General features: G+C 34.5%; 1 protein-coding gene across 1 annotated transcript; it reads left to right on the top strand.

The window, feature by feature from the left end:
• Positions 1-41,326: 41,326 nt before the first annotated feature.
• On the top strand, positions 41,327-132,874 carry HFM1 (helicase for meiosis 1). The gene is given in 39 exon segments (XM_054592054.1): positions 41,327-41,397; positions 45,110-45,222; positions 46,527-46,836; positions 54,285-54,516; positions 54,518-54,551; positions 54,827-54,865; positions 58,420-58,490; positions 58,958-59,090; positions 60,104-60,255; positions 60,825-60,902; positions 61,129-61,287; positions 62,899-63,099; positions 63,182-63,270; positions 68,728-68,771; positions 68,876-68,977; positions 69,364-69,509; positions 70,408-70,502; positions 71,920-72,053; positions 72,820-72,867; positions 75,666-75,746; positions 80,634-80,725; positions 82,125-82,231; positions 82,330-82,377; positions 95,160-95,257; positions 95,344-95,475; positions 97,650-97,735; positions 97,959-98,042; positions 98,170-98,327; positions 99,755-99,858; positions 100,330-100,476; positions 112,899-112,979; positions 113,224-113,336; positions 117,880-117,959; positions 118,933-119,036; positions 124,686-124,799; positions 126,182-126,272; positions 129,055-129,166; positions 129,268-129,422; positions 132,805-132,874. Coding segments are annotated over 39 exon segments (4,308 nt in total).
• The last annotated feature ends 11,305 nt before the right edge of the window (positions 132,875-144,179 follow it).

Below are 144,179 nucleotides of genomic sequence, written 5' to 3'. Positions count from 1 at the left end.
ATTAAGGAATCTTTACTTTTAAGAAGGCAAGGACTGAGTGGCCCTTTAATAAGACAGCCCTTTACCACTACAAAACTAGTTTGAGAAAACTTCATCTAAAAATTGTCACAGCACCAATTTTAGAAACTCAGATTGAGATACTATACCTCCCATGCCCCAAGTATACTTTATACATGATGGTTATAAAATTCAATAAAATAAAACAATATAAAGATCAATCTCCCAAGATAAAAAATTTTTAAAAATCTAGCACAAAAAGCAGTAAATAAACATTATAAATTTATATGGCAATGTAAATGTTGAAAATTCTTAAGGCCAAAATTTTTAAAATACAGTTTTCACTTTCAAAGAAGAGAAAAGGGTAGGGAGGTAGTTATGGAATAAATAAAATAGAAAAAAATTAGTTAGCTCTACTAGATTTTTTAAAATTAATTGAGTCATATCAAACTCCATTTAAAGTAATTGTCATTGACTAGAAATGCCTAATTCTTTTTACTTCTCATTTTCCTTCATTCAACAAATATTTATTGATAGCCAGAGTAAAGCTTGGTTTTTGTAGTGAGCTGAAACAGTCTGTTTAACAGTAAAATGTCCCTTTGACAACAGAGTACTTCATAAAATGGCAAAAAAAGTTTATGCTTAAATCTTTTTTTATAAGCTGTGATTCATTATGGCCTTCCAAAAGGCAAGTGTGAGAGAATGAAGGTCAAGGTATTTTGTATCTGTGACATAATATAACATGAGAACAGACTCTGAAGAATTTAACTTGAAGTGGTTGCTCTTATAGCATACAAAACAGGCATTGTATCATTCTACTTGCCTAAGGGTGACAAATAGGATAAGCAACAGTATTGTCCAGAGGCCAAAAGGTCCTAGAGGCAAAAATTACAGATGGCTTCATAAAACAGCCCAAGTTACTGGAATCTAGAAAAGGGTGGATTTAGAAATGCAGCAAACTTTTGTTTATCTTGGAATTCAATCAACAAGCATATGCAAATAGCTAGGATGTTATCCCCTTCCAGTCTGCACTCCATTTTTATTTAAAAAAAAAAAAAAAAGACAAATAGGAAACATGCTATTGCCAGAATTTTGGTTTCCAAACTAAAACCAGCATGTGGCATAGGGTCAGTACAGATTCAGTGTAATTTCTCACATCATCCATATAGCTATATAGTAAAAGCTGTTGAGAGTCAAATAAATCAAGTTGTACCAGGCCAAAATTTTCTGTGCAGTTATTCATACAGGTAACAAGTATGTGTTGATCTCCATGTGCTATATAACAGACCCGCAACACAATCCTGTGCTTTGATGTAGTCCCATTTGTTTATTTTTCTTTTGTTTCCCTTGCCTGGTGAAATACATCTGATAAAATATTGCTACAAGCTATGTCTGAGATTTTGCTGCCTGTGTTTCTTTCTACGATTTTAATGGTTTTGGGTCTAACATTTAAGTCTTTAATCCACTTTGAATTTATTCTTGTGTGTGGTGTAAGAAGGTGATCGAGTTTCGTTTTTTTTGCATGTATCTGTCCAATTTTTCCAACACCATTTATTGAATAAACTATATTTAGACCATTGAATGTGCTTGCTTACTCTGTCAAATATTAATTGACTATAAAAGTGTGGGTTTATTTCTAGGCTCTTTATTCTGTTTCATTCATCTATGTGTCTGTTTTTATGCCAGTATCATGCTGTTCTGATTACTGTGGCCTTATAGTATAGTTTTGATAAGGGCAAGATGACTTAAGAGGAGCAGCCTAGCCAGAGACCCCTCCCAGGTTAACTGTTAACCATTGCTTATCTGTTCCTGTAGCCCGTTTTCACATCCCTTCCCCCGCCTGGGTAGCACATCAATCTCATCAATCTCCCACCTGAATGCTAATCCCTTCCCCCACCTGGGAAGCCCATCCGTTTCCTGCCGGAATGCTAGGGCTTATAAACCCCTATCTAACCCCCATTCGGGACTCAGAATTTGGAGACTGCCTCCTCTGAGCCCGCGTGTGTGAATAAAGGCTTACTCCGTTCCCTGAATCGTGTCTTGAGTCTGGCTTTCCGTAACAGTTTGATATTAGGTTGCATAATTCCTCCAAATTTGTTCTTTCTTCTCAGGATCGCTGTTGCTATGTGGGGCCTTTTGTGCTTCCATATAAATTTTTGAAATATTTGTTCTAGTTTTGTGAAATACATCATTGAAGTCTTGGTAGAAATTGCATTGAATCTATAGATTGCTTTGGGTAGTATGTACATTTTAATGATGTTAACTCTTCCTATCCATGAACATGATATGTACTTCCACTTATCTGTATCTTCAAATTCTCTCTTCAGTGTCTTATAATTTTCAGAGCACAGGTCTTTTACATCCTTGGTTAGGTTTATTCTTAGGTATTTTATTTTTTTTGAAGCAATTGTGAATAAGATTGTTTTCTTAATTTCCCTTTCTATTAGTTCATTTTTGGCATATTAAATGCAACTGATTTCTGGATATTAATTTTGTATCCTGCTACTTTGTTGATTTCATTTATCAGTTCTAGTAGTTTGTTGGTGGAATCTTTGGGGTTCTCTATGTACAGTATCATGTCATCTGCAAATAGATAGTTTTACTTCTTCCTTTCTAATTTGGATGCCTTTTATTTCTTCTTTTTGTCTGATTGCTGTGCCTAGGACTTCCAGTACTATGTTGAATAAGAGAGATGAAAGCAGACATCCCTGGCTTGTTCCCAATATTAAGGGGAACGCTTGTCATTTTTGCCCATTGAGCAAGTGACGCTGGCAGTGGGTTTGTCACATATGGCCTTTATTATGCTTAGGTATGTTCCCTCTATTCCCACTTTGCTGAGAGTTTTTATCATAAATGGGTGTTGGATTGCAGCAAATGCCTTTTTTGCGTCTATTGATATGATGATGTGGTTTTTATCCTTCATTTTGTTTACATGGTGAATCACATTTCTTGATTTGCAGATGTTGTACCAAACTTGCATTCCCAGAATAAATCCCACTTGATCATGTTGTATAATCTTTTAGATGTATTGCTATATTTGGTTTCTAATATTTTGTTAAGGATTTCAGCATCTATGCTCATCAGGGATATTGGCCTGTAATTTTCTTTTTTGTAGTGTCTATCTGGTCTTGGAATTAGAACTATATGGGCCTCATAAAATAAGCTTGGAAGCCTTCCCTCATCTTGAATTTTTTTGAAATAGTTTGAGGAGAGGTATTAGTTCTTCTTGGAATGTTTGGTAAATTTGACCTGTGAAGCCATTCGGTCCAGGACTTTTGTTATTTGGGAGGTTTTTTTTTTTTATTACAACTTCAATTTCACTAGGTGTATTCTGTCTATTCAGATTCTCTGATTCTTCCTGATTTAGTTTCAGACGAGATCAGGTGCGTTCAGGGTGGTATGGCCGTAGACTAGTTTCAGAAGATTGAACATTTCTAGGAATTTATCCATTTCATCCACGTTGTCCAGATTGTTGGCATATATTTGTGCATAATTTTTTTTTTACAATCCTTTGTATTTCTTTGATGTCAGTTGTTATTTCTCCTCTTTCATTTCTGATATTATTTACTTGGGTTCTCTCTTTTTTTCTTGATGAGTCCAGTTAAAGGTTTGTCAATCTTGTCTATATTTTCAAAGAATCAGCTCTTGAATTTATTGATATTTTTTATCATTTTTTAAGACTCTATTTTGTTTATTTCTGCTTTGATCTCTATTACTTCCTTCCTTCTACTCACTTTGGGGCTTGTTTGTTGTTCTTTTTCCGGTCCCTCTAAATGTAAAGTTAGATTGTTTATTTGAGCTTTTTCTTTTTCTTTCTTTCTTTTCTTTTCTTTTTTCTTTTTTTTTTGCAGATAGGCCTGTATGCTACAAATTTCCCTCTTAGGATTGCTTTCCCTGTGTTTTACAGATTTTGGATTGATGTGTTCTCGTTTTCATTTGTTTCAAGGTATTTTTTGATTTCTTCCTTGATCTCATTGTTGACCCATTCATTGTTTAATAACATGTTATTTACCTTGCATGTGTTTGTGTGTTTTCGGTGTTCTTCTTGTGATTGATTTCTAGTTTCATAGCGTTGTGGTCAGAGAAGATGCTTGATATGATTACAATCTCCTTAAATTTATTGAGACTTATCTTGTGTCCTAACATGTGGTCTATCCTAGAAAACATTCCATGTACACTTGAAAATTATGTATGGCCTGCTGCTTTGGGGTGATATGTTCCGATGATACCAATTAAATCCATTTGATCTACTGTGTTATTTAACGTTGCTGTCTCCTTGATGATTTTCTGTCTGAAAAATCTATTAATTAAAGTCAAAGGGGTATTAAAATCCCCAAGTATGCCTGTGTTTCTGTCAATCCTTCCCTTCATGTCCATCAAGATTTGATTTACTTATCTAGGTGCTCCTAGGTTGGGTGCATAAATGTTTACTAGGGTTATATCCTCTTGTGGGATTGTTCCCTTTATCATGATACAGTGTCCTTCTTTGTCTCTTACTCTAGCCTTGGTTTTAAAGTCTGTTTTGTCAGATATACATACTGCTACCCCAGCTTTTGTTTTCTTTTCCATTTGCATGAAACATTTTTTTCCATTCCTTTACTTTTAGTTTGTGTATATTTTTCTGCCTTGAGGTGGGTCTCTTGGAGGCAGCACATATATGGGTCTTGTTTTCTTATCCATTCAGCTACCCTCTGTCTTTGGGTTGGAGCATTTAAGCCATTTACATTTAAGGTGATTATTGATAGACACATATTTAGTGCCATTTTTTGTTAGACTATTTTCTTCTGTTCTTTTCTCTCTTTTTCTTTTTCTTCTTCTTAAAGCAAGCCCTTTAGCATTTGTTGCAGTTTTGGTTTGGTGTTAACAAACTCCTTTAGTTTTGTTTTTGTTTTTGTTTTTATTTTTCTTTTTTTCCAGGGAAGCTCCTTATTTCTCCATTGATTTTAAATGATGACTTGCTGGGTAATGTAGCCTTGGTTGCAGGTCCTTGCTTTTCAGCCCCTTTAGTATTTTATGCCCCTCTCTTCTAGTCTGAAATGTTTCTGTTGAGAAATCAGATGGCAGTCTAATTTGTGCTTCCTTGTATGTAACTACCTCTTTTCTCTTGTGGCTTTTAAGATTCTTTCCTTGTCTGTAAGCCTGTCATTTTGATTATGATATGTCTCAGGGTAGGCCTCTTTGGGTCCAAATTGTTTGGGACTCTCTGAACTTCCTGGATTTGTGTAGATTTTTCCTTCAGCAGATTAGGGAATTTTTCCGTTATTATTTCTTCAAATATGTTGTTGATCCTTGCTCACTCTTCTTCTTCTGGTTTTCCCATGATGTGGATGTTGTTATGCTTCATGTTGTCCCAAAGATTTCTTAAGCTCTCCTCATTTAAAAAATTTTTTTTTCTTCTTACTACTTCCCTGGGTGATTTTTTTTACTTTGTCATCCAAATCACTGATTTGCTTCTCTGCTTCATCTAACTTACTGTTTATTCCCTCTACTCTTTATTTATTTCAGATATTGCATTCATTATTTTTGACTGGTACTTTTTAATGGTTTATATCTCTTTTTTCATGCTGTTGAGTATCATTTTAGTAATTTCTCCAAACTCTCTATCTCATATTGCTTGCCTCCATTTCATCTAGCTCTTCTTTTGTAGCATTCTCTTGTTCTTTCATTTGGAGTCTGTTTGTTTGTCTTCCCATTTCAGCTGTGCTCCTTATATTTGTTTCTATATATTAGATAGATCTGCAAGACTCAGGTGCATGCCTAACTCGAACCCTGTGTGTGAGTGGTCCCAGGTAACCTGTTTGGAGCTATAAGTGATCCACAGCTTGTGGCTCTCTCTGCTGGATCTGGTGTGTGCAGAAAGAACCAGGCTGCAAACTAAGGCACTATTTTACCAGCACCCGCCTAGGGGAGAGTCAGCTAAAACCTCAAAGCTCCCAGAGATTCACCTCTGCCAATGGGATTTCTGGTAGGGTTAAAGAGTGCAAGTCTTCCAGCTGTACTACCCAGCAGCAGGGCTTAAGCATCACTGGATGGGGCAGGGTAATTCCTGTGGGCAGGGCTATTACTTCCCCTCAGGCTGATGTCACTTGGAGGGGAGTGCTCTGACTGAAAAAGATGGCTTCTACAGTACGAGGAATGACTCAGCACAGGGGATTTGTGGTTGTTCCTTCAGTTCTCTCCCCAGAGCCATCAGCCCCAAACTTTCTTCACACGTCTCTAGTCCACACTGCCATCCCTCTGCCAGAGCTCAGGGTTAGTAGCTGTAAATGGAATTTTGTGCATTTGCCCTTTAAGAGGCCCTCTGTGTCTCCAGCAGTCTCTCTCTGGCAGACAGAAACCCTGTTGCTTTTCACAGCTGGATGTTGTCTGGGTTCCTTTCCCCATTCTCGTGCTGGGGAGCCCAGCTTAAGCTTTATGCCTCATACTTCTCAGGGGAAACACCCCAGCCACTGAAATTTCCCTCCAGGACTTTAGCTGCCTTCCATGGGAGTCCAGCCAGCCCTCTTACATCTGTTCCACACTCCCTACCAGTCTTGTCGTGGTGATGTGGCTTCTTCCATCCGTCCGTGGTTATAAGGCAACTCCAGCTAGTGTTTAGTTGGTTATGCAGGGCGATTTTTATGAAATTTACTTGTAATTCCATTTTGGTCCTGGGTGGAGGAGGTTAGTGTAGCTTCCAACTGCTCCTCTGCTATCTTGGGTCTCTGGGGTTCACATCTGATGATAATGACACTTAAAACATTGTTATCTTTTCTTTACTTCATACCCTTCCTCCTGCTTTTCCTGGGTGAGAAGGGATAAGTGGATATTGTGTGCCCTGTCCCAGTTTGGCCAAAACCCCACTGCCCAGCTTGGTCCAGGGAAAGGCCCTCATGGCCATGCCCTCTACCAGAGGCAAGGCTGCCAAAGGATTTTATGAAAGATGAATGGTCTTTTTCTTTTTTTATGAAGACTCTTCATTTCTTTATTTCCTGATGAAAGTCATCAAAGACAATTGGTATCTTTCTGATGATAAAACTATAACCATGTGTCTTAGAAAGATATGTGATAATGGGAATTAGACAGCTTATTCCAAATCATTATATTGCAAGATATTCTGAAAATTTTAAATGGCAATAGGAATAAATAGCATATACCCTGGGAGAAAAAGATAAAATGGAGAGATAATAATGAAAATATATTAGTAGAACTGGGAATAATATTTTTTAAAATATCAAGAAAAGTAAATTTAATGTTATTTATTATAATGAAAATATTTCAGCCCTAAACACTTACTTAAACTTTGTTCTCTTTATTTACAAGACAATTAATGCCACAATTTCCAATATTAAATTACTTTTGTTCATTTTTTGAGAGGATTGGGCCACCTAGTGGTAAGGAGACCTATCTATCACATGGGCACTGTAGTTTACATTTAATGCTAAATAAGGACTGGGATTATTTTCGGTGGGTCTCTTTATCTTTTCACAAGAACTGTCACACAAATATCACCTATACCCCAGAATATAGTTTGTAAAAACATAGTTTTTTTCTAACATAGAGAAAAGGGAGAAATTCATAAGAAATATTGAAAATAACACAAAGGAAATATCTGACTTGATAACAGAAAGAAAATTTTTAAATAATTACTTTCACATTCAAGAATCTCTTTCATGTGATTTAATTTGTTTGATCAAACTAAATGTTGGAGCATCCAAGTGACTGCCTAATGGCTAAGATTTAGACCTAGTAGATTTTTATTTGCATTTTTTACTTAACTAAAAATTACAATTTCAAGTAATCAAAGTATTGATTAATTTAATAAATAGTTATTAAGTGCTGGGGGTAGAAATGTAACAAATTTATCTAGCAGTTTGAACTAACCAGGGAATAAACATGAAGTGGTTTTATTTTTCTCTAATCATTGCTTTCTCAACAGAATCTTAGACAAATGTATAACTTTCCAGTTACCTTCAGTTATTAAACAATTGAACCTCTCATCTTCTTTCAACCCTGGCTTGAATGTGGCTCAAGAGACAAGGACAGAGGGACAAGAAATAATTTTTCTCTGTTCTCTACTCCGTCTCCCTCTTCAAGGTCTTATGGATTTGAGGGCAGGAAGAAAGATGAAAAAATAAAGAAAGAACTCCAGTCTTTTTACTTAGTCCATTACTGAAATTGCTGTGCATCACTGCTTCTTTGATTAATATTGACTGGGCATTTGTACCCTCTGTTGTGTCAGGTTCTGACTGCTGGTATTGGTGGGGGCACTCTGAGATTTTTAGAAGAACCACTTCCTTGACACCCTTAAGGATGGTGTGCCCCGTTGTCTCTTGTTGCTGGGGTCACTTCAACCAGCAGAATTCCTAAAAATGCATCAGCAAGATGACCAATAACCTCCTACTCTCCCATTATTTGACCAATGGGGAAATTTTGCATTCCTCTTATGCCTATTCTCCCAAACTCTTTCTTCATAGCCCTCTCCAATTGTTTTTTCTTTGTTTATATAGTTGCAAGGAAAAAAAAAAAAAAAGACCACTGCCTAGAAAACTATGCACCTGGAGAATGAGGTGCTGATCTCCCTGTATTATAAGTACCCTAGTCTCTATGAGTTAGAGTGTTTATAAGTTAATGACTCACAAAGTGTGTGTGTGTGTGTGTGTGTGTGTGTGTGTGTTCGTTCTGTTCATGGTTTGGAAGTGGAGCATGCTCTGAGAGAGTTTCTAAGTCACAGCACAGGAAAGGACACCCTAGATGCAATCTGGAAGAATCCATGTGTTGAGGAGACAGAGCTGAGGGCACAGGGAGACCACGGCAGCTAGAGTTCACAGGAAAGAGTATCACAGAGAAGAGAGATACATAGAGTGAAAATTCCACAGACCTGCAGAGAGTCTTCTCAAGTACTCAGCTGAATATTGATAAGCACAACCATGGAAGGAAAGAATCTTTCCTTTGCCCAGGAAACATGTGCCTTTGGCTGAGAAAGAAATACTCAAATCAATGAGAAATAATAGGGCCAGGAGTAATGCTCATTCCCCAGGCAGTAAAACCTCAAGGCTTATGGGGTCCTAAGCAGAGTATATAAATATTACTTGCTTCAATAATGGAAAATAATTAACTGTAGACTGAGCATTGTACTTCTTTCCTCTAAGGATCTTACAAACAAGACACAAAAGGATCAACTTTTTTCTAAGCACCTTAAAAAGCCCACCAATGTTTGTAGAAATACAAAAAATATCTAGGACCTAAGAAGTTAAAATTCACAATGTATGCACTCAATCAAAAATTACCAGACATACTGAGAAACAGAAAAATATAACCTACAATGGAGAGAAAATTTGTATATTGAAAATGACCCAGAACTGACGTAGAGTTAAAATGAGCAGACAAGAAGACTAAAACAACTGATATAATTGTATTTCATATCATCAATAGAGACATTAAAGATATATAAAAACCCAAATCTAACTGCTAGAGATGAAACAATATCTGAGATAAAAACATACTAAATGGAATTAATAGCATTAGATATGCAGAAGAAAAAACTAGTGAACTTGATATTACTAGAAACAATCTAAAATGAAACAAAGAAAAAAGAGTATTAAAAAAAGACTATCAAGCAGTCTAATATACATGTAAGTGAAGAGGAAAGAGAGGAATATATACAAATATTGAAGAAATAATAGAAAAAAATTTGATGGAAAAAAAACAACCCACAGAGCCAAGAAGCTCAATGGAGCCAAAGCACAAAGAAACACATTAAATTACATAAAGAAATATCATATTCAAACTGCTCAACCTCAATGATTAAGAGAAAAATTATAAAATTAGTCAAAAGAAAAAAAGGACATCCAATGGACGCAGGAACAAAGATAAAGATGACAGTAGATTTCTCACTGGAAACAATGCAAATGAGAAGATGATGGAGCAATATCTGTAGAGTACTGAAGGGGAAAGACTGTCAACCAGAATTTCATACCCAGTGAAAATATCTTTTAAAAACAAAGGCAAAATACTTTTCAGACATACAAAAGCCAAAAGAATTCATCACTGGCAGACTTTCACTGCAAGAAATGTTAAAGGAAGTCTATTAGATGGAAGGAAAATGACACCAGATGAGAAATATGAATCTACACTGAATAATAAGAGTAGCACAAATGTTATCTACCCAGGAATATATTTTTTCCTCATTATCATATATCTTTAAAATATATTTACAGTTAGGCTGTCTTTGGCTCAGTGATTCCTTCAAGTCAAGCCAGTTCACTTGTCAACTACTCTTGCAAAAAATATATATATATATATATATTTGACTATTTACACAAAAATAATGTACTATGGTGATTAGAAAATATGTAGAAGTAAAATGATGGCACATAGATTCTAAAGGGAGAAGTAGATATATAGTATTGTGAGTTTCTCATACTGTATGCAAAATGGCAAAGTGTCACTTGAAAATAGACTATGAGATGTTAAAACTGTATACTATAAACCCTAAAACAGCCTCTAAAATAACCAGACAAAAGATAAAGATAATTAGCTACCAAAATAGATAAATTATAATAATATAAGATGTTAAACTAATGCAAAAGATGGCAGAAAAGGAGAGAAAGGGGATAAAAATAGATGGAAAAATAGAAAGCAATAGCAAGACGATAAATTTAAACCTTATCATATAATAATTATATTGTAATTTCTTGTAATGACAAAAATCTTAAATAATATAGGTAATAATACTTTTGTGAGGAAAAATTAAGGAAGGGTTGAATTAAGCCAGCCTATCTAAGTGAGGAAAAAAATGAGGCAAGATTTTAGGTCAACATATACTGGGTTGATGTTAGATAAGGAGCTTTAGAATAAATATGACAAAAGTTAGAAGAAAGCATCAAAATGGTAAAATAAGAAGAGGAAGGAGTGATAGTTAACTTTTTTCTAAAAAAGATAACTTGGGATGGGGTAAGTTTAATTACAAGTGAGAATAAATGAAGAATTAGTGTATCTCCAGATAATATTATAAGATTAAGCTGGGACAGTGGTTATCATTGATATATATGTCTTAGGAAGACATTTTAACTTGTTTTCACTTTACTCTGGTTTTTATAACCTTGTTAGGCTGATTCATTTCATTTAATTATCAAGTTTATAGAACATTATCAAAATAAAGAATATTAGAAAATATGATGTGACCTTTATTTGGCTCTTTCCAAAAGATAACTTAATACCTCTGGTGGACAGTGAAAATGTATTACAAAGGATACAATTTTAAAAGTCTAAAGAAAAGTGAAATTACTATTGCTTAACATGGAAGCTTAGTAGAATTGAGTAGCTATTACATAATGGTTCAGGAGTTTTTGTTTTTGCATTTTCCTCCTAGTGCTTATCATAGTTCTATTGATACATATAAATATATATAATAAATAATTTTTGATAACTTAAAGATGAAATCTGATGCATTAGTATATTCTCTAGAAAGTGACAAGTTTCTCTAGTTCTTCATATTACGTACATCAATCAAAAGTGCTAATTTAGAATACATACAGAAGACATACCTTTATAAATATATTAAAATGTATGTTGTTTGTTTTTCACCTTTGATACTTCAGACATTTGATAATAATGACAATAATAATAACAATACTCGCTTGCTGAAGCTTCACAATATAAGTTACTAGCCGAGGCTCTCTATGCTTAATCACATTTCTTCATCAACACATTTTGAGGTGGGAATTATTTCCTGCATTTTATAGGTAAGGAAACAGAGACACGGAGAAGTTCTTTGACTCAAACAGGTGTAGTTGGCTCCAACACAGGTCTGAGTAATGCCAAACTGAGTAATGCACTTCTCCATACCCTATCCAGCTTCCCACCACCTCTCTCCCAGTAGTAAATACAATGATGACTTTGAAAGTCCTATTTCAGAATTAATAAGTAAAAAAATATCAGATGCTCACTAAGCATAAATATTCTGGGAGGGTTTCAGAGATTACTTTGACATGATAATTTTGTGGCTAGAAGGAGGACTGACCTCCTCATGGCCTCAAAATAAAGCAATTGCTATGGATATGTTAAGCACTTACTATGTGCAAAGCTTGGAAAACACTATTTTAAGTTACAGTTTTTTGATAGTAAAACTTGTTCTAGTTACCTTCAATTTGTAAGAAACCAAAATCTATTAACTTTTTAATGACAGAGATTATGGATTTAAAAATATTTTCTATTGTACTGCTTAGGTGAAAAGTAAGCTGTAGTAAGGTTTCTGCTTGTTTTTCATTCACTTCCAATAAGAAAAAGGTTGAGGATTTATAAGAAAATTATTTAAAACCCCAAGATATAACAAAGAGCATATCCAGAGAAAATTCTTGCTTTATACCTAAATCCAACAGCTTGTCAGAAGTGTGCGGAAATCTCAGCAGGCAAATGTGAACAGTTTTTGCCATACCCAGCAGAACATGGGCTGAAACCCTGAGACATAAAACAACTCATCAAAGCAAGAATCATCTAGAGAGAGGAAAATAACCAGTACATCACTTAAGGCATTGGGTTTAAAATATTAAAGATGAAGCACTACTTTAGAAAGGACTCCATGCCGAATGTTAAAATAGAATATGCTCAGGGACTGTGGTTTAGTGTTCCAAAGTAACTAGTTCCCTGAAGCTGTTTTAGTCTATCCCCATTCTTCTGCTGTTCTAGAACTCTGATTAAAGGGCTACAGAATTACAGAAAACTTTGGACTTTTTTTTTATTCCTTCTCACCCTTGAAGTTCTCTTTCCAGTAAGCATCACAGTATATTATAGCCAGGCAAAGAAGAAGAAAAAAAAAACACCTTTTCAGCATTAATGATGCCAGTTTTGGTGGTTTTTAATTTTGGGTTAAATAAACTAGATAAGCGGAATCACAGAATTCTTAATTTTACTAAGTAGTGATAGTTATTTACCAGCAAATTGTTTTAAAACATTTAGTTGAGTTGTAAGATCTAGCATGTTTTTCTTTTTTGTTATTTGGCATGGAAATTATGTTTACTCTTTCCCCGAATAATAAGATTTCATATTTATTTAGGGTTATAAAAATTATAAAGAAGATATACATATTAAAGAAGTTACTGTTTTCTACTAGGACTTAACAAACACATTTTAAGAAAGGCACTATATTTTTCCCTCCATTACTAATAAGTCTTGCATTATAGTATATGCCATGGCTCTGAATCTGGCCAGAATTAACATAATTTTCAGAACTCAGGGTTCAGTTGCATCTTCAAAATGGTGCTTAGAGTGTAATGGAATAAAAACAGAGGTTTGGCTGCCTGCTGTCACAAAATCCAAACTTGTGAGGCAGATGCTGGTGCAAATGGAAAGAGGTGTATTTTTTATTTTATTTTCCTTTATTTTATTTTATTTTATTTTATTTTATTTATTTTTGAGAGAGGTGAAGAGCAGAAAAAAGGAGAGAGAGAGAGAGAAATATTTGTAAGAGAAACATCAATTGGTGACCTCTCATACCAGGGACTGAACCTGTAGCCCAGGTATGTGCCATGACCAGGAATTGAACCAGTGAGCTTTTGCTTTGCAAGGTGATGCCCAACCAACCCAGCCACACTGGTCAGGGCTAGAAAGAGGTTTTATTCAGGTGGTGTGCAACCTAGGAGAATGGCAGACTCCCATCTCAAGGACCATCTCCTCTTCCTGCTATGGAAAAAGTCCAACCGTATCCTCAGCAAAGACAAGACAAGGCAGCTGCTAAATAGTCTTAGTCCCTGCATTCAGGAAGAAGAAATAAATAATTCCTAGCTATTAATCTACCTACCATGGAAAAAACAACACCTAATTTAAATTGATATTTACCAAAAGGGACAATAAATATTGGTTAAAAGGGATTACTATTTCCTTCCACTAGCAAACAAATATTTTTTATCCAGGCAAATAGATATGAATAGTATCATTGATCAGGGCGGCAAATCAGTAATGACATAAATATGGCATTTAAATGAGTCTTCATGGAATTTCTGACTTCAGAGGAATCCCTTTCTCTGAATAGTCTTAGTTTGGGAAGGGAGGTTTAAGAAAGCCAAAGACCTGGGCAGCTGGAGCCCTGGGTCTCGGCTATAGCTTCTGCCTTAGCCTCAGGCAGAACCATTCTGTTTACTACTTGCTTCTTACTTGAGGCTTTACACAAGATTATTTTAGAAAACAGATTAGCATCGTTTAAACAAAAGCTTGGAAAATAACTGTCTTAAACATTCTATTGTGTGCTGAACAAGAAGAATAAAATGTGAGAAATTTGGTCACCTTTGCCCTCATTCCCAATCAGGGGCAAAGTTCATCTAAAGTTGAATTTACAACTTAGACACTTACTCACTCCTAGTATCCCCACATTGTTATCCATATCTGCACCCACTTTCATTTTCTTTCTACATATGAATCATACATGTTGTTTTTGAAAATCTGCACATACTAATTGCAACTCAAGCTCTTTCAATGACATTTCTGTTTTACCAATATGTAGAGTCTGTAGGACTCTGTCACCGATTTCTCTAGAATTTTGAACTTAGTTTCTTTCTAAAAGTCAAAAGTCAAATTTATTATCCTCTCATTTCTCACTTTGCTCATCTTTTAGCATTTTAAGATTGTCCTGTCATTTTATTTTATGGTCCTTCCCTTATAGTTGCCATATACTTTCTTATTGTTAGGAAATCTATTATTTGAGATATAAACCATATATATCAAATTAGTAATATTTCCCAGATATCCTCATTTCCTTTCTACTAGTTTGAGCAAAAGGATATCAAATCTTTCTGTAAAATGTTGTCAACACAAAATACTTGATTGCTCCTTGTTTAAAGCTAAAATTTAACATTTCATCTGTGGTAAGATTGATTTCTTCTGACATTTTTGCTAAACTTTTGAATGTTATTTGATATTTTTCAAACTTTTAACCATTTCAGTATTCTGCCATCAATCCTCAAAGAGCATATCAACCTTTTGAGAGTCAAGTGTCTAAGGGGAGCAGAATCTGGGCATAGAGGCAGCACTAAGGAAACTCAGGGGGCTGATAGAGCATATCCATATATTCTATTATTCCTATCTGCTCAAATTTTGATGAGATTGGGATATGTTTTAATAAGAAAAGCCCATGTTTTCAAGGCTCCTCTAAGGATGTCCCTTCCTTCTTCTCCTTCCTTGCTCCTCTCTCTTCTCCTCCTCCTTCTCCTTTTCCTTCCCACTCCACAGTTATCACCAGAGGTGTTGTGAGTTATCCTGTCCTGAAGATATTTAATAAAATCTAAACAGCATTTTGAATAAATTGGCTTAGACATAGTTGATTTAGTCTGAATATGAACAGGGTCAGTAGGGAATGAAAATAAAAGACATCTTATCTAAGCTCTGGAGAAGGTAGAGGCATGGGGATCACACCCAAAGAGGAGTCTAGACTATACCTAGCTGTTTAGCTAATGAAAACAGGATATTCTTGGATGACTTCAGATCAAGATGGCAGCGTAGGCTTACATGGCTCACCTCTTCACACAACCACATCAAAATTACAACTGAAATATAGAAAAACTATCACTCAGAACCATCAAATATCAAATTGAATAGAAGCCTGACAACTACAGAATTAAAGAAGCCATGTCCACCCTGACTAAGCTGGCAAGCTGGTGCCATTTCTGAGACCTCATCAACCTGGCTAACACTGTTTGCCCTGCCTCGGAGATCCCCAGATATTCCACCCCACCCAACTTATGGGCCCACCCAAAGTGCTTTTCCATATGAATAGGTGGTCTTAGCTCATGCTTCACAACTTTCTAAATCTTATCAAACAAGCAACAGTTGGCCTCAGTGAGCCCCAGGCCTGGCACTAGCAGCAGCCAGTCTAGGTTCACAGCTTGGCTTTGCCTGCGAATCTCTAAGACAGCACAACAGCAGCCATCTCAGATTGCTTTATAGCTCAGGCAGGGTGGCTCTGGGCAAAACATAGGTGGGAGCTGACCTTGGCCTGCACAACCCAGGAAACCCCAGGGCCACAGCACCCAGTGGACAGCTACAAACCATGCTGGAGCACCACCACCCTGCCCCTGCACAGCTGATCCTCCATGGAGGGTGGAGGTTGGTGGTAAGTGGTCATAGCCAGTCCTTGCAGCTGACTATCCTGAGTAAATCCTTCCCATTGACCTGCCAACCAAGGCTCAACTACAAGAGAAGGGTATACTCAGCACATGCAAAGGGCACATCTCTGGTACACAGTTTGGATGACAGGGGAAGCTGTGCCACTGGACTCTATAGGACATTTATACTACATTAAGCCACACTACCAAGACATCGAATCAAAGCAGCTCTACCTAATATATAGAAACAAACACAGGGAGGCTGCCAAAATAGGAGACAAAGAAACATGGCCCAAATAAAAGAACAGATGAAAACTCCAGAAAAAGAGCTAAATGAAATGGAAATAAGCAATCTGTCAGACGCAGAGTTCAAAACACTGGTTCTGAGGATGCTGGAAGAACTTAATGGGGACTTCAACAGCATAAAAAAGATACAGTTGGAAATGAAGCATGCACTAATTGAAATAAAGAACAATTTACAGGAAAACAACAGTAGAGTAGATGAAGCAAAGAATGAAATCAATGATATGGAACATAAGGATATAAAAAACAACCTATCAGAAAAACAAGAAAAAAAGAACCCCAAAAAGAGGATAGTATATGCAGCCTCTGGGACAACTTCAAGAGGTCCAGCATTCACATCATAGGTGTGCCAGAAGGAAAAGGGAAAGAGCAAGAAATTGGAGATCTATTTGAAAAAATAATGAAAGAAGGCTTGCGAAGTCTTCTAGAAAAAAATAGACACTCAAGTCCAGAAAGCACAGAGAGACCCAAACAAGATGGATGCAGAGGCCCAGCCCAAAACACATCATAATTAAAATGCCAAAGGTTAAAGATAAAGATAGACTCTTAGAAGCAGCAAGAGAAAAGCAGTTTGTTACCTACAGGGCAGTTCCCATAAGACTGTCAGCTGATTTCTCAAAAAAAAAAAACCAAAATAACCCCAAAACTTTGCAGGCTAAAAGGGACTGGCAAGAAATATTCAAAGTCATGAAAAGCTGAGACCTGCAACCAAGAGTGCTCTTCTCAGCAAAGATATCATTTAGAATCAAAGGGCAGATAAAAAGATTCCCAGATAAGAAAAACTAAAGGAGTTCATCATCATCAAACCATTATTATATGAAATGTTAAAGAGACTTATTTAAGAATCAGAAGATCAAAACTATAGACAATAAAATGGCAAAAAATACAAATCTATCAACAATTGAATCTAAAAAACAAACCGAACAAACAAGATGAACAAGGACAGAATCATAACTACAGAGAGCATTTTGATGGTTGCCAGATGGGAGGGGGGTATGGAGAAATGGTTGATGAGGTGAGGGGATTAAGAAGTACCAATGGGTAGTTACAGAAAGCCATGGGGATGTAAAGTACAGCACAGGAAATGGAGTAGCCAAAGAACTTATAAACATGACCCATAGACACGAACAATGGTGGGGGGATTGCCTGAGGGAGTGAGGGGTGCTGGGTGCGGGGGGGGAGGGAAAAATCAGTACAACTATAATAGCATAATCAATAAAACATAATTTAAAAAAGAAAATAAAACATTCTTTTAGAAATATAGTCCTCCTTCATAGATAAAGGTCAAATTTTCTTCTTAAAAATATAGTAAACTCAGAAGTCAGAATTCTTTAATAGTGAAAGACTATGTAAAAGAGAACTCCTGATTGAATACGGCATCAAACTATTTTATCTATGTTTGGTGATATTGAGGGAAAAAGTGTTTTCCCAGAAGGAACTTTTGAAAGTTGCCACATTGGCATTAAATATTACTTTAAAAACATCCATATATATACATATCAGTAACCAAAATACAAAACATTATTTTCTACAGAATGCGATCCTGACTTTTAGGAATTTAAATTGGTATTATTAACTCAAGCTAACAAGTAAATGTAAACAAGTGTATTCTACACATAATGGGAATAGAGAGTAAGCTATTTATAGTTTGTATACATTTGGTGATCAATTTTGAGTCTCTGTGGTCTGGAAATAAGCCAGAATTTTCTGACTCACATTTTGGAGTTAAGATTGCTAGAGAGCCTCTTCACAGGGAATTAGCTGTCATTTTTAAGATTAAAAGTTGTGAAAAATAACTATATTTGTACAACCTCAACTTCATATTTTTAAAGCATTTTATGCTATAATATCCTGCAGTAGACGAGAAAACAAGACCAAGCAGAACATTTTTGTTCCTGAAAAACTCTTGAGATGAACAAAAGTTGAACGAAGCATAGTTAGTTCTTAGAAGTTGCTCTTGATTTTAGAAAATGCAATGTCTATTATTTATAAAAATATAACCAACTTGTGAACATGTTTCTAATATGAAAATCAATACAAGGCAAGTATCTTATTAAGAAGGAAAATACCTTCATAATCAGTTTGAGCTGATTAAATTTATAAATCAAGCTGAGTAAGTTATATAACTATAATTTAATCTTATTGAGCCAAAACAGAAGTATTCTAAGTGAAAAGGAATGAAGAACACACACACACACACACACACACACACACACACACACTATGTTTAAGAACATCCACATAAGTTTTCAATTAATAAATGTTTGGGGCGTTAGTTGTTTGACTTACATTAGTGAATCTTAACTTTTAGAAATGGAGATCATTGTTCTTACTTAAAACCAAAAGAGTAATGAAATTAAAAAACGAAGGCTGAAACGACAAATAACCTGGCTTTGCTACAGACGTCTCTCAGTAGAGAGTTCTGTGAAGTATATTTTAGAATGGAAGAGACTTGTTTAGATCACAAGTTTTAACAAGAAATGTGCTTGCAAAAGATCAGAAGTTGCAAGTATACTGTGAATGACACTAGTTATACTTCTGTATTTTAGATTTACCAGTGATTGCTTTGATACTGGCTTTTTTATATCAAACTTATAAGTAACATTTTTTCTGTTTCTATGAATTTATAGTAAAGAGTTCATCAATTAAACATTAATTTACTCCTCTCTTTGCCAGGGACTGTACTATGAATATGACATAATGCCTTCAAGGGAAAGATATGTAAGTAAATCATAACAGCCCAATACAGAGTGCTACATGTTAGCACTGAAGGATGTTCAAGCTCTGTGGAAAAGAAAGTGTGGAAAGCCCTCTAACTCAGGGAGGAAGACTGAAGGGAGGAATAGGAAGACAAAGTAGTGGAAGGTTTCCCAGAATCAGTGAAGAATATTAAAGTGAACAGAATATTAAAGATAAATTATTTCCTAGTGAGATAACTGGGGGAGAAAAGGGCATTTAGCCAGGGGGATCAATATGTGTGAGAGCTTGAGACCTTAGTTCTCACGGCAAGTATGAAGAGTTAACAAGTGATTAGTATGGCTCAGGTATGGAAGATCTATACTGAGAAGGCTGTGATTAATTCCACTTTGTTCCTCATCATCCACATCTACATTTATCAACAAATGCCCTTGTTAATACCTCAAAAATATCTCTGGAATACAGCTAATATCTCTAATTTCGTCTTCACTCGCCACCCAATTCAAGCCACTATCATCTCGAACCTGAACTATTGCAATAGTTTTCTTAACTGGTATTTCTGATGCCAATTTTACTCCCACTAAGAATAATCTTTAAAAAAATTCAGATGGAGTTACTCCTTGCTATGGCTCTGTTTAACATGGCTTCTCTCTGTCTCCTGTTCATGCTTTTCTTAGCATTTATCTTAACTATATTCTCACTAATTAATTTGTTAACTTTTCATTTTCAGTTTTCCTCCAGACTTTTTAAGAAAAAGCTGAGTTTATTTATATGCCCAGAAACAAACAAATGAGGAAAGAAGGAAAAAAAGAAAAGAAAGGAAAAGAGACAAAAAGAAAGTAATATGATGACTAAATGTACTATGGCATCCCAAAAGAAAGCCTGAGACCGAAAATAAGTAAAGCAAAAATCACTAAGGAAATCTGAACAAAAGACTGAGCTGTAGTTAATAAATAATGTATCAATAATGGTTTGTTAACTGTGACAAATATACTAGCGTAAAATGTTGATAATACAGAAGAGCTGGGTTCACAGTGTACTTTCTTTGCCATTATTCAGCAAATCTAAAAGTATTCTAAAATTAAAAGTTTATTTAAAAAAATAGGGGAGGAGAAAAGTGAAAAAGTAGGCAATATAGAGCTGGAGAAAAAGGCAGGGGCTAGTTAAGAAATTCCTCATTGTGAATACAGGTGATGAAAATTCTACGTTCTACAAAGTCATGGAAGAAACAGCCACGGAGAAACAGCATTGCTTAGCTCATTCTAGGAATGGTGTTGACTGAGCAGCTCAAAGATTCCCCAGCCTCCTGTTCTTACTTCATCCAGGTTTACTGTTTATCAAATCCTCACTGTTGGTATTAACTAGGTTAAGAGTCATCAGTGCTGGAGCTTCTTTTTTTTCCACATCAAGATCTTCAATGGGAAAAAGTATGTTCATCAAGAATTACTTTCTCTACATTCATTGTTACTTAATTTATCCGAAACAGTAAGTAAAACAAGAGTTAGTGGTATGATTCCAGCTACATGAAACTCTGGCAAAGGAAAAGCTATGGAGACCACCAAAAGATCAGTGGATGTTTGGAAGGAAGTATGAGGACGCAGAGAGATATAAGGCAGAGCACAAAGGATTTTTAGGGCAATGAAGTTACTTTGTCTGATACTATAACGACGAATACATGTCATTATACATTTGTCCAAACCCATAGAATGCACACATATTCAGAGTGAACCCTAAGGTAAACTATGGACTTTGGATGCTTAAACTCATTGTCATGCTAATAAAATATGGATTTTTTTTTTTTTTTTTTTTGCTGAAATAAGGGACTAAAATAATTTGTATTTTAGAATACTCCAATGCAAGGGTCAGTCAGCAAACTATCTTCAAGGACCAGATGGTCAATAGAGTGGTACCTCCGTACATGTCGTTAATTTGTTCTGGAACTCATGATGAGTGCCAAAACTGACGAGTACCGAATGATGAAGCATCTTCTCTTGCTGGGTGCTGTTGTGACTCATACAAGTTGTAGCAAGTATGACAAGTCCCGAGCAAGTGCCCAGTGCTGAAATATTTTTTTCTTGTCAAAATGCGGTAAGTACAGGGTTTGACAAGGTCTGACACGTACCGAGGTATAGCTGTATTTTAGAATTATGTACTACATTAAGTTTTAACACTATTGTAAAAAATTACCACAACCTTGGTGTCTTAAAATATCAGAAATTAATTTTCTTACAGTTCTGGAGGCCTGAAGTCCAAAATCAAGATGTCAGTAAAGCTGTACTTCCTCCGGTGGCTCTAAGGGGCAGATTCTGTTCATTGCGTCTTTCAGCTTCTGGCAGCTCCAGGCATTCCTTGACTTTCTTGCCTTGTGACAGTATTACTGCAATCTCTGCCTCAATCTTAACATCATCTTCTCCTCTGTGTTTTCTTCTTGATGTGTCTCTAATAGAACACTTATCATTGTATTTAAGGCCCACCTAGATAATCCAGGATGATCTCATCTTAAGATCCTTTATTTAATCACATCGACACAGATTTTTTTCTTCAAAAAGGTAACATACAGGTTCTGGAGATTTGGAGGTAGACATATCTGTGGGAGGCTCATCTTTCAACCCACTACACAGGCCATATGCTTGTTTTCAAAATTATTCAGTTCTGGAGTTTTAGCACTGAAGCAGCCACAGACAACATGTAAATGAATGAGTGTGGCTGTGTTCCAATATAACGCTATGGGCTGGCTTTGGCCCATGAGCGGGGTTCGCTGACCTGTGAAGGCAGTGTGAAGGGAGAGTTGGAAGGTATCAAATGAAGGCAGTTGAGTCAGGAGATAATTATAATGGTTGGCAATAAGAATGAGAAGTTGGAACAAGACAATGGCAAGAGGGGTGAAGGAGGGAGGAAAAAATTGAAAGCTAGTGATTAGAGTTAACGGGATTGGGTGATAGACTACAGGAGAAGAATGACGAAAGTTCATTACAGAGGTGGAAGTCATTATTTCACCTAATAGGTTAATACATTTGACTTTTTAAAAGAATAACTTGAGATATTTATTTTTATTTATTTATTTATTTATTTATTTATATTGATTGATTTGAGAGAGAGAGAGAGAGAGAAACATTGTTGTCCCCCTTATTTATGCATTCATTGATTGCTTCTTGTATGTGCCCTGACTGGAGATTGAACCCGCAACCTTCGCGGATCGGACCACACTTTCAACCAACTGAGCTACTCGGTCAGGGTCGACTACTACCATTACTTGGAAAAATATTGCTTTTATTCAGGCAAGTTTATGTAACCCATAAAGATGAGTAGTGAAACATAGAAAGGCTCAAAAATATTAAGAAAATTTACTGTGCAGCCATAACTATAGTTTATGGGGAATTTCAAAGTAAGAAGAGACAAGTTAGACAGTTGGTTATTTCTGAGAAGGAACAAAGCAGTCGTAGGGAGAATGTCCTTTCCCATTAAATACCAGAGTGTTAACAGTTTCTCCCATCATACAAAGAGTTGAGTGGTTGAGGTTATTAATTGTAATTACTATTTATACATCTATTTACAGTTCATAAAGTTCTGACATGATACATGATATTATTTGACCCTCACAACACTTCTGATACAGGGATGGCAGCTATTATTGTGCCTTGAGTAAACAATTAAGTTACATTTTCAAGGTCATATAGACAGCAAATTCTGGTTTCCTGGTTCAAAATTCCCTAAATCTTGGGCTATTTCCTTTTCACTGTCTGGGAAGTTGGATCAGAGAGGCTTGACAGTGTGTGGCCCCTGTAGCCCGGGTGGTCAGCATGAGCAAAAAGATAAATATGAAATTAATGAGGTTTTTAACTAGGCAGTCTGGGTGGCCTTCCAGCTGTCATTGGAGGGCAGATGGTCAAAGAGAAAAAGCAAAAGCAGGAAAAAGACATGGGCAGGGATGATGAGAGAAGCTGGCCTGAGAGCAGTGTTACAAAAATTATGGAGCACAAAGAGGTAAAACAGCGATGTCATGAATGTAATCTAAAGAAGTGAGTACTAAACTCATCACTGTGCCAGCTACTCGCACAGTTTCTTAGCCTCCTGATTTCCCATTTAAGAGAGTCTTCTGATTCAGACAATCTGGATCAGGAAGGAAGGGTCAGGAAGGACCCCTCTCTACCCCATGATATCTGGTAGAGAATGTTCATCAAATAATCCAGAGGATGAAAGCAGCAGAAAACATCTGGAGAGATTTTTGACGTTATGATATCAAAGTGTTGGCTTATAATAACTTGTATTCTTAATAAACAGCAGAGGGAGTCTAGGCTTCTTTTAGAAAATAACTTAATTTTTTTGACACTTGCCTGTGCACAGGACCAGGCCAGATACTGGAAGTATAGCAGTGAATAAAAAATTAAGACAGACTTGATCCTTGTACACACAGAGCTTCTAGATGGGAGACTGATACCAAATAATTTTTATAACATTGTATAATTATTATTATTATTATTGTATAGTAGTATATAGGTAAGTTTTAAGGAGTAGTACATACAGGATATCATAGCAGGGGACAGATAACAGGGGAGCTTGGCCCAGTCTGGAGATCAGGAAAAGGTTCCCCTAAGGATAAAAAAAAAAAAAGACTCTCGGTAGAACATTATTTAACTACTTCAGAAAATATCTGTTGAGAACCTACAGTGTGCTATGTTCTGGGATGAAGGAGCAAACAAAATGGATAAAACTCCTGCTCTCATTGAATAAATATCCCAATTCATAAAACAAAGAAAACTAAAATATAAATTAATAAACAGGAAATCATCCAAAAATAATAGTATTATAAAATTTCAGTTTCTCCAAATCAATTGATTAATTTAATACAATGCTAATCAAAATTCCAGCAGGATTTTTTTTTTTAGAACTTGACAAATCAATTCTAAAATTTATACAGAAACATATATAAAAAGAAGATTTTAAAGAGGAAGAAAGTTGGAAAACTTTTATTACCAAATACCAAGACTTATTCTAAAGTAATAATTAAGTAGGTGTGGTCTTTTCATAATGATAGACAAATAATTGAATGGAATAGAATAGAGTTCAAAAATAAACTCACAGTTTTTATGTGGCAAAAGTGCCACTGCAGTGCAGTGGGGAAAAGGATGATCTTTTCAACCAATAGAGTCAGGTCAATTGAATATCCATACAGAAAATTAATACACCATCATCAGTCCTTGTGAAAACCAAAGTAATAACATTTCTAAAAGATAACATAGGGAAATATCTTTTTGGACTTAGAGTAAGCCAAGAATTCTTAAACCAGGAAGTAACCAAAAAGGGAAATATTGATATATTGAACATCATTAAAATTAAGAACTTCTGTTTATCAAGAGACACTGTTAAGTGGGTGAAAAGGCAAATCACGGAATGGAAGAAAATATTTGCAATGTATATAGGTGACAAAAGACTCATGCCTGGTATATGTACAGAATATCTCTAAATCAGTAAAAAAAAAAAAAAAGGTGGGAGGGGAGTAAAAAACTGGGCCAGGCATTACACACACACACACACACACACACACACACAAACACACACACACGATTATATAAATGGCTGATAAACATATGAAAAAATGCTTAGACTTCTTAGTCATAAGAGAAATATAAATTAACGCCAATATGGGATGATATTCACATTTCTCAGAGTAGTTAACTTTAAAAAAATTAACAGTATTGGCCCTGGGCAGGTTGGAGCCTTGTCCCTCCATGCCAAGGTTCCAGATTTGATCTCCAGTCAGGGCACATACAAGAAGCAACCAGTGAATGCGTCAATAAGTGGAACAGCAAATTGATGTTTCTCTCTCTCTTTAACAAGTAATTAATTACTTAATTAATTAACAATGTTAAGAATTAGCTAGGATTTGGAGCTATTAGAAGGATTGAAAATTGGTACAACCACTTTGAAATGGATTGGCAGTATCTGCTAAAACTGAACATTTGCATATTGTATGACCCAGATAGTCCACTTCTGGTTATATACCAAACAGAGATACATGCATAAGTACACCAAGAGACAGGTATATGAATGTTCATAGCAACACTATTTGTAATAACTCCAAAATGGAAACAACCATAATGTCTAACTTAGTCTGTTTGAGCAGCTATAACAAAATACCATCGACTGGATGGCTTATAAACAGTTTCTTTCTCACAGGTCTGGAGTTTGGGAAGTCTAAAATCAAGGTGTTGGCACATTCTGTGTCTGAGCTGCTTCCTGGTTCAATGTCCATCAACTGCAGAATGCTTAAAGTAATTTGGCATATTCTTAAAATGAAATACTAGACAGCAATAAAACTCAACAAACCTACTACGTGCAACACACCAATCTATGGAAGTTACACTTATAGGAAGACAATTATTTTACTTTTGCATCAGAGGGTTGGTAATATGGAGTGTTCACTTTGTAAAAAAACATGAAGTTGTGTACTTAGGACTTTTATACTTTTATGTATGTATGTACATATGTATGTAGGTATGTATTGGATTGGCCAAAAAGTTCATTTGGTTTTTTCTTAAGATAGCTCTAGTAGCGCTTAGTTGTCTTTAACTTCATTTTAAACAATTTTGTTAGATTGTATTGTGACAGCTGTCATATCAGTGTGCACAAAAATATTATCTAAACTGGTGAATTTTTTGTAGCCATTTTAATATTGAAGATGGAAGAAAATAAGCTTTTTATGCTTATTTATGGCATATTTAAGGCATATTATGCTTTATTATTTCAAGAAAGATAAAAATCCAACTGAAACACAGAAAAGATTTGTGTGGGGTATGGATAAGAAGCTGTGACCGATTGAACATGTCAAAAGTGGTTTGCAAAGTTTCGTGCTGGAGATTTCTTGCTAGACAATGCTCCATGGTTGGGTAGACCAGTTGAAGTTGATAGTGATCAAACTGAGACATTAATTGAGAACAATCAACATTATACCACACAGGAGATAGCCAACATACTCAAAATATCCAAGTCAGTAAAGTTATTGGTGAAAATGAAAAATGTGTCTTTTATTTTACAGAAAAAAACTAAATGGACTTTTTGGCCAACCTAATATGTATGCATTTATGTATGTTATAGTTCAATTAGAAGATTTATTTAAAAAAGAATTGAAACTGTCTTAAGATTTTTCTATCTTTAGTGACAAAATATCAAGGATTACAATCTAATAGCAACCTATTAAGAAAAATTAGTAGTAGAAATTATTAAAGTTGAAAGTTTTATTACAAATGTTTAAATTTATCTTATGTGTGACTTAGTTATTTTCATGTAATTATTTTGATTTAAAAATCTCAATTAAGATATATTCAGGTACAGCTGAGGAAAAATTACTTGGTGTCTTAGGGTAGGCTAAGTTATAATGTAGTAACAAAGTTCCTTTACCTTTCCCCACCCCCAAATCTCAATGGTTTAAAATAACAAAAATTTATTTCCTGTTTTTATCAGTCTAATTAGGTGCCTTCTGCAAGATGTTTCAGAGACCCAGTCTTCTTCTGTCTTCTGGCTTCAATTTCCTCTGTACCTGGAGTTCTTCCTGGACCCTCCCCATCTGGCCTGCCAAGGATCAAAAACAGAGTATGAAGAAGGCACATGGTCTTTTAACTGCCTTTGTTGACCCCAAGATGACACATTCTTTCTAATTGTATATTAGGACTTAGTCACTTGATCTTATAGAATACAATGGGACTGGGAAATGTAGTCAGCGCCAGGATGAAGAAGGGCAAGAAAATTTGGTGAGCCTGCATCCATCTCTGGTACACCTGGAGCCCAAAACTGACTATAAGGTCATTATAAAAGTGCTTGGAAAGATGTGGTGAGGGGATGGGAATTCTAACGGGAAAAGTCACCAAATGGCAGCTTAATCAAGAATCCTATTGCATTCAAAGATATACAATGAAATTGGAAAAAGAAATGTCCTCTCATGATTTGAGAGGAAAGAGGCTATTGTGAGGGAGGCCTTAATTAGAAGAAAAATTGAAATAGAGACACTACTGCAGTGGAGGAAGGGACACATCAAGCTTATGTGTTTGAAACAGACCATGGGAAGTTAGTCAATTCCGGAGATGTTGTACAGGTCAGTGAGATGTTCAGACAGACAAAATAGGGAGAAATATTTTGCATTCTTTTGCTCTCAATAGTCAGGTAAGCAAAGAACATGGTGCAAATTTAATCAATAAGCATTCAATTATCACAGGAAAAGCTGACATTTACAGCCATCTCCTAATGTCCCTGAGTTGGGGCCTGTACCTAATGGTAATAGCATTATGCAGTGATAGGGAAAAACAAGTGTAGAAAACAACAATTAGAATCAAGTATGTATGGCAACTTCTGGAGTTGTTCAAAATCATACTCTTGAGCCCCTTGGCTTCACTTTAAGAGAAGTCTGGGGGAGAAATTAGATGGGTTTGTGCCAGAGACAAAGAATGAGGCCAAGAGGGGAAGAATGTGAGTAATTTTAAGATGGTTAATTTTAGCTCTCTCATTTAAAAAGAGTTTCTGGGAATGAAGTATATCTCTTATATCTTATGTTGGCCTGGTCAAGGTTGCTATAGAAAATAACTTCTTTCTATATAGTTCCAATGTTCAGTCAACTGGCAGAGCTACCTGGAAGGAATCTTACAGTTGGAAAGACAGCTGCTCTTTCTTCCGGTGCCCTGTGTAAAAGCGCATGGGGCAGAGCTATTGTAGAATCTGCTGCTCTTCTCCTGGCCTGTACTGTCACCTAGAAGAGTTGAGACCAATCTCAGGGTGTATTAGTTAGGGTAAGACTAACATGCTGAAAAAATGACACCTAACATTAATTCATTTCTTAAAGAAGGTAAAATTTATTCTTCTTCATAAAATAGTCTGCCATGAGTATTCCAGGTTGGCAGACAGCCCTCCTGGTTTTGACCATTCAGGGTCCCTTGTTCTATCTCTCATATTGAGCTTTAATCCTGCAGCATTACTGCCACCTGTATGGTCAAAACTGGGTCACTATGGGTTCTGTCTGGTGGGGAAGAAAGTGTATCTGAAGGTCTGAGTTAGAAGTGACACACTTTACTTGTACCATATTTTATTGGCAGGAACTCACTTATGTGGTATACTTAACTGCAGGTGGGAGTCACACTTGTTGTCCTTAGCTAGGTAGGCCCAGTTATGACTTTGTCTGTATGGAAAAGAGAAAAATGAATTTTGGTGGACATCTAGAGTATCTATCTAGGGAGAATAGAGGGAGTAAAACAGAACCATTAACATTATTTTACATATATTATTAAAACAACATAATGGTAAACTTCATTCACATCAGAGTTATGTACACCATTTGTTGTTAAAGTATTATCAAATTCTGAAAATTACAATAAAAAACTACCAATGTGCACTACACCTTTCAGAGAAGTTTTATTCCCATTTCTGACTTATCTTTAGATAGCTAAGATTTCAAAATCTGTATCTTTAAGATTTTCTGTTTCCCTCCTTTCCAAAGTCAAATTGTTAGCAATAAATAAACACTTTGAATGTCAGGAGAAGTATAGTAACTATTTCAAAAAATTAAGGTAGAAGTTCCTATATAGAGTAACTCCGTGATGTAATCATCCTGAAAATGTTGTTTTGAAAGTTCATACTAATATATGTAAAGTGTAGAAGTGTTAGTACAGAAAGTAAGATTTTTGTGATTAACAGTACATGAGTAACTACTGAAAAATTATCTTACTTTCTGACTTTGGGTTGTCACCAACTACATCCTAAGAAAGTTTTAGACAAATCTTGATGTATGGAAGGAAATCACATATTTGGGCCCAACATTTTAGTAATATAGAAAATTTAAGCAAGTCCTGGTTTGCTTCTGGTAAGAAGTAGGTGAGTATCTAACAAACTAATCCTCTCATGAATAACAGTGGTCATATTCTAGAAATGCAGAAAAACATGACTACCTAAGGATTCTGGGGACTGAACAAAGGCAGAGAAATTTTGAAAGCAAAACTTCGACCATGTAACTAGAAAAAACTTCTCTATTTATTTATTCCCAGCTCCATTGACATATAATTGACATATAACATTGCATAAATTTAAGATGTAAAATGTGTTTTGATACATTTATATATTGCAAAATGTTACCACCATAGCATTAGCTAATACTGCCATCCTGTCACATAATTACGTTTCCTTTTAGTGGTGAAAACATTTAAGATCTACTGTCTTAGAAACATTTAAGTATAATGTAGTATTAATATCTATAACTGGAATAAGTTTCTTCACTTTTTTTTGGTGGGAGTGTTTTGTTTTAAGGCCCATGCAGTCCCAGCAGAGGGAGGTGGCCTAGAGAAGGTATATTGTAACACCTAAAGATACCACTTAAAAATATGGAGTTATAGTTAAAAAGCAAAGAGACAAATTAAAATAATCTAAAAAATATTTAAATAATCTGAAAGAAGTGAAGAAAAGGAGCAATAGAAACAAAAATATTGAGATGACAATCAGAATATTAACAAGAGAGTAGACCTAAATACAATGTATCAATAATTACATTAAATATAAATAGACTAAACAATCAAATGAAGAAACAAAGATTATCAGAATGGATTAAAAAGCAGGTCTAACCATCTGCTGAATACCAGAGATGTATTTTGCTTATAAAGATGCACTTAAAATATAAATATGCATATAAAATAAAAATGTAGATATATACATTAATGGAATTAAAAAGTCTGTAAATAGAATCATATATATGATCAATCGTTTTTCAGCAAAGTGCCCAAGGCAGTTTAATGCAAAAGAAAAAATCAATAAACATGGCTGGAGAAACTGAAGATCCATATGAACAACAACAACAAAAGATCAACCTTTACTTCACACAATACCCAAAATTTATTCAAGTGCATTGTGAACCTGAAGATAAAAGCTAAAACTGTGAAACTCTTAGGAAAGAAAATAAACTCCAAGTCAACCAAGATTTCTTAGACAGGACAAAAGAAGCATGGTCATAAAAGAAAATTTATAAATTGGACTTTATCAAAATGAATAGTTTCTTTTTGAAAGACACTATTAAGAAAATGAAAAGGCAAATCCTAGAATGGAAGAAAATATTCTCTATCATATATCTGACAAGACTGGTATTTAGAACAGATAAAGATTTCTTCAATAATAAGAAGACTAACAACTCAATAACATTTCATGATGCCTATTTGGTGTACATGAAAATATGCTCAACTTTATTTGTCATTAGGAAAATCTCATTCTGTAGATTTCACAAATTAAAACCATAACAAGATATCATTATACCCATTAAAAAGGGTAAAATGAAAAAGACTGACATTAGGAGTGTTAGTAAGGATGTAGATTAACTGGAACTCTTGCATACTGCTAGTGGGAATACAATAAAATAGTAAAACCACTTTGGAAAACCATATGGAATTTTCTTAAAAAGTTAAATATCTACCATAGAATGCATTAATTATACTCCTAGGTATATACTCAAGAAAAATGAGGATGCATGTCCAAATAAAAACTTTTACACAAATTATCATAGCAGCTTTATTCATAATAATCTAGAATTGTAAGCAGCCCAAATATTCATCAACTGTTGAATGGATAAAAAGAATGTGGTATATCCATACCATAGAACACAATCTACATATAAAGGTAATAAACCACCAATGTATAAAACAATAGAGATGAATCTGAAAGTCATTAATCTGAGTAAAAGAAACCAGGCACAAAAGAGTACATGATGTATGATTCCATTTATATAAAATGCAAACTACAGTGACATAAAGCAGATCAGTGGTTGTCTCTGGCCAAGGGCAGAGGGAGGGACTGACTGTGAGGGGAAGGAATAATTTTGGAAATGCCAGAAATATTCTGCAGTTTTTTAAGATGGTGATTTCACAGATATATACAGTTGTCATAACTCATAAAATTGTACATGTTAAATGGATGTAGTTTATTGTACATAATTATTTATCAATACATTTGATAAGAAAAATTGCAAAGATTTTTTTAATATTGTTCTTCATAGCTGAAATATATGAAATCAGTCAGTTACAACCTTAATTTTGTGGTCCTGGTTCTGGCCTCTGAAACCATGCCAATAAATGCATGAACAAATGATTTGTTCTCCTGAAAGAGTCCCCTAAATATTTGAAAAGAGACAGCATATTCCTCTTAGTCTTTTGTTGTCCATGTTATGTATTACCTCTCCTGGACTCCCCATGCCCTGCGCCCTTTTCAAGATATTATCTAGGTCTTAGGCTCTTAATCTTCCTGTTTTCCCACCTTGAACACACTTTAGTTTGGAACATTCTTTATAAAATGGATGCATTTTACAAAATGCATCCAAACCTGCATGCAATGTGCTATATATTGTCTATGAGTATTTTTCAAGGGAAATAGCATGGTTTATAGAAAGAGCAGGGGGCCAGGTATAGGGAAATTTGAGTCCTCTGGCTCTGCCAGTGAGTGACTAGCTTTTTGATATTAAGCAAATCAGTTTCTGTAGATTTCTCATTATAATGAGGGAGCTGGAATTTTTTATTTGGCCTAAGATTTTATTCATTTTTAGCATTCAGAAATGGTAAGTACAGGTAAGAAACTTCTGAAAATCTTTATTAGTTAGGAAACATAAATCAACTGAGACATTCTGCTTACAAATGATCAAGGCAAAATGCCAACATTTTGTAACTTGTAAAATACTGTTCAGGTTAAATTTTTAAAAAATTTATTAACCATATTTGTGTTTGGAGGGGGTGTACAATTTTTCATTTGTATGTGGATCAATTACCCTTAACTTGATGTTAGTCACATACTTTTTTTTATTTCACTTTACTTACTTGTTTTAAAATTGATTTTAGAGGAAAGGAAGAAAGAGCAAGAGAAATATCAGTCTACTGTTCCACTTATTTATGCATTCATTGGTTGATTCTTGCATGTGCCCTGACTGGAAATTGAACCTGCCATCTTGGTGTATTGGGACAAAGCTCTAACCAACTGAGCTATGTGGCCAGGGCTGTTGTGGACTTCAGATCATGCAGGTTTGTGACTTGTTATGCAATCTCTGTGAAGTGGAAAATTTCAAAACATATGGCAGCTCAGATGTTAGGCTGGGAGAAATAAAAAATTAAAAAAATTCAGACCTGTTTAGAAGATGCTTTGCTATATATACATTTGTGATTTGTGTATATATGTTGGGAAAGATGCCACTTGGGAGTGAAGTCTAAAGAAAGATTTATCTTCTTTATACTTTGTGCTAGGTAACAGCAAATGTTGCAAATAAAATGGGAATTTGTTCAAAGCCAGAGATTTTTAAAAAAATATATTTTTTCTAATTATAACATTTAAACAGTAACACAAAGCAGTGACAGCTGCTGTTCAAGGGAAATTGTATGTTTTTTAGAAGGAGCCAGGGACTAGGTATAGGGAAATTCTAGCAAATTACTATATTAGAAGTCAAATACTAATTCCAGGATATTTTCTGACTTGGGGAAAATTTCAGCTAAATTGTGAGTGGTAATTTTACCCAGAAAAAATTATCCATATTATAGACCATAGCTTACAAAATAAGTTAGTTAAAAATTCCGCAAATGACTTGTGATACAAAGCCTCCTGCTGGAAAAAGAGGTTTTCTGCTGGTCATTTGACCATTCCTATATGCATGAATGGAAGAGAAAGTGTGAACACAGGCTGCGGTGTTTGGTAGGACTTCTTTTTAAAGTTAATGCGGTAATTTCTTTTTCATAGGATGCCATGTTTTAAGTGTTCTGTCTATTAAGGAACACATAAAATAGGTGAATAAAGTTCCTAATGTTCAATGACACCTTACCTTTTGACAGCTCTTTTATTCTATGGTTATCTAAAAAGTTCCAACAGTACACATTAACTTGTTTCAATTTGATATTAATCACTCTGTTTCCTTACTTGCTCTTTATGAGACTTACAGGGTTTTTACTTCCCTCCCAATCTTCACATATTTTGTTAAATCCAGTCTTCACCTTTTGTGTACCTGGCCAGAATGCTTTCATCTGGACTTGCTTTAACCCACACTATCTGTTTACTAGTGGAAGAACAATATTCCTTCTGCTTAAATTTATAATTTATTCTCCATCCCTTTGGTCTCATTCTACCTTCCCCATAATGCACATATACAATGTATCTACTCTCTCACCTCACTCATTCATGTATACACGCTATTTGTAGAAATTCTCATTTTCCTCATCCAACAAATGAACAAACATGTGCAAACTGTAGAGTGCTGTATATTTTGTGACACTGGTGTTTCATAGACCACTAATCTGCGTTAGACAATGCAGGTAACTCCTTCCCCACCAGAGACAATGAAACAAATTTTTAGCCTGAAACCATGGCCCCCAATTATTGAAATCCTAGCTTCTCTGACACCCTTCACCTAACCATTTCTCCTATTTCCCAGCTGACATTTGGAGGAAGAGGCTGTATCAGCTCTCCTGCTTTTAGCAATTGGTCCTATTAACTATCATAAATAGCATGTACTCTACAAGCCAGGCTCACTCTCTGGGCTGATTTCACAGCTCCTAATTTAGGGCTGCTGTTGCCGCCATGGTGACAGTTCTGCCACCCACATCATCCTCTCTGCCTGGGCAGTGTGTTGTTCTGAGTCCAGCAGATCTTTCCCAAGGCAAGATTTTTCAGTCTGGAAGGCCTGGTGGTGCCAGTCCTTGGACTGGTCTGTGAGCATTGCTTAGTTACCCCTCTCTTCCACAGCCTGGTCCGTACGACTTCTCTTGCTGCTTCTTGCTCAGACTGCTGATCCCTGGAAGTGAATGAGTCTTTCATAGGATGCCCTGAACTGGGGTTGAGGGGATCCCTAACCTCAGCACTGAGCGAATTTTACTCCTAATGCATGTCCTCTCAGCAATCCCACTCCTCCTCCAGAAAGCTCTCTCATTTAGTTTGCAGGCCTGGTGGGAGCCAGGAACAGCCAAAATTTCTAGAGAATATCTTCAGATTTGGCCCTTTCCCTTTTCTGGTGATTAATGATAGCAGCTGTTGTGAGAAAACTGACATGTCTATTTCTCTATTTGGTGGCTTCAGACTCTGGGCAGACATGGATGCAGCACTCATAACTATGTTCCAGGGATCATCAAAAATGTTAAAAATACATGCTATTATATGCGCTGTCTTTTTTTCAGTGCTTTGACTTATTGAAACATGAGATGATCCATGCTTAAATGCATCCTGCCTCAACATATATCACAAATGAGTAGTTACCTGCCAGTTGCAATAGCACCTCTCACAACTCCCTTCTCCTTCCTGGAAACGATTCTAAGCAGATGCATTATACCTGTTTCTTCATGGTGTTTCTTACCTGCATTATTTTGCCCTTACGCCAATCTGTCCAGTATCTTAACTGGTTACTTGTAACACTGAAAATCTCTTTATTAACTGCAAAATTATATCACCTCAAAAAACTATCTTATTTCTAAACAACATATAAACAACACTAATTAATCTTTGATCATAGTACATCATGCCAATTATCTTTTTTTGTTTTTAGGTTAAAAAACAAAACTAAGAATGCCTGTTCTTAAAATCTATTTTATGCTCTGATTCCTGACATTTAAATATCTTTAAAAATATCTGTCAGTGGCTTTTAAAAGGTCCTTTAAATGGTTTTTGCTAATATAATGTACCACATATTTCATATAAGAGTATATAAGATTCTGAATGTCAGAATCTTGATTATAATAGTTATCAAGTGTACTGCATTTAGATATTAACCACTCAAAGGAATATATTAATTCCTATTTACACAGGGACTTTATAATAATGGCAGAAGAATTTGGTAAGAATGTCTAAACTTAGTATATTTTGTAAGGAAAAGTGTATAAAACTTGTTACATAAATCTAAATATTGATACAACTGCCATGGAGAATATACAATGGTGACCAGTCTCCATTTACGCCTTCTGAAGGAGCTGGTACTATTTAGTTAGGAAATAATTCTATTCCAGTGTGGAATACTGCTCTTTGTCCCAATGTTTCCATTCTGGGATCTTTGCTTCACACTTCAGGGTTTGTGTTACCATATTTTAGATTCTACTTATTTAATTACACAAAGAATAGCCATTGGATATTGAATCTTTATCAACTGATTTCTATGGAAAGCTTATACTCTTTGTAATTATACACTGTCTAGTTGTGGCTGTGGGGTGCTTTGGTTTTAGGTCTAATCGGAAAATCCTGTCTAGCAGTCCCATTATAATCAACATTCTTGGCTATGGAGAATCGAAGATACTTTAAATTCATGTTGGCTGGAGCAGTCAATTTCTGCCTGAAAAGCAAACAAACAGATCTCCTGAAATACAGATACAAGTCTCTTCTGCATCACAATTAAACATAATCTGTAGCAGCTGGAACTCAAGGAATTACTTTCTAATCAATTTATGTCTTTTATTTCTATGGTTACATAGAAACATACTAAATATTTCCCTAAAGAAACATTATCCTTTGATTTTCATTTATTCATCATTTTGCTATTTAAGCATCTATTAAATCGATGGGTAACAATGGACTGTTCCACACAGAATTGAGCATAACTCTTCAAATTTTTCTTTCTCCCAAAGAATCCCATCATACCAGATTAGAATTCTTTTTTTCCTTTTTCTTTCTTTTTCTCAAACATTAATTCTACAATTTCCAGAATTGATCTTACTTTTTTTTTTTTTTTTTTAATCTTACCTTTCCCCCTAAGTCTGACAACAGCACAACATATTTCTGGCTGTCACCTAGAGAAAAATAGTCCTGAAACATTTCTTGGTTTCCGCTTATCTAGAACCACCAGTACTAATTTTTCCACATCAGCTCTTCCTGATCAGAGAGAGTTTAGAAAGTAGAGAAAATTTTGGTTATGTTGAAGTTATGAGCCAGAACCCATGACATCAGTTGTATTGACAGAAGTCTATCTTGTTCCTGTGTGATGAACACCTATTATTTGTCTTTCAAGCTCTTCCAGTCTTTCTGGGAACTGTATATCCACACACACACCCCATTTCTTTGAAGTTAACACACCTTGTTGGTCCACGAGGTGTCCCAAGTGGATCACAGACCTAAACTTAAGAGCTAAAACTGCAAAATTCTTAGAATAAAATGTTGAGGAAAATCTTCATGATATTGGATTTGGCAATGACTTCATGGATATGACACTAAAAAGCACAGGTGACAAACAAAAAATAGGTAAACTGGACTTAATCAAAATTGAGAACCTTTGTGCTTTAAAGGATACTCTCAAGAAAGCAAAAACACCTACTGAATGGGAGAAAATATTTTCAAATCAGTGATTAATATCAAGAATATTGAAAAACTACAGTTCAATAATAAAAAGATAAATAACAAAAAATTTGGCAAGGGACTTGAACAGACATTTCTCCAAAGAAGATATTCAAATGACAACTAAGAACATGAAAAGATCCTCAACATCATCATTCACTGTAAATTCCCTTCAGTCAAAAAATGCTTAAATCAAAACCACAAGATACTACTTCAGATCAACTAGTATGGCTGTAGTTTGTTAAAAATGGAAGACAACAAATGTTGACAAGGATGTAAAGAAATTGGAACCTTCTTGTACTACTAGTGAGAATATAAAGTCATATAGCAGCTGTGGAAAACAGTTGGGTGGTTTTTCAGAAGATTAAACTTAGAGTTAACCATTTGACTCAGCAATTCCATTTTTATGTATATAGCTATGGAATTGAAAGCAAGGGCTGAAGCAGAGCAGATATTTGAACACCAATGTTTATAGCAGCATTAGTCACAATAGCCAAAAGACTGGAAACAACACTACTGTCCATCCATAGACGAATGGACAAAATGTGGTATGTCTATCTATCTATCTATCTACCTACCTACCTACCTATAAGATAGTAATAATAATAGTAATAATATAACAGTAATAATATAATAGTAATAATTTATATTAATATTTATAACACTATAAATTTTTTATTTAGTGTAATATTTATAACACTAGTTTAGTGTATTTTAGTGTAGTATTTATAACACTAATGCCCATCCATAGATGAATGGACAAAATGTGGTGTGTTTATGTATATATAATAGTAATAATATTTATAATTTATAAATATAAATTATTAATTGTATATGATATTAATTACATATAAATAATAGAATATTCAGTCTTACAAAGGATATTCTGATACATGCTACAGAATCGATGAACTTTTAAAATATTACTCTAACTTAAATTAGCCAGAAAGCGAAGGACAAATATTGTATGAGTCCACCTATGAGGCACCTATGGTAGGCATATTTGTAGAGAGATAAAGTAGAATAGAGGCATTACATAATACCAGGGGCTCATCCCTTGGCGGTGTTCCATTCACGAATCACATGTGGTTGCCTACAGCAGCAATTTTCAACTGGTATGTCTCAATAATTTTTAAAACATGCTGTTTATCAGGGCACTGACCTCTTTTCCCTTAGATTGTCAAATTAAAAAATGACAACAGCCAAAACAACAATAGCTGTCTCGTGTAAGTGAAATAAAAATTATACCTATCTTTTGGTCAGATCGGCAAAAAACATTTTTCGGTGTGCCACACGATTTTAGTAATTAGTTTATGTGCATCACAGGATGAAAAAGGTTAAAAATCTCTAGTCTACAGAGGTAGTTTTATTTACTTCCAGCAAATAAAAACGGGGATTCACATACAACACTCTTATTTCCTGGAAGAGAAGCTTAACCATTGCTTGTTAACACTGTTTGGTTAATTACACGTTGATTTCTTCTTTGCAATTGGCAAACTCACCCTGTTTACAGCTGTGTTTGCAAAATTCCATGCCACATTTCAACACTTAGCAAAAATAGCATTTACAAAGAACCACCCAGACTTGAGACCCTTGTTCTAACAGAGGTTACCAGGATTAAGAGCCTTATTTAATTTATGCTGTAGTCTTATTTAATAAGATACCCTTACACTCCAGCGCTGTATTAAAGACTAATTATGAATTTTTGGAGAAGAAAAGAAAGAGAGGTGGAAAGGGAGAGCTTGGGGGATCCTGACCATTGGAGCTCTGCCTAGCCAGGCTCGGGGTCCCGAGGGCCAGTGAATAACCGCACCTCTCTCAACTCCCGCGGGAGTGAAACCTCGGAATCCGAGATTCCCTGGGGAAGGTGGGAACGGGCCCGGACATCTCCCGGGGAGGTCAGAGGGGAGGACCGGGTCTTGCGGGGAGGTGGAGGCAGGGCCAGCGTTCCTGGCACTGGTGGACTTTTAAGCCGGCTCCTGGCCAGGCAGCAGACCGGGCGGGTGAGTTGTAGCACCACGGACTTCCGGCCCCTGACTGGCGGCCCCTCAGCGCATTCCAGTCAGAAGCCCGCGAGGCCTAGGCTTCAGCTCGCGTGGCCTGGTTGTCTGTGACCCGCCACAGAACTGGCTGAGTGGCGTTTTCGGTGGCCCCAGGAGCCCCTTGCTTTTATCTTAAGGTGTGCTGCCTCTGAGCAAGACCTGGTGGGGGGCCTGTGCGTGTATTGCAGCCGTTGAGTTCGACAACGGTGGGAACTGAGGCCCCGCGGCTGAGTGACCCGCGCTGCCCTTGGGTTTGGGCCACGCACAGGGCCCAGAAGTTTCCTCCCTTGCGGCTGCGAGGCTGAAAGGGGCTTGCTTGGATGTAGGGGATTCCTCAGGAAATCCACAGGGGAATTTTTGCCTCAGGCCCTGATTCCTTCCCAGCTAGAGCCTTCCTGCCCCATGGGTGCCCCTGGGGAGGCTGTGGGGACCAGGGGACCCGACTGTGTAGACCTCTCCCTGCCCAAGACTCAAGAGACTTGGGGCTGCGTGGGACGGGGGTGGGGGGGGGGGGAAGGGAGGCGGGTAATTTGTTCCCGTGTTTATGCTCTTTGTCAGAGTCCCAACCATCAAATTCACTTGTGATGGTGGTTTTTTCCAGTGAATGTTGGTCTCCGCTGCTTCAGTGACTACCGATTTCTGGCAAGTCAGTATTTTATGAGGGTTTTTGCACTCTTGAAATAAGGTGTGTATTTCTGGGAATAAAAATTGTAAAGGATAGGTTATAGATCTGAACATTTCATACAGTAAGGACTGTAAAATGTAAGTAAATTCTGAATAGTCATTAAGATAATTAGATAGGGTGCAGGTCATCTTATCAGATAACAAATTGCATAGTCACAGAAAGTTTAAGTATTTTAACAGTGATTAGAGTTAAAGCAAACACTTTAACATAAAATAATTGTTGCGATATCATTTTATACCACGTGTGGAAATGAAAACTTTCTAAAGAATAATTGAACATGGAAACTTACTCAGAAAACCTAACTCTAAATCTAAAACTTAAATGAATTAAAAATCTAGCATCTCCTAGAGTTACAAACATACAGAAATGTGGTAAGATCCCTTCTAGGACCTGTCTTTCCAAAAAAATATTTACATAAAGTTTCAAATTAATAGTCTTTTAGAACCTTCATGATTTGACTACATGAATATTGAACCAGAAGAAAAATTCACATTTTAAAATTGAACCTTAAAGGTTTGGGGGTAAAATTTTAACTTTCAGAGTTGATGGAAATTGTTTTTATTTAAAATTATTTTTATCAACTGGTCATTGCTAATGCATTTATTCCTCAATGAATTCTTATGTACCATTTACTATGTACCAGGCTCTGTTATGGGTTATTGAAATACATTTGTGAGCAAAAATCCCTGCTCAATCTAGAGAAAGATAAGCAATTGAACATATAATTCCAGTTTTCAATTAGTGCTATGAGGAAAAATAGTGCACACTATGGGGATGGAGAATTTTGGATCAAGGTGTTTTCTTTAAGAGGGGTGCATCAGAGCTAAAATAATGCATGATGTTTTTATTCTAATTTGTTCCTATTTTACTGTTTCTTTTTGTTGGTAACTAAGTAATTAATACATTGAGAAAAATGAAGAGAGTGATTAAGTTAAACAGGTGGAAGGGGGAAAAACAATAAAGCAATGAAAAACCTCTCAACATGAGGTATACACAAATGTAGCCTTCTTGGTAGCATTTTGTCAAGGGGTGCATGTGGAAACATTCCTCCCTCCTCTACATACTCGCACATGTGTGTCATCCCACATCAGGGAGGACTGAACTTGGAGGGACATGATCTGATTTGGTAATATGGATTTCTCCACGAGATGGCGCTCATATAGTTTCTTCGATTTTATTTTCTATCTTAAGGAAAGATTTGCAATGTATTAACTATCACAGAATAAATAGAATTGTGATCTGTGTTTTACGATTTGTGCATCTGATTCATGTTTTGTTATATAGGATTTTCTGTCGTGTTTCAGAATTTAGAAAAAATTGTGATGTAGTGTTTACTTGCATGGATAAGAGTTGTAATGTGAGGGAAGCAATATATGTGTGTGGAAATGTTTCTACTGTCTCCTATCAAATTTGAGGCTTTGTTGTGCCCTATGTTTTTATCATACTCCCAGGAGCCAATGCTGAATGTTTTTTAGCCCTTAGATAACCTCTCTGAATGTAAAAATTATCTTTTAGAAAAGGAACAAAAACATTTATGTATGTTACATAGTATGAATGTGAACACACATCAGTAGGTTGAACTTGTAAATTTTTTTATTTTGGAAAAGTTCAAACATACATACATACATAGACAGAAAATTATAATGAGCTCCATATACTGTTACATAGCTTTATCAGTTATCAAATCATTGCCAGCCTTGTTTTGTCAATATCACTACCTCTCTGCCTATATTTTGAAGCAGGTCATTGCATATGTAAATAGTATATTATTAGAGACACACACGTTCACAATAAAATGCACTATCCTAACTAAAAATAATGGTATGAGCAAAGTATTATAAAAGCCCAAAAGGAGAGATTAATTCTGTCTTGGATAAGAGGACAAATTCAGAGAAGCTGTTGAAAGATAAATGACACTTGACCAGTACCATGAAAGACAGGTAGAAATTTGCCAGGTGGAGAATGAAAGAAAACACGTTCTAAGCGTTAGTGCAGTATGAAGAGAGGGGTACAAGTGTGAAATGGATGAATGAGTGGAAGAAAGAGAATAATGTGTTTGAATATTGAGGCGCTTTGGGGAAGTTGTGGAAGACGCAGCTGGGAAGGTAGTCTGTAGTTTTTCTGGGAAATTTATGATTATTATTTATGTAGGAATGTTTTTCTACTTTTTTGTACATATAAACTGCTTTATATATATCTTTTTAGATTTATGACTAAGTCCAGTTTTTAACATGTCGAAATCAAATGACTCCTTGTTTTCTTCGGATAATTTGTTTTTTGAAAAACCAGATGAAGCTGAAAAGTAAGTCTACCTTAAAGAATGATAACATAGTATATTGCTTTAGGCTTTTTTATTTTTATTTTTAAGAGGTTTTAATTTTCTTCTGGTAAATATATAAATTAAAAATTGGGATAAACAAAATGATATTTTAGGTATGTTTGATAAACATGGAATTCAGGTGCAAGGGAGTAGCTAAAGTTTAACGTCTTACATGTTATAATTTAAAAATAGAGTCTTGCTTATTTGGCTTTTACTTATTTGAATTTCTGTTCAAATTATTTTTGGCTCAGGTAAAGACTAGAAGTAATGGTGACACCTTTTGGAAACAGAAAGCAATATAAGAATGGAGAATAGGTAGTCTGTTAAATTCTGGCTTCTATGGGTTTTCACATGTGTATTGCTCTCAATTCTAACATTTCTATTTATTTGTTCTATTGTATTATCCTTTTAAAATGAAGCATTGAGTAAATTGCAGGCTTCATTTTTTCTTTCATTCATTTAAATATTAATTCAGGTATTGACTGAATGTTGAAAGGAGTATAAAAAGGTTGAAACAGACTTTTACTTTAAAAAATTTAAAATCTATGTGAGGAAATTAAACACAAATATGTAAAATTCATTAATAATTAATGTGACCATGTAATTTATCATTTATACTGGGACACTTTTTTTATTGCTGTTCAGGTACAGTTGTCTCCATTTTCCTGCCACCTCTCTCCTCTCCCCTACCTACTCCTACCTCCCACCTTCAATCCTAAACCACTTTGGCTTTGTCCCAGAGTCCTTTATACATGTTCCTTGATGACCCTTCCTTTTCTTTCCCCCATTATTCCTCCCTTCTCCCTCCCCTCTGGTTACTGTCAGTTTGTTCTTTATTTCAATGTCTCTGGTTATATTTTGCTTGCTTGTTTTCTTTGTTGATTAGGATCCACTTACAGGTGAGATCATACGGTATTTGTCTTACACTGTCTAGTTTATTTCGCTTAGTATAATGCTCTGCAGTTCCATCCATGCTGCTGTGAAGGATAGTAGCTCGCTCTTTCTTTCTGCTGCATAGTATTCCATTGTGTAAATGTGCCACAGTTTTTTGATTCACTCATTTACTGATGGGTACTTAGGTTGCCTCCAGCACTTGGCTATTGTAAATTGTACTCCTATGAACATTGGGGCACATAGGTTCTTTTGAATTAGTGTGTCAAGATTCTTAGGGTATAATCCCAGTAGTGTAATTGCCGGGTCAAAAGGTAGTTCCATTTTTAGTTTTTTGAGAAAGTTCCATACTGTTTTCCACAGTGGCTACACGAGTCTGCATTCCCATCAACAATGTACTAGGGTTTCCTTTTCTCCACAGCCTCACCAGCACTTATTGTTTGTTGATTTGTTTATGATGGCCATTTTGATTGGTGTGAAGTGGTATCTCATTGTGGTTTTATACTGGGACACTTTTGAGAGAGAGAGTTGCATCCAAATGGGACAATAGGAGTTAATCACACACACACACACACACACACACACACACACACACACACACATATATATATTCATGTAATGACATTTCAGATTTGAATGGAGACTTGGGCCAAACTGATCAGGTCACACTTTATAGTAGTGGTAGGAGACTTCAGGAGGCTTCGATAGTTTTGACACAAAGAGAAAGTGGGCATTTGAAGGCAGAGTGTGACAGCAAGAGAAAAAGAATGGAGAAGGGATGATTCATAGTATTTTTAAGGGATAGTGTATAGAGAAGTTTCCTGGAATAGAAGATTCATAAAGGGATAAAAAACAGTGGGCTATAACATTAGAAAAGTAAACTAAAGATAGAGGTTAGATGCCAGAATAAGGATGTTGGACATAGCTCTCTATTGTGTTAAAAGCCATGGGATTGAATCAACAAACATTTATTGTATAATATGCCTAATTATACAAAACACTGCGTTCAGTACTATCAATATAAATGGAAATAAAAATAAGACCCTTAGGCATTTACAATCTAGAGGAGGTAGCAGGTCTATCTACTTATCTGTTAGCAGCCATCTTTTTATTATCACTACAAAGAGGACTGTGATAAATATGATAGGTTCAAATAAGAAGAAGAAGGGGGGAGAAGAAAATCTTAGGGAACCAGGGAGATTTCATGAAGGTAGGATCTGAGCTGGATTTTGAATGAATATAAGCTCTAGTGCCTAGGAAATTGCCTGACACATAGTTCTCAGTAAATAATTGTTCAATGGATTAATGAGTGAATAAAACAGTTGAACTTCTATAGGTAGATACGGTGGTAGGGTCAGGTACAGGTGAAGCTGAGTAAAGGAAATGTTTTTGAACAAAGATGAGGAGGGACAGAATGCATTATCTGTTTGTATACACGTAGTTCACTTTGGTCTGGACTATAAACTACATGTAGGGGAGTTAAAACTATAAGGCAGTCTTAGGCCACTTGGAAAATTTGCATTATTCAGCTGCCACTGAAGGATTTTGAATGGAAATAATATATATGCATATATATATAATAATAAAGAATATATATGCATATATCCTTTAGAATTAGAGTTTTGGGTTTCTTTGGATATATACACAGAAGTAGAATTGCTGGATCATAAAGCAGTTCCATTTTTAATTTTTTGAGGAAACTCCATACTGTTTTCAACAGTGGCTGCACCAATCTGCATTCCCACGAACAGTGTTCTAGGGTCCCTTTTCTCCATATCCTTGCCAACACTTGTTTGTTGATTTATTGATGACAGCTATTCTGACAAGTGTGAGATGGTATCTCATTGTTGTTTTGATTTGCAGCAAATGCTTTGGCCTTTTGTCAGACAACCTGTCAGACAAAATCAGATAATGTGTTGTAGATTTTTGATTTGAAAAATATAGACATAGTAACTATATGTTGGGTGCTATGAGATGTAGAAAAGTGAAGACTGAGTCTCTCACTTTTAAGAGTTTGAAATCCTAAATGAAGAGGTAAAAAACAAATCATAAAATTCTTGGGTCTTGGCATAGGAAGTATATGCGGTGCTCTTCTCAACTTTATTTCCTATCACCTAACACTTATCTTTTTGTTCTAAGGAAAGACAAGCCAATTTTGATTGGAAAGAAAACATTAAAGTATTATCTGTTAATAGGATAACAGGTGAAAGATATATAAGAGGTAGTTAGTTACCAATGCCAACTGGATGGCAAAAATCTCATCAATTACTATAAGTATACAAAGTGATGGTCAGTTTCAACTCTTGGATTTTCTGTGGTTTTTAGATGGTTCTGGACCAAGGATATTTGAGTTAGAACACTGATTTGTAATAGTGCTTTGGAAATACTCTAGAATACTAGTAATGATGTCATTTACACTGATGACCCGTGATTAATCATGAGGTGTGTTGAAATTTGTCAGCTGTAATTGTTAAGGTGCTAAAAAGTAGAATGATTTACTACTTTAAAAAAATTGGAATATATTTAAGATTCCTGTCAAAAGCATTTGAATTGGAGAAAAGGAGATGGAGTTAGAGCCATTATTTAGGTAGCATATTTCACATAGTAATGTCATTAATCCTATTATGCACAAGGAAAAAAAGATTGAGAACACTGTTACATAGGGATAAATTAAAGTTATCACAGTAAGTTAGTTTATAGGATGCTTACGAGTCTGTGATTGAGTGGTGTTTAATGGATAAATACGTAGTTCCTGATGTTGCATCTTATTAACGTTGTATTCACATTTTTATATTTTATGTAGTTATCCAGACAATGGAACATCATTGGATTGGTTTCTCCCACCTGCTCCATTGGTTTCGGAAATTCCAGATACTCAGACATTGGAAGAAGAAATAGAAAATCATAAACCGTTAGGTATATTATCACATATTTGTTGTGAAGCCAAGCCTATGCAATGTAAAAAAATCTAGTAACACATTAAAATATTACTTTTATTTTTAATGGAATAAAATGAAAGAAACTCCTTTTATTCAGAATAATGCTTACCAACTCTGAAAATCTAAAACATTTTCCTTCTTTATATATACATATACATACATATACATTTTATATGCACATAATATACTATAACATATACCCATTTTATTGTTCTGTGAATTTTGTTTCCTCTTATCATTAAAACCATCATTGCTATTTAGTTTTTGTCTTGCTCTTTACTAAAAACATGATTCTCTGGTTCAGGGAACCAGATTTCTGAAATATATTGAGTGAAAAAGACAGGATGCACATGATCATGCATAGTCTGATAACATCATTTTATAAAGCTGAAAAACAAGCACACTCAAACAGTGTATGTGATCTAATATAATATTATTGGCAAAAGTTTGATTTTTAAATTGGGTGGTGGGTTCATGCATGTACATTTTATTAGTTTCATAATTTATACACTAGAAATGCAAATAAATATACTCCTGTATGTACTAAATAGTATACAGAATTTACAGTGTATATATACCACTGTGTGTGTGTGTGTATGTATGTGTATGGTAAATTTTCATATATATATATACAGATATATATATATATATCTATATCTATATGGTAAAGCAAATTTAAGCCCTAATAAGCCTCCTCCTAAGCCTTCCAAAGATGCTTGCATTAATAAAACCTCTGTAAAGAAACCTTTACATTTTGTCACCTTGATCAAAGCATTCCTTTATCTTGATTTTAGAGGCAACATTACAAATTAAAAGCACGGTATCTTGTATTTTAATACTGAATTATATTCAGTAACATTATATATGGTTGGTCATTGTATTTGTGTATAAATGATTTATATAAAATTTTAAATCTTTATAATTGTATGATTATATCATTTGTAGTAGATGAAATACTTAAATAGTATAAGTATGATTATTTCTGTGGGTCAGAAATTAAGCCTATTTTATAATGTAGGTTTTGTATAAGTTTCAAATTAAATTTAAATAATTCTTAATTTCTGAGGGCACTTCAGTGATACACTATAAAGTGACAGTCACCTGTATTTCAAAACTATATATAATATTTCCGATTATCTTGTTATTGTGCTAATACTTGTCTTTTGGCTTTCATATTTACCTAGTAAACCCTTTTGAAAATTTTTATTAAATTTTCCATCATCATTTTGAACATTGTTTCCATGGAGAACATGTAGTAATTAATATATTCCATTTTTATAGGTATGGAAAAGAGGCGAAAAATGTTAACATCAAATTTAAAGATAACTGATGAAAGCATAAATTATATTTCACCAACACAAAAATTCCAGTTTGCTTTTCCCTCTAATAATTATGAAGATCATGTAAATTTTGGAGGGGCAGATAAAAATGGCTTATCACATGTTTCTGGCAAGCTGACATATGGTTCTTCTCAGAAATTTAAAAATCACATTGGCACTGGGATAGCAGCTGAGAAAAATATTCCAGATGATACAAGATTAGTTAATTTTTCAGAAGAAAAAGGAGAGAGCACATCAGCCTTCCGAAAAAGGTAATTAATTAAATGAAATAAATAATATTCAGAGATAAATTTGAATAGTTATGTGTGTGTCCAAAAGTATGAAATATGGTAAAATCTGAATGAGAAAAACATCAGTAAAAAATACAGTCTATTATATATACCAGAAACTCCATTAACTTTGGGATTCTAGTCATAGGTTCTTACCTTAGGAGAGCTTACAATTTAATGGGGGAAAGACTGATAGTAAATAACTAAAAATAATAGTATGACAATTATTTTTAATGAAGCATATGATTAGAGTGGAGGTTCTCAAACTTTATGTTGTTATAACCCCTTTACACTTAAAAATTATTAAGCATTTCCAAAGAGTTTTTGTTTATATGGCTTATTTTTAATATTTAAATATTAATGCTTAACCATATTAAAAATTAAAGCTAAAAATTTGAAAAATATTTATGTAGTAATTCATTTTAAAATAATAAACATACTCATTCATCCAATGTATTTTATTAAAAATAATTATTTTCCAAAACAAAAAATAATTTAGTGAGAAGAGTGGTATTGTTTATTGTTTTTTCAAATGTTTTTAATTTCTAGCTTAATAGAAGATACTGGGATTCTCTTATTTGCCTTTGTATTCACTCTGTTGTAATACCACACAGCTTGGAACCTCTGGAAACCTCCATGTTAACTAGTGAGAGAATGAAAGAGAAAAAGGCAAATAATGCCTTAATAGTATTATGAAAATAGTTTTGATCTTATGAACTCCTTGAAATAGACTCTACCATCCTTAGAGAACTGCTGTCTGAGCATCTAGCATGAGGACCTAATCTGCTTTGGACTGTCAGGGGAGGCTTTTCTGAAGTGGTACTTCAGCTTATCTTTAAGGACGAATAGAATGAAGTTAAGTGCAAGTATAAGGAGAGTATTCCAGGCAGAAGGAGTAGTATATGCAAAAGTCCTAAGGCAGTACAGAGCCTAGCCTATTCCTTAAAAATTTCCTTACTTTAAAGTAAGAGAGAAAGCTGAGAGGTTAGATATAGAGAGGCCAAGTCATTCAGAGTATTTAGTCCAGGATAAACATTTTGTATTTTTCCTTCAGACCGTGTTTCTTAAACTGTGGCCTGTGGATCTACTGCATCAGAATCACCTGGAGTACTTATTAAAAATTTTCATTCCTGAGTCCTACCTTTGATTTATTGAATCACAGTGTAAATGAAGGGTGGGATGTCACCAAGGAATCTTTATTTGCAACACATTTTCTAGAGGATTGTCATATACACTAAAGTTTCGGAACCATTGGACAAGTTTCTAGTTTTAAGCAGAGGAGTAAAATTAGATTTCTTTTTTTGTTTAAAGTCTATTTTGGCCCCAGTATGATGAATTAGAAGGGAGCTAGAATACATTCTGAAGAGCCACCTAGAAGGTTGTTTTATTAGTCTAGGTAAGAGAGTGGGTAGCCTGACCTAGGATTGTGGTAGCAGGAATGAGAGAATTCAGAGTTATTTAGAAGATAGAATTCCACAGGACTTAAATGATTATTGGACATGAGGTCCAACTTCTAGGGTCTGGTTTGAGCCAGGATGATTAAGGATGATAGTGCCCTTTCGTAATACAGAAAACTGTGAAGGAAGAACATGTTTTGGGAAAGATGATGAGCAAAGGTTTGGACATTCATGGTTTTTAAAATATTCAGAGTTTTACAACCATCATTACTATCTAATTTTAAAACATTCTTATTTTTCCCAATGAAACTCTATACTCATTGTTACTCTCCATTCCTGCTCTCCCCCCAGCCCCTGCAACCACTAATCTACTTTCTGTTTCTATTGATGTAGATATTCTAGACATTTTATATAAATAGAATCATGAAAATAAGTAGAATCATTTCTAGAATACCTACATATATTCTAGGCCTTTCATAGAAGTAGAATATCTGGCCTTTTGGGTTTGGCTTCTTTCACTTGGCGTAATGTTTTCAAGATTCACCCACGTTTTGTCATGTATCATTACTTTATTCGTTTTATGGCCAAATAATCCATTGGATGGATATATCACATTTTTTTAATCCATCTATCAGTTGATGGACATTTGGGTTATTACCACTTCTTTGCTACCGTGAATAATGTTGCTGTGAACATTCATGTACAAGTTTTTGTGTCAATATATGTTTTAATTGTTTTAGATTTACACTCAGAAGTGGAATTGCTGGGCCGTATGGTAATTCTGTATTTATAAACTTTTTTGAGAAACTGCCAAATTGTTTTCCACAGTGTCTGTAGTACTCTACAATTCCATTAGCAATATATGAGGGTTTCAATTCCTCCACATCCTTGCTAGCCTTTGTTATTGTCTTTTTTATTATAGTGGATGTGAAATGGTATCTTACTGTCATTTTGATTTGCATTTCCCTAATGACTAATGATATTGGGCATTTTTTAATGTGATTATTGGCTATTTGTGTATCTTCTTTGGAGCAATATCTCCTCAGATCCTTTGCCTGTTTTTAATTGGGTTAGTTTTTCATTATTGTGTTTAAAGAGTTCTTTATATATCCTAGATAAAAGTTCCTTATCAGCTATATGATTTGCAAATATTTTCTAACACTGTGAGAGTTGTTTTTCACTTTTTTGATGGTATCCTTACCAGCACAAAAATTTTAATTTTGGTGAAGCCTAGTTTATCTAATTTTTGTTGTTTTTGTTGTTGCTTGGGCTTTTGAAGTCATACCCAAGAAACCATTGCCTAATCCAGGGTTGTGAAAAATTTCTCCTCCATTTTCTTCTAAGTGTTCTATAGCTTTAGCTCTTACATTTAGGTCTCTGATCCATTTTGAGTTAATATTTTTTATATATATAAGGTGCAAGGTAAGAGTCCAACTTCATGCTTTTGTGTATAGATATCCAGTTGTTCCAGCACCATATGGTGAAAATATTATTTTTTCCCCATTGAATGTAATGGCACCCTCATTGGCAGTCAGTTGACCATAAATATAAGGTCTGGGAGGTTTTCTGACACAACCAGTTCTCTGATTCTCCAATACAAATGGGTGACCAATAATTCAATTTTCACACTAACTTCAGAGTTAGTGTCAGACTCCACAGATTAAGGGTTTAGTCCCACAAGACTGCCCTACTTCAGATCCCAGCCGCAGGTGGGATGTCCAGTTACCCACAATTCTGCCTTGCAGACAACTTTGGGTGTTCCCATGACCCCACACAAGGTTCAATAATTTGCTAGAATGACTCACAGAACTCAGGAAAACACTTTATTTATGTTTACCCATTCATTATAAAAGATATCATTTAGGAACAGCCAAATGGAAGAGATGCATAGGCAAGGTATGCAGAGGGAGGGTGCACAGAGCTTCCATGCCCTTTCTGAGTGTGTTACCCTCTTAGGAACTTGATGTGTTCATCAGTCCAGAAGCTCTCAGAACCCCCTCTAATTTATGGGGTTTTCATTCATGGAGGTCTCATTACATAGACATGATTGATTAAACCATTGGCTACTGGTGACTAAACTCTGTCTCCAGGTCCTCCCCCTCCTAAGATGTCAGTGGTTGGGCTGAAAGTCTAAAGCCTTTGTCTTTCTGGCGTCAGCCCCCATCCTGAAACTATCTAGGGGCCCTACAAGAGTCACTTCATTAGCATAAACTCAGGTATGATGGAAAAGAGCTTGTTACGAATAATAAAAGATGCTTTGGTCACTCTAATCACACAGGAAATTCCAAGGGTTTTCGGAGCTCTCTGCCAGGAACTAGAAACAGAACCAAATTTATATTCTTTTTTATACCACGGGTTTATTTCTGGACTCTCAATTCTGTACCATTGATCAATATGTTTGTCCTTATGTCTGGTGTAGGATATATCCCATACTGGCATATTCCACATGTCTTGATTGTTGTAGCTTTGTAGTAAGGTTTCAGATTGGGAAGTGTGAGCCCTCTAGCTTTGTTCCTTTTTTCAAGATTGTTTTCAGCTATTCTTGGTTCTTTGCATTTTCTTAGGAATTTTAGGATAAACGGGTCAATTTCTGCAAAGAAGCAAGCCAGGATTTTGATAGGTATTTGTGTTGATTCTGAAGATCAACTTGAGGAGTATTGCTATCTTAATAACAGTCTTAATTCCAATTTGTGAATATGGGATATCTTTCTATTTATTTGTATTCTTTATTTTTTTCAATGATTTATGGTTTTAAGTGGACAGCTCTTACACTTATTTTGTTCAGTTCCTAAGTTTTTTATTTTTTGATGCTTTTATAAATGGGATTTAAAAAATTATTTTTCAGCTTGACCATTGCAAGTATATAGAAATACAACTGATTCTTGTATATTGATCTTGTACCTGCAGTTTTGTTGATGATGACTCTGTATTTTAATAGTAATCATCTACATAATAGTTGTGCTCTTCTTAGTAGTGTTTCTACTGCTTGGTTGAAATTACTTTTAAAAAATGTAGAGATGTTCCTATAGGATGAAGGTTTTGCAAGGTAAGTATGATAAAAGGATAAAGGGAGGCAGAGCCGAGAATATTACATGAGAGTGGTTGAAAAGACAGGTCATGAATTCTAAGCTCATTAAAGGTGGCTGAGAAGGAGAAGGGGGGTGATGTTTTTGAAGAAAATACAGAGGTTAATTACAGCAAGTTTGTTCTTTAACTTCATTGGTAGCTTGACCAAACAAGTTAAAAGGATATGAGATTTTGTCAGAAAATGATATATCAAAATGATTGATTGGAGAGGAGCAATTCTGAATAATTACAGCGTCTAAGGTGAAAGAGTAGGTAACTCAGATTGTGTGTGGGAGAAAGCCACTGGAAATTAATGCCTAAGAAACTGAGAGGGTAGAATTTCAAGTGGGTTGTCTGTATGAATGCTGAAGTAACCCAGATGATGGCAGAATTTGGGATTGAGAGGAAAAGATTCTAAAGTGACCAGAGGTTAAAATATGATATGTCATGTGTAGGGTTACAGGGTGGTGTAGCTAGATAGGACAGGTACTTTTGTGAAAGAGTGGGAAATTAATGATGTAGATTTGGGGAGGGGAAGATGACACAGGTCAACCCCTAAGCGCATTGGACGTGGGAAAATTTGTAGTTTCCACTTGAGTTCTTTAAGGAGTTAGAGTTTTGCATGGCAAAGCAATATTTTTTATTAAGACCAGGAATTAATATAACAATAAGTGAAGAAGTTGAGGACATAGGGGGATTTGTGGAATGGACATTCCAGAGAAAGAATATGAGGTCCGGAGAATTTAGGTAACTAGCATGTAGATAAAAATTTTTGCAGTTTGGAAAACTTATTTCAGACTCTAAAGTCACACATCTAGAAAGTGGAGGAGCTTCGGCTTTGTATCAAGGTTTGTCTGATTCCAAAGTCTATGCTTTTAACCTGTATCACAACATATAGTGAGGAGTCATCCTATGGCATAAGTGTTTTCCTTGCTCTCAATACCATGTCATGATGGGATTCTGCTATTCAATATATTATCTAAGACTAACTCTGTTTTTTAATTTTCTTTCTTTAAAGATAGAACTACAGGCATTGGAGGATGCATTTCTAAGTTTGTTCTAAAATACATTTATTTCTTTCTGTTTTTTTAAAAGACTGGTTCTTATGTGAAACATATTAAGAGTAATAGTAAATCAGCTCCACTCCCAGTTCCTCTTCCTCCCTTCCTTCCTAAGGTCTCAGCCCCAGAGTCTCCACGCAGCTGCTGTCCCAAACAAGACTCAAAGTGGACACAGTGGCTCTGACTGGTGTGGCTCCTTTGATTGGGCATTGTCCCGCAAAGTGAAAGGTCAGCCCAATTCAGTTCGTGGTCAGGGCACATGCCTATGTTGTGGGTTCAGTCCCCAATCAGGGAGTGTATGAGAGGCAACTGATTGATGTTTCTCTCTCACATAGATGTTTCTCTCCCTTTCTTCCTCCCTTCCTCTCTCTCTAAAAATAATAGTAATTTTTAAAAAGTGGACATGGTTGAAAGAGAGTGTGACCAACACTTTAAAATCATATTTACATTATGACCCAGAATCACCGTTTTCTAGGGATTTGTTCTAAATAAAGATATATGAACAAAGATGTTCCCTTAAGCACGATGATGGGAGTGAAAAATGGAAAACTATCTACGTTCCACAGCAGGGATTCTTCAAAAATTCTGATGTGCATCCATAGAAAATGGGAAGAAGGAAGAGCATTGACTAGCAGTGTTCACCCTTGGGGAAATCAGGTTCCAGAATCCTTCTTGCCAACATCCACAAGTGCACATGCACATATGTGCACACTGGTACCTACACATGCTCACACATGTGTGCACATGCACATGTGTGCACAAGAATACAGGAACACACACAAACATTAAGAGAAATGACTAGAAAAGTGAACTCCACCTGTTAGGGCACTCCTGAACGGAAGGACTTTGTTGTTTATTTAATTCTTAATTTCTTTAGAATTCACTATTTTACCCTAATCAATCAATCATTATTTCCTTGTAGTAGACACCTTTAAAGATAAAAACTGAATAAGGTGCTTTAAACAAGATTAATAATAAAAATAATTTAGAAAGTATTCCATATTTTTATAGTGCTTGCATGAGTGTCATTCCTTATGGCAGAGATCCCCAACCTCCCCGCTCCGGTCTGTGGATGCCGCTTGCATTACCACCTGAGCTCCACTTCCTTCCCCCCTCCCCACCCCACTGTCCATGGAAAAATTGTCTTCCATGAAACCAGTGTCTGGTGCCAAAAAGGTTGGGGACCACTGCAATTCTGTAAGACCTGATACCTGCAGTCATTCCTATTACTTTTAAGGTGTGAGTGCTGTATTAAAGAACCTTAATGGTCATTTCATCCTTTAGGGCTGTTGTGAGCAAATTGTCTTTTAATCAGTCTAATATAATAAATTATGATTATAAAGATGGCCTTTCTGTGTTTTCCAGAACTTTGTAAAGAAGTATTTCTTACACCAAAATTATTACTGAATAGTTTTTGGTACATGGGTGCTGGTACTGACAAGAGGCCTCAGTATCTTGTCCACATGGGCTTCTCTATAGGATTGCTTGAGTGTTCTCATGATATACTAGTGGCTAGTTCCTCTCAGAGTAAGTGATACAAGAGATCATGTGGAAGGGTCAGTGTCTTTTATGATCTAGCCTTAGAAGTAACACACTTGTACTTCCACAGTACTCTGCTAGTCACATAGGCTAGTCCTGATTTGAAACTACAGAAAGGTGTGACTACCAGGAGATAAGGGTTCACTGGGGCTATCTTAGAGGATGGCTACCACAAATAGATTTATCTGAGTTTTAGGAAAGTGAAAATAACATAATTCAGTGGTAAACTTAACAAGTCATATCTTAGGAGAATGATTAGTTTTTGTGTTTGAATAAACCATAATCTACCGGTATATATAAAGGGACCGATTTTATGCTAGTTTTCACATGCAAACATGTTTTTTCCTTTCCTTTTCTTTTTTGGCAGGTTATTTAAAATATCTGACAATATGCATGGGAGTGCTTATTCTGATGACATTGCAAACTTGGATTCTCATGTTGATTCGGGGAGAACTGTCCAAACAGAAATGAACAAAGGGAAATCATGGAAATGTAGCAATGGTAAGCAGAAATCTCAATATTCAGATATTAACATGTTTACAGCAAGTGATACTTTTTCTGCTCCTGAAATCAGAGAAGGCATATTCAAAGTACCATCTTTTTTCAGTTGCATCCCAGCCTCATGAATTTCAAGGTAATTCCTTGCTTTTTTCCTTGGTTTATAAAGTGTATAAAATTATCTAGTCTGTGTTTCTTAGCATAGGGAAGAATATAAAAATATAGTAAGTTTGAATAGGTTATTTCTCTATGTGCAATTTCTGCATTTCCTAATAATATTGCATTATGTTTTAAACTGTGATATAAAATTTTAACTGTGCTGTCAACAAAAATTATGCAAATTTTATTGAAACAGTTTTTATGGAAAAGTTTAAAAAAACATTTAAGTATGTAGGGTTTGCTTTTTTTTAGGAGTGACAGAAAATGATTTGAAGGCTGTAACAGAAATTCGTATCCTTTAAATTATTTTACTACAGCAGCTTTTATTTGAAGTCATAATTATTAAGTACTTTGTTTCATTGTCTCTTTTTATTTTGGTTAACAAAGAAAAAGAGGGAAAAGTGAATAATTTGGTGTCATGTAAGAGACCCAGTGTATGTGATAGGTGCTACTCAAAATGTGGTCTGCTCTGGTGCCAGTTTATAAACTGCTTATTACCAGTCTGTGGCAATATAAGTACAGAAATTAGTTTATATTAGTGGCTGGCCTCTGAGCATATTTACTTACAAATTGATACAATTTCTTATACTTTGGGAAGAAAAACATACTGGGATAAACATAAGAAAGGGTAAATTAATGAGGATGGGGCATGCTGTAGATTGGGAACATTTTCACAAATCTAATATTTTTGAAAGAATCTAATTTGTAGTTTATACCTATAATCTGATTTACATATTTTGAGTACATGTGTGTGTTCTAGTGATAACACTCTCCTAGCTTCTTTGGTACCCTGTGTTATATTTGTAACAGTGTACTTACTCAATTTTATTATAATTCGTTAGTTGTTTTTATGACTAATTTCCTATGATCTATGCACTCCATGAAGGCAAGGACCATGCCTTATTTATCTTCCTATATCAAAATTCATTGAAAAGCAGATTAAGTAACAAAAGTGTCCTCGGAAAAGTGTGTTCATGAGCAAGAGTGAGGGTAAATTATGAAATATATTTGGAAACAACAAATATTCCAGTTTGGTTGAAATGAAAGTTTTGAGTAAGTGAGTAGCAGGCAATAATGCTGGATAGGTATCTTAGGATCAGATTATATAATGCCATGAATATCATGGTCAAGAGTTTTTGTTTTTATTTTTAATAAATTTATTATGAAATGAGGAGAAACTGCAGAATTTTTGAGCAGGTCAAAATTGTGCTTTAGAATTATAGAATTAGTGACTCAAAAGCTAGGGAAAGCCACTTAGAACTGACAAAAAGTTATCACCTGTTTGGCAAAACAAAGCGAATTCCAGATCCTGAGCAGTTGAGTTAAAGAAATCTAAGGGAAAGTGATTCCAATCCTGGCTACTCTGCAAACTGAGGTAATTCTAAACTATGGTTAGAAAATACTTGCCTGATCTCTTGTGAAGAGTTGTGTCCAATGCAGATAACTGAATTCAGTTAGAATAGGGGGAGAGAACAAAAAAAGGATTTTATATGATGATGTAGTAACTTCAGGCGTAGACAGCCTTTAGTGCTCCTGCTGAGCATGTGGCCTCAATCCTGGTGTGCTTCCTTTTCTGCAGTGATCTAAATAGGGTGGGAACGTAGGAAATAGGTTAACAGTAAATGCTTAAAATTAGTTTCATTATCTGTTTGATGGGAAATTCTTTTTATCTCTTACTGGAACTTGCCATATTATGACAGTAACTTTTGGAGAGTTTTAAAGATCTTCATGCTGTATTAGCACAGCTGAAGTGATTCTGTTGTTTAGGTTTATGTATTGATTGAGACTACTGCCTACTATTGTGTTCATTGTATTGTTCAAAAAGTTCGTTTGCTGTCAAACTCACCAAACTGCTACCCTTCATTTTCTCCAAGTGTATATTTAAATTGAAGTGGAAGACTGAATGTATTGATGATAATTTGAGAGTTTGGGGATATAGCTTATTTTCTGCTTTTCTAGTGTTTTACTATGTTTGAATCCTCAGGACAATAGAAGTTTGGTCAGCTTGATGCTGCCATAGTAGTCTTGTCATTTTCAGTTCTGAAGACATCTTTCCACCTGTAATAACATATAATTGCAGTGACACTGCTGAGAGTTTGCTGAATGAAAGGAAAAATTTGATACCAAGTGTTGATGGTGATGATAAATGATGTTAGTAGCAGAGTTTTCTCATGAGTAGAAAATTGGTTCTGTATCTACTCTGAATTAGAGATTCATTTTTGTGAGTGTAAACTGATGGGAAACTACTTAATGAGAGAAAAACCAGCATGATGGCCCCCATATGGGCTTGTTACAAATAAATATTTCATAGGAAAGACGTATTTTGGAGGAAAAATGAGTTTGCTTTGAAAGCTGATGGATTGACAAACTGAAAATTACATTTTGTTTCGGCATGAATATTCTGACACTGCAAAACTGAAAGTAAAATGAAAATTTGTAAATTATTTGTTTGACTTAATAAATGCAAACCTATTATTAATTGGGTGCTTACTGTGTGCCAGGCAATGTTCAGGTATTTTGGATATGTCAGTTAAGAAAACAGACAATGAATCATTGTCCTTGAGGAGTTAACATTCTTGGAGACAGGATAACAATTATAAGTGTATAAATAAGTCATATAGTATTTTAGAAGGTAATGAGTAACAGGGAGAAAGAAAAAAGTAGAGCAGAGTAAAGGTGATTGATGTGGGAATTCTGGGATCAGGGACTTAGGGTTAGAATTATGTAATTAGAGTAGGTTTCTTTGAGAATGTGAGATGTAAGTAAGCAATTGAAGAAAGTGGAAAAGTCAAGGAAATAGAAAGGAAGAACAGTCTGGACAACAATTTGGCCGGTGTTTTTGAGGAACAGAAAAGAATTTAATATAGGTAGAGGAGATGAGTCAGGCAGGAGTAGTAGGGCATGAGGTCAGAAACGCAGAAGTGGAGGTGAAGAGGGAAGATCATGTAGTGCCTTGTAGCCATATACTCTGAGAGAAAGGGGGGAATTTGATCAGAGAAGTAATACATTCTAGTTTAACTTTTAACAGGAACACTTATCACAATCCAGCAATTTTTGTATATCTTCATAAAAATATAATTGCTTAAAAAGTGTAGTATTTGTATTCTGATTAGAAGCTAGAACCTTGGGCAGCAGCTGAGAAAGTGTGCAGTTATATCCCTTCCAAAAGAGAAACTGAGGATGGGCCTGTCTCCTCTATACGGAGCCTGGATGTGTACCTATAGGGGGATAAATAAGGAGGGTGTTCCTGTGCCCATTTAAAAACTGCTCTTTGCTGTAGTCCTGTGGAACTTGTGAATGCAAGCCCCATTGGCTCACAGAGCTGGGTGTTTTGGGGACCTTATCCTTCAGGTGGGAAGCCTTAAAAGTTTGGTCACTTGCTGTGTGGTTTAAACCCTTTGCTCTTCAGGGAAAAGGTGGGAATTGGGGGTTCCTTCCCAATTGTATGGTGCTATGCTAGGGGTGGAATTTGTGGTGAGAGTTGTCTTAGCCTTTCCTGCCTATCTCAATGTCATTTTCTCATTTGTCCCTTGTATAGGAGTCACTTAACTACAAGTTTCAGGATTTCTCTCGAAGGAAATTGTTCTGTGTTGAGGTGAAATCATACTTACTGTTTGTAGTGGTATATTTGGTGGGTCCGTGGGAGTGGGAAAATTTAGGAGCATCCTATGTTACCATCTTGGTCCCTTCCTCTATATTTATTAGTTCCTTTCTTATGATATCAAAATAGCAAGTATTAAAGCCTCATCATTAATTATTGGCAGTCAATTTTAATTTAATTTTAAAATTAAAAGTAACTGATTTTTAAAAGTCCAAAATATTTGACCCCTTAATGTTATACTAAGCGGCAAAATTTAGAAGTATTTTCAAAGAATTCCCATATTTCAACTATATACAGTCCAAAGCCTTTGATGATGTAAGTATTTTATTATAATTATTTCCTTATCTGCTTTTTATTACTAGATTGTTTGCTCTCTAAGGGCAGGGACTAGATCACATTTGTCTTTATGTCCCCAGTGCCACACTCAGTGGTTAGTACATTATAGCAACTCAAAAAATTGTTGAATGAATGCATGTAATTTTCCTAGGTGGGTTGGTTTGTATTGACTAGCTTTATAAAAATTTCTCTGGAGGCTATAAAAATGATTTTCTTCTAGGTCTACCATATTTACTTTGACAAATAAAACAAGATAGTAAATTCTAATAGTGTTTTTTAAGAGTGGTGGATCTAGAGCAAGGTCACAATTTTAATAAGGTTAGAGATAGAAATGTTTAAGCTGTTCTTTATTCCATAGAGTCTTCATAAGGCATATTTTCTAACAAATTGAGAATGTGAATGAAAAATTCTGTACATTCCATGACCGATTAAATTTTATATTTTAGCTTCTTTACACAGATAGGAATTTTGTGATTTGTGCACCAACTGGTTCTGGGAAAACTGTAGTGTTTGAACTTGCTATAACAAGATTATTGATGGAAGTACCATTGCCATGGTCAAATATTAAAATTGTGTACAGTAAGTATTTGTATATTTTAAGAGTAACAACTATAATAATAAAAAACCATTGAGGCTAAGGTAAGAACTAAATTCAAGTTCAACCCATAGGACTTATTATTTAGTTTTACCATACTTTTTTAATAAAGATAGTCCACATTTGATTGTAACTGTTAAATTAAATTCAGAACACATTTTTCTCAGTTATAAATAAAACATAATATTTGAATTGAGAATTTGGCCTTTACAGGTCTATTTTTATTTTTTTAAATATTTTAATTTTTAATTTTTTTTTATTTTTTCAAATCCAGTTGTCTCTGCCTTCCGCCCACCACTTTCCCTTGCCCTCTCCCCCCCAATCCTTCCCCTTTGGTTTTGTCCATGAGACCTTGCTATATGTTCCTTGACTTTCCCTTTCCCTTCCTTTTCCCCCGCCCCCCCTTCTTGAACAGGTCTATTTTTAAAAGGACAGGCAAGATGAACAAGTAAAATCAAACATATTGTAATTCTAGAAATCCCCACATATTCTCTTCTTTCTTAGGTATATATGTATTTTTAAATTTTTCATCAAAGTAATGTATGTACATGATTAAAAAAATCAATTTTCATAAAAAGGATTATAATGAAAAACAATAATCTCTTGCTCTACTTCTCTTCACTCTTAGTTACAATTCCCTGAGAAATCACTTTTTCTGTGTTTAGTTCTGTTTGGTGATTACCTTTATAATGATGAATAATATGCTTCTTTTTTTTTGTTTGTTTGTTTTTTGTTTTTTGTCTTTTTTTAAAAATTTATTTACTTTTTAAATACATTTGTCTCTGCCTCCCCCCCACCACTTTCCCTTGCCCCCTCCCTCCTTCCCTCTAGGTGTTGCCTAATATTTATACATTGCTAGTATTGTTAACTAGTAATGTATAAATATTAGGCAACACCTAGATAGGTATTTTTATTGTAACTTTGTTAACCAGTGTTTTTGTGAAAATAATTTTAAAATTTCACTGACATTCAAAATAAATATCTTATATTGTTATAGTGGCACCAATAAAAGCCCTGTGTAGTCAGCGTTTTGATGACTGGAAAGAAAAATTTGGACCAATAGGACTGAAGTGTAAAGAACTCACTGGAGATACACTAATGGATGACCTATTTGAGATTCAGCATGCCCATATTATTATGACAACTCCAGTAGGTGTTATTTATATTTTATTATTTCCTTAGTTTATCAGACAATATCTATTTCTCTTCACCCAGAAAAAAATGTTAAAAGAAAATACAAAGTAGAAAAATATATTTTCGATGTAAAAAAACAAACAATATAAAATATAGTATTCAAGATATATACGGAATACTTACAAATTAATAAGCAAAAGACAACCAAATAGGAAAATTAGACAGAGGATATGAACAGGCAATTTGTTGTTGTAGATAATTCGTAATCACATTTATTGCTTGTATTCTTCTACCCAAGTATTATGTGTTGCAGAGGGAGGATTTTGATAGAGATTAAAAGAGGTAATTAGTTATAATTTTGAATACTTTTGGTTAAGCTTAAAAATAAATGGAAGTTCAATTTTTTTAAACACTCGAAAGACTCAAATCCGTACAAATTTTTAAAATTTTGTTCAGGATACTTTTAAGATGTTAACTGAAATATTACCCATCATTTGTAACATGTAAGGTTAAAAATTTTATTGATATCTTAATAATATTTATTACAATCCCTTCTATTAAATCACTTGCTCTTTTTTCTGTAGGAGAAATGGGATAGCATGACTAGGAAATGGAGAGACAACTCTTTGGTCCAACTGGTTCGACTATTTCTCATTGATGAGGTAGTGAACACATTTTTCACTTTCAGAAATAAATGTAAAAAGGTGACTAGAATGGATAGAAAGAAAGGCAAGACATTTCAACCAAACTATATGTTTGTTTTATCCTTTCAACTGGGAAATGCTTATTTTTCTAAGGATGAACATCAATATTCTCACAAATTTTAATTGATTAGATAGATTTTTAAAAAATTTTATAGCTAATGATTTTTTAAAATTTCTTTCTTAGGTACATGTTGTAAAAGATGAAAATCGTGGACCAACTCTTGAAGTTGTAGTTAGCAGAATGAAAACTGTACAGTCTTTATCTCATACTTTAGAAAATACCAGTTCTATTATTCCAATGAGATTTGTAGCTGTGTCTGCAACAATTCCAAATGCTGAGGACGTAAGTTAAAATTTTAGTCTATGAAACTTTTTATGGCTAGTGAAATATTTAGTCATTTTAGTCTTAGAGAAAACTGAGGGGTTTTTTTTTGTTGTTGTTATTGTTGTTAATCACCTAACCAATTTTATAGAAAGTGTGTTGTAGAAAGTAATGTTTAGATTTCTTAGGGAAGGCAGTATTAAGATCATAAAATTTGGGTGATTATTTTTAATGAAATATTTTTTTGGTGCAAGTCTGTTGCTTGCTAGTATCTAAAAGTCTTAAGAGTAATGGGTTTCAGATACCTTGCAATAACATGACTCATAATATGGTTGTTGGAACCTGCTGACTCTAGTGCATAGCAAAGTATGGTGGAGAGTAAAAATAATTGGTAAGTTGATTACTGTACACATCCCCTGATTCTGTGTGCCTAACATTGTGGTAAGCAAGAATGATCCATGCAAAAGTGAAAACATATGAACCCTGTCCTTGAAGGTAATCGCATGATTAATTGGGTACATGGACATGAAAATAAATAATTATATGCAGTTTTATATTTTCTATAATGTATATATGTCCTAATTTCTTTTTTTTTTTCAAACTTGAAATACGGTACAATCCCACTCTGCTTTCTCACTCCTATTTATTTCTCAGCCTACTGTAATGTGACTTTTTCCTCATGCTACTTCTTAGGCATTGTTTTCACAAGTAGCTGCTATATTGTCTAATCCAATGGAAAACTTTGCTGTTATCTTAAATTTGGCACAATTAATCATTTTTGTTCTTAAAATGACAATTTTGTTTATATTTAAGGCTAATAGAGAAAAATTTTAAGTATATATAAAAACAAAAACCCAAGTTCTCTTTCTCAATTTTCCCCTAAATTAGGGTCTTCATCATTGGCCTTCTGCCACTCTCAAACTGTAAATTCTTGTGTGATCTCATCCCTAACCATGATTGCCTTGAAAATGTTTCAATAATTCTTTTCTGTGCAACTAGGAACGCATTAATCCATCTTCCAGTCAAAGCAATGGTCAGTTTCATAGAAGGGTATGCAGCCTGATTACTAAGCAGGCTATATGAAGATAAGGATTGCTCACCACACAGTTCCAACTAGTGACTCTAGCATTGAGTCTGACATGTGCTTTTGACACTGCCATCTCTCAAGTACTTATTTGCTTTTTGTTTAAAGCTTGTCAACTCTTACCAATCTAAGCCAACCTTTACTTTGCTACTCTTCAGCTAGCACTTAAGACAACACAGAAGTGTCAGCCGTATCTAGACATAGTTCTGAAAAATAACAAAGAAGTTAAAATGATAGTTTGAAATTCAATTTTTCTACCAAAATCAATTTAATTTTACTTTGGACTCTTAATAAGGAAAATAAAACAAAATAATAGTAATTAATTGGAAGTTTACCATGATAAAAGTGTATATAATCTTGAAATACTGCTATTGATAATACAGTATTTACCAGTATATCAAAAGAATAATGTAAATGAATATAATTTTTAAAAAGACTATGATTAAATATTTTTATACTTCTACTTTAATGTGGTGTATAATTGGGTTCTTTTTAGTGATAAAACTGTATTAGACACAACTTACTGTATACATTTCTATTATTTAAAGATTGCAGAATGGCTTTCAAATGGTGAAAGACCTGCTATATGTCTGAAAATGGATGAGAGACATAGACCAGTGAAACTTCGGAAAGTGGTCCTTGGATTTCCCTGCTGTAGTAACCAGACTGAATTTAAGTTTGATTTAGCCCTCAACTACAAAGTCGCCAGTGTTATACAAACATACTCTGATCAGAAACCCACACTTGTGGTAGGGATTATTGGTTGCTTATTTTTTAGTGTAATGCTCAGCTTTTAATATGAATTTTTAATATAAAATTATTCATTTTTAGTTTTGTGCAACAAGGAAAGGTGTGCAACAGGCTGCTTCTATTCTTGTGAAAAATGCTAAATTTATTATGACTGTGGAACAGAAACAGAGGTATGTTTTTTCATTTTTTTCTTGGAGGTAGGAAGACTTTCTGGGATCACCTAGATGAGAAGAGGAAACAGGGTTAATTTTGTAACCTTTTCAAGCTACTTGACGCTCTAAGCCTCAGTTTCCTCATCTCTAAAATAAGGATAATAGTAATTTGGAGGATTGAGATAATAAATCTTAGTGCAGCTATGATCCTGTCTTTTATTTCATAGCCAGATTTCTTGAAAGATTATTCAAATTGTTGTTTTCATTTCTTTTATATACGTTCAATTCAGCATCTGTTGTAATCTCTTACCTAAGGGGATCTTGTTAATTCTTCTCTGAGGAGCCTCTAACACATTTGACCACTCCCACTTTATTTAAAAACTCTGGACTCTGTGCTTCCATGATCATTCTCCACCAACTTTCTTCCTACTTTGCTGGTGGCTGATTTTCAGTCCCACTTTCACTACATTTACCCAACTCTCAACATTTTAACTTTCTAAAATGTTAACATTCTAGCCCTGACTGATGTGGCTTAGTTGGTTGGGTGTTGTCCCACAACGTGAAATTTCACTGGTTCAATTCCTGTCAGGGCACATGCCTCAGTTGCAGGTTTGGTCTCCGGTCGGGGTATGTATGAGAGGCAACCAATCAACATTTCTCACATCAATATTCTTCTTCCTTTCTTTCACCCTTCCACTCTCTCCAAAAAAATAAACTCTTTAAAATATAAATAAAAACAATATAATTAAAAAATAAATGTTAGCATTCTAGGGGTTCTAGCCGAGGTTTATTCTTGCTAATTCCACGCAACTAGCTACTTGTATCTGTCACATGGGTTCAAAGTATATATATATACACACATATTTATATATGTCTGTGAATTCCCAAATTTTTAGCTCCAACCCAGACCTCCATTCTGAGCTCCATGTCTACAGTCTACCTGCCTAACTAACATCTCCAGTTGTATGTCTATAGGCATCTCAAACTCATTATGTCCAAAACAGCACCTTAGTTCTTTCTCTCAAACCAGCCTTTCCTCCAGTGTTCCCCATCTTAATTATACACCATCTTCCTAGTTGTTTACAGCAGAAATCTATATATTGATATCTCTCTCACTTTCCGTCCCATAGGCAGTCAGTTACTAAGTCCTGCTTATTCTTACTTCTAAATGTATCTCTATTTTGTTTCCATCAGCACTGCCACCTCTAGTTCAAGTCACTTTTAATCTCTTGCCTTTTATCTGTTGACCACACACACACATTTCACTTTATTATCTACATTGCAGAGTGATTGTTTAAAATTGGAAATCTGCTATCTCAGTTTCCTGCTTAAAACCCTTTAATAGTTTCCTATTGTCTTTAGGATAAAATCCTAAATCTTTAATATGGCCTGCATTACCTTGTGTAGTGGGATATCTGGCTAATTCTCCAGACTCATCATGAACATGCTCCCCCGTTACCCACTATAATCAAGACATATTGGATTCTCTGTTCTGTAAACACACCAAACTGTTACCCTATATAGGGCTTTCCTACATTGTGTTTTCTTTGCCTAGAATTTTTTTTTAACCTAACTCTTGTTCATCCTTAAAATTTCACCTTTAATGTCAGTTTCTTGGGAAGTGTTTTACGATCTTCAGTTTCCCTTTATTTACTTTTCATAGATACTTGTATTGTTTATTTCATAGTACTTGATATAATTGTTTGTTTTTTAATATCTGTTCTATTCATTAGATTATAAACTTATTGAGGAAAGGGAGACTTAAAATCATCTGATTTACCACTCAATTCTTAGCAATTCTCAGCAGAGTGTCAGCACATGGTTAATAATTAATATTAGCTTTTTGTTATTAATAACAACTTTTGGGAATCAATAAACATTTAAGGTGATAGACCTCAGACTAAAATTGGATGATATGTTTACATATATATATGAGCAAAGAGTGATTTTTCTAACTAATTTTGTATAGGGGGATATGCTTTTCTGCACTTTGGACCAGTCTATTCTGTGGCTACCACCTCTGGTCACTTTGTTGATCAAAGATTTATACCAAGCCTAGAGGATACCTCTTTTGTTTTCTGACATTCCTTGTCTTTCTATTCATTAAAAAGATGGATTTCAGGACATCTAGTCTAATAAAGAATTACCTATATAGCCATTTATTCATACTCTACATACTATTTTTATAATTTTACTTCCACTTGAAAGATTTAACTTGATCTCTTTAGTTACTGCCATATGAAAAAAGATCTCTATGGTTTGAAGCATGCAGAGTAGTACTTTTATTACAAATACCAACAAAACAAGATTAAACATAAGATACAGTAAAGAACCAGGGAGAGAGAGAAAAACCAACCAATTGCTTACAGCCAAAAAGTAGATGACGTATGAGAGGTAGACAGGGAAAAAGTGAAAAATAATGCTAACTACATAATAATAGCATAGATTTCTTTCTACACAACTCTCTGTTTTGCAACTCCAAAGAATATTTATCAAATATCACAGCCAACCTTTACTAAGAACAATAAACAGTTGAGAATTTCATTTGTATGTTCTGCTTTTGCTTTATTCCCTGAGAAAAAACTAAGTGAAATGGAATGGAATGCCATTTTGAGTTGGTGTAGACTAGGGGAAGAGACTACTGCTTATGTCACTTCCTATTTAATCAGTCACATTCTAGCAACTCCCACAAGACTTCATTTTGTCTATCAGCCCCCACATTTTGTTACAAAGGTTTCCAAACCTGTCTAACGTGCCCCACTTCTTTGGGTTTTGGTCTCTTTAGCTTTTTATTAAATAGTTTTTCTGTTGTATTTTGCATTTAAATAATAATATATTTCTATATGTTAAAATTTGTGGTTAACTTCAGGAAGCTAATTGGTAGTTTTCTCATAGTGACAATGTCTCCTGAGCTTTTAGTTTTAGTCAGAATACTCCTTGGCTATTTATGGCCACAGATCAAACATATTGGAAGAATGTACACATCAGGTCATTTTGCTGATAAAAACCTTTTCTGTAATGAAGTCATGACTGATAGTTTTTATACCAGCTGCCCTTGGTTTTATAACAGTCTTGATTATTAATTTTCTATATGTTTTAACGAAGATGGAGGTTCAAAAACAAGTTTACCAGTTCATTATAAAACTCATAATAGGGTAAAGGTAAAACTGGAACTTTTAGAAAAATATAGAATAAAGAGGCTATAAGTAACTATGAGTTGAAAGCCTTCTATTTGTTGGGTGAGTAAACTAGTTGATCAAATTGGGCTATATGATGTTTAGTGAGAAACGTGGCTATCAAATGATGAGACTTATTTTATTGCTCATAAACTAACTTTTAAATCAGTTAATAAAACTTATGGAATTCTTGTGCAATGGTGGCATCATTCACAGAGATAACTGTATGGATTCCCAAGGTAAATATTTAATAATTAATTAGCATTTTTTAGCTAAACCTATTTGTGTGAGTAAGGAACTAAAATAGGTATCACAGAAGTACCCTTAAAACTAATATCCATTCCACCCTTTTCCTTTTATCCTGTTCTCTGCTGCAGACAAATTAGCTCATTTTATTTCAGATAATCATTTTTTTTTACATAGAAACATGTATCATAATTCCTTTTCTTATTTCTTACTCTTACCTAGTTATTTAAGGAAAGCTTCTCTTTCCTTCATTTCCCTTATTTCTTCACTCTTTGTCCTTCTTTCTTTATCCACGTTTTTTGTTCCTGTTTCAGGAATAAAATGCTTGTATTAGAAACAGCGTGAAGTTAAAGACCCAGATTTGAATGGCAGTGCTGCCACTTTATGAGCTGTGAACCATTGAGCATATCACTTAGCTTCTCTCAGCTTCAGTTGCTTAATCAGGGTTGGATACATGGGAATCAACTATCTATCTCACCATATTAATGTGAGAATTAGATAAGACAACATATCTAAGACATCTAACAGTGTGTTGCACAGAGTTTGTACGTAATACTAACATGTCTTTCCCTTCTCCTCTGTTTATTACATTATGAATCCTTAAAAAAAGTTGTGAACTTTATATTAAAAAAATGCCTGCTAGTGTCATATCTTTAACAAGGAAATAAAAAACCCACAATTTTGGAGGTTCTTAGACATAATTAAGAACGAACCCTACCAACCTGCAAAATCTTCAAAAGTACCCAGAATTCCTTTACAGATTGTCAGGAAAATCTCCTCCTTACCTGGTTTTAAGTGCCATATCTCAGAACATAGTAAACCACTATTTCTTATTTCCATCTTTTTTGATTTACTTAATAGTTATATAGTAGAGGTTTAAAAACTGTTATTCCCTACAACTATTTTTCAGGCAGATTATAGGAGTAGGCTTATATTTTCACCCATGAACATAATCACCATTGATAATGTTTTTTCCTGTGGAAAGTGTGTGTTTCAAATTCCTGATATCAAAGTGAACTTTTAATGTTACAGATGATAAATTAGGGACTTTTTTTTTTCTTCTGAAAGTTTATACCATTTTACCAACCTCTCTATTTTCTCCTACCACCGGCCCCTGGCAACTACTTTTCTACTCTGTATGAGTTCGATTTTCTTTTTCTTTCCTTTTTTTTTTTTTTGTAGATTCCTTATGTAAGCGATACCATTCAGTATTTGTCTTTCTCTTTCTGACCAATTTCACCTAACATAATGCCCTCCAGGTTCACTCATGTTGTTGCAAAAGGCAGAATTTCCTTCTTTTTAAAGGCTGAATAGTATTCCAAATGGGGTGTGTGTGTGTGCATGTACCTGTTCTTTATCCATTCATCTGTCAACGGACACTTAGGGTTGTTTCCATACTTAACTATTGTGAAATAATTCTGCAATGAGCATGAGAGTACAGATACCTTTTTGAGATACTGATTTTTTATCATTTAGATATAACCCAGAAGTGAGATTGCTGGGTCTATTTGTAAGTTTTTGTGGAACCTCCATGCTGTATTCCATAGTGATTGTACCAGTTTATATTCCCACCAACAATGCACAGGGCTCCCTTTTCTCCACATCTTTGCAAGTACTATCTTGTCTTTTTGATAATAGCCATTCTAAAAAATATGAGGTGCAATCTAATTGCAGTTTTAGTTTGCATTTCCCTGATGGTTAGTGATGTTGAGCACCTTTTCATGTTCTGTTGGTCATTTGTTTGTCTTTTTTGGAAAAATTTCTATTCAGGTCCTTTGCCCATTTTTTTAAAAATTTTATTTTAATTTATTTTTTCAAATACATTTGTCTCTGCCTACCCCTCACCACTTTCCCTTGTCCCCTTCCTCCTTCCCTCCCTCAGCTCTTCCCCTTTTGAGTATGAAAGTTAGATTTTTCTCTGCCTATTTAAAGATGGCTTTCAAATAATGATATTGTGAAAATATTTTTGTATCTTTAAGCTTAAAATTAATAAACTAAGAGTTTTTTGATATTCATAGGAATAACTCAATGACTTTATGGTATTTTTAAATAGGTTACAGAAGCATACGTATTCCATAAGAGATTCAAAACTGAGAGGTAGGTTTAGAGATAATGGTTGAATTGTGTTTTAGCTATAGTTAAAGAGTCAATTGCTGATGAAATACTAACAGTACATAACAGATGATATATTTCCATTATAGATATCTTAATACATGGTGTTGCTTATCATCATGCTGGTATGGAGCTGTCAGATAGAAAAGTAGTTGAAGGAGCTTTTACTGTTGGAGATCTACCAGCTCTTTGTAAGTAAAATATATTTTTGTGAGTATTATAAGATATTTTGGAAAATTATTTTTTAAGAGGATAAAAGAAAAAGCTCAAGTAATTTGTTTATGCATTTCTCTCAAGTCCAATATTATGTAACTGTTCATGCACATACGTGTCATAGTAAACCTTTTGCCAGTTTTAGTTCTTTATCATGTTATTGAGCATAGTGCAATTTGAAAAGTAAGAATTTAATAATTTTAAAAGATGTATAATTTTACATTGTAATGTTTTCTTCATTTTTAAATGAATTCCCTATATATGATTCTATTTTATTTATAAAAATATACCTTTTATAAGAAAATGTCTACCTGCAACATTAAAATTATATAGCTTGGAAGTAATATTCCTTAATCTGATGCAGTTACTACCAGTACTTTAGCTATGGGAGTAAATTTGCCTGCTCACCTAGTAATTATAAAATCTACAATGCATTATGCTGGAGGAATGTTTGAAGAGTACAGTGAAACAGATATTCTACAAATGATTGGTAGAGCTGGTCGACCTCAAGTAAGTCACGCTATTTTACTTTTTGTAACTTGTTTTAAAGACAAAGTAAAAAAACAAAAAATCTTTTTTGTGTATTTTTTGTTAAACAAAAGATTAAGTTTTCATGTTTGGATTAGGTTTAAAATTAAATGTAGAGAGAAAAATCTGCTTTAATGAAGGAGTAGAAATAAGACAAGTCTCAGTTCATCTGTCATTGGTTGGTTGGTTGGTTGGTTGAATGTTTGAGTTTATGAATGTGTATGCTGGTAATGGTTTTCGTGGTTTTGAGGGGTTTTTTTTGTTTCTGTTTTGTTTTTTACTCAACTGGAGATGCTTTTGGCATTTTTGTATGGGGCAGTTTTTCATTGTGTAGGACTATCATGCATTGCAGAATCCTAGCACAAATGCTAGTAGTGGTTCCCAGGTATTATGATAATTACAAATCAGCTCATACACATTACAAAACATACCCTACTCTGACAAATACTTGAATAAAGAAGTCATTCATGTAGGTACTAAGGAAATATTTAGGGAGAATGTCTTTTCAGAGAATGTCAAACTTCTGTTTTAAACAATTATTTTTTTTAGGATAAATTAGATTATATGTAAACTACACCAAATATTACAACTTTTATATAGTTACCTAAGATTGTTTTGATTTTACCACTCTCAAAATTATGTTACATTGAAACCAAAGTGGTGGTTTTACATCTATATTCTTGGAAGATTTTTAAATTAAATTTTCAGTTAACATTAAAATTCAGAAGCATTTTTAAGGCCTTTTTGATCTGTTATTTGAGACAGGAGACTATTTAATATAAAATCAAAGTCTTGAGTGTTGAAGAGGACTGGAATCAACATATGTTCATGTTTACTAAATTTCTCTCTGTGTGTTTGTGTATCTTTTTTTTCCCTCCAGTTTGACACTACAGCTACTGCAGTTATAATGACTCGGTTAAGTACAAAAGAGAAGTATATTCAGATGTTAGCTTGTAGTGACACTGTAGAGAGCAGGTAATACAGAATATGTTCCCAAAAGATATTGTTAATGTAGCCTATAATATGTTTTAATATATTAAGAGGGAATTTTGTTGGGACTTTTCTAAGGCTATTTGCTTACAGCCTTTCAATAACCTTAACTAGAAAGTTTGTGTCCTTTCAAGAAATTTAAGGGTTAAACAATACAATATTTTTATTCAACAACATTTCTTAGCATGCAATACCATATGTCCTTGTTATAAAAGTTCAAATTAGTAATAAGAAGAGGAATATAATTTTCACATCTTTTTACATCTTAAAATTTTGTTTAATGATAGAGGATAGGCAAGCTGAGACCATTTAGTTAAATATTTGATTATAATACTCTTGGAGAAAATAGGATATAATTCACTCCCTACCTTTTAAAAAAATTTATTTTTTTAAAATGTATTTTTACTTATAGTTGCCATACAGCATACCATATTAGTTTAAGGTGTACAGCAGTGATTTAGCATTTGTATATCTTACCAAGTCATTACCACAATAAGTCTAGTAACCATCTATCAGCATACATAGTTATTACCATATTATTAACTCTATTCCCTATGCTGTACATTATATCTCTGTGACTTATTGTATTACTGGAAGTTTGTACTTCTTAATCCTCTTCTCGCTTTCTGCCCAAATCCCCACCCCTGCTCCTCTGGCAACCACTGGTTTGTTCTCTGTATCTGTGAGTTTGTTTTTGTTTCATTTTGTTTGTTTTGTTTTTTAGATTCCACATATAAGTGAAATAATATAATATTTGTTTTTCTTTGACTTATTTCACTTACTATAACACTCTCTAGGTCCATCTATGTTGTTGCAAATGGCAAGGCTTCATCCTTTTAATGGCTGAGTAATATTCCATTGTATATATGTACCACATTTTCTTTATCCATTCAATTTATAGATGAACACCTAAGTTTCTGTCATATCTTGGTTATTGTAAACATAGGGGTGCATATATTTTTTCAAATTGGTGTTTTTGTTTTCTTCAGATAAATATCGAGAAGTAGAATTTGTGTCATATAATAGTGAGGAGTGTCCACACAGCTTTCTATAGCGGCTGCACTAATTTACAGTTCCACCAACAATGCACAAGGGTTCCCTTTTCTCCATGTCCTCGTCAACACTTGTTATTTGTTGTCATTCCCCACTTCTTTTTAAAGCAATAAAGTCTTCTAGAACCATGGAATGGAGAGAAATTTGTAATATTTATGAAAGTTGAACTGACATAATGGTTTTCTCTTATATTTTGAAAATTAATTTATTTTAATGAATTATTAAAGTAGTAATGAGTATATTATTCAGTTATATTAATGAGTTATTTAAAATACTGTTGAAGTTTAAAAGAGTAAGAGCTGTGGCATTAAAATACCTATTACTAATGCAAAGATTTTTTTCCCATTAGTTTGCACAGACATCTTATTGAGCATTTAAATGCAGAGATAGTATTGCATACCATCACAGATGTAAATATTGCTTTGGAATGGATACGATCAACTTTGCTTTATATCAGAGCCTTGAAAAATCCATCTCATTATGGTTTGTTTCTTTTATTTTGAAAAGTCATAATTTTTTCAAGCCAGTTGGAACTATACTTATTTTAATTGGTCACAAAATAGATTATAGAAGCTGATAGGTAACAGAAACAAAAGTAACAACAATCATAAATACATTTAGAGGCAAGAATAGACAAATGTGAGATATCTTTATTATTTCACCCCAGTCTTTGAAATCAGCCCCACTAAAAATACACATTTTAGAAAAAAATTAACTCAAAAATAACAAAAATTCCTAAAATTATTTAAAATAATTTAAAGTAAAATTATAGTCTTAAATTTTATTTGAACTGGTGTTCGCATCAGACTATATAGTACTACTATTGCTGCTGGAATTTTCATTCTGTTTCTAAAGCTAGCACATGCCTGGTTATGTTGCTTCTAGAGGGTTCTTTCTTGTGGTACAGTCTATAAAATAATAATTGAGATTGCTATATAACAAATTAAAACTTGACTTGTTGCAATACCATTCTAATGGACACAGGTTCAAAACATTCAGCTCTCTAAGGAAAAACAGTACATAGAATATTCCTGGTAACTGTTATACAATCAAATAAGGAATGGATAAGCCATTTGGTATTGGAAGAATTTCACCACTGTGGTTATTTTCTATAGATGTTTAAGTCTTGTTTTAACTCATAAGCTATTTTTTATTTAATATTTACTTGGACTAACTAAGGTATAAACCAAGCTTATAAAGATGAATTCAGTTCTATTTTATTTTTCATAAATTTTTATGACTTATACAGGTTTTGCATCTGGTTTGAACAAAGATGGAATTGAAGCAAAATTGCAAGGTTAGATATAAGTTCTCTTAAAAAACTGTATTCTATACATTTTAATTAAAAAGGTCAGTTATTGTGAAAGTGAGAATACTCTTTGTAAATTATTTTTACTGTCTTTTTTCTTGTGAATTATTTTTTTAAAAGTAACCTGTTGTGTTTTTTGTTGTTGTTGTTTTCATTTTTTTAATTTATTTTTTCAAATAAGTAACCTGTTGTTTGAAGAAAAAAGATACATGAACTATTTCTTCTTTCATACCAAAATAAAGCTTGGCACATATACGTTTTTCCTGAATCAGTCTATTAGTTCTATCAGATTATCTTCCATTGTATAATATGTTAACCTGGTTTATTTGTCTTTATTTTAAAAATGACTCTGGTCTTTGAAAATGTTACATATAGACACAACTCTATTTTTTTTCTAGTTTAATTTTTATTGAAATATAAGCCTACCTTGGTTATGGGCTTCATATCCTAATTTGTATTAATGATGTGTTCCTATCAAACACCAGCTTTATTTTTCATTAGTCACTCAGTATTTCATTATTTATCTTTTAAAATATCAAAAGATTGTTGAGAATTTACTAGGATTAAAAATGGCCACCTCTTCTTTGTATTTTGACTCTCTTCTAGTAAAAGAAAAAAATGCTAGATCTACTAAAAATATTTAGCGAATTTTTAATCTATTCTCTACTTGGATATACACATATGGCAAATAAAAATGCAGAAATAAATATGAAATGGTAAAATTGTATTGCTTAAAGCATAAATATATTGTTGGAAGATGTGATAAGCCATAGCATATATTTATGAAACTCATGCTGAGAACCATCTGTAAAATAGTTTTATTATCTTCTATTTAATGGCCAATTTTGTAATTGAGTTTTTAAAGCATATATCTTGATCATGATAAAATACACACAAGAAGTCAGATAGTCCAAGAAATATCTTGCTATATTCTGATTACTGTAATGATTTAACTTTTTGACTAAATTGGCAGAATCACAATTTATATTTGCCTTATCTTCAGTCATTATAGAGTAGCTAAGTTTTGCCTATAAATAACAGCCCAATTTATTATATAACTGAACTGAATATGTTTTGGTATCCTTGAAGGGAGGTCTGCCTTAAACTTTTTAGGGAGGATCCTTAGCATAGAATATGCTATTTCTAAATTTGGTTATACTTTCTTGCTCAATATCCTCCAGTAGCTCCCCATCACTTTTAGAATAAAATACAAACTTTCACCAGAGCCCACAAAGTCCTACTTGATATCTCCCTGCATATTTTTCTGGTTTCGTCTCTTGTCACTTTCCTCTCTTTTATTCTACTCTCTCTTCCAGTTGGCTCTGTCGCTATTCCTTGAATACATGAAGCTCTTTCCCACTTTAGGTTTTTGCACTATCTGTTCCTTATCCTTGGAGTACTTCTCACAAATTTTACATGGCCTGCACCATCATTTCATTCAGGTCTTTGTTCAGATACCAGATGCCCAAAGAGGCTTTCCTGGATTACTTTATTTAAACCAACCTTTACAGAGAGGAAGGCAAAATGATTTGTAGATTGTTATTGCTATTTTCATGTTTCTTGGGAAAGTTGATGTGTTTATGTATGTTGAAATTTAGGATGATTGTATCCTTACTTTATATCAGGAATTACATAGCTTTGTACCAGTAATACACATAAGCTTTAGTTAGTAGCTAAAAAACCATCATTCTGTAGGTCCTTTTTCAGCTTTTATTTTCCTTCATAGTACTTTTCAATACCTGAAACTATTATTATTTATATTTGTGTATTGATTGCTTTCTCCAGTAAAAAGTTCTGAAAGAACCTTGTCTTACTCACTACTATAAACCTAGAGCTTAGAATAGTGCTCAGCATATAATAAACATTCTTCTTTGGCTGATAAATTTACTGAATGTTAACTTAGTAGTGGGTAATAAGAAAATTAGCAAAAACTTCAAAAGCCTTACTTAACAAAACTATCAAGCTGCCTAAGCAATGTTCTTAAACCAAAGTATTTCCCAAAGAACCTTGCCTTCTACAGGGCTGTGTATTTTTGAGCCATTACTCTAGTTCAGTTTGAACAAATTGTGGTAATCCCACTCTGCTGTGAGCTGTTTCCATAGCAAGGGCCAGAGAGAGCACCTGAAGCAGCAGGCTAGGTTAATTGCTCTGATCCCCTTCAGTCAGTGCCAGTGACTTGCATTGCTTCCTATTCAAAGATTTCTTCCAAGTAGCAATAGTGGCATTTTCAGATATGCTGCTGTAAAAACCAAAAGCATCAGCTAAAAGCGTAAGTGATTGCTTCAAGAGTGGCAAACCCAGAAGAGGGGAAAGACTGGTATATTTTTGGAACAATTCTTTTACAGCTAATTGACTCTATACTTTGTGTGTATATATCTTTGATAAAAGTTAAAAGAATTGAAACCACTATCTTACTGAGAGTCATATAACAAAAATGGTTACTTAGATCTAGAGCAAGTTACTTAGCGCCTCTATTTGTTAGGTTCCTAACTTGTACATTAAATAATAGTAATACTACCTATAACTTTAAAAGCTCCAAGTTGTAGATGCTATTTTATTGCTTACTGAGTGTTATATTATTATTTGTATAATTGTTACTAGTAGAAAATCTTTTTAGCATATCACTCAGCACTTTTATTTAAATGAGCTTTTTTCTTAGTGCTTAAATAGGGATTACAGTTCTTTCCAGAACAGAAACATAACTTAAGCATATTTAAAAATAAATTCTATTTTGTGCTGTTTCCTTATTTTACAAAAATAAAAATGTGTTTTCTACAATTGAACAGAATTATGTTTGAAGAATCTGAATGATTTGTCATCTCTGGACTTGATAACGATGGATGAAGGTGTTAATTTCAAACCAACTGGTAATCTTTACATCATTGCTAGTAAACTTAACAATTGCTTACTTACGACTAAATAAGAACTTTTGTTGTACTAAATTTAGATGATGATAAAGTTAAATTGTGATCTCAGTTCTCAACAGGGAATCCTCATTAACATGATAAACTTATACAAGAATCCTACTTAAAAAAATTATGGAGCTTCATTTTGACAGGCATAGAATTTGTCTTCACTGATTCTCTGACTTTTAGCAGATGAGTGAAATGCTCAAAGCATTAGGTTGTTTCAAACCTGTAATAACTTGTAGATATCCTTTCACCAGTCCTAAATTATTCAAACATTGATTATCTGGATGGTTGCTTATGCTCTCTCTTTCATTCTATTTAGAGTATAATAGAAGAGAGAAATAATGTTTTATAGTTTTTAGCACTCATGATTAGAAGTTTTTTGGAGTATAATATTGGCTTCATTATTCCAGTAACTTAACATAAAATCCACAAATCTAGTTGAACACAGCTGAATACTCAGAGGACTACAATACTATACATGATGCTTTTTTACCTGATTCTCCTCTCGGCCTAGGTTGGCCATATATTTTGCCTTAAAATATGTATTATGCAATGCCCATTCTTTGGGCATTTTGTCCTTTATGTTTATAACTTAGCAGCCTCTTGTTACACCCAACGTCATCAAGCTACTTAAAAAAACCCACAACGTGTTATACCTATGTATGTACAGTTTTATGAGGAATTTAACATGCCTATTTAACTGTGCTAGTATTTTTATTAGGATTATTATTTAGGTTAGTGTTATTTTTACAAGGTTGCATGGATTTTTTAGTAGTTTGCTTCAATAATTTTTTTCATAAGCCCTGTTATATTTAGTATGCAGTTTTACAGAATGCAAGAATTTACAGGCATATACATATTGTATATTTACAGGAAATAAATATGTATGTAACTGTATTAGCTTTGAGTTGTAGTATTCTTATTATCAATCAATTTGTTGTATTTTCTAATTTCCATTCTGATTTCTTCTTTTACCTATGGATTTTTTGCAACTGTAACTCTCTGTAATTTCAAATCATCATACATATGATGATTTTTAAAGTTTTCTTTCTTTTCTAGCTTTTTGTTTTGTTGTTCTTAATATTTGATACAGTTGCTTTGTGATCACATAACATTTTCTGTAGGGTTACAGTCTTGAAATTTGTTGAGATTTGGTTTATGGTCCACTTTGTGATCAGTTTTTGTAAATATTTTGTGTGTGCTTATCCCTTTGGTTTTAAGCACTTTTCTAGATAAATGTTTTATTAGCTCTTTGGTGCTTTACAAAAGATACTTTTTACATTTCATTTAGCTATTTTAGTTGCCTTCCCCAGCAGGAGGGTTAGTTCATAATTACTTAGCCTGCCATTAATATAGATGGAAGTCCTTACATAGTATTTCTAATTTATTCTTTTTTATGACTTCTTGTTCCTACATATTACTAATATTTTCTTTTATCTTTTTCACTATTTTTTGTATTTAAATTCTTAGCCCCTATGTTTTAATTCTGCTTCATATCGTTTCTGCTTTTTAAATTTGTCATCGTAGCACTGAAGTACCTAGGTATTTTTGTTTGTGTGTTTATGTTCTTGTTGAGGTTTTTAGTTATTCTGCCTGGTAATGTATCTAAGAGAAGGGCTCAAAAGGCCAGGTCTTATTAGTTTGTGTGATTTTAAGAAGGATTAACATTTTGAAAATGGTATGTAACTGCAAAAGGCTTGAAAAGTTAATAGACGGGGTTGCAGATTGAACCTCTTTAGGAAGGAGGGAGAGAAGGAAAGAAAGACAGAATAATTTGCAGCCATGGCAAATCTGATGGGGAATCTTCGAGTCAAAAATTGCCCATCGGAGGAGTCCTTTGTCTTACAGACCTACCCTAATGTTCCTGCCATGCTCAGTCCTTGGTTTGGTGTGCCTTTCAGAAGTGTGATCTTGTTGTGAACATAGTGATGCATTCAGAGCATAGTAGCTGGGGCCATCAGTCAGAGACACTTCTTGCAGTAGGAAATATGAGAGATGCATTCTCATGGCCTCTGCCTCCAACTTAATCTCCGACTGTATAACTTTTAATATGAAATATCCTGAATTAACTTCTATAAGAATATTCATCATTCAGTAGCTAGATTGATAACAAGTTACCTCTTTATTTTTTCTCTTCATTTGAATATCTTTTAAAATTCTTTTCATTCTTTCTGTCTTTACTAAAAAGCCAGCAAGTATCAAGTCTTTCACCAAAACCTTTCATTTTGCCTAGCAGGGAGATAGCCTGTATTAATTTATAAACACGTAGGATAAAAAGAACATCTTTAAATATACACTCGAATTTAATGTGTTAGTTCCCTTGATAACCACATTTTTGATATCTCACACACTGCTCTCAAAAACCCCATTTTATGAACCACTGAATTACTCACATCTTGGCTGAATGTATTCACCAGCCTCCTAATTGAGAAAGTGGCTTTTAAGCTGGTCCTGCTACTTCTCTATTTCCAATTCTACTTCTGTCTTTGTCTTGTACCATGGAATATCTAAGCCTGATGGAATGTCAAATTCTTTCATTCAGCAAAGCCTGTAGTACATACATAAATGTTAACCATTTCCTTGAGAAGCAGTGTGCCATTTTCCTCTTCCCAGCTGTTTTCTGCTTCACAAGACTTGAAGTTCTTTGTAATGTTTTTGACAACTTATAATTGAAACCAGTAACCTTTTAAACGAATTCCATTTACTTACCCTGACTCTACCCACACCCCTACCCCTAACCAACCCAATGTTCTATTTCTAAAACAATTTATATTCAAACTCTAATTTAATGAAAATATTGCTCAAGAATTTTAAATGGTTCTTTTATTTTACAAATCAAACCAAAATCTAAACTCCTTTGATAGCATTTCAAGGCTCTTTCAGGACCTCTGTGGTCTATCATTCATCATGGTTTGATAACAGAAGTAGGCAACATTAAATGTTAGACATTGTGCTAAATACCCTGCATGTATTATTGTATTTAATCTTTACAATAAACATATAAGATATGTACTTCTATTATTTTCACCTTACATTAAGAAACTGGTGAAGTAACCTCATATGATTAAGCCATGTGTTTTTTATTTATTTATTTATTTATTTATTTATTTATTTATTTTTTAAATACATTTGTCTCTGCCTCCCCCCCACCACTTTCCCTTGCCCCCTCCCTCCCTCCCTCCCTCAGCTCTTCCCCTTTGGTTTTGTCCATGAGTCCTTGCTATATGTTCCTTGACTTTCCCCTTCCCTTCCCTTTCCCTGCCCCCCCTTCCCTCTTGTCTCTGTTGATTTCTTTTCCTTTCAGTGTTGCTGGTCATATTTTCCTTGCATCTTTGTATTGTTGGTTAGGTTCCGCTTATAGGTGAGATCATATGGTATTTGTCTTTCACCCCCTGGCTTATTTCGCTTAGCATGATGCTCTCCAGTTCCATCCATGCTGTCGCGAAGTTTAGTAGTTCTTTTTTTCTTTCTGCTGTGTAGTATTCCATTGTGTATATGTACCATAATTTTTTGATCCAGTCATCTACTGATGGGCATTTAGGTTGCTTCCAACACTTGGCTATTGTAAATTGTGCTGCTTTGAACATTGGGGTGCATAGGTTCTTTTGTATAGGCGTTTTGGTGTTCTCAGGGTATAGTCTCAGCAGGGGAATCACTGGATCAAAAGGCAGTTCCATTTTCAGCTTTTTGAGGAAATTCCACACTGCTTTCCACAGTGGCTGCACCAGGTTGCATTCCCACCAACAGGGGACTAGGGTTCCCTTTTCTCCACAGCCTCGACAGCACCTGTTGTTTGTTGATCTGTTTATGATGGCCATTCTGACCGGTGTGAGGTGGTACCTCATGGTGGTTTTGATCTGCATTTCTCTGATGGCTAGTGATGCTGAGCATCCTTTCAAATGCCTCTGGGTCCTCTGTATCTTCACCTTGGAAAAGCATCTGCCCAGGTCCTTTGCCCATTTTTTGATTGGATTGTTTGTCTTCTTGGAGTGGAGTCGAGTGAGTTCTTTGTATATCTTGGAGATCAAACCTCTATCTGATGTATTATTAGCGAATATATTTTCCCATAGGGTTGGCTCCCTTTTCATTTTGCTGATGTTTTCTTTAGCCGTGCAGAAGCTTCTTATTTTGATGAGGTCCCACTTGTTTATTCTTTCCTTTATGTCCCTTGCTTTAGGAGACATATCAGTGAAAAAATTGCTGCGTGGGATATCTGAGAGTTTCCTGCCAATGTTCTCCTCTAGGACTTTGATGGTGTTGCGACTTATATTTAAGTCTTTTATCCATTTTGAGTTTATTTTTGTGTATGGTGTCAGCTGATGATCCAATTTCAATTTTTTGCATGTAGCCGTCCAGCTCTCCCAACACCATTTGTTGAAGAGGCTGTTATTGCTCCATTTTATGCTTCTGCCCCCTTTGTCAAATATTAGATGTCCATAGAGACCTGGTAAGCCATGTGTTTATCAAGCTATATCTCTCATAACAGTATTCTAATGAGAATCTTTTTAACTTTACTCTTTTGATAAGCAAGTCTTGATTTTTCCTGAGATCATAATGGTTTTATTTTCTTTCTGCTAAGGCATATTAGTTACTTTTATATCCTGCTCAAGATCTATTATCTCTATTAGGTCATCCCACACTGACCATTCTCCTAGGTTTAATTTCCTCTGTATTTAAGTTTATATGTGTAAATATTATCATCAACCGGACTTTGTTCTCTAGTCCAGTTATTTTGCATTTGGTTATCTCCCTAGTCAACCTGTAAGTTCAGAGACTGTGTCTGAAAAAGCAGATTGTTTCAACTGATGGGGTAAATGTTTATTTTTCCATCTTTTCCCACAGAGACAGGAAGGTTGATGGCGTGGTACTATATTACATTTGAAACAGTGAAGAAATTTTGTACAATCAGTGGAAAAGAAAGTTTATTAGATCTGGTAAATTAATTTTCACTAGAAAATAAATACATAATGATGTAGTATAGAATAATACTGGGGAAACAACTAATTTGTGTATTTTATGTAATTTAACAATAAATTAGCAAAAAAATAGCATTCCTCATAGTATGTATGTCTTCTCCTTATATACATTTGATCATGAGATATGTAATAGTATTACTCCTTAGAATATATTTTCAGTTGTAGCTCTGTATCAGGGCTAATAAAATTTATATACATATGCAAAGTGGGGCTGGCAGCTACCTTTCAGCTTACAAGAAAATACCAAAGACATTGATAGTGGCTACCAAGTGTAATATGTTGAGGAAGATCTTAAATGATGTGGCATGATATATTAGGAGAGCCTGCCATGAGTGAGGAACAATGAGGGACACATGTGCCACATACTTGCAACTCTTCCCTAAACTTTTTGCAAAAGAATAATAATAACAATTGAAATAGAGTGATATTGGTGATAGACCAGAAAACAAGAACTGATTGTGGAGAAAACAGAAGTAAAAACAGTTTCAATTAAGATATGAACAATGGCAGCAACTTTGCAGCTACAGTAGTGAATAGAACCATGGTCATGTTGTTGGTACCTGGTAACTGTATTGGTACTTTCTCCCTTTACTGGGGACATGACTATGAAACAAGATATTTATATTTATTCTTAAATTCAAACCATTCATTTTTATTTAAAATATCTAAGTTGACTGTTTTAGTAAGATTATTATACCAAAAATTGGTGAAAAGTTGGTTTTATTTACCTGTTAAATTATTTTTAACTAAGAAAAAACCAAGAGTAGAAAAATCTCTAATGTAAACATTAATGAATCTGATGTTGAGTTGAGTACACGTGTAAGAGTATCAGAATAGGTGTTAGTTTCATTTTACAGATGCGAGAAACCAGAGCACAGAGAGTACTTTGTTTGCTCAGAGTCATCTCACAGAACTATAATATCTAAAGCATCCTTTCCCTTACAAAGTTAGCCTCAATAGAGATAATGATTTGCAAACTAAAGAAAGGTGAATAATAATATAATATAGTAATAGTAGTAGTATCAGGAGCTACAGTTCCTGAGGGCTTACTATGTAGTAGGTACTAGGCTGAATATTTTAAATCTAATCTTGTTAATCATTACAGTCTTAGTTCTATTGTCTAGCACAATGTCTGGCACATAACAAGTGTTTGTAAACATTTGTTAGTAAATGAATGAATGAATGAATCCTTAAAGAAGCAAAACGTATAAAGCAAATATTTGACTCTATTATGCCAAATGATAAAACTGTGATGTCCCAAGGAAACATGAAAAGTAAATAAATACAGAGAAAGTGGATGAGAGGAAAGAAGTAAAGAATGGACATAATTAAATGGACAAATGCTGAAATTTTATAGGTCACAATGATAGCCAGCTGCAAGGAATTCCTGGATGTACAATTAAGGATAAATGAAAAGAAAACTCTGAATAATTTGAACAAAAATCCAAATCAAATAACTATCAGGTACAGAAATTAAATATATTTTAAATAATTTTAAAAGGTTTTATTTAGTTAAAGTAACTAATAATAATAAAAGTTTTGCCTGGTGTTTTTATTTACAGATTTCCAATGGAAGGAAGAATTAAAACAAGAGAAATGAAAGTAAATTGGTAAAGATAACTCATTGTATAATATCTTAAAGTATTTACTACCTGTTTGTGATTCATATTTATAAAGGTTTTTTAATAGTTTTAAAACTTATTTAAAAATTTTCCTTCATACAAAAAAGAATATAGTTATATAAAAATGAGTCAAAATGTAGATGTGAAATTAATTTCTAAAAGCTTAGACTTTAATTACAATAGATAATTTGTGAATTTTTTTAAATCAACAAACACTATTGAGAATGTTCTGTTGAGTCAATGTAAATGGTAGAAAGAAGGTATGTTTATCATAGGAGCTTTCAGGTTAGCTTGGATGGGAATCACACATATAAAAAGAATGGACAGTATGAAAACACATGTAATAAATGTCTATTGCATGGTAGTGGCATTCTGGGAGAGAAAAAAATAGTAAAAACAAAAGCATGGGTAATGGAATGCATATATGATAGTGAGATGAATATTCAGCCAAGAATGGGAAGTTTATATAGAGGAGCAGTAATTGGAAGAGTAAAAAGTTTACATTGTGACTTGTAGTGCCTTTTACCCAGTTTGCAATGCCAAATGCAATCAATGATATGCTATGGCAAGTGCTTGGTGTTCTCTGTATTTAGATCTTAGTGTTAAACCCTTTGATTTAGATGATGCAGTTTCAGGTAAAAATGATTTTTTTATGTTCTCAATTAAACCAGTCAGCCAAATAATTTTTTCCCCATGTTAGCTAGAGGAGGTCACTTCATCTCTGGGATACTTCCTGAGTGTACAGCTCATCAGGCTATTGGACAACAGAAGTTAATGTTCTGCTTCTTAGCTATATCTCTCTAGAAATTCCAGTTCCTTAAAGATCATTATAGCCTAATCACCTCATTTGACAAGTGAAGTAAGTGATGCCTAGAGGAGTTCTGACTTGCCCAACATGTTGCTGTACTGGGGACTGAGCTAGAACTAGAACCTAGATCTCTTGATTCAATGTTGTTTGTTTGCTTTTCTGACATAACTCTGTTGCATCAACTGTTGAGTCAAATCAAGGTGTTTTTCCACATGCATCTTCTTGACAACTCCCCTCCCCATTTGCAATTTTAATACTTTCATTTATCTTGTCTTAAATTGGGTTGTACATTCTTTTGATTGATTTTATGCATATCAAAATTTTGTTTTCCATTATTATTTCCCATCTTTATGCATCTGTTTGAGCGTGGCCAGGGATAGAGAATGTGTGTGGGGTCTTCCTTAATCGGGAATGTAGTCTTTTGGTTGATGATGATAGCTGATAGTTACCACTTTTTGTTTCCCCCATATCCCTGTTACTTTGCTGAATTTCAGATGTTAATCCTCTTAACTTAAAACTTTTATCCTTCAAGCTTATGCCCTTTACCTTATGGCTATTTTTTATTTTTCATAACTTTAATTCCCAGGTCTTTTGCCTTCAGCACTAGCTGTTTTCTTTAACTCATAGGCTATATTTTCAAATCAGTGATTTCTTTTTTTATTCATTAGTTTCCTGTTTTATATTATAAAAGTAAGGCATGGATTCATTTTTAAAGAGTCAAAAGTAACATTTATAAAGCAATAACTAAGGTCACTGTTGACTCCCTATATTTCTTCCCCAGAAGTAATATTATCAGTAGTTTAATGTGAATTTTTTCTATTCCTTTCTGTTTATTTAGTACATATAGGTGTGCTAATAAACATATGTAACTTCTACAATATAAGTAAGCTCGTAATGTAATTATCATTCTGAGGATATGTCAAGATTTTTCTATATTATGTACACATGTCAACCTCATTTAATTCTAATAGCAATATATTTTAATAGCAATGCATTCTATAATATCAATATATTGTAATTTTTATTGATGAAGAGTTAGATGGTTTACAATTTTTTGCTGGTATAAATGGTACTGAAATGAACTTTCTTATATTTACACCATATTTTTCAAAGACTTCTGGGTGAAAGGGTAAAAGCATTAAAAGACTTAATGTTTAATGCCAAATTGTCTTTGAAAAAGTTTCTCTAACAGTATCTATCCACAGTGCAAAAAGAGTGACTATTTTCATGTGTCCTCCGAATACTTGTTTTATATCTTTGAACTTTTGCCAATCTACAGAGTAAAAAGCTGTGTTTTAAAATTAGAGGGCACTATACATAATTGGGTTTATGCAGAATGGAATATGACTTTTATCTAGTTTGCAATTACAAATGCAATGATATGCTATGCCACGTGCTTGGTTTAGCTTATAGAAGGAAATATTATTTTCAGAAGGGAATATATATATATATATATATGTTATTTGGTTTTAAATCGCTATAAACTCATACATGTTAGTCTCTTCCTATGACTGCTAAGTTTTTGTCTTGTCAGGAAGGTCTTTTATATCCTGTATTTCTTAGAGTAGCTTCAACTACATCAAACAGCAATAGAATGCATTAACAACAGTTTAAACAAGAAAGGCTACTTTTCTCTCACAGAATAGATAACTAAAAGTAGCTAGTCTAAAATAGATATGGTGGTTTCATGGTGTTATCAGTACTTGGTTTCCTGTCTTTCTGTCCTGCCAGTCCACGCATGACTTTTATTTCAAGGTTACCTTATTTTCCAAAATGACTGCTAGAGTTTCAGCTATTACATTTAAGTATTCTCTCTTTTCAGTAGATATCTTGGAAGTCCCAGAATCACTTTTGCACCTAGTTCCATGACTACATCTGTGTGCAAAGGGGACTGGGAAATGTCTTGGTGATATGTGCCTAGATTAAAACTGGGATTCTGCTATAAGAAGAAAAGAGAGGATAAACATTGGTAGGAGGGCAGTCTCTACCATGCATCCTAAGGTCATAGGACTTTTCCCATCCTTTCTTCTAATACTTTAAAATCATTTTTTTTACCTATTAGCTTTTCATAAGTTATCTGGAGTTAATTTTTGTGTGTGATATGAGTTAAGAATTTAATTATATTTTGCCCCCAAAAGAAGTCAGGAGTATTTGATAAATACTTACTGTTAGTCTGTTTTGTTGCAGTGATAATAATACCACATTGTTTTACCTGCTTTTCATTTATTGCTTGTTTTGTTATCTGGTAAAGCAAGACTCCCCTTATTGTTCTGTAAAATATGTTTTAGAGTATTACTGCTGTTTTCTCCCTATGATCATTATGAACTTTTAGTTACGTATGAGCTTTAGAATCACTTTATCAAGGTATATAAAAAGTCATGTTGAAATTGGCTTTATAGATTAATTTGTAGAAGAATTTTTCTCATAATTTTGAAAGCTTTCTATCTAGGAATATGGTCTCTCCATCTATTTAGATCTTTATGTCTTTCTGTGATATTTATATTTAATCATTAAGTTTTATATTTCTTGATAGGTTTATTTTTGGAAATTTATGTAATTTTGGTAATTGATAGTATGAACAGTTTTTTACATTGAATAACATTGTATTTTATCATCATTCATTTAATGGTATATAGGTCAACTACTGGTTTTTGAATTTTGATTGTTTCATCTGGCAATCTCTCTGGACTTTCTTAACAGTACTTGTAGTTCTCCAGTTGTTTTTCTGGAATTTCCTAAAGAGACAATCATTTTATTAATAAAGAATGATGTCCTTTTTGAAAAAGATTTTATTTATTTATTTATTTATTTTTAGAGACAGAGGAAAGGAGAAAGATAGGGAGAGAAACATCAATGTGTGAGAGAAACACTGATTGGTTCTCTCTTGCATGCTCCCCAACCCAGTTGGCTCACAGCCCTGACTAGGAATTGAACTGGCAACCTTTCACTTTGCTGGACGATACCCTACCAACTGAGTCACACTGGTCAAGGCAAGAGTGATTTCTAATAGTTATTCTCTTGATTTCTAATAGCTTTTAAGAAAGATTTTATTTATTTTTAGAGAGGGGAAGGGAAGGAGAAAGAGAGGGAGAGGAACATCAGTGTGCAAGAGAAATACCAACTGCCTCTCACATACCCCCAGTTTTGGGGCATGTGCTCTCACTAGGAATCAAACTGGTGACCTTTCTGTTCACAGGCTGTCACCTAATCTGCTAAGCCATATCAGCCAGGGCTCTAATACTTTTAGCTCTGTTTTCCTTAACTTGTGGATGAACCCTTAAGTACAGGGGTCTCCAACCCCCAGGCCATGTACCAGTGGCCTGTCAGGAACCGTGTGGCACAGCAGGACGTGAGTGGTGGGCTAGCAAGCAAAGCTTCTACTCTTTTTACAGCTGCTCCCCATTGTTGGCATTACCGCCTAAGCTCCACTTCCTGCCAGGTCAGTGGAGTCATTAGATTCTCATAGTAGCATGAACCTACTGTGAACTCTACATATGAGGGATCTGGGTTGCATGCTCCTTGTGAGAATCTGATGCCTGATGATCTGAGGGGGAGCTGAAGTGGTGATGCTAGTGCTGGGGAGCAGCTGCAAATTGACTGCACAAAGACCATAATAAATCAGTCGCTTGCAGATTCATATCAAAAGCCTATCAGTGAGTGGCAAGTAACAGTTAAGCTGCATCTGGTGGCAGGCTGTAAAGCCACCCCACCGTCCCACTCCCATCCATAAAAAAACTGTCTTCCACAAAACTGGTCCCTGGTGCCAAATAGGTTGGGGACCACTGCTTTAGTATACTGTTCTCTAGTTTCATAGAGAGAGCAAACATCCTTGTCTTATTACTGTTTTTAGTGGTCAAGTTTCCAGTGTTTGACCACCGAGGAGTTTCTCACATTGTTTGGATTAGGTTCTGGGATCCATCAACCTCCTTCGCACTTATTTGTAAAAATAAGTTTGGGATCAGGGCAGAGAGGCAGCAGCTCCTTTTAGTTCACCATAGTCAGTGGATCTGAAAGTTGGGTTTCTCTGCAATTTCTTTTATGTTCTTTGTTCTTTATAGGTTTCCTTTTATTGAATCAAATTTTGTTAATTTATATGTTCCTGAAATATCAGTCATTATATCTGGTTTGTTAGTTTTTTATGGCATAGAGTTTTATTTTCAAAGTTAAAAATTTCTTCTGAATAAATGATGTCTCCTTTCTAGTTTATATTAGGTGTGTCATCTCTTCTTCTTAATCAGATTTGCGAGAGGTTTTTATATTGTCATCTTTTAAAACCATTTATTTGTATGTGTTGACCATGTTAATCTGTTCAATTTAGGAATTTTTATTTTTTGCTTTCTATTATTTTCTATTTCATTAATTTCCAATTTTGTCTTTCTCTTCAAAATACTTTCTTCTTTTTAATTGTTTGCTCTACTTATTTTGTTTTTTTTAACTTTATGTAAATATTTAAGACTTCAAATTTTCTAGAAAGTACCACTTGGACAAGGAAGTACCACTTGGACATTGTTCTATACATTTTCTAAATCTATTTGTATTTTTCTAAATAGTTCATAATTTTAGTAAGTTTCCTCAGTAATTTAGGTTTTAAAATTTAAAAGTAGTAGTTTTTTAAAAAGTCATCCTTTTATTGTTAATTTTAAATTTTATTGGATTGTAATCAGAGAATGTGCTTTTTGATATTTATTGTGATTTTACTTGTTGCTTAATATATGGTTCAATTTTATGATTGTTTTATGTGAATTATAAATGAATAAAATGATGTTTCCTAGGTACTAAGTTATGTATTTTGCCATTAAGTAGATCTTGCTAATTGTGTTATTAAAACTGAATTGTTACTCTTTTTTCACATAAAGTCTTATTAATCAAGAGAGGAATTTATTATTTTGGAAGAGAAAAATATATGGAAAATATAGCAAGGTCATAGAATGGATCTAGAAATGTGATGTCTGGCAGTTCAAGGGTATATATACACCACTAGTTCAGGAAAGCAGACAAAAAAGGAGCAGTAAACAAAAATAACATGTTGTCTAATTAGCTGTGGCATGTGGGAATGACTGTAGATTTAGGAAGGATTGTGCAATGAACAAAGGAACAAATCATAAATTGCCTTTGTAGCATTGTACGTTAAAGGAGTTTGTACTTAAACTGTATGTTTAAGCTTTGTTGGGTACTACAAACCTATTGGCCAGTATGTTGATGTTGCCTTTCTTATCCTATCTTGTCCTCACTGCTGCAAATGGAAGGGGACTGAATGGATAGTCAACTAACTGTCCTATCAAATGCTTTTTGCTTTTAGTTCCACTTTGTCTCATATTAATAATATTATTATGCTTGTTTTACTTAGTATAGCCTTTTAGTTTTAATGTTTTCATATTTTATTTTAAATATAATTTGTATAGATAGCATGCACCTAGATTTTTGTCACTTTTTAAATTCAATCTCAGAATTCTTTTAATTGAGAAATTTAACTCATTCACATTTATTATAATTACTGATTGATATGTTAGAACTTACTGTTATTGTATGTTTTCTAGTTAGCATGATTATTGCTTGTTTGCTTTTTGCCCTCAGTTATTTTGCTTTTGCTTTTTCTGCCTCTTTTGGGACATACCAACTTTTCTTTGTTTTTGTTCTTCTAGGTAGCTCTTTCTTTAAAATTTTACATTACAAATGTAGATTTATATTTTTCTACCAATGACTATGGGCATACCTCAAATATTGCAGTTTCAATTATACACCACTGCAGTAAAGCAAATGTCATAATAAAGTGAGTCATACAAATATTTTGGTTTCCCAGTACATATATAGTTATGTTTACACTATATTATAGTCTATTAATTGTGCAATAACATTATATCTAAACAATGTACATACCTTAGTTTAAAAATAGTTTATTACTAAAAATGCTAACCATCTTCTGAGCCATTAGCAAGTTAAAATCTTTTTGCTGGTGGAAGGTCTTAGATGTCCATTTGTGTAATAAAATGAGATCTGTTTGTATAGAAAATGAAAACTTTAAAATTTCCCCATATAAGGCAAAAACTTTATCACTTTTTCACTTCCCTCCTGCCTCTTGCTCTCTCCAATGTTAGGATCATCTGGGATTTTAGGTCCAGGTGGTTAATTTTACAGTATTTTACTGTGTATTAAAAATTATAGACTTACCTATAGGTTTTTCACTGATATAATCTTTCTGCTTTTAAAAATTTCTGCCTTTCTTGTCCTTAGTTATACAGTTTTTTTTCTAGATACATTCTCAAGTAATTTTATGAGTTTTTTTTTAAGTTTGTAAGCCTGATATATATTTTGCACCTCTGTTTGAATGAGTTTGGCCGAGTAATTCTTCAGAATTTTCTTTGTGATAATGGAGAAAATAAAATGGAATAAACATTGTTAAGAGTCACTTAAAATAGAGTCAGGAGACTGTTAAGGAAGTGGGCCAAAACACATCTTGTACCTCAGTTCTTAAGAGCTGCTATTCAGTTGCTGAATCCATTTGCTAAATTCAGCTCAAGGCGGAGCCATAAACATCCTGGTGCCAACTGCTATGTAGACACATAGGGATTTTCCTTCCTTCCATGTAGCTTTTACCTCCCTCATTTGCATATTGGAACTGACCAATCCTTGTTAAACTAGCCATCAATCACTTATTTGCGTGAAATAATTCAATTGTGTGGTTTTTGCCTTTATAAACCCTGCTTTTGTTCTCTCCAGTGTGCATTTTGGATTGCTGCCTGAATATGAATCCCACAGATTGCAGTCCTTTTCCTCAAATAGATGCCTTGCCTTTTATTCTTTATTGTATATAGCCTCACCTCTCTTTGATTAACATTTGATACTGTATTTCTTGCATTCATTCTTGGTGATTCCACCTATTTTCAGTCTTTTACTAATAACCTTTTGTTTCCTCTTTGGAATAGTAAATAATTTATCTTATCTGTGTTAGGAAATTCCACCATGAAAGTCTGGGTCTATATCTTTATTCTTACTTTTTGCACAGTACTCTGGGAATTCTCTTAATAAGTATACTTGTATCTTTCATTCACTCTGGGAAATGTTTTATTTTTTAAAAACATTTTAAAAGATTTTATTTATTTATTTTTAGAGACGGGGAAGGGCAGGATAACTAGAGGAAGAGAAACATTAATGTGTGAGAGAACCATACATCTGTTGTCTCTCGCATGCCCCCAGCTGGGGACCTGGACTGCAACCCAAGCCTGTGCTCTGACTGGGAATTAAACCGGTAACCTTTAGGTTGTCAGGACGGTACTCCATCCACTGAGCCACACCAGCCGGGGAAGGGAAATATTGTTTTATAATTTAATTTAATTATTCCTCTCTGTTCATTACTCTGTCACTCCTACTAAATGACTGTTGGAACTTGTGATTCTTTTTTCTGCATTTTGTACTTTCTCTCTGGTATTTTTAATCTTCGTTCTTTTTCTCCTTATCTTCGCCTGAGCACATTTTTTCATAGCTTTTAGGGGAGAAGGAGAGAGAGAGAGATCATCAATTGGTTACCTTGTTGTATATGCCCTGGCCAAGGATTGAACCCACAACCTCGGTATGTGTTCTGGCCAGGAATCAAACCCATGACCCTTCAGTCTATGGGGTAGCATTCCAACCAGCTGAGCCACACCAGCCAGGGCTCTTTGTTCTTTTTTATTGGCTCTTAGAATGCCTTAGCTTAGTCTTCCATCTCTTATTTTGTCCTTCAGCTTTATCTACTGAATTTTTTCAGTGATAAAATTTTTATTTTACTGAAGTTCTGCTTGATTTTCTAAAATGTACATGATATTTCTAATCTCTCTGAAAATACTAATTATATAAATTAATTATACTTATTTTGAAACTCTTTTTCAGTGCACTGTTAACTATTTCCTCAGCTGTTAACTATTTTATTAATAGTGTGTGTTTGTTTTATGGTGGTATTTTTTTCTCAATGTTAGGCAGTTCTTCATTTTTGTATCTATGAATATCTTTTGTATACTCTTTGTATCTATGAATATCTTTTTGCTTGCCCATTCCATTACTTATTAGCTCTAATGGTTGTGGAGAAGTAGATTTCCTTTCATGTAAGTGTGGAAATAATGGCCCAGGGTTGGTATAGCTCAGTCGGTTAGAGTGCCATCCTGATACACCAAGGTTTCGGGATCAATCCCTAGTCAAGATTCATACAAGAAGCAATCAATGAATAATAAGTAGATTGAATAAGTAGAACAACAAATTAATGTTTCTGTCTCCACTTACACCAAAATGAAATTTTTTAAAAGTGTGGAAATATTTTGTAATCCAAGAGTGAAGTCTTCCTATTTCTCCTGGGGGGTTTGGTACCTTTGGAGCACTGTCCTGCCTCTCTGACCTCAGTGCCCACACTCCCTGCTTCAGCCACTCAATACATATCACAACTTCTTAATGTTGTCCACAAATGAGAGAGAGTAGCTGGGGTAGATTAACTTAACTGCTTAGGATACAGCATTCCAGTGAATTGTTTAGACAAGTACCTCAGGATTCTCTCTCCTTTTTTTATTTTTTTCATTTACAGTTTACATTCAGTATTATTTTGTATTAGTTTCAAGTATATAGAGTATATAGCATAGTGGTTAGACAATCACATACTTTACAAAGTGGTCCCCCAGTACTTCCAGTACCCGCCTGGCACCATACATAGTTACGACAGTATTACTGACTATAAGTCCTATATGGCACTTTATATCCCCATGACTGTTTTGTAACTATCAGTCTGTACTTCTCAATGCCTTTACCTTTTTCACCTAGTTCCTAACCCTCCTCTCTTCTGTCAACCACCAGTCTGTGCTTTGTATCATGTGAGTCTGTTTCTGTTTTGGTTGTTTGTTTATATTGTTCTTTAGATTCCACATAAAATTGAAATCATGTGGTATTTGTTTTTCTCTGTATGACTTATTTCACTTAGCATAATACCCTCTTGGTTCATCTATGGTGTCACAAATGGTAAGGTTTCATTTTTTATGGCTAAGTAATATTCCATTGTATAGTATACCACCACTTTGTTATCTACTGGTCTATTGACTGGCACTTGGGTTGCTTCCATATCTTGGCCCCTTTCTCCCTCTTGACCTAATAATTCTGCATGTATATGGATAATACTATCCAGTTTTGTTTTTCTCACATATTTGATCTTCTTCATAGATCTTATTTCTTACATTGAGCTTTCTGGTCCACCAATGGTATACCCTCTTGATTTCCTATAGTTTTATGGATGGAGACATGATCATATAAACACACGTACACATATGAGTATGTCCCTCATTTCATGAAATTTGAAGAGGACTAAGTATATGGAAGGCTTTATGTGCTATCTTGATCTTTTCTCTCAGTTGATTCCTTGGACATTCTTATTTTATGACTTCAGAAAAACTTTTTTCTCCTCTTGAGAGAGTTGTACAGTTTTTTAGTACATCTTTACCTTCTGTTCATTTGAAGGATTTCTACTCTTTCTGTACACAGACCTTTTCTAAACAAACTTTGCTTCACTAACTTGGCCAGGACACATAAGTCTTTTGGAAAGTTCTGGTATCATTTTTATTAGTTTTCTAACTGGAAGCTGAGAAAATAATCTTACTTGGCTCAACTAATAATAATAATCGCTAGTAATAACCATTTCTTGAATATATGCTGTGTTCCAGGCACTACATTAAATGCTTTACATACCTAATAGAAACTGTTGACTGTGTCAGTATCTATTCTTACCTACACAGGAAAAAGATTATATTTCCCAGTCAACCTTGTAGCTAGATGTGACCCTGTGACTAGGAGTTGTCCAATTAATGAGATGTTGGCATAAGTGTTGTGTTAGTCTTCCTAGAATGCTGCTTAAAGGAAATGGACTCAGGTGGTAAACAGGGCATCGTTTCTCATCCCCACCCCACTGCCCCCAACCTTCCTCCAACATGCTGTGTTGAGTGAATGTGCAGTAACTGGAGCTCGGGCAGCCATCTTAGACCATGAGACAGCCTAAGAATGGAAGCCATACATGGCCAAGTAAAAATATAGGAGAATCCTGTGTCTCTGGTGACTTGTAGGACTGGTGTACCAAGCCCTAGACTCCCTAACTCTGGATTTCTTTCATATAAGAGAATAAACCATTTGTATTTAGCCATTATAGTCTTGTCATAGTTGAACTTAATCCAGACTGAATCAATACTTTATTTCATTTAATCCTTACAGTAACCCTAATTTAGTCATTACTTAACTACCATGCAATTCTGCCCCCATTAGTTGAGGTGGCAGACGTGCCACCTCACCTGAGGTTGTGAGACTTCTATTTCTACTTGAACTTGTGAGGACAAGTTCAGACTAGCTTTATCTAGTGGAGAGAGACAGACAGCTCTGCCAAGGTTCTGTAACTATTGGACTAAATCCCTGCTCTCCTCCCATTCCTGTTCTGTTACTGTTTCTTTTAACAAGATTTCTGATAGGGAAGTATTATATTGAAAAATTGTCCTATATTATTAATAGACATATTGTTAAATATAAATACTTTCAAAGTCTTATTTTCACTCTATCAGTTTTGTGCATACTTTGCATTTGTGCTTTCCAGAATAGCTTCACAAAAGGAATTTTATTTATCCAGAACTTGAAAGCAACCATCCACATTTTTCCATTAATTCTTCTTGGTTATACATCATGTAACTTTAGAAGCATTGATTAATAGGTGATAGAAAATAATTTTTAGAAGCATATACCAGAGCAAAGAAAAGTAAGTAATCTATAGTTTTAGCTATATGCACCCATCCCAAGAAATGAGTTGGTTGCTTCTGTTTTCACTTATCACCTGCTAAAACTAAACCATGAAATATAACGATTCTACCTCTTTTCTTTGTACATATGACTGTTTTGGGTCTTAACAAGAGACTCACAAAAGGGTGATCCATGAGAGTCTAATACTTTTAGTTAGATCCATGGAGTTATTTGCATATCAGTGTCTAGTAGGTAAGCAAACAGGTGAAACAGGTAGCAAAGAACCTGGGATATAGCAGGCACAGTGGATGATAGCTCCTTCTCTCCCATTTTACCACATACCCCTCAAATTTTGTAGCCAAGCAGCTGCTGATTTCTAATAATTAACTAATATGCTACTGACCTTCATATGTTGAACAAAATCATTAGCACCTCACTTATGCTTGTTACTCATAGGGACTTAATAAATATTTATTGATCATACAGATTGTATGGTTTTTCTATCATACTTACATATAATGAAACCCAAGGACAGTACTGTATTGGAAGAAAATATGACAAAAATTTTAGATGTGTTGAGATTTTAAAAACAGTCTAGCAGGCTCTTTTGGGGACACACTCACTCCTTTTCTTTATTGGGCATGAACTTTCCTGTAAACTAAGGGTCCCATGAAACTTGCAACCAGGGCAGCAGCAGGCAGCAGCAGCTTGTTGTGGGCTAACCCGCTGAACATGTCCTCAGGGCTCCCTTTTCTCTGACTTGAGCGAGCTAACTGCAGCCCTGCCTTAGCTCACTTATTTCCTATAACATTTCTAGAGAGCAAAAGCAGCCCCACCTAGGCTCTCTCCTGTTGCTTATCCTACTGTTAACCCTTCATTTGTTTCACTATCCCCAGCTTTAATAAACATACTCTCAAAAATTTAAAAAAAAGTCTAAGTGAGAGTGTCCTGTAAGCCCTGGAAATTTATCAATCTAGAGATTATAATGAAAGTCCTGAGAAGAAATAAGATTTATAAGAGAAAGAGAGGTGAATAAAGAAGAGTGGAGAAATGAGAACTGGATTTTTGGAGATTGGGAAAAGGGAGTCAGCAATGACTTATGTGTGAATTATGTAGTTAGTGTCAAAGAAATCAAGGCAGAGAAGAATTTTAAGAAGCAAAACTTCAATCAGTGGTGTTAAATTCTATGAGATAATAATTTTTAAAAGAAAATAATGAAATTTCTTTTCCCCCCCAGTCTTATTCAGGCCCAGTTAGGATGCATTCCCATACAAGACTTTGCCTTGACACAAGATACTGCGAAGATTTTCAGAAGTGGCTCACGTATTACAAGATGTATGTTATAAGATTAGTGTATTTTCATTTTGGTTTTTTTCAGTAAACCGAGTATACTAGATCTAATATTGGAAACTTTTCTTTAGGGTTGTCAGAGTTTGTGGCTCTTCAAGAAAAGAAGTTTGCTGTACTATTGAACAGTTTGATTTTAGCTAAATGTTTTAGATGTAAACTTTGGGAAAATTCTCTGCATGTATCCAAACAGCTGGAAAAAATTGGTAGGTACTGAATACAAGCAGGCAGTTTGTCAATGTCTGCAATTTATTTTGTATTTTGCTGTTAGGAAACATTATTCCATGATTATAGACCTATAGGGAAATACCATCTTAGCAGGCCTAAATGAGGTACTGTACTTGACTGATTTTTATTTGCTCTGTCTGAAAGGATTCCATTTGAAATCAATTGGGAAACCTAATAAAAATTAATGCTCTTATTTTACATTTGTTTTCAAACCAAGACTGAAATTTTGTTTTAGTACCTAGGTAACTATGTGTTGTTCTCTCTTCCACTTCCATGATTATTTTGTTTTGATCTCAATGACAAGGTACAGAGCTAACAGTCCTGGTCGTTTCTAATTTATTAGAGAAAATTATACCACTTATTTATATCTTAACTTTGTGTTTTTAATAATAGTATGATATTAATAATGATCTTCATAGAGATTCTCCTGAAAAAAGATAATGCCTATTTCCTGTCTGTTGGGATCTAGTTCAGGGTATAAACTGAAAAACTAGAGTATGCCATTTATAAAGACTAAGGAATGACTAAAGCACTCCGGAGTTTTCCAGTTTGGTGCCTTTGACTTTGTGATCCTATTCCTCTTTTGATAGAACTCTAGAGGGTTGTTATCCCATGACTGGCAGTCTTGTCAGTTTTACAATTTTATATACATCTTAGGGACTTTAAAAAATCATGTAAGGGGTCATTAGGGATTGTCTTATTTTTCCTTAGATTCTAAGGCTTAGAACAAAGATCTCCTACTTTTTATTTTTTCCAAGTTTGAAGTTAGTTGGTGGTATAATACTGAGCAGTCCTGGGAATTGGAGTGAAGGTGGGGATTGGCCAGTGAAAATAAGGTCAAATGGGAGGAGAGATTCCTGAAGTAAAGGGTCACCTTCCTACAGAAGTCCTGTCAAACCAAATACCACACCCATCCCACAAAGACGAGAGTTCTGAATTGTGAAGGAGCATCCATACAACATTTAGGAAATAGCAATTTATAGAAAAATTTGAAATTAGATTAAATGGTTACTAATAAAATTTTCATTGTACTTGAAAAAGCCAGTCTTTCTGACTGACTTTAGAATATTGTCAGTCTGGATATACGTACCTTCCTGGTTGTTGAACACTAATATTTTTCCACGTTTAATCATAGAAAACTGAGAGAATACAAACAAAAAAGCAAACCAAGTCCTTATAGAACATCAGGAAAGAAATAAAGAATATATATTGATTTTCAACCATGATTATAAACTAAAAAAAATTCAGGAAAAGTTTAAGGGAAAATGGAAATGAACATTAAGGAATTATGAATATTGGGAGTTGTGTTTTAAGAATTAGTAAGAGAAATTCCCAAGAAAGAATAAGGATATGAGTTAGGAAATAGGAGTGTCATACTGTCACCAGTAATATATGTGCCTTAGACGGAGTGGTAATATTTTAGAATTTTATACTTCTGACAATATCTTCTATTTGAGGATTTTGTTAAATTCATTCATGAGTGTAAGAATTTTAAATTTTAGTTTTTTCAAAGCATAAAGAAAAGGTCAAAAGATAGAAGTGAACTTGATATATTAAAGGAACAAAATTAAAGTTGTGTGGCTGGACAATATTCTGCAAGAGGAGAATGGTAGGAAATTAGGTGGGAGAGGTAGGCTGTGGTCAAATCGTATAGGTAAGGGAGTTTGGCCACAGTAAGGAAATTGTCATTTTATTCTAAATGCAATGGGAAGGCATTGAAAATTTTAGGCAGAAGAGTAAAATTATCTTATTTAGGTACAGACAGAGAGAGAACTCTAAGAAATACTCAGAATGCCATACCTTCATAAAGCAATAATGTCATTCCTGAATCATGTTGCCTTTTTCAAACACCAGTATAATAATAGATGTCTCTTGATACTTGTTCTATGGATGACATAGTGATAAAACTAAGGGTTGAGTTGTGATGTGAACCAAAGAGTTCCTCTTTCTTTTGTAAAGCAAGCAAATACGAACAACTGAATAATGTCACAGCCCAACTAATCTAACTGAAAATATTTTTAAAAAAACTTCAAAAAATTAGTTATTAGTCTGGAAATGTAATACAATTTTTACTAATGCAGTTAAATACTTAAGTGTAGATGTAGTTTAAAATGAATTGTTTAAAAACTGCTATTTGATTAATTTTCCACAGGTATAACATTGTCAAATGCAATGGTTAATGCAGGTTTGACTTCCTTTAAAAAAATAGAAGAAACAGATGCAAGGGAACTTGAACTGGTATTTAATGTTCACTTACTCTTAATGTTACTTGCATTCTATGTGGATTCTAAAGCTTAACTTTTACAACTTTATTTCTGTGAAAAATGATTTTCCTTCTCATAATCATATTAACCTAAGGTTTTAAGTAATAAGCATTATTAAAAATATTGACTATAAAAAATATTTTACTAAAAGAATTTTTAGTGTTGCAGTAAGAATGTAATGATATAAATGTTTTTAGATTTTAAATAGACATCCCCCTTTCGGAACTCAGATAAAAGAAGTAGTGATGTATCTTCCAAAATATGAACTCAAAGTAGAACAGGTAAATATTTTGTTTTTTAGATACTTTGATTGTGTTATCAGAATTAATGCTTCTCATAGCTGACTTGGAGCTGAGTATGAGTAGTAAAGATATTTTTAACATTTTTTATGCCTATCCTTTTTTAAAGATTGCAAGATATAGTGATACCATGGCGGAAATACTAGTGACCATTATACTAAGAAACTTTGAACAGCTACAAACTAAAAGAACAGCGTCAGACTCTCACTATGTTACCTTAATCATAGGTGATACTGATAATCAACTGGTTTTTAAGCACAAAATTATGTAAGTGTAAACATTTCTATTTGATTTTATTTCTAAGCATATAGTATAAAAGAAAAATTCCGCTGAAGAAAAAAAATAACACCATCATTGTGGGATCAATTAAATTGCATTATCCTGACACTATAATGGGGTAGTTTCTCTATTTGTCTATTAAAGAAAATATTACCTCGGGTCTGGTTTTTTTTTTAGATTATTCTATTTAGTACTGTAATAAACAAAGTATAAAATCTATTAGCATGGTTTGAAACAAGTGAATAGATGACCTTTAGGAGTAGCTATATAGTCCACTGTTGCTGAACTTTATTAGTTGCTTTTCTCCAGTCATTCATGACCTTACCACTCACCACAAAATATATCTTCTATTTCCAAATTTAAATCTAACAAACTACTATACCTCCATTTTAGGAGCCAGCTAACAAGATCAAATATATAAAGAGATACTTCCTCTATACACAGTTCCCTAGTATACCATTCTATAATTTTGACTTGAGATTTTTTTTCTAATGCTATTATTTTCCCCAAGATGTCAGAAAACTCTAAGGATATCAGTTATAGCTATAGCTAATATTTTTGAACACTTAGTAGGTTCCAGGTATTTAATTGTTTAATCTTTGTAGAAGACAAGTGCTAATATTATTTACACTTTATAGAGGCAGACATTCAGACCAAGAGAGTTTAAACAGTTTGTACACGGTCAAATAGGTAGTTTACAGTCTAGATTTGATCCCAAGCATTCTAACTCCAGAACCTATGCTCCTCTAATTATTTTATTGTATATACTTGTAAATTCAGAAATGCCAGTGACTCTTCAATGGGAATCTCCTAACTGTTGCCAGTGTACTAGAGGATACTTCCTTAAAATGTCCCATGCAGGGTTCCTAAAGGGACTTCAGTGACTGATAGGATATTTCTTTCACTGGTATCTACTCTCCTGAAACTAGGCATGGCTTACTTACAGAGAATATGTCATTGCACAAATCTTTATTTTCTGTGACAACAAAATTTAATGACAGCCTCAATTGTATGAGACTAAAATAAGTTTAATCACAAATTGTTTTTTGTTTGTGATGTTATTAGATACAAACTATTTTATATGAATTTTAAAGATGCTATTGATGTTCTTGCAAAGTGATGTAACTTATATATAGATATTTTAGAGACAAGCTCATGGGTTATTGATAGCAACTGTATATTCAAGTGGGCCTGGTTCCAAATGCAACTTGGAATCATCTGTAGTTAAGAAAATTATGGTTGTGGTAGTTCTATGGACACTCCATTTCCTCTTCCAAGAATCTGGGCAAAGTAACTTTCAATAATGACTTTAGTTTACTACCAGACATGATGTATCTTAGGATCAGTCAGCTCTTGCAAATTAATATATTATTTCATTTAGTTTTTTGATCATTAATTAAATTACTCATTTTCAGGGATTCTGCTTTGCTAAGAGCTGGAAGTTGGGCTAAAAAGATTGAAGTTAAGAGAGCTTTTAAATCTGAAGAACTTAGCATAAATCTGATTAGTTCTGAATATGGTAAGTTCATGAAGTAACTTGAAGTAACAAAGACATGAATGTAAAGAATATGATATCATTTAAAAATTATTTACTTTATGCTGAAACAAAACAACAAAATATGCAAATGATATTGTACAAAAATAATTCATTTAAATAATATGTATCATTTTAAGGGAAATTTCATGTAAATTTATATATGTAAAAGATAACATGGACTAGGATAACAAAATTAAAATTTTATCTGTTTATACATATTTTATTTTCCAAGATAAATAACAATTATTGTAGGAACACTGATTTTTATTTTTATGCTGATGCATAAATTTTATTTTTAAACTTTTTTTCTTTGCATTTTTATTTCCTGGATTTATTAGCCCTTTTAGTTTAAAAGATATAAAAATATAAGAGATATAAAAACAAATAAACAATCTCATGTGTGGATTTCTATGATTTAAATAAGTACCTATATGCTTTTTATCCTTTTTCCAGTTGGGCTTGATATTCAGAAGAAATTTACAGTCTTTTACTTAGGACCCAAGATGTTCGGAAATGAAATAATTATGCGAAAAAAATCAGAAACAGAGATTTCCCATTCTAAACGTTCAGATAGATCTACTATCACAGAACCCAATAAAGGTAAATAGCATTATATTCCTATTTTGCATTGAAACAAGATATGGCTACAGAAGACTGCGTGTGTAGATTAGTGATTTCCAGGGACAAGGGATAGGAAAAAATAAGGAGCCACTACTAATAGGTATGTGATTTCTATTTGTGGTGATGACAGTGTTCTGGAATTAAAGTGTGGTGATAGTTGTACAGCCTTGGGAATTCTATACTTTAAAAGGATGGATTTTATGGTATAAATTGTATTTCAATTTAGAAATCAATTATATTATTACGTACCTGCCAAAAGTAAAGATAGAAATAATAATTTTAAAACTACCATTTAAAATTGCATCAGAAATTTCAAATACCTAGTAATATAGTAGCAAAAGATATTCAAAACCACTACATGAAAATTAAAAATCATCGGAGCAAGGAAACTAGGAAAATATAGTAAATTGAGTGATATACCATTGTGTCTTCTTTAAGATGAGGAAGATAAAAAATATGAAAAATAAAATGGCAATAAATACATATCTATCAACTATTGATTCTAAAAAACAAAATAAACAAGCAGAACAGAAACAGAATCATAGATACAGAGAATGTTTTGATGGCTGCTAATGAGAGGGGTGTCAGAGGGATGGGTGAAAAAGGTGAAGGGGTTAAGAAGTACAAATTGGTAGTTAGAGAATAGTCATGGAGATGTAAAGTACTGCATAGGGAATAGAGTGAACAAAGAATATTATATGCATGACCCACGGACATGAACAATAGTGTGGGGATTGCCTGAGGGAGTGGTTGAAGCTGGGTAGAGCGGGGCAAAGGGGAAAAAACTGGGACAAATGTAATAGCATAAACTACAAAATATAATATAAAAAGTAAAAACTTTATGATGTTCAGTAAAAAGATTCACTGTTATAAAGATGTCAGTTCTCCCCAGTTAATCTTTAGATTTAACCCAATACCAGCAGGGTTTTTTTTTTTTTGTTTGATTCCTGAAACAACACACTGATTATAAAATTCATGCAAAAATTCAAAAGAACAAGAATAGTCAAGATAAATTTGAAGTAGAAAATATAAGTAGACACATTACTTAACTGGATAGCAGGAGTTGTTATTAAACAATAAACATTGAGAGAGTGTGATATAGCATAGGATAGATGCATTAACCAGTGGAACAGACTAGAGTCCAGAAATAGAGTACAGGCATACAGTTACTGATTTATGACAAATCAGTGGCATGACAAAAGTCACAGTACCATGCAGTGAAGAAAGGAGGGTCTTTTTAAAAAAAATGGTGCTAAATCAATTGGATGTCCATAGTGAAAACTGTCTTGACCCTGACCTCAGACACTACACAAAAGTTATTTACAAATACATGGCTGATTCAAATGTGAAAAGAAAACAGTAAAACCTTTAGAAATAAAAATAGATCTTCAAGACCTTGGAATAGGTTGATTTCTTAAACAGAATACAAAAAGTGCTGCCTACAAAACCATTTGATGAATTTGACCATGTTAAAAGTAACAACTTCTGTTCATTAAAAGACGCCATTAAGAGAGGGAAAGGCAACCACAGAGTGTGAGAAAAAAAACTATACTACATATACCTGCTTGTTCGGGCCGAATTGTGTCCTCCCAAAATTTGTATGGTGAAGTCCTAACCTCCAGAACCTCAGAATTTGACCTTATTTGAATTTTGAGTCTGTAAAGAGATAATTAAGTTAAAATGAGGTAATTAGAGGGGGCCTTAATCTAGTATGACTGGCACCCTTTTAAGAAGAGGAAATTAGGATACAAAAACAGGGGAAGACCATGTGAAGACACGGGGGAAGACAACTATTTGTAAGCTAAGGAAAGAGGCCTCAGAAGAAACCAACCCTGTTGACATGTGGATCTTGGAATTGTAGCCTTCAGAACTGAGAGAAACTTCTGTTGTTTAAGCCACTTTATCTGTGGTACTTTGTAATGGCAGCCATAGCAAACTAATACACTGACAAAGAGATGTTATACATAACACATAAAGAACTCATATATATGTTTGAAAAAGAGGCGTTATTAGGAAAATGGGCACAAGATTAAATAGACAATTCAAAATGGAGGCTATCCAAGCAGCCAAGATATATGAATGGGTATTTAATAAAAACTAATATGTAGGAAGGAGATTTGATTTTGGGTATGGACACACAATGTAATATACAGATGATGTATCCTAGAATTGTACACTTGAAACCTATAGAATTTTATTAACCAATATCATCCCATAAGTTTAATTAAAAAGAAAAAATTTAATGAGATATCATTTTACAACCACTAAAAGAACTTAAACGGAAAGAAAATACCAGACCTGACTGGTGTGGTTCAGTGGGTTGATCATTGTCCTGCAAACAGAAAGGTCTCCAATTCTATTCCCAGTCAGGGCACATGCCTAGTTTGCGGGCCAAGTCTCTGGTTGGGGGCATGTGAGAGGCAACCAATCAATGTTTTTCTTGCACAGTGATGTTTTTCTCTCTCTCTTTCTCCCTCCCTTCCTCCCTGTCTAAAAAAACAAATGAATAAAATAAAGAACAAAAGAAAACACCAAATATTGATGAGGCTGTGTTACAGCCATTACTCTCAATGACTAATGTGAGTGGAAATTGTTGCAACTACTTTTCCAACAATATTCACTGAAGCTTAACATACACATATTCTATAAGCCACAAATTCTCCTTCTAGGTATAACCCAACAGAAGAGTGCATGTGTGTTCACCAAAATACATATATTGGAATATTCATAGTCCTGCTATCATATTAGCCCTAAACTAGAAACCAGCCAAATGCTCATCAGCAGTTCAGTGGACAAATAAATTGTGTTATACTGACCTGACACAATTCTACAGGGTTGGTAAACTTTTTCTTAAAGGCCAAATAGTAAATATTTCAGGCTTGCAGGCCATATGGTCTCCTTTGCAACTATGCAATTCTGTCTCTGTAATTTGAATGCAACCACAGACAATATATACATAACTATATTTAACTATATATAGCTATGTTCCAATAAAACTTTATTTACAAAAAAGAGGTGGCTGGCCTATGCACCATACTTTGCCAACTCCTGCTATAGAGCAATGAGAATAAATGACCTACAACTACACACAATGATATGAATGTATTTCTCTAACATAATGCTCAGCAAAAGAAGCCAGACATAAAAAGGAAAATATTGTGTTATTCCATGTATATGTTATAAATATAGCTAATAATCATTAATGGATTGAATTGTGTCCCCCCCCCCCAAAAAAAAACATATATTGACCTTTTAATTCCTGATTCCTGTGAATGTGAACTGTGAAATAGGGTCTTTGCAGGTATAATCAAGTTAAAATGCAGATCTACTTTAATCCCATAGGACTGGTGGGATGAGGAGAAGAGAAAAGATAAATAGTAACAGAGAGGAAAACTCCATATGGGATTAAGACACAAACCCATAGAGAAGTAGCATGCAAAGAGAGAGGCAGAGTTTGTAGTTTCCATAAACTGAGGAACTCCTGGAGCTATCAGAAGCTGGAAGAGGCAAGGCAGGATCCTCTTTGAGAGGGTAGGAAGTGAGTGTGTTGTGCCAAGAGCTTAATTTCAGGCTTCTAGCCTCCAGAGCCATAGAAGAATAAATTTCTAATTTTTAAATCACCCAGTTTGTGGTACTTTGTTATGACAGTCCTGGAAAAACAATATACTAATCTATGCTATTAAAAGCCAGGATAGGGGACATTCTTGGCAGAGGTGACAGAAAGGGGGCATAAGATTGGCTTTTAGGGGTGCTGATAATTCTCCATTGCACAATCTAGGTGTTGGTTACATGGATGGGTTCAGTATATGAGAAGTCATTGTTCTGTACATTTACTACACATGTACTTTTTTATATTTATGTGTACTTTAAAAAAGTTAAAAAGGAGAAATTTTTTATATATAGTTAAATAGAAAGTTAGACAAAGAGAATTTGAGTTAGAAATGTGTGTTCTGATCTTGGCTCTGATACATACTGCCTGCTGTGATCTGTGCAAATTACAATTTCTCTGATCTTTAGTTCCCAAATTTGTAAAAGGAGGATAACAGTATCTCTTAGTAGCATTCAACAACATTGATCACTTTTTTAAAAAAGTCCTTAAAAATATCTGCTTAAATGGTTGTATTTAATAAGCAAATGAAATGTTTCCATGGCACTATTCTTCCCTGACTTGCCTTCTTTCTCAAAGGCTACTTTTTTTCATATTTTTCTTACTCTTCTTTCTCTCTGACTTCTAAATGTTGGAGTTACCTAAGACTCAGCCGTAGGCCTCCCTTTCTTCTGTTTACATTATTTTCCGAGGTGATCTTACCTATCTTTAGGACTTTAAATGCCACTGATATATAAAGAGGTCAACTGAACATCTCCATTTGGGTATTTCTTAGGCCAGTAAAATTTAACAGATCTGAACTTGTGATCTCCTCTCCCTTTCTCCATCCTGCATCTTCTTTACCTATTTCTCTCCCATTCTTTATTTCATTTAGTGGTCCTGTCACCTGTCCATCCACCAAGTTGCCCAAGACTAACCTAGGAATCATTCTTGATTATTTCCTTTCTCTTACCTGATTTCCAATATGTTGTCATGTCTACCATTGTCTCCAGATGTCCTGAAAGTGGTACATTGAAGGATATCAGTACGTATTTTTTGAATTAAATTGGAGGAATATCTACTTAAATGGTATTAAAAAGCAAATGAAAAAGGTGTATGTGAAAATGTTTTGTAAACTAATGAAGTGTTTTTTAAATGTTACCATTGTTGATATTGTATCATCTTTTAGAAGGAAGTACTTTTTTCCTGGAGGAAAAAAGCTTATGGTGTATATGTTTGGAAATAAAAAAGGAAGAAGTGTTTCTTTCTAGCTTTCAATGACCCTCTTTTTCTTAGAACTGACCACAACATCACAGAAGTAACTTGTGTTTGCCTTATACTACATTTTCCTCAGATCTCCATTCTGGCCACTACTTTCCAGACAGCAAAAATATCAAACCAAAATGACCTTCTTTTAATCTGTACCAAGTTCAAATTCCCAGAAGGATGGACATACCTCAGTTTAAGAAGACAATTTAGAATTAGGACTGCACTAAGATAATACATACTCAGCTATAAGAGCCATCCTTTACCAGGTGTGGGAAGGATCCTAGATAGATGAACTGTTGTTGAGAAGAGTAAAAGCAGACATACAGAGGGAAGCAAAGGGGAGAATGCCACAGCCAGAGCTCTGATGACTTTCCACTTCTTGATTTCAGTCCCTCCTGATGCTTAGCTGCATTACTGCTTTTGGATTCTGTGAGATATCTCTGTTCATGGAATACCTTTCAAAGCCCTTCCTACCACTTGTTCTTAAACATAGCTTGAATAGTTTCTGTTACTTGCAACTGTAGTAAAGAGTAGGGACATTTATTATACTTCCTACTTGCATGAACCTTCCATAAAGGCAAAAGTTCCCCACATACTCAGCACAACCCTGTGGAAAACAGATAAAAGATATTTCCTGTCAGACAACTGTTTTATTACGCGTGCACGTGCGCGCATGCGCACACACACTCAACATACACACCCAAATCTTATGAACATTCTGACTGTATAATTTAGTTCTTATGTGCAAATTAATATATCCCCAAATAAAGATACACAGTTATAACTTTGAGCATAACATGCATATACAATCTGCATTGTCCTCAGTAAATGACACAATGAAAGGGCTAGATTTACCCTACTAAGGCTGTGAAAACAAAATTTGGGCTTTCTCAAAACCAAATTTTAGATTTTCTAGCTTCTTGTCAGACCATCTATTAGGTGCTACAAACTGGTATTTAGTTCAGAGAATATAGTTTTTAAATAATTACTTCCAAATGTGCTTGCAAGTTCAACAAATTTTAATATTACATATTGTCAAATGATAGGACCATATATAAAAACAAAAGTATGTACCTAAGTGTACATAATATAATTGTTATTTTTATGCTTTCTACAATTCATTGAAACATTCGTTCTGCAGTAGTTTCTCTCATACAGCGATAGTCCCAAGAGATAAATTATTTTTTGAATTTAGAAAAAATATCTTTACTCTTTTAAAGATATGGCAGTGTGAAAATACTCTTTTGTTGTAAAAATTTTTAATATTTTTTCAGGCCAATTTTAATATATGATCTTTAGACATTTAACCTTATCCTTTAAGTGCATTTCTCAATAAGAAGTGTGGGCTTTGTTTAATTTGAAGAAAATTGATTTGACATTAATAAATTCATTTGCATTTTCTCTGCCATCCAGAGTATGAAAATTTAATGTACTTGAAGAATGCAAGGATAAAACCAGTGCTCAAGCACTTTGGAAATGTGCACATTCATATGCTAGTCAAAAGGAAGTCTGCTTTTTTTTATACTCTTTAGTGTATATGTGCATTAAATTGAAAAATCAAGAACTCCAGTTCATCACTGTGATCTTTGTTTTTGATAAATAAAAACCAAAATTATAATATGATATTTGACAAAAATTAAAAGATGCTGCATTTAAAAAGTAAAATCATGACGCGCGTAAATCTATGATTAACATAAGTTAGGAACTGCAAAAGTCTAAGTAAAACTCTTTTAGCAATATTAACTCCAGTAGCTTATGCACACAGAAAATCATCTGAATTTAAAATTAGGATGTGGTGCTAAGTCTGTCAGGGAAGCCTGCTATTTCCATTTTTTTTTCTGAATTTTTTTTTAAGCAACTGACCCTTGTTCCAGCAGCAATTAATTGACCCTGTTAAAGTAATTGTAAATACTTTCCTTAAATAAGTTTCTAGTTAACACTATAAATTTATTTTACTTTAAGTTCTTGCAACTGGGGGCTTTAAAAACATACGTTACATGTAAGTTAATATAATATGTGACAAAACCATGAAAATATATGAATTTCAGATTATGTTAGTGATGGAATATGGAATCTCTTTACAGTATACCTGAGAGTACAGCTTAGGTCAGGTCAGTTATCTCTGAGAACCTTATTGTTCAAATTGCCAACCTCTGTAACCTTATATTTGTTAACCAGACAAATTTAGACAATTTGTGGGATGTAGGGAGTAGTGGGGTCAAGGCAGGGAGCTCGTAATTTCTAAGTGCCATTTCCAACAGAATTATAGTAAAAAGTTTTTTCACTTAGGTAATACTCATATACTAGTATTATATTATGCTTGTATACAGTCTTAATTCCTGACAAGACTTGCTAACTCTTTCTTGAAATTTTGGGGAGTTCCCAGAATTTCTAAAATTAGACTCCCAAATCCTAGTTAGTTTTCACCCTTGGGAACCAATGTGTGTAGTCATTGTACACCATCTTGTGGTAATACTTAGAAATGCATGTATTAGAACTTCTTGAATTAAGGGACGAAGCAGTTCCTTTTCCCTTACTTCAAAACAACCTGCAAGGCATTTCCTCCTCGTCTTCCCACCCCCAAAACAGCAGATTCTTTTACTAAATAAACTAAATGCATTATCTATGGAGAACTAATGCAGCAGTATAACTAAGGAGGGAGGGTAGTTGAAAGACCAGGCTCTGGAATTTGACTACCCGAATTAGAATCTCAAATTTGCTATTTATTATCTGCGTAGTCTTGAATATGTTACTTAAACTCTGTATGAATTAATTTTCTCCTATGTGAGATGGGACTAGAATAGGACTGACTTAGACAACCATAGATGAAGAGACTTTTGAAGAATATCTGGAACACATGAAAGAAAGCCCAAAATAAGTAAACAGAAATTGGATGAAAGAGCAACAAGATATTTCAGGAGTGTAATAAAATGTAACATAAACTAATTAGTAACATCAGAGAAATTAAAAATTAAATTGCAACCATAAAACAGAATACGATGCCATGAAAACAAGCAATTAACAAGAGCAAGTACAAGGAAATAAGAATTATGATTGAAAAAGAAAATAGCTTAGCTGGAGGGCCAGAAGATAAAGTCATTACAATCTAAATGAAAGCAAAAAATAAAAAACAAAAGTGGGCAATCTAGAAATCCAATAGCTAACATAATAAGTTTTCCATAAAAGGAGAAAAAACAAACCAGAAGACATAATTTGAGAAAATTTTATAAACTTGAAATGAAATGCAAGTCTGCACATCAAAAAGACAGTGCTAGCGAGGATAAACAAAAGAAGATATACTAAAGAGGCATAATTAAAATATTTCAGAACATCTTGGAGAAAAAAATCATAAATGCTTCAAAGGAACAAAAACCAAAATTGTGTTAGTCTTTATCAGCAACACTGGATGCTAGAAGACAATGGACTTAAAAATCCAGGGAAAAATGATTTTGAATCCCATGTTCTATAACCAGTCAAACTATTAAGTAAAATAAAGATATCTTAATGCATTCAAGGATGGATTCAGAAAGTTTAACTGCCATTCATTCCTTCTCAGGCAGTTTGGGGATGAGCACAATAAAACCAAGCAGTTAACCAAGAAAGGAAAAAGTCAAAGAATCCAGGAATAGTGGATTTAACCCAAGAGTTTAATGAAAGGATGTTCCAGGATGACAACTATAGGACAGGCCTAGGTTGCATTAATAGGAGGAGAGAGGGCTCAAGAAAGGAGGTATCTATGAAGAGAGAATAAGTGGGTGAAGTGTTTCCATATATTTGTCTTTATCTTTGAAATATTGAATGAAATTAAGGTAGATTAATTTCAACAAGTTCTGATAGATAAAGAAGTGAACTAAGAGGAAGGCAATGCAACTTAAGGGAGAACAATATGCTGCTCAAGAAAGAGAAGCACTCCACTAGATTCTCCATAAAATATATTTTTATCTTCTGTATATCTCTCAAATCACTCCATTCTCTGTGACTCTACTTCTCCCGCCACCTAACTGAGCTACTTTCATTTTCTTGTGTAAACAACTGCGGTAGCTTCTTAACTAGTTTTATTTATTTATCTTTCAATTACAGTTTGCATTCAATATTATTCTGTATTAGTTTCAGATATGCAGTATAGTGGTTAAACAATTATGTACTTCACAGAGTGGTCTTTCCAATATTTCCACTACCCACCTGGCCCCACACATAGGTTTTACAATATTATTATTGACTAAATTCTCTTTGCTGTTATTTATATCTTTGTAACTATTATGTAACTATAAATTTGTACTTCTTAATTTCTTTGCCTTTTTCAACCAGCTCACCAACCTGCCAATCAACCATCAATCTGTTCTTTGTATCTATGAATCTGTTTCTATTTTGTTTGAATATTTTGTTCTTTAGATTCCACATATAAGTAAACTAGTTTTCTTGCATCCACTCTGACCTCTCTCAAATCCATTCTTCTTATTATATTCCATAGATGGATTTTTTTTAAAGCAAATATAGTTATGTCCCTTCTTTGGTTAAAACATTTCAATGGCTCCCCATAACTTTTAGAACAAAAGATCCAAACTATTAACTGGTTCCATTCAGTCATGTGGTCCATCAGTCCATAAGTAGCAGTGGGGTGCCTCACCTCCATAGGACTGGCTATTTAAGGACACAAAAGACCCAAATGGACTTAAGACAGTTTATTACTTACACAGACAGCAAAACAAGATGAGCATCGTATCCGCTGCTTACTGCAGGGGTCAGAGAATGGTGGGTTGCTTTGTTTTTGAGGAATCAATGCTAGGTTGCAGTTAAGCAGTTTTATAGTTGTACTGGAAAGGGGCACGGGGAAGAGTTCTATGCCTTACTGGAACCAGAAGGCAGATGAGAAACTGTGTCATGGCAGCCACATGCAAGATAGCCTCCTGCAAGCTAGAGGCAGATGATAAATGGCCTTTAACTTCTCACGAGACTGCCTATCTTGACATGTCCCAAGGAGAATCAGAGAGCATTCTGTAAGTAGTTGAACCTTCCTTACATGACGTATGTGGAGATATGCAATGGCCAGGGTGCCCTACAGACATAGGCCAACCTTTCTACCACTAGTCTCATCTTATACACTCTCTCAGTTTTTGAGCATCAGCCACACTGACCTTTCAGTTTCTTAGTGCTTTCTTTTGTCATAGAGCTATTGCATATGCTACTCCCTCCATATGAAATGCTCTTTCTTCTACCTCTTTTCATTGTTAACTCCCACTCTTACTCCTCAGCCCAATTGTCCCTTCCCAGGGAACTGACCAGGACAGTTCTCCAACGTTATCAAATAGCATTGTACCTTTCTCCTTTATAGCATTCAGAACAAGTTTAATTTTATAATTACTGTTTAATCTTTAATTCATATAATAGGAGAGATTAATTTATCACTTAATTTTAAAGTGCTTTCACATGCTTAATTTTATCTTTTCATCTCTGTGAGGTAAGCAAAACAGGTATTATTTTTAATCTGTTTTTTACAGATAAGAGCCCATGTTAGAACTCATGTTTTCTTATTCTAGTTTAGGGTGTCCTATACTTTTCCACTGAGTTTTTCATGTAAATACATTAAATATTAGACAGCATACAGGAAGTAGAGAGGGACAAGAAAATGCCATGGGAGTTCAAAGGATAGAGAAATCACTTCCAGATGGGGGTGATGAGAATAGATCTCTACAAGTTCTGATAGATAAAGAAGTTAAAGTCTTTGAAGACAAGAGGTAATATTAAAAGTACAATCATAGAAAGGCTTCAGAGTATTAGAATAATGGCAAGTCAGTGTGCTTTGGTGGATGTATTTTAGTATGGGTGCTGGAAATGAAGGCTAGAATTATATTGTGGAGGACCTTCAAAAAGGAATTAATTTTCTTGGCAGCATTCTAAGTGGGCAGATGATCTGATCATAGTTGAACTTCAGGTAGATTAATTAAACAACAGAATATAGAATAAATTGTAGCATTGTGGGACTAGATTCAAGGAAATCAGGTAACTGAGAGATGAGATCATGATCTGGGGCAAAACTCTGCAAGCCATGGCCCTCCTTGTAAAGCATTACTGTCAAAATTTTAGCCAAGGATGCTGGGAGCACACCTGGATTCAGGGAAAGTTAGGTATTGGAGAGCACAGCGCTGGCAGAACTGTGAGTCATCTCAGGGAGTTGAGAAGAGCTTACTTGAGGATTTCAGCTTGTGCTAGGTAATTCTTAGGAGCGTTTAGAGAAAGCAGTTTGAATTCTGGATTGAATGCTCTTAGAAAGTGGAGTATTGGATAGTTTGGTATGTTTTATCTTGGAGATGGGAGGATTAAAAAAATAGTCATTTGCGTTAGCCAGAAGAGGGAGATGTTTAGTTATTTTTCTGATTCTTGAGTGTCTTTATCTCTAGTTTCTGAAATAATTGTACTGTGGTCTTATCTCTGTCTTCTATAGTCACAGGGGCCTTATCTGGGTATTGTTTATATTATTCCAAATTTGTTTATGTTCAGTTGGGAACACTGTTGTTCAACTGTTAGCTTCCAATTGCCAGGGATGTTTTATTACTTAATCAGTACCCAATACATTGATCTGCTTAGCCCTCAAGGTGTCTAGCCAGTTGCCTCATGTGGTGAGCAGGTCATCCATTTACCAGAGGGTGCTATACATACACAGTATTATCGTTGTCTAGATGTGCTATGCCTTGAGAAAGGTTGATGAAGCAATGGCACTGAAAATGAAGAGTAAAAAACCAAGAAAGGTTAAAGCTTTTCATTGTATACAGTTCTAGTCACTTAAGATCTATGCTCCAGGAAAAATAAACTGATTTCCATTTCTACCATCTGTAGTGTGCTGCCTTTGGATATTATGTCCTTAGTCTGGAACATCTTCCCCGATCCCTTTCTCATGTACCGATCCTGTCTGTCCTTCAAGGACCAGTTTATATGTTTTCCCTTTCCTCCTTGGTACTAGTGAGAGCTAAGATCAAAGAGCCTATTTAAAATAAAATTAATGAATAAATTACATATTCAGATATTTTAATTCTAGCTTTGGGGATCAAGTTGGAAGCATTTTTCTTTCTGTGACTTTATATAGCAAATTTGTTATACCCCTAAGACACTTATTTCTAACATTTATTAAATATGTAGTATCCTGTCTCCTAGCAGCTGTCAATGATGACATCAAAATACCATGAAGTTTCCTTCCTTCCTGGTTCTTGAAGCTTAAGTATAAAGCAGCAAAAAAGTTTCAAACTCCACCCTTATTCTTACCTCATTCAGGAAAAGAAGTACTGAGTTGTTCTATTTGTATCAGGAAAGTTAACAAAAGCTTATAGGTGGCTCACTGTTCCTATAACTGAGTTGGGGCTAAGAATGGGGAAGGGACTAACTTAGAACTATTTTTTTTAATTACATAATAAATGGATTAATATTAGAGGAAATGTGAAAAATCATAATCTCTTTGTACTGTCTGAAGGAAAGAGATGACATAAATTAATTATATTAAATTTATAATAATAGATGTAGTAAAAATAGGTTTGTTTATCTTACATTAATTTAGGAATGACTGCCTGCAAAAAACCTGGGAACCGAGAATGTAATCATCACTGTAAAAATAAACAGACATGTGGACATGACTGCTGTGAGTTACATAAAACAAGTTTATTTCAGGTTTTAAGAATTGAAAGGTCTTTGATAAAAAACAATTATATTCTAATTATCTATGTGTGATATTTATATTATGCAGCTTGTAACACAAATAGTTTTCTTTCTCTTGTAGACAACATGAAAAAAGTAAATATTAGATAGGAAATTTTAAAGAAATTTGGCTTTATATGAATAATAGCTAAAGTATAACCTAAAGAATCTAGAATTTTTCTTTATAGGTAAAACTGGAGTTGCACAGAAGTCAGAAATGAAAGGGCCAACAATTTCTTCATATTTATCTGATTTAAGAAACAGAAATGCTTCATCCCTTCCTCCAGTTAAACGTCTCAAGGTTAGTTTTAATAACATTTATCCCTTGTTCTGTAATTAAATGTATATGAATATTCCTTCATTCTGTTTCTCAATTAGGTAGATATCAACAATGTACTTGAGGGCTTGACTAGGAATATGACCATTAGCCATAATCGTGTTTCTAAAGGAAAAGGTATTATAGTTCTTAGTAATCAATCTATAAATCCACTTTTGGGATGTTTTTGTAGCATCTTCCTTCATTTGCTTTTTCTTTTTTCCAGAAAAGAGGGAAATGAAGAGGGATATGTAGCTTGACTTGGTCTAACAAGTGAAACTAGACACATGTGCTCTTCTCTGGCTCCATCTGTGCTGGCCTGGGAAGTCTGAGGTTGATTTTGATCCATGTATCTACAGGAGTATTGAGCAAGAGCTTCCCTTTCAAGTAATGAAGAAGTGGGAGTTCCGACTCTTTGATAAGCTAGTCATGGCAACTTATCCTAAGCCTAAGTCATCATATCCAGGGCAAAATAATGGATTAAGCCACAGAACAAAGTCAAGAAAATGACAGAATGGCTGTTTCTTTTCTAGGGCTTATATAAGAATGAAGATTCTAAGCCTTGAGGCTAAAACAAGGGGAATGTTGGGAAACAGGGAGAGACATGCAGTTTGAAATGACTATCTGAGATATGCAGTTTGAAATGACATCTGAGATAATTTTTAGCCACTCAGATTTTTCCTTTCTTCCATATTTATTCCATATTAGCTTTTTTATTTTATTTTTTTAATATTATTTATTTATTTTTTAAAAAATTATAAATCATGTTTTTTCTATTACAGTTGTCTCGATTTTTACCCCTTTACCCCCTTTCACCCATTCTGCCCCCACTCCCCACTCCCACAGTCAGTTCCCACTCTGTTGTCCATGTCCTTGTGTCATTCATACATGTTCTTTGTCTAGTCCTTTCCCCTTCTTTCCACCATTGTGCTCTTTCCCCATCCTCTCTGGTCACTTCCAGTCTGCTCCATGTTTCCATGCTTGTGGTTTATTTTGTTTGTTAGTTTATTTTATTGAATAGAGTCCACTTATAGGTGAGATCATACAGTATTTGTCTTTCATCAACTGGCTTATTTCACTTAGCTTAATATTCTCCAGTTCCATCCATGTTGTCACAAAAGGTAGGAGTTCCATCTCTCTTTTTCTTTCTTTCTTTTTTAAATGCCAATTGATTTTATTTATTTTTTTAGATGTCAAAGGTAATTATAAAATATTAAGAAAATTTAAAACCATTATAAAGTCTCAGGAATTAAACCAACATGACATCAGCACAGAAATAATCAAATAGATCAATTAAATATAATAAGCATTCTAAAGACAAACGTATATATCTAACAATGTAATATATGATTAAGTTGATATTTCAAATCAGTGTGTAAAATAAGGCTTTTCAACAAACAAGGTACATGGACCACTATTACTTGAAATAAAACAAATATAGAGCCCTATTTCACACATTATACAAGAAATATTCAGGTGAGTTAAAAATCGATATGTAGAATCTAAGGAATTTTAAAATAAAATAGAACTAGTATTTTTCATGACCTCAAGTAAAATATTCAAACCCAGAAGCTATAGAGTAAATATTGACAATACGACTATATTAACATTTAACTATATAGTAATATACATATAAAAAGTTAAAGGACAAGGAATAGAATAGAAAAGTATTTGTAACACATCTAAAACATGGTTAAAAGGGGTTTTTTTTTTGAAAAAAGTTCTACAGACCTTTAATCAATAAATGGATAAAGAATACCAAAAAGTCATTTAAAGCTTTTAAAAAAAACAATAGATATAGGCAAGAAATATACAAAAACAGGTTTAGTTTCAACAAAAGTAAAGGAACAATTAACATCATCACAATCAGATTAATGAGTATTAAAAATATTGGTAATATCAAGAATTGGCAACTCCGAAAGGAACTGGATATTCATAGAAACTCTTTCTTCATCTTAAAGCAGTCCGTTTAGCATATCTTGCAATGCTGCTTTGCTGGAGGTGTATTCTTTTAGCCGTCTTTTGTCAGGGAAACTCCTTATTTCGCCTTCCATTTTAATTGAGAGCCTTGCTGGGTAGAGCAGTCTTGGTTGCAGACCTTTGCTTTTCATGACTTGGAATATTTCTTACCATTCCCTTCTGGCTTGCAGTGTTTCTGTTGAGAAGTCAGCTGCTAGCCGTATTGGGGCTCCCTTATATGTTACTACCTCTTTCTCCCTTGCTTGCTTTAGGATTCTCTGTTTGTCTTTGATATTCGCCATTTTAATGATGATGTGTCTTGGAGTGGGCCGCATTGGGTTCCTCTTGAATGGGGCCCTCTGTGCTTCCTGGACTTGTGTGACTTTTTCTCTCCTCCTATTAGGGAAGTTTTCCATCATTACTTTTTCAGACAGGTTCTCTATCCCTTCCTTCTCCTCTTCTCCCTGGTATCCCTATTATACAGATATTGTTACGTTTCAGGTTGTCCTGGATTTCTCTAAATGCCTCTTCATTCTTTTTGAGTCTTTTTTCATTTTCTTGCTCTTTGTGGAAGCTTTTTTCTACCTTGTCCTCCAGCTTGCTGATTTGGTCCTCTGCTTCATCTAGCCTGCTTTTGGTTCCTTCTGCTGTGTTCTTCAGTTCGGAAATGGTATTCTTCATTTCCTCTTGTCTCTTATTGATAGTTTCTATGTCCTTTTTCATGCTGATGTAGTTCACAGTAAGTTCCTTGTAGTTTCCCTGTAGGTTTTTGTAATTCTCTCTGTGCTCAATGAGCTCATTGAGCTTCCTTAGAACCATTGTTTTGAACTCAGTATCTTATAGTGTACTTGCCTGTGTTTCATTTAGTTATTTTCCTGGGGATTCTTCCTTTCCCTTTGAGAGGGGGGTATTTCTTTTTCTTCCCATTATTTGTGAGACTCTTCTCTTTTGCTTCTGCTTATTAAGTTGATTTGTCTTGATTTCTTGATTTCAAGAACTTCTATGGTTGGAGACCGCTGTTTTTACTTTCTGGATCTCAATATTAGTTTTTTTCCCTTTCCATACTCCTTGAGCTCCAAGAATGTGCCAAGCGCTATAATAGGTGCTAAGATGCAGCGATGAATAAGACAGTTTTAGTCCCAATCCTCATACATCTTATAATTGAGTGAAGGATACAAATAAATAAATAAGCTTTTTCAGTATAATATGATGAGTGATCCTGTGACAGAACTCTAAGATAACTTGAACTTAGATAGAAAGTATACGCACTCCGCATTGGATAGGCCAGGAAAAAACTCCTAATAACCATGATTGAGACCTAAATGACATAGAGGCATAAGCCAGGTACAAAGAGGTGGGCATCTGAGTGGTGGTAGAGAGGGATAGAAAAGTATTTAATAATAGAGAATATGCAGTATTCCAGAGTAGAGAAAGAGATAGAGATATTTTCCATTAAAAAACTGAAGTAATACAATGTGTCTGGACTTCAATGACAAGTAGGGGGTGCAGTAGTAGAGACAGATGAAGCTCGAAAAGTAAATAGAAGCTAGATCATGAATATCTGTGTGCTATTTTAAGGATTTGGACTTTATTCTGAATATATTGGAAAGTGACTGAAGGACTTTAATCAGTGACATAATCAGAATTGCATTGATAAAGTTGATTATGTATATAATATAGAGAGTGGATGCAGGGGTATCCAACCCGTGGCTGCAGGCCTCATGCAGCCCAGGATGGCTATGAATGAGGCCCAACACAAAATTGTAAATTTACTTAAAACCTTGTTTTTGCTCATCAGTTTTTGTTAGTGTTTATGTATTTAATGTGTGGCCCAGGACAACTCCTTCCAGTGTGGCCCAGAGACACCAAACGGTTGGACACCCCTGGTAGAGAATGTTACAAAAGGAATGCAAGAAATCATTAGATGGGTTTTGTGATAATGCAAGCAAGATGATGGCCTAGTCTAGTACAGCAATAGAGAAAAGTTTAAAATATTTTCCATAGATAGAATCAACTAGCTTGGTACTTAATTAGTTATGAGGGGTGATGTAGAAGGAGTAGTTAAAGATCATGCCCAGCTTTCTGGCTCAAGCAGCTGGGAAGAAAGTAGGACCTCACTAGGGTAAGAACTCTAAAGGAAAAGCAAGCTTGATGGTATAGAGATATGGTAAGTTCAATTTGGGAAACACTGAACTAGAAGCCTGCAAGGTGTCTAACAAAAGTTGTTTTACAGACAGCTATATATAACTTTGAAAATCAGGAGAGATAGCTATGCTAGAAATACAGATTTGAGAATCATTTCCACATAAATGATCATTGAAGCTATGAGAGGAGATGAAACCTTTGATTCAGAATGTGTAGAGTGAGACGACCTGGTAAAGAATCTCGAAGAATAGCTACATTTAAGAAGGGCCTAAGAAGGAAACTTGAGTTGAGTGCTAACCTGAATTTCTCATAATTCATTGATTTTTGGACTTTATATACCAGCAAGAATTTTCCTGTTTGGCTTATGTATTAAAAGGTATTGATGTGAACTTGGTAGCTGAATTTGTATTTTTTTCATTAATAGATGCAAATGAATAAATCTCAAAGTGTGGACCTTAAGAAGTTTTGTTTTACTGCAAAAGCTTCTCTTCCTAGTATATCAAGGTACAGATACAATGTTAATATCTGTGGTGAAATACTCATCATAAACTCTCTGTTCCTCCAAATGGTCATTTGTTCAGTAAAAGATGGTTACTAGCTACCTTCAAATCACAGTAATCATTTAGTTCCATAATGAGGTAATGACATCATAAGAGTGTCACTATCTTTTATAGCCTAAACTTACTTAGAACCCGACAGTTATAGAATACTTTGAATAATACTTCACTGAATAATCTCTTCATCAGTCTCTCTGCCTTCTAGCCTTAAGAGGTGACAAGAATATACTTCAAATGAGAATTCATATTGGTGTACAAAGTCTAGTCCTGTCCATTTAGGGGGCACTCTATTTTAATAATATCTTAGATTTATAAAATACTTCATAATTAAAAATTTTTACTCTCGTATATTGTATCTTTTGCCCTTAATAATGTGGCTCATAAAATGGGGTATTTTTTATCCCATTTTACAGATGAAATAACTGAAGCTCATATTCCATGTTAATAAGCAGAAGGTCCTAGATGATAAGTCAGTTCTTTACCTATATTATAATGGCAAGAAGACAATAGTATATGCCATTTCCCTTCCAGATAAGGGCATTTTATGTGCAGGGATGACATTTAAGATACTTATTCAGAATAGCCACTGATCAATCAGAATAGATGCCAACAGTACTTCAAGAGATCCTAGGTTTTGTTTATCTAATGGAAAGTAGCATTAGCAATAGATTTTTAACACTATACACAGATAGCAGATATCTACATATTGAGGATATGTAAAGATGACTAAGTATCTGTTGCTCTCATTAAGTACCTATTATTTACCCTTTACTATCCAGGCTGGTATACTTTCTCATAAAAGCGTTGAGTGAATGAACCATACTTTTTTTTCATTTATATGCCTATTCATATATTTTCAAAATCAGATTAATTTTATTATTTTCTTTAAAATTTGTATGGTTTTATTTATCTTTATAAAGGTCAGAATATTTAAACACACCTGAGTTACCAATAATGGAGCAGAGGGATCAGCATGAAATCTGTGAAAATGCTCAACAAGAGCCATCTGAATATCAAGATCAAGGTAAATTACCATTAATATTGACTTGAGAGAGAATATGGTTTATCATTATTTTAGATTGACAAATAATGTTATTGAAAAATCAGTATTTTAAATCATTATAATTAAAATTTGATCATATTTTTCTCTTGGGTTATTGAACCAGTTTCAGGTTGTTTGGGTCTTATTTCAGATGGTTTTACCATGTCTGTCAGATTGTTTTAAAAAGATATAGTGTTGACTTTTTATTTAAAGATAATATGAGGAAAAGCTGAAATCATAAGGGATCTCTTGGTACAAAAGGTTTTAAAATGGTAAACTACTACTTTTACATATCTTTAGAATTATTTAAAATAATTTTATGTTTATAAAATTAGTCCAAGTTTACAAAATAGCTGTGTGATCTTGGGAAAACTAATTTCTTTGGGCCTTATCTTTAAAATTAAGGAATTAAGTAGGGAGACCTTTAATAGCTCTAAAGTCTATGATTCTTAACAATTTCTATGATATTGAATACTATAAGAATATAATCTAGTTTGTAGAATATAACTAGTGCATAATCTAGGTTTGCCTTTTATCCATGCATGTCATTAAATTAATGAAATCATGCATATAAATTTTTCAACACTGTGCCTGTTTCATCGTTAGTCTGGATCTGGCCATTAACAGTATCATTTCTCTGGGTCATGTTATTAATAACCAGTCTGTTAAAATGTGTGAAAAATAGTCCTGGCCATAGAGTTGTTCATTCAAGTTCCTGTATGTAGAAATGGCAAGCTTGTGGTTTTCTGAAAATAATTTCATGTGTGTAGACTTGGCATCTACTGCTACTCTTTGCTGTCACTTTATGCTTTTTCTGGCCATAATTTAGGATCTTAGGTAGATAAGGGGTAGAGTACCCACTACTTCTTAAGACACTATGGTAGCCATTAGGCCCAATATAAGATCAAGAAAAGTCCCCTAGTGTCACCTAGAGTATCAGAGCATTTATCCAACTTGTCCAAAGCCTGAATGTTATTACACATGCATAGAAGGTATAAAATTGTCAACCCCGTTATTTGTATCTCCCTTCATCCTACAGACCTTTGATTTACTTCTTGTACTGCTGGCTCTACCCTGTCCCTATCCATACCAGAGTTTATCCTTCTCTCTACTTAGTACATGTTGTTTTTTACAGAATATTTCTGCTTGCATTTCTTTTCTATCCACTATTGCAAATCCAATTTATATTATGATATAAAAGTATCATCATGATACTTTAACCCCCAATAATAACAGTCCCTGTTTTGCTTAATGAGCCCCTCTTTTTTTATAGAAGGATCTGCATAGTATGTTCTAGTTCTGACATTTAGTAGTTGGGTAATATTTCACTTAGCAATTTTGTCCTGATACCCTCATCTGGTTATATTTTAGGAATCTTGGGATTAAATGAGATAGTATATAAAACTCTTGGCATAGTATTTAGCACTATTAGTAGTAGTAATTTAGTAATTGTGTACATTATACTTCTCACGTGTTAGTCTTTGGTAACAAAACATACTATAAATGTATTCAAATACTGTTCTTGAAAATGCTTTAAAAAAAAACAAACATAGCAAGTTATATTATCTGTGTTCCAATCTCAGGAAGGGAAGAAAAAAATGTCAGAAATTAAGAGAAAGCATGTTGAATCATAAAATTTTAATTATAAGGGAACTTTGTGCAGTTTCTCATTTTACAGTGAAAGAGTCCAAGACTTGGGAGAGATTAAATGACTTGCCCAAAGTCACACATCTAATTAATGGCAGAACCAGAAATAGACTCTATATCTCTTGATTCCAAGACCAATGCCATTTCTTTAAAATGAAATTGACTTTTGGTTATCAGTTGAGAATTGAAAATTAACCAATAGTATATGAACTCTTTCAACTTTTCACCCCCAACTATATATTTCTCTGTCTCTCTATCCATCCTAAACTTCCTTTTTGTCTTAAGAGAAGAATGATCTTGTATTCAAGGTTTATCTGTCTACCTGTAATCTTAATCTTTCTTACTCTGTGTCCCCTGGGACTTTTGAGACCATTTATCACTCTCTTTTTCCCACTTTTTTTCAAGCTCTCCTCACTATTGTCTCTTTTCTTAAGCATATAAATATGCTCAAGTCTCTTTCTTCTTCAGTTCCATGTCCCCATCTAACTAGGTATGACCTTTTTGATTGTAAGTGACAGAAATTCTACTCGAAGTGACTTAGCACAAAAAAGGAAACCTATTGTCTCATGTAAACTGAAAAGTCCAGATAGGTATCTGGCTTTGATCTTGCTAGAAACAAGCATTCAAATGATCTCATCATGTCTCTGGCTTTCTCTCATTTTTTAAAAAGATATCCTAGTTACTAATTGGCTTTATTTTTTAAACAGGATTTCTCGCATAGCAGGATACCCTCAAATCACATTTTTCTAGTTTAATAACTTCAGTAGAAAAATGCAGCCTTTCCTGTTATCTTTGGCAGACCAGAGTTCATTCTGCTTGGCCTCATTGGAGCCTTGTATTTAAGTAATACCTGTACGCTGAGGACTGGGTCTTGTGTCTTACCCCTGTAGCCCTGGAGAAGCCAGGGTACCATGAATGACATCCTCACCAGGATCATCTGGAATGTTGGAGGTGCTTTCTCAAAGCAAAGAAAGATACTGTTACTAAAAGAAAGAAAAACATGCCAAGCAGACAAAAAATAGAATCACAAGTCTTTATACCTGCTATCTTTTGCTTTCCTATTGAAACAAAAATTCTTGAGAGAACAATTGATACTCACTCTGCTCACTTCCTTGCCTCCCCATCACTCTTCATACACATTTAGTAACCTCCTAAGTGCTGAATTCAGTGAAGTCTTTTCAACTTTTATTTTCTTTGAGCTTTGTAATATTTGACACATTTGTTATTTTTTTCCTTCCATTTGGAAATCACTTTTTTTGGTTTCAATTAACCCACTCAGTTGGGTCTCCTACTACTTCTGGAACTGGTTGGGCTTTTCTTCCTGTTGATGTTGCGAAGAATTCTATTTTTGCTTCTTCATTCTTCTCACTTTATAAACTTTTCTTAGACAATGTCACCTAAACCTATGTCTTCAATTACTAACTATATTTGGGTGATTTCTAAATCTGTACTCCCATCTAGATCTTTCTGTCTATCCCCTGACCCATCTATACAATCACCTTTCTGGACATATCCACCTAAAAGATAACATGTCAGCATCTGAACTCATTCTTTCCATTTTCTCTATACCTCATGGTCCTTTTCTTTTTTTCTTAGCTGAGTGAAAGAACCCTCTTCTTTTCCAGGCTGCTAAAGGCAGAAAAGAATCAGCCTAAATATCTTACCTCACATGTAATTAATCACCAAGTCCTATGTATTTTACTACCTAAACATGTCTATATTTATTCTTTCCTCTCTATTTCGTCTGCTGACACTCTATCTTAAGCATTCATTGTCTGTCACTTATTACAGTGACTTTCTTTCTTTTTCCCTTTGCTTCCAGTCTCATTATCCTCTAATCTGTAACTATTCTGAGTGATCTAACAGGCATACCTGATCATGTAAGCCTCTTGCTAAAACCTTTTCAATAGTTACTCATTGCCTATTAAAAAAATAAAGTGAATTTCTTAATATGTCAAACAAGCTTCAACACAATCTTGCTCTTAACTGGCTTTACAGTCTCAATAGACCCTGACTTTTCCTACTTTGTGTTCCAGAAATCATGAAAATATGCACTTCTCCAAACATTCTCTCATCTCTCATACTGCTTTGCCTTTCATATGCTGTTCTCGCTTCCTGGAGTATCTTGACTTTCCTTCTTGCCCTGCTCCGCAGTCACACAGTTCTGTCAAGCTCAATTTCCAATGTTACCATCTTACCATGTTACATCTGACAGGTGTTTACTCTGACTTCCATTGTAGGGTTAGGTCCCATTTGCACTTTGTATCTACTTCTAGCTTTAGTACATATAATTGTATATTGTAGATGTATATCAATGTGCAAAAGTAGAATAATGTGAACAGAGGTTATAGGTGCAGTTGAAAGATAAAGTAGGATTTGGATAGGTGAAGAAGAGGACAGAGAATATTTACGGTAATAGAAACTTAGCAGTGATTGGAGCAAGCTTATACTGGTTTGTGAGAGATTATTATTAAATTTTGGGGAATCTTTCAACTATTGTTGAAAGTTTAGTTATATAAACTTTTCAATTCAATAAAATATTAAAAAACAAAGGCTACAAATACTCAAAACGAATCATTTCCTATTGTACTACATTTTATTATCCGTGTTCTTGAGGTTATTTGCATATATATTTGTATCCATATAGTGGAAATACTGGACAATAAGATACAGTTATGCGTTTCTTCTCAACTTTGTATCCAGTGATGTCATACTGATAGCTTAAAATTGACCATAGTGGAAACATTTATACTGTGGAAATCAACAAACACTACAAATCAAGGCTTATTTTTGTTTTGTTTATTGTTTAGGCTTAAGAAGGTGATAAAAAAATGCTAATAGTACAGATTAAGTTTAACAGCATATTGTGCTTATAGCCATTATATTGTGAATAGCACAGAAAAACTGAAAACTATTATCTATTCAGCAAAGAAGTTGCATAAGTCAGTAGATGAATGGGTGAAATCCCAACATATATCTTTGTTATTAAACTTTCATCCTATTTGTTAAAGTCAACAAAAACATCAAACAACATTAATATGAGACCTACATTCATTTTTCAGTTGTAGCTATAGGTTGACTATAGATGTAACAGTTTGGCAAAATTCAATGAAAACATTCAGTGAGAACCAATTAGATATATAGAATTTATAATAAATCATGCTATATATTTTACTATTTGTAAATTGTGTGCTGCACACCTTTTACTTATAATAAATACATATATTAAACATATATATGTATGTATATGCATACTTTTGGGAGGAAGCATTTATTAGCCCACTGCCATGGAAAACTGCATAAGAGAAGGCAGTTAGTCCCCATAACAATCTTATCTCATAGGTACTATTTTCATTCCATTTCATAGAGGAGAAAACTAGGCTCAGAGAGTTTAAATTTCTTGTCTAAGATCATACAACTAGTAGATGAGAGAGGTGGAATTTTTACCCAGGTAGTCTGGCTTAATGCCCAGGCTTCAAACAACCTGTAACACTAAGGATTTTTCAGCAGGAGAAAATTTAAGATATATTTTGGACAAATATATTTCATAAAAGTACTCAAAATTAACTTGTAGGAAGAAGAGCTGAGGGAGGAAGACCATTTTCCAAGCTAAGATAGAAAATGTGTTCACTCTAAAAGAATCCATTGAAAATTAAATTTAGTTCAACGATCAGTATATGTAATTCAGTAAATAGAATTGAACACTGTGTTCAACAATGCTTGACCTAATGCTTTTGAAAACTATTACTCAAGACCTCTGTTTAGTAATTGAAAGATGTGTTTGATATATCAATAGATAATAATGCTCACGGTTTAAAAGCACCTATACTTTTTTATACATACTCATGACAGGTTTTTCTAGATGGATCTATTCTACAACTTCACCTGAGAAAGACTCTCAAACAATGCTGTTTAACAGAAATCTTAATGCATTGGGAAGCCACAATTTGACAGATATGGATAAAAACAACTCTACGTTTTCAGAGGTTTTGAATGTGAACTTCGAATTGGGAAATGAAGTTTGGGATGATTTTGATGATGAAAACTTAATAGAAGTTACTAGCTTTCCAGCTGATGATAAAAAGACAAAAACATCAGGTAAAATTGTATGTTAGCATGAAATAATTTCATGAAAAATTCTTTGAATATTTTTCAGTTCATCTTCTAGGACTAATTTTTTTGTCCTTTTTTTATCTGCTTGCTTAATTAGCTTTGGTTTTTTAAGATTGTAATTTTTAGCAAAACTGAAAATTGTACCATTCCACAGATAGCATTTCCTCCTCCTAAAGACAGAGGTCAAAGTTATTCCATGACTATAGAATAGCAAATGGGCTTTTTTTCTATTCTATTGCTCCTCTAATTTTTTAAAGACTCCATTCAGATTCAGATTGTTTATTCAGTTTTCCCTCATAAAACATCTATCCAGCTCTCCATTCCAAGATCACACATGGTCTGTTAATGTCTGTGAAGGACAAAAGTATTTCCTTTTTAAAAGTATTCATCTGCTAGCAAAGAAAATGAACAATAACTTTTATTTTAGTAGAAATATTAACTTTTCAGGTGTAAATAAATAGGAAAGGATTAGTTTCTCCGGTATTGGATATTGTACTTAAATCATGTACAATCCAAAAATAATGGGATTTAGTTCTTTGAGTTACTGGCAGATTTACTCTAGTTCACTAAAACAAAGAAGTGGAAATCTTAGTCATGTATGATATGACAGCAAGATGAGATACTCCCTCCCATGATGGCTGCAAGAAGGAAATCATCCCCTCGGAATTATAGTTGCCTCTGAATGTATCCACCCCAGTCCTCTTTTTAAAAAATCTTTCTAAAAGAAGCAATTAGTTGAAATATTGTGTCAGGGTTCTAAAAATTACCTGAAAAACTAATACTCCTTCCAGAAGGAATAGGATTTTACTCTTTTCACAAAACAGGCCTGAAAAATTTCCAACATGAGGTCAAGAGGCACAGTTTCCTATATTACTGGACAGCTGTGGTCCCTACCTCAAAATGAAGTCATTGTGTACTGCAAGTTAAGAGGCAATTTATACTGGTCCTTTGAGGTAGCCTAGTCTTATGAGGGCATAGCTTTCACACTGGGAAAACCAATCACAATAAATGTTTCCCCATGTGTAGAGCACTTTTAATGAACTTAAGTACATGTAGGCCATTGAAAATATTGAATAAACTTTAACTTGATAGTTTATATGAATTAAGAATAAATACGTAATAGAGATTTTTGGGGACCTTTTAATATAGTGACTAATAAGCTAACCTATATGATTTGTGGTTTTTCTCTCCTAGCTTTGCCCCCTTATTTCTCTATACAAATTAAATTTGGTTATTGAGAGTAATCATTCATTCTTTCCTTAACCAGGTTATAACTGTTGGAGAGAAAGAGCTGTTGTAGAACTTGTGAAAAGCTCCATTCAGCTGTTTCCTGGCATTTTATTTCAAAATGTTATCTCTTTATATAGGATTTGGAAGCACTTTGAGTTCAAGTACCAGGGGAAGTAAGCCAGCATTCCAAGAGTCAAAGAGCAAATTCCAAGGAGAAATGTCAAACAGGCAAGTTTTAGAACTCAGGGTTGGAAAACAACTTTATACAAGTTTTTACAACTTTATATTCTCCTGGCATGTATTTGGATTTGGGCATGAAGTCTTAAGATGTCAGGGAAGCTGTAAGGTATTAACCAGACTAAAACCTCTTAATCTTAGAGCTGTGTTTTTGAAAGTTCTGTTGTCAGACCACCTGCATCAGAATCATGTAGGAAGTGATATTAAAAATGAACATTTCTAGGCCACACACTAAATTTACCGAATCGTGGTCTCTAGGATTAGAGCCCAGGAATCTGCATTTTACACAAGACTTGAAAGCTGAATAGAAGGTCAATAAGGCATTCTAAGTAGAAGAAGCATGTGTAAAGGGATAAAGCTTTAAAAGGCATCCTGTGCTTAAGGGTCAGTAAAGTGTGGTCTGTGTGGCAACAATATTAAGGCTGAAATTGCTGAGGTCTGATTGCGAGGAACCTTAAATACCATTTTTAGACACCTATACTGTGTCCAGTAGGTCACAGGCTCAAAATGACTTCAGGATTTGGTAGGCCAAAGCCAACTATAGAGTGTCCCATCTAAAGAGAGAAATCACTACTCAGCTCCAATAAGATGTTGCTGTGCAGGAAATAAGTGCCTGGTGTTGCCATATGTTCTAATTACAAAAAAATAAAACTAGGAATCTAAAATTGTATGTGATATCTCCTGTCTTTTAATTTTGACAACTGATTTTTTTAAAATGTGACAGTCTATAGTACCCTGCTCCAGAAATGATGATGATGATGATGATGTCCATAGGCTGGATGTAGCCTAGGAACCTCTCATTTTTACCTCCGTAGTAGGCATTGAGGAGTCATCTAAGACTGTTAAGCACAGGATAAACAGTATGATCAGAAGAAAAAAACATTCTAGTGGTTTGTAGAATGATATTTAGTAATATGCTGTGACACTTAAAATGAATTTTAGAGGGTGGGACCAGAGGCATGGTGGCCAATTTGAGAAAGGTAGCCTATGAAGAGGCCTAAATTGGGGCAGAGGTAAAGGAAACTGAGAGAGAGAGTTGAATTTTTAAAAAAATTTTCATAGATAACACAGATTAGATTTAACAATTGATGGGATATGGTAGTTGAAGAGGGAAGAATAAATGGCAAGTGGGTAGATAGAGATGTTATCTTAGAATATAGTATACATAGACATTTAGAAAAGAAAACAATTTTAGAAATGTTCAACTTGATGTGTTTTTACAAAAATACAAAATACATTTGGATATTGGACTTGAGTAGAAATCAAGGGAGAGAAATTATAGCCACAGCCAAAATTTTTACAAAGAAAAGTAATACTAGCAACTTTTTATTCAGGGTCCAGTTTACTTAAGGATCATTTATTTGTCCTCTGTTAAAAATATTAAATTTGTGGTGTCTTTTGGTATATTTGTTGTTATTTAGTCATTTTACTGATCTTTAACATCAAAGAATTACAGATTTTAGAGAATTCCACCCAACATCACTGGCAAGTAATCATGCCATCTCCCCTGAGACAATTCCAGTGAACAGGAGCGCATTCACTCCCACATGCTTGTTCCATGTTTGGATCTCTCACACTGTTCAATAGCTTTTTAAAATATTGAGTTTGCCTAGAATCTCTTTTTATTACTTCCACTCATTGGTTCTAACTCTGAGTCAGAATAGACAGGTTAGAAACATTACAGTGTAACAAAGCTGCAGACCTCGAGAAGCAAAAAATAGGTAGGAAGTAGGAAGATAACAAGGCACATGAACAGTTTTGTGTGCCACACCTTTAGAAAACTACAAATAATTTGGGAAGAATTTAAACGTGACCAACAGGAGATTAGTGGGTTTAACAAAGAGTCCTGTCAGGAAGTCCCGGAGGAACTAGTGCCAGAAGTTGTTGGTAGGAAGTCCAGTGGGACCTGAGGATGTGGGTGGAAAAGAGACATGTTTTTCCTTTTATACTCCTTTTACTATTTTAATCCTTGCCATTAATCAAAGACAAAAAGATTTAATCCTATCAATATATATGATTCCCTGTTTTCCTACCCACTGCTACTGCTCCTTGTATGGCTGTCACATTTTAACCCATAATGCAGTTTAAACTGTCACCTCCTCAGAGAGGCAGTGATGACCACCACTTTAAAGTGGGTTTATACCTCTACCCTATTATTTCCTGTAATATTCCTCAGTTAATTTCTACATGTCACTTCAAGATCTATAATTATGTATATCTGTTGTTTACATATTGCCTGCTCCTCTTCTAAACTGTAACTCCCTTAGGATTTGTTTACTACTTTATACTCAGATCCTAGTATAATATATGACATATGGAAGCAAATAATATATGTTTTTAATAAATGAATTTAATACAGAAGATTAAAGGTGAATTCTAATATAAAATTATACATAGGAAGATAACTTGAGATATCCCTCTATACAGACCAGAATAGGGAAAGGAGATTAAAAGTGGGATTTAGAAAACATTTACAGATTGCTAGATGAAAGACAATTAAGTGTAAGACCCATTTTTAAAGAACAGTTGAATAATTATTTCTGTAGGCCCTTAAAAATAATATTCTTATCTAATTTGAAATATGTAAGTTGTTGTTTTGTCCAAAGGAAAGAAAAGATACAAGTTCTCCATGAGTCTAACAGAGCATCAATTTTATGGTGACAAGTGTGATAAACTTTAATCATATTCCCCAAAGAATCACTGTTGATCTAAATTAGAATGGTATGTTTATCTTATTTGCCATATTTTACAAATAATTAATTTTGATTTTCAGTTTTGTTTCATCACATAAGGAGACAGATATTTATTTATCAAATTCAGCTATGTCCAAGTTTGGTGCATCTTCCATGACAAAATTATCTCAGCAAGATGAAAATACAAATATTGTAAGAAGCAGTTTTTGTTTTTTTGTTTGTTTATTTTTAAAATTCTGCTTAAAGGGTTGAACTTTTAATGATGGCTGGTTTTCTTTAACCTCAAAATATAGGTCTATTTACAAAAAGGAAAACAACAAAACCTGTCACCAGAGATTGAAAGACTGTACTTTCCTCACTCTGAAAAAAATTCAAATTCTTCAAATTTTGTCAAAGAAGTGGATTTCTTTATTAGGAATAGTGAATGTAAAAACAAAATTGATATCAGGTAAGAATTCTTTAAAGACATTTCAAGAAATACCAATACATTTTTTTTTACAGAGAAATTCAGGATTCTTTTCCATTGGTTATTTTAAAGACAGAACCTAAACGTTTTATTTACTTAAAGATGTTGAAATTTTAAACCCCTGGTCAGCTAACTTCTTTATGATAATTTATAATATCAAATATCTCAAATTTTGAGAACATATATGTTTGATACTATTAACTAAAACATTATATTGTGAGAAACTTTTTTACTGATTTGAATGTAGTATGTTGATTATATGAAGTGTAAAGTCATTTAAGAAATCCAAAAGAGAAAAAAAATAGTTCCTGTCAAGATGGCAGTATAGGTAAATGCAGTACTCGCATCCTCCCACTACCACTTCAAAATCACAACTAAACCCCAGAACAACCCTCATTCAGAGCTGCCTGAAATCAAGCTGAACAGAAGTCCTACAACTGAAGATATACAAAAGAAGCAACATCGAGACTGGTAGAAGGGGCGGAGATATGGTACGGGCCGGTCCCACACCCATGTGTGGCAGACAATAATCAGGAGATATCTCCCACTGCAGAAATCCCCCCAGAGGTGTGAAGGGTCCCAGCCCCACACCAGGCTCCCCAGACTAGTGTTCTAGCACCAGGAAAAGAAGTCCCTATAACCTCTGGGTGTGAAAACCAGCAGAGATTGTGGCTGAGTGAGACTGCTGGAGTCCCAGGTGTTTGTCTTAAAGGGCCTGCACATGGACTTACGCAGACTCACTCCTGAGTTCTAGGGCTGAGGCCGCAGCTCGAAAGTTACCAGAGACATACAGGGAGGAACTGAAGTGTCTGACATCAGGGTGGGAGCTGGAGGGGCAGCCTTCTTTCAGACAGAAGTGCTGGTAGAGATCATTGTTCTGTTTCTGAGCCCTTCCCCCACAGAGCTGGCAGGGGGGTGCCATATCTGAGTCTCCATCAACCTGGCTCACACTGTTTACCCAGCCCTGGTGATGCCCTGGGACCCTGCCCCATCCAACTTGTGGGCGCACCCAAGCCTTTTCCATTCAAATGGCCTGTCTTGGTTCATGCTTCGGACTTTACTAAAATTTCTCAGACAAGCAACATCTGGCCTCAGCATAACCTGTACCTTTTGCTAAGTGGCCCCAGGCCTGGCAGTAGTGACAGCCGGCCTTGGTTTGCAACTTGGCCTCTTCTGGCCATCACCAACCCCAGCACAAATAGCAGCCATCTGCAGACTACTTTTTAGCTCATGTCAGATGGTTCCAAGCAGAATACAGATGGTAACTGACCTTGGCCTGTACCTCCCAGGAGGCCCCAGAGCCAGCATATTCAGTGGACAGCTTTATACCACATTCAAGAACAAACCTAGCCACCTACACAAGTGACACAGTCAAGGGGTAGACAATGCAGGCACCAGAGGCCCACTGAAGTAAGTCCTGCTTATGGAGTATGCCCCTGCACAGCTGATCCTCTATGGTGGCTGCAGCCAGTCCTTGGAGACAATCATCATGTTCCTCCCATTAACTTGCCAACAGCAATCAAGGCTCAACTACAACAGGAGGGTGCACAGGCCCACACTATGGGGGTGGTGCACCTGGAGTGCCCAACTTGGGTGATCAAGGAATCTGTGCCACTGGACCCTACAGAACACCTACTATATCAGGCCACGCTATCAAGCCTGGGAGATGTAGCAGCTATATCTAATACATAGAAACAGATACAAAGAAACTGCCAAAATGAGGAGACAAAGAAACATGGCCCAAATGAAAGAACAGATAAAAACTCCAGAAATAACTAAACGAAATGGAGATAAGCAATCAACTAGATGCAGAGTTCAAAATAAGGTTATAAGGATGCTCAGTGAGCTTAGGGGAAGAGTAGAACTTAGTGAGAACTTTCACAAAGAGATAGGAAACATAAAAGAGGAACTAGGAAACATAAAAAAAAAGAGTCAGAAATGAAGAATACATTAACTGAAGTGAAGAATACATTACAGGGAATCAGTGATGGAGTAGATGAAGCAGAGATTCAGATCAGAGATTTGGAAGATACGGAAGCAGAAATCACCCAATCAGAACAGCAAAAAGAAAAAAAAGAATCCAGCAAAAATGTGGATAATGTAAGGAGTTCTGTGACACTTCAAATGTACCAACATTCACATCAAGGGAGTTCTGGAAAGAGAAGAGAAAGAGCAAGGACTTGAAACCCTATGTGAAAAAAATGATGACAAAAAACCTCCTTAAGCTGGTGATGTAAATAGACATACAAGTCCCAAGAAGCACAGGGTCCCAAACAATATGAACCCAAAGAGGCCCACACCGAGAAACATCATAATTGAAATGCCAAAGGTGAAAGACAAAGAATCTTAAAAGCATCAAGAGAAAAGCGGTTACCTACAAGGGAATTCCCATAAGACTGTCAGTTGATTTCTCAATGAAACTTTGCAGGCCAGAAGGATTTGCAAGAAATATTCAAAATGATAAGGAACAAGTACGTACAACCAAGATTACCCTACTCAGCAAAGCCATTTTAGAATCAAAGGACATATAGTTTCCCAGACAAGAAAAAGCTAAGAGTTCACCACTACCAAACCAGTATAATGTGAAATGTTAAAGGGCTTCTTTAAGAAGAAGGAAAAAAAGGATAAAATGTATAATCAATAAAATGGCAATGAATACATGTCTGTCAACAATTGAACCTAAAAGTCAAACAAACAGAACAGAAACAGACTCACAGAAAACATTTTGATGGTTGCCAGATAGGAGGGGGTGTCAGGGTGATGGGTAAAAAAGGTGAAGGGATTAAGAAGTACAAATTGGTAGTTACAGAAAAATCATGAGGATATAAAGTACAGCATAGGGAATAAAGTCAATAATACTGTAATAACTAAAAAAATAAAAAAGAAATCCAAGTGTCTATAATATTGTAATTAAATAAGAACTCCAAATGAGATCAGCTAATATTTCAAAAGTTTAAGTTGTATTTTAGCCAAGTAGTTCTTTCATAATTTTACATGTTCTATGAGGAAAAAAAGTTAGATTAAGTCTAATAAATGCCCAAACTGCTGGTCATTTTTATGAGTAACTCTGTAGCAGTTTCCCCCTCCTCTTGAATAATCAAAGTTTATAGACCTATTGATTAAATGACATTACTTTCCAATATAATTAACTAAGAGATTTGTTCCCTACCCTACAGTTTATGAAGTCTAATTTCCTCCTGCAGACTTTCCACAAGGTTATGCATATTGAAGTTCATTTGATGCATTAACATCTTAGCAATCTTCAAGTTTATCCACTTCATATTTTTTACATTCCTTACTGTGTATTTTTAAATAAATTGTGTTACAATAATAGTTATTTTTACACTTGCTTTTTTTCCCCCAGTAGGTATCATCCTGATGATGAAGCTGATGAAATGAAGTCTTTTCTGGGAATATTTGATGGTATTTTCTAAAAACAAAACCAAAATGCTCCTTATGTTAATGAGACAAAGTATAAGGACACCTAATTACAAAGCATGCTTTTTATTTTTTAAAGTAGATAATAATTGTCAGTTTATTTCTCTTGGCTTTAACCAGTTTTGTTGACATTTTCACAACAAAAATCTGGACTAATTTATTTTCCCATTATAACTTTGTGAAAAGCACTTTTACAGTGGCCTTGTTTCAATAAGTTTAATAATTAAATTATACTTAGAAGTTATTTTTGGTTATCAATTATATTTTTTTGATTTTGACAGGAACCAATTTAAAATTTTATTTTCTCTTAAGAAGAAAGGCATTCTGTTAAAGCAAATTAATGCTAGTCAGTGAATATATTTATTGTATGAATTATGCCCCAATATTGTTTTGTCTCACTAAAGATTTTTAAAACTCCAGTGGCCACCTGAGACTGTTGTTATATAACTTCAAGCAATAAATAAAACATTAGTCAATATAGATTGTTGTCTTCTTTTATCTTCTTTTTCAATTAGTGAATTGAATCTTTGTTATGTTGGCTTTTATTATAGCAAAAGCTACTTCACATTATTTTCTAATGAATTATATCTTAACTTTATTTATTGATAAGTAGTAGGTAGGCACACTAAGCAATATTTATTACCTAATGTATTTATAGCTACAGTGTGCAGTTGAAGCCTGGTTAAGAAATTTTAGAAATACTACAAGTTTTTCTTTAAGCATAAAAGCCTTAGAGACAAGAGAAGTAAACACAGTTCCAGATGAAATTGTTATTTTTATTATTAGTAAACACTTATGAGGCATCGTATGTACTAAGCATGGAGAAAAATTTAGAAGAGGACTTATTTCTGTGTTGAAAAGTAAGGGCAACTAGTTCCTTTATTTTAGTTGTCTTTACAATTGTTACGTTTCTGCATCTGAATCAATCATGCTACAACCTTTAAAGATTATTAAACACCATTAAAGTGAAAAATTTTGGTACATTACAATCTCCTTATCTTGCATACTTAGATTTTGACACTAAAGAAATAGCAATTTAATCCAACAAGATTTACTGTGATCTGCCACTGGGTTGGTACTGCACAGGATGTGAATGATGAAAGCACTGTTTTTGCTCTCATGGAGCTTACCTTACATTGTGGTAGAGAAAGTAAGACTTACAATGAAGCAATAATAAAATATATAATAAACATCAGAGAAGTGGTTTTCAAGCTGCAGGGTGTGCTGGAATCATCTAGCGGGTTTGTCTGAAAACATTGCAGGGCACATGCCCAGAGTTTCTGACTTACTAGGTATGGAGGGGGCCCTGAAATTTGCCTTTCTAACAAGTCCCTGGGTCTGCTGATACTGCTGGTCCAGGGATCACATTTAGGGAGTCACTGCAATAGAGGCTTGAAGTGCTGTGGGAATGCACATGAGAGAACATAATCCTGATCGTGGGGCCAGGAAAGCCTTTATTGAGAAGTTAAAATTCGGAGTGAGATGATTAAAGATTTTGATGGACAAATATATGAGAGAAGGACAATCTAAATAGAGGAAACACCTTGAGCAAAGCTCCAAGGGAGAAAAGTTATCTGTTTGGGTAATAATGAATTGATCATTTTAAACACAGTTAATGTTTTAGGAGATCTTTGAAATGTACCTCAAGGCCAGATTGTGAAGGACTTTAGATACTAAGATAAACAAAAAGCAAAGCAAAACTGAGCATTAGTCAGCAGAGTAATGTTTCCCAGACGTGCCTGATCATAAATATATGGATAAAATATTAAATACACAAATTCCCAGACCTCACATCAGAGCTACTGATTAAGAAATTCCAGGTGGAGGGAACTGGCAATTCTGTAGTTTTAGCCAACACTCCAGGTCATTATAATCAGGCCAATTTTGGAAACACTTGGGTATATAATAGATTCATTTCCTAAGTAATCGAAGTAAATGATTTGACAGTGTTACAATAGACATATATTACTTTGTACAACTGTTTACCTGGGAAATTATGTGTATGTTAAATATATGTAATTCAAAACCCTGTTTCATATACTGTTGACTTAAAGTAGTATTCTTTTGATGACATAAATAATAACCCTAAGGTTTCCTATTTTATAACTTAAGTTTTAAATATATTGGGTTTATTCGTATAAAATGAACCACACAACAGAGCTTTTTACAAAAATCTCAGTTGGGTTAAATTTTTTCAAAAGGCTTTTTCAATTAAAAAGTTCCTTAATTGGCCCTATTTTTCTCACTTTTAATGTTGGCATAATAGCACCTACCTTACAGGTATGGCGTGAGGATTTAATAAGTCAGTGCATAGGAAGCACTTAATTTAGGGATTAATCCATAGTGTGTGCTCAGTAAATGGTAGTTGTGTGTACTAAAAAAATGGCCTTAACTGCAGTTTAAATAAACCATTAGTGGTGGAAAAACTACAATACTTATTCGTCTTATTTGAGTTGCAGTAAGTTTTGCAGGACTTGACAAATGAACTCTTGACTTTCCACAGATATATCATCCATGGAAAAATGTTCATCCTAGACCTCCCTCCTGCATGTACTTCTCAGGCTTTCAGATAGATGCCCTCATCCCCATGCTCACCACCGTTCTTAGTTGGTTTATGGTCAGAGCATACAAATCTATTTTAATATTACCTTAAATAAAATGTAGTTAGAAAATAAATCTTCTGCAAATTCTATTGTATTTTAAAGCCAAGTAGAAATGATTGCTGAATTATTCACTCTTTAGGTTTTGGCACAATTTGTTCCTTAGTAGAGTCAGCTAAAGAGTTTCTTTACCATGACCCCATCAAGCGCAGTAGGGAACTCTCTTTGAGGACCCCTAGCCCTGCAGGTTACATGGATAACATTTACCCATGGCATTCTGGATAATAATTGGTGTCGGTATATAAGAACCTTTACTTTTATGGGAATAAAGAAGGCACCAGTGAAGAGGAAGTTAGGGCAAAGAGGAGTAAACTAGGCTAAGTCTAGACTTAAGCTAAATAAGCAAGCTAACAATTTCAGTGTGGGTTTTGGTTAGTGGAACCAACAAAACAAATAGGACAATCCTGGCACTTCTTGTCCTTTGGCATTTCAACTCCTGACTGCAAAAAGTCCTTGCTAATCAAAGTCTGACTTGAATACCAGTAACGTGGGAACTCCTGGGAGCTGATTAGGTCTCAGGCCTCGCTCCAGACCTTCTGAGTCAGAATCCACATTTTAACGAGATTCCCAGGTGATTATGTGCACATTGAAGTGTGAGTAGCCCTCATTTACAGTGGAAAGGAAAGGAAAGGGAAAGGGAAAAGGAAAAGAAGCAATGTAAGAATTTTAAGAGAATCTATTCCAGAAGACAAGTATAAGAGTAATGATGATTACTTGGTTTTCTGCATATATATTTCCTATAATAAATGTAGTGTGGTGAAATAGCTCTCATTTAATTGTGTTTCTGTAGAGGCTGTTTTCTTCACCTACTGTGTAAGTTATCTCTATAATTTTCATGCATCAACTGTATTTTTAAAAAATATAGCTTGAGAGGCACTTAGACACTCTATAGAGTTTGTTTTAATTAACATAATAAAAGCAGATGATTCAAAAGAGCAATCTTTGTCTTGCTTATTTTCACACTGCAATTTGGAAACCTTTTCCCGAACTAACATATGCCTTAAAAATCCCTACATACTTCAGCAAAACAAAACAAAAGCCAAATGCCATAGTATTCTGAAAGATTTAGAAAAATGCACATAAACCAGCATTCATTCATATATTGTAGCTTTAGTTTTTTTAATTAAAAAATAATTAAAATTCAGCTGACATTAGTATTTTGCCTGAAGTGCTTCCTTGTGACACTAGATGGCTTCAGTCCTTTGGAAACTATACAAATGATAAAGTCATCTTTTTTTCCTTTTTTTCTTTTTTTCTGTATTGATCAGTTTGGAAACTTAAACCTTTTATCATTTAGAATTTTAATGAATTACTTTAAAGCAAAAAAGAATTATACTGCAATATTTTTTCTCATTTCAAGTTTATTAAAATTTTAGCAGTACAAGTTATTCAGCTTATAGAGTATCAAAAGGTTAACTCAGTGGAGTCACCCCCCAAAATGAAAAGAGAACAGCATAAAGGAGATTCATCAGCAGGTCAGGTAGAGGCCCAAATGGTAAACATTCCTCCTTTAAAAAAAAACTTCCAACGATAACTACTACCAGTACTAACATCACTGAATACTGCTATGTGCTGGATCTTGTCCTAAGTCTTATAGATGGCATATTTAGTTTAATTCTTCTGACAACCCTATGAGGTATTCTCTTATTGTGTATATATTTTATACATGAGGAATCTAAATAAATTGCCAAAGGGCACAAAACTTGAACTTTGTGTGAGTCAAGAATTCTTTGAGTCACCAGTATGCTATTCTGCCTAGAAATGTTGACTACTCCTAGTCATCAAAGTCCATGCTTTTTTTAATCTTTAGAATTTTTCTCTTGGAGAATTTAAGGCTAATTTAAGAGGACTCTTAGCTAGAAGACGACCTAGAGACTCGGTCTCCAGTTTAACTCGTTTCTAGAGAAACAAGACTGCTGCAACCTTCTCCCTAGATTACCTGCTCACTGTGCTAGGCCTTTCCCCTTTGCAATCACCTATGACATTAGTAGACATCTCGTCTCCCCATTGGGCCATAAACTCTCATCATTATTTTGTTGTTTTTTTTTTTTTTTTTGGTTTTCATGCATAAGCTTCTATACTTTAAATTTTTTAAAACTGATGTTACAGAAAGAGAGGAGTGGAGGGGGGAGAGAGAGAGAGAGAAACACTGATGTGTTGTTCCACTTATTTAGGCATTCATCGGTTGATCCTCATTTGTGCCCTGATGGGGGCTGATTCCACAACCTTGTATCAGGACAATGCCCTAACCAATTGAGCTACAAGTTACCCAGCTAGGTGCTCAGGCTTCTATACTTTAATGTGCTTTTTCTAACTAGCCTCTGAGTCCCTGAAGACTTTTTATTTATCTTTCCTTGGTCAATGATTTGTTCTGAAACTATTTTGGGGGGTCGAGAGGGTGGGGAGAGAGATCTGTTTTCAAAACAAGACTCTTAGTAAGAGCAACTTGGCTTTGTCTGCCAGGGCTGTGTTATAGAGCTAGTTTCTCTGCTGCTATCAGTAAAAACTAGTCTGAATAAGAGAGAGAAGAAATACAGTATTCCTGACCTTTTCTGGAATCATAACACTTCAATAACATCAGCTTGTTGTATGGCTCTTATCGTCCCTTTTTTTGCCCATAATATATAGTTATATGTGATCTTTTTCATACCTCTCATCTAGGAATATATTGTTTTGGAGAAAAGTTTGCAAGTTAAATACAAATCATTACTGAGAGTACTTGGTATGATAAAAATATGACTGAACAAAGTTACTTTTGAAGTTCTATTTTTATCTTAAATTAAATTTAAAGAAAGGAAAGGGATTAGCAGTTATTATTAGATTTTTATGTTAAAAATTATTAACTTTCAATATATAAATTTCAGGTTTTTCCCAATAGGCTTTATTACTTCGTCTGATTGTCTTTTCATTTTCCTGTGCTGTCCATCAACTGTTTCCGATCCTTTTGGGATTTTCCTCAATTTCTGTTTGCATTACAATGCCATATTTCTTTTATTTTAAATGATTTTAATTTCATTTTTAATATATAGTGAAAACACACTGTAATAAGTTCACTACTTTTCACTTTCAAAATAACTTTGTCTTTTGAAATGTTTGCCTCCTAAAATAAGTCAAGCATTATTCGGTCTTCATAAAAAGAAATATTGTCTTTTCTCTGAATTTTCTTTATCCATAGAAAAGAATCATACAGAGAAGTTAAAATAACTGAGTCTTGCTTTTTTGTGATAAACACAGTTAGCATATTATGGAATATAGCCATTCAGATACACACACACACACACACACACACACACACACCCTTTATAGTGGAATTATAACCTGTTTTTAATCTTTATTTTAACAATATAAACATATTGGCACACAATCATTTTTATATAGCGCATGCATAGATGTATGTAATGTATTTAATGCCCACCATAATGATACATATTTAAATTATTTCCAGTTTATAACTAATGTTGCAATGAGCATTCTTGTACATACATCTTTATCTATATGCCTTTAGGTACAAATGTACATTTAAACTATTGAAACAAATTGTTCATTTGCCCTCCAGAAATACCATTTCTACATTCTCATATGAAAACTTCTCATTCCTACAAGGTTCTAAAAGTTAATAAAACACTTGTAAAACAAATCAACCAACAAACAAAATTATCTTTAATTCCAGGCATCCAAGCATCCAGATCTCAGCAATAGGATAAATATACTCACAGAATGTGCCCTATTTGGTTAGAGATTGAAGATGACCAAACCTGTTACAATGTTAGTGCACAACTGATAATTTAGCCCTGTCTTCATCTGCTTGAAATATCAGGGACTGAGTGAAGTACAGCAAAGAGAGCAGAAAAAGATTCACCTAACACCTCTCCTTTCAGTTACACGTATTCACTTTAGTATATCAACTTTTTTTTTTTATTGTATGTACATTAGAATCCTGAAATAAAAAAAAAAAATTAAAGTCTTTAATTACTAATAGGGACCTGTGTCCTAAGTAACTGAGTTTTCTATTTTTCAACTTCATTGCTAAAGTGCCTTTTAATTGCCATTGAAGGTTCTGACTTCACTGGCAACCTTATGCCCCAAACAGCCAAGTGAGTTTTCAAACATAGCTGCCAAATCAGAGAGCAGATCCCATACCGCAGCTGCCGCCTGGTGGGCAGGCAGAGCCAGGCTGCGGAGCCAGTCAGACCCTGGGCGTTGGCTAAGCCCAGGCCCTTGGGCGGGTCACTGAGCTCCTCTCTCTCCATTTCCTCAACTATTACATGTCCTTAAGGACTTCCACTTGGCTGTATCTCCGTTATCTAAAGCGAATATTTCGAAAAATACTCGTTTGTGAGTTAAGGTAACAGGTATAATGAATGTGAAATGTCAGGAACCAAGCAAATACTCATAGAGTGGTAACTATTGCCAATATTAAGATCTAATATGAGGTCGTGGTTGAAGAAGAGAAGCAGAGAGCAAAAACTCTCAGGTAATCCTGATCGTGGGTAAGAGTCTGAGGTTAGATGCCAGGGCTGGGGTGAGTGTAAAAATGTGAGACTATTGACAGGTTAGAAGAAGAGAGAGTTGCTCCAAATTAGGCTCAGCCTTCAGGGTTACCGACAGCCTCTCTGAATTGAAAATACCCAGGTGGCTTTTAGCAATGTGTGAATGTGAATAATCAACTCATCAAGGTAAAGTCCTTAAGCTTCTTCTACCCAATATCAGTGCTATACCCAAAGCCACATTCCAGAAAGAATTGCTAAATGCATGTTTTCCTAATGCTACTGTGTGGCAGGAATTTAAGTTGATAATCTCTTTTTGAGGCACATCTTTATTAAAAGGGAATTATTCAAAGCCATCTGAGTGGTAATTACTATATAAAGGCTAATTGACCTAATTAATCTAAGGTGGGTCAATGGCTCTATAGTAACCAAAGAAGAACATTTTCAAATGAGAAAAAAAGAAAAAGAAATTCCGAAAGGAATTTCTTTAAGTGAACATCCTTAAATTTAGTGAGTATGATTTATTTCTTGCACACAGATATTATATTGCTGCATATTATAGTGCTGGAGTGGCTGAGCTGGGATAAAAAGAGATAGAAAGACTAATTCTCTGAGGATACTGAGGAATATTCTTTTCATTACTCAGGGGAAGGCACTATATAAATTACATTATAACAATACTGCCTTTCTGATAACGTAGTACTGAAAGAAGAATTCAACATGACAAGATGTCAAATTTACTATCATACTGTTTTGATTCTCTTGGTGATGTGATAAAGTGCATGCTGATACCTGCTTTTATTTGATTAACTTCAGCTTCTCTGAATGCCAGCTTGTCCCATTTGAACTATTGACTGCAAAATATAAACTGGGACTGATAATATCTGGGCCCTATGACTGAGGAAAGAAAGTATACTCCACATCTGTGGAAGACAAAATAAGGCCCCAAAGATGTCCACATGTTAATTCCCAAATTTGTTAATATGTCACATTACATGGCAAAAGGGACTTTGCAGATAATAGGGATCTTGAAGTGGAGACAGTATATTAGATTATCCAGGTGGGCCTGATGTACTCTCATGCATAAGTGAAGGAGGGAAGGAGGCAGGTGAGTCAGAGAGAGAGATCTGAGGATAGAAGAAAAATCAGAGAGAGGGAGACAGATTTGAAGATGCCACACTGCCAGCTCTTTTTTTAATCCTCACCTGAGGATATGCTTATTGATTTTAGAGAGAGAGGGAGGGATAAAGGGGGGCAGAGAGAGAGAAACATTGATGTGAGCAAGAAACATCGATCAGTTGCCTCCTGTACATGCCGTGACCAGTGATTAGGCATGTGGCCTGAGCAGGACAGAATCTATCGCCGTTTGGTGTACGGGACAATGCTTCCATCAAATGAGCAACCCGGCCAGGGCTGTACTTCTACCTTTGAATATGGGGAAAGGAGCCACAAGTCAAGGAGTGCAGGCAGCCCCTGGAAGCTGGAAAAAGCAAGGCAATGGATTCTCTCCAGGACCTCCAGAAGGACTGTAGCCATGGACTTTAAAATCGAGTGACCCAGTAACACTGATTTCTGGATTTATGATCTCCAGAACTCTAAGAGAATGAAGTTGTATTGTTTTAAGCCACGAAATGTGTGGTAATTTATTATGGCAGCAATAAAAACTAATGTACCACCTTTGGGCTCACAGCACAGAGCCGCACCGATATCCTTTCAGTAAGATTGAAATGAGTTTCCCAAACTATGCCCGTAATCCAAACCAAACTCTGACCATACACACCAGGGAGGTGCTGCGGCAGAAGCTTTTGCTTAGCACTTGAGAAGTTCTTTTCAGGTCTTTTGAGGAATTGAGTGCTAGGGTTCCTAAGTATGGGGAGAAATCAGTCCTTTCATGAGTGAATTTCTCCTTCCAAGTTTTTAAAACCCAAAGATATTTTCTAAAAAGATATTTACAGTGGTAAACAAAGTCTTTACTCATTTTGGCCTCTGTTTTGTGCTCAAAATTAAACAAGAGTGAAGCACTTGGAGGATGAGGAGAACGCTCGCAAAGCCTTTAGAAAGTGGTCACTTTTCTTCACAGGGAGTCACAAGCTCTGGGTATGCCTTTGGGCTAATAGGGTCGGCTGGGCTTTGGGCAGCTTATCAAAATCTCACACGAGGCCAAGGAGCTGAATAATGATAATATTAACAGCAACTGTGCTAAGGAGCACTTACATTAAGGAACGTATGCATTGTCCTATCATCCCATTCTTACTACTCCTATTTTCAATTAAGGAAATTGGAACTTAAGAAATGGCCCCCTCCCCACTGTCAGCTCTATCAGATCTGCTGTAGATTTGACTCACTCCAGCCTGGGCTGTGAACCACGGCTCTGTGTCGCTCCTCTGTGTCCACAGAGCTGTAACTGGGTAAGTTTTGTATGTGTCAGAGTCGTGGCAGATTTGTTGTTTTCCTGATGTTCTGAGCGGAGTACCCCTGCAAAGTCCTGTGGACACAGGAAGGGTTTACTTAGAGGCAGCATATATGAACACCTAACAAAATCTTTTCTAAATTATTATTATTATTTTCTCAATGACAGTTTACATTCAATATCACATTAAGCAAAATCCTATCGCCAAATGCCGTGAGGGAACGGTCAGGCTGTGCGCCGCAAGCTTGGCTTTCTCTGAAGCACAGTGTTTCTCGTGGGCCCAATGGAAAAGGAGCCACCTGATGTCATGATGGTGACCGCATCAGGAGTGAGGCAGACACCGAACATGAGTAGGTGCGCATTTTGATTCTGACCGTTGCAATGGTCCCACTGAGGAGGAAAAGCCGGTGGAATCCAATGAGACCAGGGAGGTTGGATAGCAAGATTTTTGACTTGTATGGATGAAAGGCGAATAGGATGACACATACCCAAGGTCTTGGAGTAACTCAAGCATTTGACTAATACTCAGATCAAGGTAAAAATGTTAAAGAAAATAAGAAATTCAGAGTGGAAAGAGTTCAGAGAAGGGAAAGGCCCCCATCTTGAAAATCATGATGCTGGGGTGGCATGTCAGAGTGAAGAGTGAGGAAGCAGAACTTCTCCTCTCCTATTTTACCACCTTGTTTTTTTCTGAGTAAAAAGACTGCTCGTCAGAATTGACTGAAAAGGGTGGAACGAATATTGATCAGAAGGACCTGGAGCTCCAACTACTCTAAGATTCCACATCTGAATATTTGTATCCCAAGTGAAGATAATATATTAATTGAGAAAACAGGCTTTGAAGTCAGATAGAACTAGCGGCTATTTGGTCTCCTAGAAAATTACTTAACAGCTCTAAATTTCCATTTTTCATCTCTAACATTGGGATAGTAGTATATACCTCCTAAGGCTGGGGTGAGAAGTCAACATAAAGCACTTTAACATAGCACCTGGCACATAATAAATAATGCACAGTAGGTATTCAGTTTCATTATTATTTTTATAGGCTAAATAGTTGGAATGACATCAGAAATCTTTAAGAAATTATGAAGAAGGAACTAAATAGTCAATAAAACTAGAACTAATTATATCAAACATAGTTTTACCAGTTTCCAAAGTAAATAGTGATCTCCAAAAATAGTGCAGTTTCAGTAAGAATAAGTCACACCAACCCAAATGCATTTTCCTTTTGCTACAGAGCTCTTGAGTGCGAATCAGCAGAATTTTATAGATGAAGAGAACTGTGATTTCACCATGACTAAGAATCTCATGATATCCCTGGGAAAACACTCTAGACTGGTTTTTCTAGGTAAGAAGATTGTTAACTTGTTGAATAACCCCAAAAATGCTAGTTAAGAAATACTATAAATCCAGAGGAAGGTTTCCAGGAGGAGTAAGTTAGAGGTTGGTCCCTCAGCCTTAAATTGTTCATTTTCAACAAATGACTTTTATGCTGACATCTGTAGGATGGTGATTAAGGGAAGATGTTGAGTCACAAAATAAGGATTAAAAAGATTCTCATATGGCTGAAACAACAAACCAAACAATACAAAATATACCCACAAAAATTCTGATCTTTTTTTTTTATCTTAGTCCAATATGAAACTCTATAAGCAGACACATGGGGCATGTGTCTTAGGAGCTTGTTTTGTTTTGTTTTGTTTTTAAGGTTTTATTCAATAGTAATTCAACCATGGGGCTCTGC

The sequence above is a fragment of the Pteronotus mesoamericanus genome, unplaced genomic scaffold (genome assembly GCF_021234165.1).
Source record: "Pteronotus mesoamericanus isolate MK-2021 breed Mesoamerican mustached bat unplaced genomic scaffold, CSHL_Meso_final scaffold_31, whole genome shotgun sequence".
Taxonomy (NCBI): Eukaryota; Metazoa; Chordata; class Mammalia; order Chiroptera; family Mormoopidae; genus Pteronotus; species Pteronotus mesoamericanus.
The sequence above is the reverse complement of the archived record's forward strand: the minus strand, read 5'-3'. Positions and strand labels throughout refer to the sequence as shown.